The 144,179-nt window shown below is 40.2% G+C and overlaps 1 protein-coding gene across 4 annotated transcripts; it reads left to right on the forward strand.

Annotated features, from left to right (window-relative positions):
* The first annotated feature begins 1,635 nt into the window (after window positions 1–1,635).
* On the forward strand, window positions 1,636–89,280 carry OPA1 (OPA1 mitochondrial dynamin like GTPase). Of its 4 annotated transcripts, XM_034999839.1 has the most exons (31): window positions 1,636–1,861; window positions 9,047–9,365; window positions 10,014–10,110; window positions 12,255–12,362; window positions 12,858–12,911; window positions 13,811–13,878; window positions 21,033–21,143; window positions 25,903–25,956; window positions 29,472–29,576; window positions 31,055–31,141; window positions 31,851–31,964; window positions 34,914–34,994; window positions 35,122–35,196; window positions 35,506–35,577; window positions 35,661–35,760; window positions 36,083–36,213; window positions 38,820–38,892; window positions 38,979–39,051; window positions 40,580–40,695; window positions 41,759–41,823; window positions 42,584–42,660; window positions 48,719–48,884; window positions 50,926–51,078; window positions 52,661–52,769; window positions 53,292–53,371; window positions 57,092–57,232; window positions 59,019–59,135; window positions 60,841–60,934; window positions 61,624–61,734; window positions 83,768–83,835; window positions 85,988–89,280. In XM_034999839.1, exons 1-30 carry the CDS (start codon window positions 1,830–1,832, stop codon window positions 83,830–83,832), a joined length of 3,048 nt encoding a protein of 1,015 aa, XP_034855730.1. In that variant the 5' UTR covers window positions 1,636–1,829; the 3' UTR covers window positions 83,833–83,835; window positions 85,988–89,280. The 4 variants fall into 4 exon arrangements, with proteins under 4 accessions (XP_034855730.1, XP_034855733.1, XP_034855731.1 ...); XM_034999842.1 differs by lacking the exon at window positions 21,033–21,143; XM_034999840.1 differs by lacking the exon at window positions 12,858–12,911.
* Window positions 89,281–144,179: the final 54,899 nt, after the last annotated feature.

The following is a 144,179-nucleotide window of genomic DNA, read 5'->3' on the forward strand; positions in this document are numbered from 1 at the left end:
TTTTGCTTCCCTGTCTTCTCTATAAAAGGCTCCTGTTGATAGAGTTCTGGCTTGGCACTGCTTAATTCAAATCAATTTTTAATCAAATAAACACAATTTTTATTATGCCTCAGTTTATCTTTTAACGATGTTGAGTCCAATCTTTCACTATTTCATGCAATGCAAAAATAAACATCATGCATTTGTCTTTGCACATGAAGGAATGATTCAGGCTAAGTGCCTAGAAGTAGAATTGCAAAAAAAAAGGGGAGGGGTGCTTTGTGAAATGTAAAGGTAACCCATGTATGAAAGGGGTTACCATTATTTGGTTTCTCTTATTTTTTTTTCTAAAACAACTGGGAAGTAACAGTAACAAAGGAATTTTTGCCCAACTCTGCAATCCTGGAAAAAGCTACAGTTTGCACAATATAGCAAGTTCCTATCTGGACCTGCCATTAAAAGTCACCACAATAAAGAAAGAAAATCCCCCAGAGTCCTGCATTTGGAAAGTTTACTACCAAGGGTTGGGTCTAAGACTTGGCTTTGTTGTGAATGGATGGAGACTGATTTAGGATTCTGATGATTAAGGGCAGAGGAATTGCGGGGGGGGGGGGGGGGGGGGGAGAAGGAGTGCTGTTGAAATGAAGAGGGGGGCACAGGACCCTTTGATTTTGGTCACTAATTGACTTCATTACCTTTCACAAGCCACATCCCTTTTATGGGTCCCAGTTTCCTCATAAAACACAAGAGTGTTAAGGGCAAACAGTATTTAAAGTCATAGAACTGATTCAAATAAGGTAGGGAGAGAATGAAGATAGAGAAGGAAAGGGGCCCAGGAACTCTGAGATTTGGAACTCTCCTACATTGAGAGTTTGGGGAGAGGAAGAACCAGCAAAGGAGAATGGGGAGCAGCAGCTCCTGGAGAAAAAGGAGAATGTTATGTCCCCAAAACCCAGAGAAGGAAGCCAACTAAGGAGAGTGCTGAGCACCCAACATTCTAAGCTGAATGCTGAGGTCCAGGGACCACTGATAATTTGGAATTGTTGGAGGCTTTGACAGATGCCATTAAAGCCAAATGAAAGCCATTTAAAAGGTGAATTAAAAATAAGTTTTGATGCCTTTATAAAGTGCACAAACTTATCCCAAACCCACAGCTGGTCTAATTGATCCGAGCCCTTCTCAGAGGTCCTTCAGATCCTAAAGCACTTAACCAATCCGTGACTCCTCTTGCTTCCCAAGATTGTTCTGCAAGTGCTTTGTAAACAAGGACACCGAACGAAAGAGTGGGGCAACCACTGGTTTTTATTATTCTATTACACTATTACTGTATTCATTTGAAGCTACGTAGGCTCCTCTATGCTCCATCAATACCTACATTTTCTTAAATCGGTAGCTACCCGGTGAGAATTTATCAACCCGCTTTCCTCGCCCTACACCCTACCAGTCCCTGCCCCACTCTCACCTCCTCCCCTCTCCAAATCTTTGACCTGGGAAGCTCACATTTCGTAATTCCAACCCGGAAACAAAGACGGAGGGAAAGGGTGAGGGGAAGCGGAAAGTGTTTGTTTCCTCTGGAGGCTCTGAGCGCGGACACGACTCCTCCGCGGACCGTTTGTGCTGCCCTCCTAGGAAGGGTGCGGGGTGCTTGTTTCTCTGACGGACGGAATACGGGTGCCGGGCGGGCTCTCGCGGAAGTCCATGCGCCATTGGGAGGGCCGCAGTGGCTGCTCTGTGCCCTTGTTGCCGAGGCCTTCTTCCTGGGTCGTTCCTGGAGCAAGGGCCGGACGGGGGCTGACACCCGGGCTGCCGCGTGGCCCTGTCGGCGCCGGTGTGACTTCCTCGCCGGCGGGATGTGGCGACTACGCCGGGCCGCCGTGGCCTGGTAAGTGTGGGCTCCGACCTGGCCCCGTTATTTCTGGGGCCTCCGAAAAACCCGAGTTATTTCATCACTACCTTCAGAATGTGCACGTAACTCTCAGGCCAGGCGGAGGGTGGTTGGAGGATTCCGGGATATTTTTGAGGACCCGTAGTTAACAGAGCCCTGGCCCGGCTTACCTGAGGTGCCGGTTGCAGCCCTGGCCCTTGTTCCTGTTCCTTTGCCATTCGAAGATTCTGGGCTCCTTTCAGTCTTGGCCGGTCTCTGTTGTCCTTTTGTCCCTGCCCCTTTCACCTCTCTGCCCTTGCTGTTATCGCTGTCTCTGCTTGCTTCTTGTTTCTGCCCTCTACCTCCCCGGCCTCTGGCTCTGTTCATGTGTCACCCTCTCCGCCTCTCTCTTAACTCTTTTTCTTCTACCTCCATGCCAGGTGTACATTGCTCTTGCGGGTACAAGTTCTTCTCCCAGAGTGAAGAGGACTCTGCCTCTTGTCCTAATCCGCTGAGTAGACTTGCTTTGGAGTCAGTTCTGGGCAGTGATGCAAATGGTGTCAGAGATGGTGGTTAGAGGTGCCCTCTTAATAGCAGCTTTTCATTTTTAGGCAGGAAGACTTGCTTTGGATGCAAAGTGGTGAATATAGCACCAACTTTCTAATCACACTGTTATTGCTGCCCTGGCCTGGTTTAAGCCCAAGTAAAAAATCTTAGAATCTTTTCATTTCTGTGGGTTACTATATACATTTTAATAAGATTTAAATTTGACTGTGTCTTTACACGTATTTGTGTTCTAATATCCTTAAATACTTTCAGGCTTAACTCATTGTTGCAGGCTGTTGATAAGAAGTAATATGCATCAAATAAGGTTAGAAAAATTTGGTTTTCCTGAATTCGCTTCTAAACACCTGTCTTGAATTTTTTCATAACGTTGTTTAAAGGGTGTAGGTAGGGGCGCCTGGTGCCTCAGACGGTTAAGCGTCTGCCTTTGGCTCAGGTCATGATCCCAGGGTCCTGGGATGGAGCCCTGCATCGGGCTCCCTGCTCAGCGGGAAGCCTGCTTCTCCCTCTCCCACTCCCCCTACTCGTGTTCCCTCTCTCGCTGTCTCTCTCTGTCAAATAAATAAATAAAATCTTTAAAAAAATAAAATAAAACTCTGGCTAGTATTCACGAGGAGTGACTGGACTCATCCCTCTGGCTGGGGCCAGACCCTGGGGGAGCTGGTGTTCTCAGTTGTAGGGAGGGAGGCCTGGGTTAAGAAGCCTCTACTTCAGGGGCCCTGGGGTGGCTCAGTCACTAAGCGTCTGCCTTCGGCTCAGGTCATGATCCCAGGGTCCTGGGATCGAGTCCCGCATCGGGCTCCCTGCTCCTTGGGAGCCTGCTTCTCCCTCTGCTTCTCTCTCTCTCTCTCTCTCTCTCTCTCTCTCTCTCATGAATAAATAAATAAAATCTTTTAAATAAATAAATAAATAAATAAAATGGTGTAGGTAATTTCTAGTTTTTATAAGGAATGGAATCCATTTTTATGAAGGTTGAGTCTAAATTTAGAACTGGATGACATACAATAGCTATAGTCAGAATAACTGAATAGTTATTTCTAATTTTATGGAATTTGAGTTTCTGAGTAAATCCACAGCCCTTGATACTGCGGTAAATTATTTACTACCTTTTTATTTCTACTCCTCACTGTTTCCTGGAGAAACATATCTAATTTTATTTAAATAAAAAGGGAAAAAAGACTTTGCAGAAAATAGCATACTTCATTGGAACAAAAGAGATACGTAGGAAAACTTTAAAATTTGAGCTTAACAACAGACTAATAACTGATATTTGTTTATTCAGGTGGATGCTGTTGCGCTAAATTGCTTAAGTTACTATTGACTCCACAGAGTCATGGCTTAAAAGTGTTTATGTTGATAGCACAGCTTAGCTCCCCTGCAGAAGTAGAGATGTGGAAGGTCAGAAGCCTCAAGCTCTGGAATTTGTCTTTTGCTGTATTTCTTTTGCGTGTTTGTTACGAAGGAGTACATTTAAATTCCCATTCTTAAACAGATGGGAACATAAACATTTTTTGATATAACATATCTAAATACATATGGTAATATAAGAAGATCAGTGAGCAACACTTATTTAGGTGCAATAAATGTTTGTGTAAATTTGTTGAAAAAAGAATTTGTATTAGGAGATGATACATAGGTTAAAAGAGATGAGAGATGAGAGAGAATACATGATTTCGGGAGTCATGGGGGGGGTTGTTTTGCATCACAATTGATTTTTAGTTTGGCCAGATATAGAAATCTGTATTCAAAATACTATTCCTTCAGAATGGTAAAGGCATTTCTACATTTTTTTCTAGCATCCTTTGTCACTAATACAGACTCTTGGGACAATCTGATTTTTGGGTATTTGTAGGTATCCTGTTTTTCCCTTCACAGAAGCTTTCAGGATCTTGGCCTTATCTTTAATTTCTCAAGGCTTTGTCCTTGACAAAGGTGTGGGTCCCCCCCTTCAACCTCCACCCCAAATCTGGCTTGGTACTAGTGGGCCTTTCTGTTAAGAAGATTCTTCAGTTCTGGGAAATTTTTCTTCTTTCTTTATTTTCTTCCTTTCATTTTTCCTCTTTGTTTTTAGACTCCTGTTAGGTGAATTGGTCTTCTTAGATTGATCCTGTATGTCCATGATTTGCAAAATGTGATCTGTGCTTATCATATGTTAAAAAAAAAAAAAAAGTAGACATATACTACAATATGTGTATATGCCCACTTATTTTTAAATTATATATATCTCTGTATTAATTATTTACATTATAATTCTACCCTAACATAATCTTGAAGGATGAGATACAAAAAAATACTGTATCTGGAAGCTTTGGTACTTTTTCCTGAATCCCAGTGAGTCATTTTGTGTATCCTATGGAACGCATTCCACACGCATCCCCACTTTGGATACCACTTCTCTGAGTCACTTAACTTTTTTCTACTGATTTCCACCATATTTCTTTATGTTCTAAGTTCCCAAGAATTTCCTTAATACATTTTCTGGTGTTGCTATTCATCTTTTTTTATTGGCTATTACAGCTTTAATTTCCATGAATTCCTTTCAGACATTTATTAAGCTCTTAAAGACATGTTTAATTCAATAAACTTTGTAATAGCATCTTAGCAACAGGACTCCTTGGGTCTGGAGTTTATCTATTTGGATATATATTTGGATTAACTCCTTTCTTGAAAAAAGCAAACAACTTCTGAGGGATAGAGGGCTACTCATTGATACATTAGTAGAGGTTAGTGCAGTTAATGTTGAAATGACATTTATTGAGCACTTACTCCATGGTCATTGCTAGGTTCTTTCACCTTTTGTTTTGTTTTGTTTTTGCTATTCTCCCAATAACATATGTCCATTCAGCAAAATTATTAAGCATCTACTACTTGTGACGCACTGGGCCAGGCTTTAGAAATACAATGACAAGCAAAACAGGACTGCCCTGGCCTTATGAAGATTGCAGTTTACTGGTAGAGACAAATATTAATCCAATAATTACAATATTATGTAATACCAATTTTATGTGCACTGAAGAAAAAGTACAGGGAGCTAAGAACTGTAGCAAGGGACTCAAATTAGAATATAGGTTCCAGGAGAGGAGGGAATGCTGAAGTGAAACCATTTGTGACCAGAGTTAACAGGAGTAGCAGGAGTTAAGTAGGTAGAAGAGTTTGTCCAAGCACAGTGGGTATCAAGGCCCTGAGGTGGGAAGGAGTATGGCACAGTCCAGGAGCTAGATGAAAACTGGTCTGGGTGAAGCTGGGAGGTGGGAGGGAGAGAGGCAGGACCAGAGCCTGGAGGGCTTTATAGACCAGGAGTTTGGATTTTATTCTGAATGTAGGAGACATTGAGATTTATGCAGGTGAGTGACAGTGATCAGATTTACATTTCAGAAGAGTGCTCTGACTGTGCTGTGGAGAACACCTCAGTCGAGACTGTTAATAGCAGCCAAGGTAAGGAACGGTGGTAGTAGGGATGGGAGAAATGGAAGATTCGAGATCTGTGTTGGAAGTAGAACTTGAGGATGAGGAAGGTATCAAGAATGAACCCCAAGTTTGTGGCTTGTGCAACTGGACAGGTGTTTGTGCCATTTCCTGAGATAGGAAGTACTAGAGGGGGGGTGAGGGTTTGGGAGGAGGGAGGAAGGATATCATGGATTTGGACATTTGAGGTACTTTTTGATATTTAAGGGGTGATGTTCAGTAGGCATTTGGACACAAGGATCTGGAACTTAGCTATTTGTATTAGACATACAAGTTTTGAGAAACATGAGTATGTATGTGGTAATTGAGGAAATGGGTATAGATAAGATTGCCTGGGAAGAGTGAATAGAATGAGAAGAGAAGTGACTTTATATCTAAAGTCCCATGAACTCCCAACATTTAAAAGGTAGTTGGGGAGGGGCGCCTGGGTGGTTCAGTTGGTTGAGCATCTGATTCTTGATTTCTGCTGGCGTGGTGATCTCTGGGTCCTAGGATCAAGCCTGTGTTGGGCTTCGCACTCACCAGGGAGTCTGCTTGGGATTCTCTCTCCCTCTCCCTCTGCCCCACCCCCCACTCTGCTCACAAGCTCTCTGTCTGTCTCTCTCTAAAATAAAAAAGGGGGGGTAGCTGGAGGGGTGCCTGAAAAAGAGTGGCCAGTGAGTAGGAGTAAAGCTAGTGACTATCGGTGTAAAGGGAATTCCAGCAAGGAGGGGGTCAACACTGTCAGATACTGGTGAGAGAGAGAAAATGAGAATTGAAAAAATAAATACCCATTGGAAGGCATCAGAACACTCAGTAAGGGCTGTTTCACTGAAGTGATACAAATGGAAATCAGGTTGGTTTGGCTTTTAATAGAATAGCTAGAGCAGGGAACCAGTGTCTGTTTTTTCTCTCTTCTTTAAATTGAGAGAGACTTGACTAGTGATGCCTGAAAAGGCAGGAAGAATTCCAAGGAAACAGAGGGATTTGCCTTTGAAGGGAAGAGGCGTACTAACTGTAATCTCACAGGGCTCAGGGCTCAGGACCCGAGGGGACAGGGAGCTAGAGGAGGGTGGGTGTAGATGCAGTAGGAAATAACAGGATGTCTCCTGATGGCTTCCATTTTCTCCAGAAGATTGCAGGAAGTATAGGGAGAATGTGGGAGGGTAGAGGAGGGTGGAGAACATCTGAAATAGTCCTATCAGAGAGTGGAAAAATGTAGGATTGTCAGGCGTTCTTGGGGACCAAGGTGAGATGTCTGTCCAGTAGATGCAATTTTCTTCAGTAGTGCTTCATTCCCTTGGTACAGGCTTAAAGTGATAATAAAGTTCATCTAGGGTTTGTATTTTGCCAGACAAGTATAACAAAAAACCAGAGGGCAACTGAGTTTAGATTATTTGCAGAAGAGTCACTGAAACTATGAACTATTTATTATAAGGTGGGTAAGTAGGTAAGTAGATAAATAGATAAGGTGGAGACTAATAGGTTAAGAAGATAGAAGGATCCGTGACTTGGTTGTTCCAGTAGCATCAAAGATACTTGTATCGAAGGGGATTATGGTCTGAGAAGAAGATAACTTGAATTAGTGATTATTGACAATAACTCTGATATAGCTATTATCCCATTCTAACAGATTTTAAAAAACTGAGGCTTTGGTAAGTTCATAATTTGCCCTTGATTGCACACAGGTAAGCAGTGAAACTATAAATGGAACCAAAGTTTATCTGGCTCAAAACACTAAGTGGCTGTAAGGATAGAGCTGAAAGAAGTTTGAGCTAAACGTTATGGAACCATGGGCTATTCCCCCCAGTTGGTTTGGCTCTTGATTTTTTTTTTTTTTTTTTTTTTTTTTATATCTGTAAGTGGTAATGTTAGTCTCCCAGTGAAAACATCAGGATTACTATTTACTCTTTTCCCTTGTCTCCCGTGTCTAGTCTGTCATTCTGGTATCTACTGTTCCCTTCCTTTTTCAGTGCTGCCACCTTAACTCACTCTAGTCTGTTCTCTTATATCTGCACAACTGATATACAATCACCTTATCACTCCCCATATTACCAAAAACTGAGTGGTTTTAACAGTAGACATTTATTTCTCACGGTTCTTGGAGGTTGAGAGCTCCAAGATCAAGGTGCCAGCATATTTAGTATATGGTAAGGACTCGCTTCCTGGTTCACAGACGGGCATCTTCCTTCTGTGTCCTCACATGACAGAGAGGGAGAGATCGATCTGTACTCTTCATCTCCTTATAAGGGTACCAATCCCAACACAGGGGCTCCATGTCCATGACCACATACAAAGCAAGTTACCTCCCAAAGGCCTCACCTCCAAATACTTCATGTTGAGAATTAGGCCTCCATATATAAATTGGGGGAGGACACAAATATTCAGATTGTTGCACATTGCCTTTAGTATCTTCTTTTATTACTCTTTAATTAATTTTACTCTATTCAGAAACTTTCAGTCAGGTACCTTATATGTAGTTAATGATTTTTCCTTAATTTCTATCCCTGGGCTATCTGAGACCTAGAGGAGAGGCCAAACAATAGCTATTCTAAGCTGTTGGAATTTTTGTGCTTAAAAACAGGTTTGCGGGGCGCCTGGGTGGCTCAGTTGGTTAAGCGACTGCCTTCGGCTCAGGTCATGATCCTGGAGTCCCGGGATCGGGTCCCACATCGGGCTCCCTGCTCGGCGGGGAACCTGCTTCTCCCTCTGACCCTCCCCCATCTCGTGCTCTCTCTCTGTCTCATTCTCTCTCTCAAATAAATAAATAAAATCTTAAAAAAAAAAAAAAGCAGGTTTGCATTCATTTTGTTTCCAATTTTACTGAAAGCGAATAGCAGTTAATAAGTAAATGAGAGGCAGGCTCTGGAGTCCCACTGCCTGGGTTTGAATCCTGTCTGTGTGGACTTGAGCAAGTTATTTATGTGTCTGTGCCACCTTTTCCTCATTGGCAGAATGGAGGTAATACCAGTATTTTCACCATAGGATTTTTAGCAGGATTAAAGGAGGTAGCACATGCTGCAACAGTCTCTGGCATGTAGTAAATGGTTAGAAAATGCGAGTTACTGTCTGACATAATGTGGTTGGTCACATGCCCGCCTGTGTGTTTTCTCTTGGGTATATTGCTCTTTTTATATCATTTCCTTTGCATTGTTATGCAGTCTGATCTTTGTCCCATGCTCTTTTTTTTTTTAGTGAGGTCTGCCAATCCTTAGTGAAACGTAGCTCTGGAATCAAAGGAAGCTTACCACTACAAAAACTGCATCTGGTTTCAAGAAGTATTTATCATTCACATCATCCTACCTTAAAGCTTCAAAGACCCCAATTCAGGACATCATTTCATCAGTTCTCCTCTCTAACTAACCTTCCCTTACGTAAATTGAAACTTTCTCCAATTAAATATGGCTACCAGCCATGCAGGAATTTTTGGCCAGCAAGATTAGCTGCAAGACTCTTAAAACTTCGATATCTCATACTAGGATCTGCTGTTGGGGGTGGCTATACAGCCAAAAAGGTGAGTCTTATTTCTACTGCCTTTTCAATTATTCTAGCATGATTATTTGAGGGTTTTATAGCACAAACCATTTTTCTTTTGTGCAATAGAATATAATTAGATATTTAAAAACGTATTGTGTATCTCTACCATGTGCTAAATTGTTTTAATGGTGCTAACAGAAAAATGCTCTTTGAATCTTGGTTATACTTAAAGGAGATGAGAATGGCCTAGTGGAAGGGAGCACTGGGCTGGGGTGAGGTCACCTAGGTTTGATTTTCAGCTTGGCACTTAGTAGCTCAGACAGGAAAGTAGGTGGCATGCTAACACAACCACTTTTTGGCAGCTTTGGGAGTAGAGGCGACACCCCTGTTTGTCTTCTGTTCCACAGTATTGTTTAAAACCAGGTCATGAAACCTGTTTGAAATAAGACCGTGTTTTGAATTTTTATGTTTTCCATATTTTGTAAAGGAATATTTACATATTTTATATGCTTGCCAGCTAATTTGTTTTTAGAAGAGCCGAGGCTACTTTTGTTTCTAAAATGTTTGAACATAATACATCGTTTGTAGTAGATTAACATGTTTTAATTAGGTAAATTAAGGTAGTTTTTCTTTATTTTTGTATGACGTTCAGAGCATTTGATTGGCGTACTTTCTTCTCTTTTAGACTTTTGATCAGTGGAAAGATATGATACCTGACCTTAGTGACTATAAATGGATTGTACCTGACATAGTGTGGGAGATTGATGAGTACATCGATTTAGGTTTGTATCATCAACATTGAAACACGTTTCTTGGTAGTATCTTTGGGAAAGAGAAATAGTGGTATTGAGATAGTTTCTTCACTCATGAGCTTACTGTGTAGCAGTTTTATTTGAATGGTAAAAGTAATAGAATATCAAAGAAAAAATTGGTAGGAAAAAAATAATGCCCTCGCCCATCACTCTGACATAGCCACCACTGTCCTTCCTTATGGACATTTTCTTTTAATTGTAGCTAGTCTATGTGTGTGGTTAATATTTTAAAACCATAGTCTACATACACTTTGGTTTCTTATCATTTGCTAGCTAACGAATTTGTCAGCTAAGCAGCCTTCCTAGACATCACTTTCAGTGTTGTGTATTGTTACCCAGAACAGATACACCATGACCCACCTAACTAGTTAATTTTGACTAGATCCCTTGGTTACCTCTACTTTTTGTAACCAGGTCCCTAAAAGCCTGCTAGTGTCTTTAGTAATTTCTCCCCATAGTCAGCCACTGTTCCCCTTTTCTTTTTTTTTCTTTTTTTCTTTATTTATTTTTATTTATTTATTTTTTAAGATTTTATTTATTTATTTGAGACAGAGAGAATGAGAGACAGAGAGCATGAGAGGGAGGTGGGTCAGAGGGAGAAGCAGACTCCCTGCTGAGCAGGGAGCCCGATGCGGGACTCGATCCCGGGACTCCAGGATCATGACCTGAGCCGAAGGCAATCGCTTAACCAGCTGAGCCACCCAGGCGCCCTTCTTTTTTTTTTTTTTAAGATTTTATTTATTTATTTGAGAGAGAGAGCACATGAGAGGGGGAGGGCCAGAGGGAGAAGCAGGCTCCCAAGGAGCAGGGAGCCCGATGCGGGACTCGATCCTGGGACTCTAGGATCATGACCTGAGCTGAAGGCAGTCGCTTAACCAACTGAGCCACCCAGGCACCCTGTTCCCCCTTTTCTATAACAGGTAGATGAGAAAAAAGTATATTTGATATTTCTGATTGCCAAGATTAAGTTATGGTAATTAAAAACTTATTTTCGTCAGTCTCTGTTTTTTAGACTTTGTCTAATTTTTTAGCCTAGGTGTATAGGGGGGTGGAATTTATGTACTTATTCACACGGCATTTTCCTAAAGATAAAACCATGCTGCATTGACAGAGGAACCTGTAGGAATTTGAAGCACTCTTTCAGTATTTTTCTAATATTCATGGGGAGAGCTTTCGACTTTGATGTATTTGCCAGTACCACAGTGTGGGGCTGAGGGTCTGGATTCGGAAGCTGGGCCTGAAGCCTGACTCCCCACTTCTCTGCTGTGTGCGCAGGTCCAGCTACTTAACCTCCATGCCTCAGTTCCTCACCTGTAAAGTGTGGTTGATGATAATTGTTTTGTAGGGTTGCTGTGAAGATTGAACAGGTGAATGCTTTTATAGCACTAGAACAATATCTGACATACATTCTTATTTTGAGAATATTTGTTTTGGTCTTCTGCAGAGAAAATTAAGAAAAGCCCATCCTAAATCAGAAGATACTGTAAAGTTGTACCAAACCTCGACAAAATCGTTGAGTGTTTGTAAACAAAAATAAATACTCTGACCATTTTATAAATAAAGCTAGCAAAAATAAAACCAAAGCTTGCCTTGGGCTCTTAGACAGTTATTTCCAAATAGTAACAAGTGTGAATTTTCTGAAGGTCTGTGAAAGGACAGAGAAAAGAAATGGAATTCTGTTTCTGAACTCGAACTGAGATTTCATTACTTTTTTTGAGTTTGGACCAGGTGTTAGAGGAGGCGTTTTTCTCTTTTTCCTTTGATTCTTAGCCTCTTTGCTGTGATTTTCTCCTTAAAAGTATTTCTGATTCCAGTACAGTGTTAACATTGTTCATATAGTGCTTCTGTTTCAAGGCATTTAACTTATAGAGCAAAGCTGTCCATCTAAGCCAGACATTTGGTGAGTCTTTTAAAACAAATTTCATGGCTTGTGAAATATCCTCAGAATTACATATTGTTTCAGATACATGTAGCAGTTGTGGTTGTAATAGGGAGAAAAATGGAAAAATATTTTAATTTAAATTTATATATATTTATATATGATATTATTTAACTTTTATCAATGTTTTAATAGTGAAATTCTTATTTTGAGAAATTTTTTTCATCTTCTCCAGAGAAAATTAGAAAAGCACTTCCTAATTCAGAGGACCTTGCAAAATTGGCACCTGACTTTGATAAGATTGCCGAAAGCCTCAGCTTATTGAAGGACTTTTTCACCACAGGTAAGGAGGGACCTATTTGATCTCACTTGAAATGTCAGAAACCACAGAGGAAAAATACTGAGATATATTCATTTGTTGATTCCTATCTTTTAAATGAAAACATTTAGTACAAATGAAAAACAGGTTTTTGAAAAAAAGACGCACAAAGTTTTGGTGCTCAGTGGTTTTAAATTTTGGTTAATGCAACAAAATGAAAATTTGTAAGAGCTTAAACATGCTTGGCTTTAGTCAATGAGGGAAAAAAATATCTCTTGTTCCTGACAAGTAGATGAGACTTCCTATGTGCTTGCTTTTCATAATTGGTTAGAACCAATTTGGTGATTTTAAAACAAACTTAATTATGATGTACCATAATGAGTAGAATTTACTGAGGTTAATCCTGGTGTATTTGCCCAATTCATGCCCTATCATGATATAACTCCGATCTCAGACATTTGTTTGCTCATTCCTGTCAAATTTTACATTTCTATTTCCCCTTTTGCTGGTTTTTCACAGGTCACAAATTGGTTAGTGAAGTCATAGGAGCTTCTGACCTACTTCTCTTGTTAGGTGTGTAAACAGACATTTTTGCTGACCTTAACATGCCTTTTAAATGCTTCTAATAAACTAGTTGCAAATAAAATTTCAGACCAAATTTATGCTGCTTACGCTGAATTTTAAAACTCCAGAACTATATTGGGCAAACTCCTTATCTTATAGGTGAAATAATAAAATAATTATTTTACAGTAAAACTAAAATTCCTAAATATGTATCTGTAAGATTAAAACTATTAGGAAGTTTGCTTAACCAAAATATTTTCTTGAACTTGATATGATTGTTTCTGATAATTGAAATGAAAAGTAATTTTAGTTTGTCTCATCTGTCCTGTCACAGTTGACATTTTAAATTTATTTTGTTACTATCTGTGGTCTGTAATGGCAGTGGTAAATGGCTGAACTGTAAGTACTTTCATGGAAAATAATCCTTATCAAAGATTGTCTTTTTTTTTAATTGCAATTTTCAGTGAAATTTTAAACATGTCTTACAATATTTAAAAAGGTTTTTGTTTTTTTTTGACATAGGTTACCAGTATGTTCCTTAAAATAAGAATAGCTTTTAATTTTCAAAAAAGTGATATTTGCTCTAAAAATCTATTTGCCTTTAAAATAAGTTGGATGGGGCGCCTGGGTGGCTCAGTCGTTATGCTTCTGCCTTCGGCTCAGGTCATGATCCCAGGGTCCTGGGATCAGCCCCACATCGGGCTCCCTTCTCGGTGGGAAGCCTGCTTCTCTCTCTCCCACTCCCCCTGCTTATGTTCCCTCTCTCACTGTCTCTCTCTCTCTCTCTCTGTCAAATAGATAAATAAAATCTTTAAAAAAAATAAAAATAAAAAATAAAGTAAAGTAAGTTGGAATTTGGGCTATTGACAGCAATGGAGAATTTAAAGGACTGCATATTTATCTTTAAGGTTCACCTGGAGAAACTGCATTTAGAGCAACAGATCATGGATCTGAAAGTGACAAGCATTATAGAAAGGTAAGTATAAAGGAGAACTCTTCACATAGATAGTCTTGAAAGAGAGAAAATAGTTTTTACCCACCTAGAAGACTTGAAAACAGTAGCATCTGAGGAGCAAATATAAAAGCATCTAAGTAGAGGTGTTTTTAATCTTGGTACAAAGTGGACGTACTATGTGACAGTTCTGGAAATATTATTGGAGAAGCCCATTTCCTTCAAATATGCTCTGTGAAATATTAGTTATACAAGGATTGTTTTCAACAAAGTGCTTTATTGTTAAATATGTATAGGAAAAGCTGAGTAAGTAAAATAAACAGGCTTTTCTTTTTCCTAGGACTTTTCAGACATTAATATACTTGTGTGCATTGTGAATCCCAGAAGTCAAAGTGTACAGAGTTGTCCAGATTTATTTAGCAACAGAACCCTTTTTCCATGAAATATATTCTAGGGACTAATGTTTCATGGCATATACTTAGTGGAAATATTAAGAGAATAGGAAATGGGTTATTAGGGGATAGATTGATTCTGTTACATTGATAGTCAACAATTATGTATGGAGTTATTTTGGTTATGTCAATTTCAGTACTTGTGTTAAAATCCATATGAAAGTTTTGGTAGAGTTGCTGACGTAAAATAACATAGGCATTGCTCTTTATTTATATTCATATGTTAACCTGATATTCTCTTAGTCTTCCTTTTTTTCATCTTTTGGAATTGGTAAGATAACTGATTCCTTGGAAGTTTTTCTGAAATAACATTTAGATAAATAGATACCGGAAAAAATATTTAATGAACATTTTAAAATTAAATTTGGAGTATGTAACTTTTATACTGAAGGTTATTATGGTTTTTATAAATTGAAGGGAAATTTATGTTTATTTGGAAAGCAGAAAGAAAATAATTCGGATGCATAAGTTTCCATCTCTCTCCTTGTCCTTTAACTTTGAACTTTTTGCGTGATATTCCAGGTTTAAATTCCAGTATTTCAAAGACTTTTCTCTTGCCTTTTAACTAGATCTTTTAGAGAAAACATTTTAAAATGTGTGTGCATATATGTGTATGTGTACAAGTGTATTTGCCTTTTAACTTGATCTTGATTGATATCTTTTCCATTGGCATTTTAACAAAAGGAACACCCTTGACTATTCATGCTCCTGGGAAGAAAAATTTGAATAGCAATTAGCCTATTATGCAAAGCTTATTTGGAGCCAAGGCCTTGGCCCTTAATGCAGGTAGACTTAAGATGCAGAGAAGAGCTAATCTAACAAAGGAGAAGGAACCTCTCTTACAGGATTAGTAGTGTGGTTTTTGAGTGACGAGGCCTTGTTGCCTAGATCAGTTAGGGGAGGTCAGCATCTTTGCTATTCTCTGTTATGGCCAAGGTTTGCTTTGGTAAATGAAAAAACTTGTTTCAGGGTCTAGCTCAGATAATCTCCTTAAAATCCTGCTAAGATACTTAATGAATAATTGGTAAGTGATCAGGAGCTTTGCAGTACAGAAGAAGCAAGAGAATGGATCCCTGGGAATATCATTTTAGTCTCAGTTGTTTTTTACGCAGTAGACATAAAAGTAAATTTACTGCTTTATTTTATAGTTTACTTTGCTTGAAGGTAAATGTCCTCATCTACTGTTTCCTTTTAACTTTTTCATAATTTATGGTGATTATCTTTCCCACTAAAAGCTCAACAATTAATATTACTGAGTCTAGAGTTGTAATTAAGGTGCTTTCATTACAGTTTAAATTAAATTGTAGCAATGCAAGTTTAAGAATTTACTATACAGGAAAAGTATTTCCAGCCTCACCTAATGGTTTTAAATTTTGTTAATATGCACACTATGTGTTTCAAGGCTTGGCTCTTACCTATGATACTCTTGCCTATGAGAGCCCCAGATAGAAAATGGTATTTAGAGTTTGAAGCAGTCATGCCTTAGCTTAATGGTTGTCTGGGTTGTACCAAAATTTCTGGCCAGACTTAAACTAGAAATGTAAAAGTAAATGTGAATCCAATTTTTTTAAAATTTTTTTTTTAAGATTTTATTTATTTATTTGACAGAGAGAGACACAGCGAGAGCGGGAACACAAGCAGGAGGAGTGGGAGAGGGAGAAGCAGGCCCCCCGCTGAGCAGGGAGCCCAACATGGGCTCCATCCCAGGACCCTGGGATCACGACCTGAGCCGAAGGCAGACGCTTAACGACTGAGCCACCCAGGTGCCCCCCAATTTTTTTTTAAAGTAGTAATAAAAACATTTCTACAGCTAGAACTAGAAAAGAGATTTGTCCTTTCTAATAGAAGAACACAGGGGCACCTGGGTGGCTCAGTCCATTGAGTGTCTTGACTTGGTTTCAGCTGGGGTTGTGCTCTCCCCATCAGGATGGGGCCATGTGCTGGACTCCCCTGCTTCCCCTCTGCCCCTCCCCCTACTCATGTGCTCCCACTCTCTCTCTCTCCCTCCCTCCCTCTAAAATAAATAAGTAAATTTAAAAAAAGGGAACACATCTGGAGAAATGCTGGCAGGTAGAGGAACAGTTAGGACCTTTCAAAATCAACTGAAGTGAAAATGACAGAGTTGAGAGAATACAGATGTCAGATTATTTGACTTGTGTCAGACAAAATGAATAACGCAATGAACTGATTACCTATGGCTCCCAGTCTGGGGTCACTATACTTTTAGGTACTCGGCGAAGTTGTAACTGAAGTCTACCAAAAGTCTACAAAAAGGGAAAAGCATATATTTCTGCATGATGCTGCACAGGCTAACTAAACATCCAGTTCCTTTGACTTTGCCTGGATTTATATCCATTCAGTTTATGGACAGTAGTTGTTTACATCATGTTGACCAGAAGTTCTGATACATATTACCAAATTTAAAAAATGGAAAAATATCAAAACCACTTTTCAATAAATGCTGTTAATCAGAAATTTTTAAATTTATATCCACTGAAGAAAAATACTAGAGCCCTTGATGGCAACTGAATAATACCCTTGAGACCTGGAGACCTTCAGAACCACCTGAAGGCAAATTGAGAACTGAAGTAGTGAGCCTATTTTAGTGAATAATTTGCAGATCTGCAGAGTTCTGTATATCAATCATAACATAGCTAGGTGACAAGACCACTTAGTGAATCTCCTTTTTTAGATTCAGTAAGATTGTCTGTTGTAATGAGACATCTGTACTTTTGTTTTATCATGTTTCTGATTGGTCATAAACATCTCACAGAAGTAAGCAATATGGTCATTCTGAAGGTTACAAGCACATTTATAATTTATAGAAAATATTTGAAGGACGTTTTAAAGGTCTAAATCATGAAGAGTGGTATTACTGTTTTAAGTGTAATTATTAGATGGTAATTAATGTTCTTCCTTTCCATATGTTACTCTAATTCTTATTTTTGTGGCTTTACGTCTCTTGTACCTCCCAGCTGATACCTTTCTCTTCCCTTTTCTGCCAAATTTTTTCTCATCCTTAAAGCCTCGCTCTGTTGTCCTCTTCGTCAAACCTTCCATAACTATTTTAGTTCCATTAACTATACTCTTAACACTGAAAACAGTTGCCAGCTGAAACATTACTTACTTTGGCTTGCATTCTTTCTATCATAAAATCTCTGTCCTCAGAACACCTAGGGTAATACTGAGCTTTTAGCAAAATTGAGTGATTGATTTAACACAGTGAAAGAGATGCTAATTGAAGTAAATAAATTTCATTAATGCCAACAAGTAGGCCACAAAATCTTATATAATATGTCTTTGCTCTGATCACATGTGAATTTCTCTTGGGCTTTGATATTTGGCATCTACTGAGGAGCATAAGAATGTGAAAGTAGTACCTATGCTTGGTAACTAAAATGAAGCAGCATTGCTTAAGTAGGATTTATGTTTCTGGGATTCCTCAGGCAACAAGTAATGTAGTAACTGTGCAAAATGAAATTCCCACAGCCAACATCATCAAGCAACCACAGATCAGTAAACTTAAGTTTCCTGAGCAGCTAACTGGCAAACAAGGTTAGAATCTTAGCTAGGAAGCCAACCCACTTGTGCACTGGGGTGTAGTAGTTGGGAAGCAGAGGTATCAGCGGAAGAAAAGGAGGGAAGAACTGCATAAAGAAAAATGGAATGGCAAAACAGGCCATCCTATTTTATTCCTTCATAAGTACACTGTCCTTTTATGTCATTTAAGAAACATTAAGTACATACTGTGTACATAATACTGTTTTTTGGTAACAATTTAGAACAAAGGGGATTTGGTAGGAATTGTAATATTGATAACAACTATCTGTAATAGACTGATTTATTCATCTCTTAAAATTATCAGTTGTAGAAATTGTCCAAGTAGTAAAATAGGAAATTACATTTCTGAATAGAAGCAGGTTAAATAATCCAAATGGAAAGATATATTTCTTTCTGATATCCATTAATAAACATTTTTCCATTGACCATAAATACCTTGAGCAGAGCTATGTATTACTGGGAGGGGGAAATAGTTATTTCTAGCTAATCAAATAGAATTATTCAAACTTTGAAAAGTAGTTTAATTCATACCAGTATTTTTTGAATGGAAGTGAAAAGAAGTCTTCACTTTCATAAAGTTCTTTTCTGGACCTAGGTTACTTTGAAAAGTAATAAAGCAGGGGTTGGCACACTTTTTGTTAAAGGGCTAGGTAGTGAATATTAAGAAGTGTGGAGTATTTGCTCACTGCTTTGACATTATATAAGTTAGAATACTGGTAGTATGTTAATTAAAGTACAGGTACACGACTATATAAGCCAACACAGAAGAAACCTTTAAAAGGGTATTGTTTTGAGACATCTGAACATTTGGATGATGAGAAGTGATTATAGTAAATGACTAAATTAATAAAAATAAGTTGGATTTCTTCTTTCTGCTTTATGAAAAACAATCATACAAAAAATGAAAAAATGATAGATAGTTAGGAATGATGAGGACAGTGAGAGTAGTTGGTTGGCATTGTCTTTCTTTGCTAGATTTATCCATGACCCTAAAAGTATTCATTTAAAAGATCTATCTTTAAAGATCACCGTGATGAATGAATTTGGAAACAGATGTTGACAGTTCAGTTATGTCACCTGCCATTTTGATGTTCTCTCACTTGTCACACAAATTTCAACTAGTTTCGGGCGCCTGGGTGGCTCAGTTGGTTAAGCGACTGCCTTCGGCTCAGGTCATGATCCTGGAGTCCTGGGATTGAGTCCCACATCAGGCTCCCTGCTCAGCAGGGAGTCTGCTTCTCTCTCTGACCCTCCCCCCTCTCATGTACTCTCTCTCTCTCTCTCATTCTCGCTCTCTCAAATAAATAAATCTTTAAATAAAAAAAAATTTCAACTAGTTTCATCCTTTGATTTATAGTAAGTCAACCAGTTTTATTACTGTTGGCATAGCCTAATGTATTCAATGTAAGATTCAGACAAAAATCTCCCGAATTATATGCCAATACTTTCCCTTAATTTAAAATGCTTTACTAGAATATTAGCTTTCCTGTTTGTATTTATTTCTTTTCTGGAAAACTTTCATTTATAGTAGAAGTCTTTGGGTTATATAAAATTAAGTTATTAAGCCTCTGGATGATTCTACTAATTAAAATTTGAATGTAATGTTAACCAGCATTTTAGGAAGCTTTCTAGTTGTATTATATAAAATATAATATTTTGGACAATTATTTTAAAAATCTCTGAAGCTATTTGAAACTGCCAGTTTAGATTATTTTAATGAGTTTCGTTTTCCTAGCTCTTTTTATTTTTATAATGTGGTAAAAATTGAGCCCATTGTTCTCCCAGAGCCCTGTTCTTCTGCATATTAAATAGTGACTCCATTCATTGGAACTTTACGTTTTTTTAGGGTGTCTAATTGAAAAAATACTAGGCTTGTGACATTTTCAATCCTTAGTTGTCTTTTCTCCCACATCTCTTGGGGTCTCTTATCTAATAGGCCAGCAATTAAAAATACTGTACAGAAAATGACATGTATTGAGTACCAATCCCCATGTAAATACATTGTGATAAAAATTGCACCAGTTGGGTGCCTGGGTGGCTCAGTTGGTTAAGCGACTGCCTTTGGCTCAGGTCATGATCCTGGAGTCCCAGGATCAAGTCCCGCATCGGGCTCCCTGCTCGGCAGGAAGTCTGCTTCTCTCTCTGAACCTCCCTCCTCTCATGCTCTCTATCTCATTCTCTCTCTCAAAAAAAAAAAAAAAAATTGCACCAGTTAACATTTCATGATTATTAAATGGAATGAATTTTAAACATAGGAATGGTGATTGTGTTGTACATAGGTAACTGGGTTTTGTTTCGTTTTGAGTTTTCATAATAACTGTATTTCCAAATCTCAGTTATGTTCTTTTTTAGTGCTTTTGCTTTAGTAATTGATAGATTACTTACATTCTTAGAGGCTGTTTCTACTGAATGTCAAAACAGCTCATAAAAAGTGAAAATTCAGTCAAATACTTACTTTATGTTGTATGAATTTAAAACAGTGCCTCAAACATTATTTTTTAATTTAAAGAAAGAGAATCCTAAATTGAAGTCAGATAAGCTTGTGTGTGTAGGCATGTAGAATATATGAATTAATGTAAAACTGTGATTAACTTGATGCTTGGAAACTCAATAGTTTTGAGGGGCTATAATCTTTAAGTCATTAGATATCAAGGAAAAATACTTAAGAGTAATAATTTAATAATTAAATAAGCTATTATTTCAGTCTTGTGAGAATTATGGTTGAGAATTAAGATTTTTTTCTCCTTTTGTATCAAGTCAGGAGCATATACTAGTTCATATTGGCAGTTCAAAAATAAGGGTTGAAGTAATAAGTTGTTAACTACAATGCCACTTTCCTTGAGCATTCCAGTTAGTCTAGGTTTTACTGTATATTAATATTATATATCTGGCTCATGTTACTCAGCAGACAGTCACATTGCTTTTCGCTTTTTAAACTCTGCTGTTTCGTATTTTGAGACATCTAATTTTACCGAGGGGAAAAATGGAAATGTGGTATAGAGCCCTGTTATATAGTGGCTCTAAAGGTACAGAAATGCATTTCCGTTTTTGTTATAAGCTATCCATTCTTCCCTAACTTAACGCCCGTTCCTTGCTTGTGCCCTTTGGTTTAACATTGTTCTCCTCCCCAATTTTCCTCTTCTCCTCATTGTAAACTCATGGCAGGGTCTGCTTGGTGAGCTCATTCTCTTACAACAGCAAATTCAAGAGCATGAAGAGGAAGCACGCAGAGCTGCTGGCCAATATAACACAAGCTATGCCCAACAGAAGCGCAAGGTGATGGATCATTTAAGGGGGCTACTGATGTATTCACACTAATCAGCCATTTCTACCAAGATCATATCACCTTAATCCATTCATGGACTCCAGTGATGGGAAATTATTTTTAACAAAGTAAAAATATAAAAGATACATAATACAAATATGTAACTTTCCTGAAGTGGATAAATAAACCCAAAATATTAAACATAGGAATTTTCTCAAACTGAGATTCTCTGTGAGGGTCCATGGATTTGTATTTAGAGAAGAATTATGAATTGTGGTTTGCTTGGTCCAGTTATTGTATCAAGTCACCCTCAGTTTTTAGCTTGTCTGTGGTTCTCCCAAGTTTTCATTCCTAAAGTGTAAAGGACTGCTGTGGACAACCACTATTTAAATTATTTAAAGAATGAAATTTGCTTGTTTTAGTAAAGTGGGTCAGCAGAAAACATGGTTATTTCTTATAGAAAAAAACTATTTTGGTATAAATTTTGGGCAAAATTATTCGAATACCTGATAAAATCATTGATTAAGTTTTTCCACAATCATCAGTGAAGTCAGTACAAATAAATTTTCACCTTGGACTACCGAAGGATTGAATACTGGAAATTTGATACGATTTGGGTTGCTGAAGAACAGATTCTAATAAAAGCCAGCATAAATCTGTACAAATGTTTGGTTTTAGGTATAATCAAGAAGTCCTTAAAAGGATGCTTTTGGCTGTTAGATAGTCCCATGGTGTAGATCCCAAGTAATGTTCTGAAGAGACTTGAGTCAAAATGAAATGAATGTACTGACTTTAAAGTTACATTCTGAGATCTTGACATCAGCGTAATTAGGTTACATATATTAGATCAGGAAAGTTTTAAAAGTCATACACAAATTTTACTCAGGAAAAGAGATTCAGCCATTTAATTAGCTTCCTGTAGATTCTGGTTTGAAGTCAACCAATATTATAAATAATGATTTGATGCAGTAATTTTGCTTACTAACCTTACCTCATTTGGTGATGGGTAACACTTGAGAGTACTCCTCACAGTTTCATTTATCTTTTCAGTCACTTCCTGGCTTTTCTCAATTCCATGGCTGTAGAATCAACTCCTGTATATTTAGCTTTCAGTGAATGAACAACATAGGTTGAAATCGAAAATAAGTTATTTTCCTGTTTGGTTGAGTTAAAGTAGATGTGTTAAACCAAGGAAGGGCTTATTTTAAATGGTGCTTTAGCATTCTCTGCTCTGTATGTCATTGAAGTGCCATTTAAATATTCTAACAAATTGGATGCATAAGTTGAGCCATCTGTTCCTTAGGTTTGTTACAGAAAGAAGGGGAAAGAACTGGTATGTTCTCTTATGTTAGTTAGAAATATGAATAGCTCTAGTTAGAAGTTCTTGTTTTTTCATAATGGTAAAATAATTTGAAATGAGTCCCACAGATCTGCCATTCTAAGATTCTAAGATACAGTTTAAGATCATCGATATACTTTTGAATCGGATGATTTAAGGGATATTAGTAGTGAATAATGTTCATTTTCTGCATTGCCCAAGGTTAGTGTTCATTTGAGGCCTACTTTACTAGGCAGTTTTCAGGTTCAGAGATCTCCTTTCTCTTTCTGAGGTCATCAGATTGTCCATGTAATCTTTTATTCCACATTTTCCCCCTTTGTAAAATAGCAGCTGACAGGACTGCATCTCCATGTGGTGTGGTTTATTGAGGCGTACTTAGTCGAGCACCAGGTAGTCTGGCCCACTCTGGAGTTACCCAGTGCGAAAGTAAATGGAACTTCAAAAGCAATTCACGCTCTTCTATAATGACATCATTCCCCTGGCTGTCCCTAAAGATCATTTCCTTACTGCATCTTCCCCCGTTTCTCCCTGTAGTGACTCCCTGTACACAGGTGACTTTTTCAGCCCTTCACTGTCCTCATGATCCGAATCCCAATTCGTGAGATTTGTGTCATTCCTCCAGGCATTTGAGGTTTTCTTGAGGTGCAAAACCACAGCTTTTTGTCACTTTTTAATCATTCTTCCTCCCTTACCTTCTTGAAAATGTAAGTAGGCCTTCATTTTTTTATATCTTATTAGTAGCAGCTAATAAGCTGTCCCTATCGCTCATGTAGACAGTAGATTCAAACTGCCTTTGGTAGTTTTGCCTCCTATGAATACATACACATACATGGAAATGTTTACGAGTCCTTTACCTATGTATTTCGGTATTTCGGAATGGCCACAATGGCTTAGTAGGAAGAAATACTTAAAATACAACACTCAGGCTTGGTTTTGTGAGGAGCTAGTAAAGGTTTTTCTTTTTCAGCTTTAGCTTGTTTCTGCGGAGGATTCCGCTCTTTCTCCATCAGATTCACAGCCGTGGAATTGTAGAAAAGCTGTGGTTTCAAGACCATTGATACCCATTTCTGTCAGGGTGAGTTTCAAATTAATTTCATAATGCAAACTGAATATATTGAGCAATGGGACAAGAACTTAACTCTTGTCGTAAGTAGCAGAACTTTACCAGTAAAATGCATCAACATTAAATATACCCGGATTAGCTAGTTAAGATACTGAATAAGTGACAGGTGAAAAATCATATGTGCTATTCCCGTAAGAAAATACGGAAAAGTATCTTTTCATTATCTTTAATATTTACTTTGTAAACCTAAAGGTTTTCATCTTATTTCCTAGAATGTATTAGGTCTGATTCCCGATCCACCACCACACCTGTCTTTTAATATAATGTTAATTTTGATGTTCCATTAAACTGAGTAGATAGGAAGCATAGTGATAAAACTACACATGAGTTATGCCTAACACTTGTGCCAGAAGGGCAAATGATAAGTCCAAAGACTTCTAAAAATCCAAATTTATAAAAATCTTAACAGTCATCGTTACTAAATTACTAATATTATCATAAAGATTGTGATAGTCTAATAACCTTGTATCATTTTAACTTTTTATAGACCCTTTTTATTTTACCAAATTACCAAGTTAACCTTCTATAGACCTTGGTTTACAGTAAGCATTCTAACTTTTTTGTGTAATTGTATTAGTTACTTAATTATTGTCCCAGATGTAGAGTACTAGTGGATTTTCTATTATAATTTAGGATATATTGCAGAAGTCATTAAGTATTCACATTCAAAGCTAAAACAGTTTATACTAATACTGCTTATACATTTCATACTAACTTAGCTGCAGTTGGATGAGTATTTAATAGAACACAGTTACCTTTTAAAATGAATTGGGAATTTACACAGCAAAATTTTTATGACCACATTATTACAGCGTGATGGCATGCTGTATGAAAACAATATGGAATTATTTATTTCTTCATCGGTCTTCAAGATTTTGTTCTTTGGGTTATTGGTGCCTTCTCAACTTGCTTGTTTCCTCATATTTTAGGAGACTATTAATAATTCTTGTCCATTTTACACAAACACGGTCAAATGAGAAAGCTTCTCTCCATAAGTCTCTGCTTGCTGTACAAGAATGAGAAAACAGTAATACAAATTTTGTTTTATATTATATTTTCTTCAGTCATAGACTTTTAAGGAAAAAATAATGTTTGTAGCAAGTATTATTTTTATTTAAAAGAAGTTTGGGGAATACTTTGAGAAACTATTTGGAAAGAGGAATTAAAACCTCAAAATAACTTTTTGTGTGGATAAGAGTTATTAATGTCTACCTCAATAAGTAAATCATTTAAAATCTTTTCATATCTAGTTGCTACCATAATATCTTGATTGCTTAAATAGCCATTGAAGAAAAGTGAACAAGGACTTACATGAATTTTATCTTGAGTTTTGTCTCCTATGAAATAAATTCATGTTTATGAATTTTGATGATCAGAAATTAGACAATTATTTTGAAAGACTGAGTATGACAACTTCTGCACCTCACCAAGGAGTCAAAGCACAGTTATATGGGTTTGTCATAAATGATACCATTTTAATAAAATTGATCATTATGTTTTATATTTTGAATTATACTGTGACTAGAGTCTGTTAATGTAATAAAGTTCTTTGTTGTTTTGGATATTTTATCTTAGAACTATTAGCTTTAGTAACAATTGGAAGTAGTTTCCACAATAGCTGTAGATTTTATCCTACTTTTGTTTTATGTTTAAATCAATTTTAGTTGCCTTACTCAACTTTATTGCTACTGCATTCACTCTATTATGGGTTAGCAGATCTTGCACTGGAATTGAATTTAAAAACAAGCAACTGGCTCCACTTAAAGCTCTGAAAATACAAGTTGTTCTTTGCATTTATTAAATACTTCCCTACTTACAGAATAGAAATGGGTAATAGATACTTAACATATACACTATGACTAGTGAAATTTTTTCAGTAGCTGTAAATGATAACATGCATCTGAGTTCCCAAAACACATTTCTGTAGGTGTCAATGCTCTTTTTCTCCAAGCATCCAAATGCCTGGGGTTGAGTATAAAACAACCTATGAAAACTATAGTAACCATATGTGTTGATCTCTTATTTTTCTAACGAGCCATTCATCAGAAATGACGAGAATAGCATCTGGAAAAGGATTGCTTTTTAAGGCTTTTACGTATTAATACAGTTACAAAATTTTGATAAGCAATTTTAGTGTTGAATACAGATCTTTTGACTTTATTAAATCATTTGATTTAAAATTTGCTTTTATTAAATATGCATGTAAAGTCAGTAGTTTTTAAAAATACTTTTCAAAAAATTTAACTTACTGTACATTTTATGTAAATCTATTTCTACTGAAATAAAATTAATTTATTTAAATATTTAGGTGACAGACAAAGAGAAAATTGACCAGCTTCAAGAAGAACTTCTGCATACTCAGGTAATTCTGATGAGTAGAAAGAACCAGGGACTTTAGGGGCACCTGCAAGCCTCAGTCATTTAAGCATCTGCCTTAGGCTCAGGTCACGATCCCAGGGTTCTGGGATTGAGCCCCACATCGGGCTCCCTGCTCAGTAGGGAGTCTGCTTCTCCTCTCTCTGCCTGCCACTCCCCCTGCAAAGAGAGAGTGTGCAGGCTCTCTTTCTGTCAAATAAATAAATAAAATCTTAAAAAAAAAAAAAAAAAAGAACCAGGGACTTTATCTTAAGTTTGATAATGTGGGAATTTTTTTAAGAGAGTGAAATTTGGGGAGTGGTTTGATGATATGACCTTATAAAAAGATGTAAAAAAAAAATGCAAAAAATTGAGAAATAAGGAATAAAAAAGAAACTTGGTAAATGTGGTTTAACTCCTTTATTTATAAAAACCTATTTTTGAGTGAATCTTGTACTTCTAATTTTAAAGGAAAACTGCTATGGAAAAAAAAGTGGGGAAGAGTAACTTGTTCTTACGTAGACCTCTGCTTGCATTTTTACATTGATAGACTAAGTCATATAAGAAATTGATTTGAGTCTACTGTAGTTCTAATCAGCCCTCAGTATCTTTTCCCTTTACTTCTCTAAATCCGTATACTAATCAGATAATGACTTTTCTAAATGTATTTCTGGCACTAATTTGAAAAGCTCTTCTCCTGTAGTTTGTTATAAAACTTTCATTATTTTAAAGTTCTGTGCAATCTGATGAGTAGGTAAATTCTAGTACAAAATTGCCATATCACACACTCCATCATTAGTTAATATATTGTTATGATTACTACTATATTATGATGTAATATAAATATAATAATATATAATCTAGTTATGTTAACTTACATGGATAACAATGATGTGCAATAATTAAGAAGTTTTTGTCTTGGGGTGCCTGGGTGGCTCAGTTGGTTAAGTGACTGCCTTCGGCTCAGGTCATGATCCTGGAGTCCCGGGATCGAGTTCCGCTTCGAGCTCCCTGCTCATCAGGGAGTCTCCTTCTCCTTGTGCCCCCCCACTCCCATGTGCTCTCTCTCTCTCTCAAATAAATAAATAATAAAATCTTTAAAAAAAAATAAGTTTTTGTCTTTGAAGAAAACTTTTTTTAAGGGGGTCTCTTTTTAGGGAAAAAATACAAGAGACAACCTAGATGAAATTAAACATTATATTTTGAGTCACAGGTTTTTCTTAATATCTGTGCATTGATTTCGTTGATACCTATGCATTGATCCTCATGCCTGACTATACCATAGAATCACTTGTGCTCTGGCCATCTCCATACATATATTTTTAAAGGCTTCCCAGCCAAGCAATTGTAATCTTCAGTTCAGCCAGAGGTTAGGAATCATTGGTCTCAAAGTGTGGTCTCTGGAGCGGTTGCATCAGTATCTTTCTAGGACCTTGTTAGAAATGCAAATTATTGACCCCTTCCAAAACCTCTTGAATCAGAAACTGTAGAAGTAAAACCCAGCAATCTTTCTTTTTAAAAGCCCTCAAATTATTCTGATGCATCCTTAAGTTTGAGAACTATTAGTCTAGATCTTTGGAGGACAGCTCAGTAACACATCTCTGCAGAATGGCTGAAGATTGGCACCTATACCAAATGTTCGATCCCCAGAAAATGTAGACCCCATAATTGATTCCGTATTTACAAAGAAATGAGCCAGTGGAAATTCTACCATCCTTACATATTCATTGATATCAACTCTTTGACTTGTGCAATTTGTAGTGTCAGCCAGTGGGCATTGACACAAACACTGTATGAAAAATTCCTAATACTATAATAAGCCCTGAGGTTCTCTATATCAGTGATGTGCAAGAGAAATATAATGCAAGCCACATGTGTAATTTAAAATTTTTACATTCCAAAAAAGGTAAAAAGGAATAGGTAGGACTGATTTTAATAATATATTTTATTTAACCCAGTAAATTCCAAATTAGTATCATTTAAATGTGTAATTAGTATAAAAATAGTAATGAGGTATTTTATTCATTTATTTACTGAATCAAAAAGTCTGGTATGTATTTTACACTTAACAGTACATCTCAGTTCAGACTAACTACATTTCAGAGTGCTCAACAGCTCCAGTGCCTAGTGGCTACCATATTACACAGCAAAGATCTATTTATGTCAGAATTTTGTTGTATATGTTATATATACAATGTATAAATGAACAAGGATTGTTAAAAAATGTTTATAGTAGAATCTAGCTTCTAGTTCTACCTGTCTCATATTACAGAGTTCTGTAGAATATGCTTTTTTAAAATTTGACTATAGTTGGACATTCTCTGAGGATAGACCCCCTGATTTCCTGTTAATTTACTTTGTTCTTGAAAGATTACAACAACCTAAAAATTTTCCTAAGAATGATTTTCCATTTTGAAAGGCATGATATTAGAAGTTGGACATAAATGTTCTGCTGGTTGTAGGAACAAGTAATTCTTAATAGTGTCTGAACATTATTCATGTTTAGAGAAGAAATGATGGTATACAAACTGAAATGACCAAGTAGAAGAGGATCACATTTATTTGAGAAGAAAAGTGTATAGCTAAGCATCTACTTTGGCAAAACAAGCTGTCTACATGTATTAGTCTTAATTTAAATCTGTTTTTATATCAGTATTTTAAAAATTAATGTGTAATCTCTGGCCTTGGTAACCAAAATTTGGAGTTTGAGCTCTTGACTCTGCCTATATTCAAAACCCTGTGACCTTGGATAGGCTATCAAGGGTCCCTAACCTCAGGTCCCTAATCTAGGTTACCTTTGCCTCATGTAAAGACTTAAGGAAGCTAATGCTTGTAAAACACTCAGTATTGGGCCTGTCACATAATATATGCTCAGGTACTATTAGCTGTTGTTATTTTATATCATTTTAATATATAACATAAAATAATATGGGGAATGGGAAGAATTTGAATTTTTGTCAAATATCCCTATAGTAAAGACGTAAATTTTTGATGTAATAGGAAATACTGTTTCAATAGAGTGTACTTGGGCGCGTGGGTGGCTCAGATGGTTAAGCGTCTGCCTTCGGCTCAGGTCATGATCCCAGGGTCCTGGGATCGAGTTCCGCATTGGGCTCTCTGCTCCTTGGGAGCCTGCTTCTCCCTCTGCTTCTCTCTCTCTGTCTCTCATGAATAAATAAATAAAATCTTTAAAAAAAAAAAAATTGAGTGTACTTAAGAACTTGCTTCTTTAAATTCTTACATTTTAGTATTTTTAAATAATTCAGTTTCTTCATTGTAAATAGCAAAGAATTTTCCAAATAAAATGCCAGATTATAATAGAAAAATGAATTCCACTGTTTGAGATAATTTTCATAATTGATTTTGTTCTCTCAACATTTTTGAAGAAGCTTTTTAGATGAAATAATTCATTTTAAATATTCAGGAAATATGACTTCAGGATTTTGGAAGATTTTAATTTAGACTTAATTAAATTATTAACTCATCTTTTTCTTACATAGTTACGGTGTTATTTTGTTACAGTTAAAGTACCAGAGGATCTTGGAACGGTTAGAAAAAGAGAACAAAGAATTAAGAAAATTAGTATTGCAGAAAGATGACAAAGGCATCCATCACAGAAAACTTAAGGTATTTTCAGCTTACCTTAATTTTGCTAGTTCCAGAACTTTGCTACTTCACATTGTGCGTTCATCAATACCAGTTTTTAAAGCTGTAATGTGTTCTATCCTTTTCTTTCTAACCTTATATCCTTGGGAGATAGGGAAGTCTTTTCCTATATTAAGACACCTCATAAATTATAGTCACCAGACATTTGTTTCATATGAGGCCCATACAATTTTCATTCTTTTGACAGTCATTTCTTGTGAATCAATTTAGTTTTCTAAAATACCCCATTTGTCTTTAGGCTTATTTAATTTCTGTAGTTATAAGTCAGAATTGTGAGTTGAGGGACATGTAGGTATGACTTAGCATCATAACTTACTTGTATTTCCAGGGAATGATTAGTCTACTTTCTTCAGTTTTATAAGAATTTTACATTTTCTTCTGGAAGGTTTCTTAGGCATTTTAAAGCATTTTTGTAAAAAGCATATGCTAGTATTTTTATCAGCACGTTGGTAATCACCATTATCAGTAAGTTAAATCTCATTATTGCCCACTAAACCAAGCTGTATTTGCTGAATTAATCTGAAGTAATATTTTTAACTTATATCTCATATAAGTAAACAGATTTTGTGTGTAGCAAACCTACAATAAATCATGGCACATGTATTCTGAGGCCAAGGTCCAAAGATAAGTAGTTCTAGTTTAATCAACATGTATTAGTAGTTCTGACTCTAAATTATGTCTGCATAAAACAGATAAATAGCATGGCTTTATTCACAAGTTATACATGGCAATTGAGAAAAGTCATGTCCAGTGTTAATATATTTTGAGAGTTCACCTCAAAAACGGTATTTTCTCTCATAAAATGAAATAGTAATGAAAATTTCAAGTTTTTTGTTTATTTTTAGGTGGAAGGGATAGCAGTTGCTTTCCATTTAATTACTTCTTGGTGTTAGGAAGATGAAAGGAAATGTAGGCCCTCGTTTTCTTCCTACCTTGCATTGAAACTTGTCTTTAATTATTAAATGCTTGGCATAGTAGTCCTTTTTTTCCTCACTTGTTTATTTATTTATTCATTTGTTCTTCAGATACTCTCTTGAAGCTTATTATTTGCCAGGTACCATGTTCTGTCCGGGTCCTAGAGAGAGAAACAATGCAGGATGCCTGCCCTTGATGCTCTTTTGGCCTTTAATTGTTGGGCATTTAATATTAGCTCTTCAATATTAAACAGTAACTTCCCTCTTTTAACATTTAATTGGAAGGTTAGGAAATCCTCAGTTAAGGTACTATATTAAATCAACATATCTCTAAATAAATTGAATATGAAAAAATGGAATTTTATTCTGTACCATTTTACTATGAAAGTGTTATTTATGTAATTAGAAAAAAACAATACAATCATTATGGAAGAACATTTTGGATTTATCAGCTTTTTTTCTCTTGACACATCTGATTTTCTTTAATTTGTTCATTGTTTAATACTAATTTTTAAAATTTTATAGAAATCTTTGATTGACATGTATTCTGAAGTTCTTGATGTTCTATCTGATTATGATGCCAGTTACAATACACAAGATCATCTGCCAAGGGTAAGTGAAAAATTAATACATAGTGAACTTACTCTTTAGCAAAAGAACACTTTAGGGTTTAAAAAAGTTATGTTTGTCTATATATGTGTATATATATGTATATATATATACACACTCAGACACACAGTATAGCCATATACATATGGACACACCACACAGACATAAATAGAGACATATATTTTTTACCTATATAATGTTATTTATGTGCTCTAGATGATGTCTTAAGCATTGAATGTTGTTTGACTATTTTGGTCCATTGGCTTACTTATATTTATGTGTAATGAAGTAAGGTTATCAGGTACTTGGCATTATACATTTGTAACATCCATGAAACTAAAATTCCGGAACAGTGGATGAAATTAGTCAGTGAGTGAAATTTAACATCATAAAGTTGAAAATGTTTTTATGAAGAGTAAACTGGCTGTGGAAAAGATTTGTAGAACATGAATGATCTGGTTTTAGAAGTGGTGGCTTAATTAGCACAACTTTTTATTAAAAATTTGGTTATAAATAATGGATCCAATTAAGATTTTGCTGTTTGTATTTTCAGTATGCATAGAGGTAAACCGTCTTTGTTTTTATGGATGGGATTTTTAAAATCATTTAACTGTAGGTATTTTAAAAGACTGAAAAATCTCAGCGGTATTTCCTATTTAAATATAAGCCTGTATTTAAAAATCTGAATTAATGTTATGTGTTCTATGGTAAGGTGGTTGTGGTTGGAGACCAGAGTGCTGGAAAAACTAGTGTGTTGGAAATGATTGCCCAAGCACGGATATTCCCTCGAGGATCTGGGGAAATGATGACACGCTCTCCGGTTAAGGTAGGACAGTAGGCCATCTGGAGGGAGCTCCTCAGGAAGGTAGCTGCTTCATTGAAGTTTGTTCATTATGTTGAAGTGAAGAATTGTAACTAAAAGGAATTGATACATAGCACTGGGAATTAGTCCTATTGTGGAAATTGGTGGAGGCACAGCCTGGAGACGAGTGTGACAGGAGCGGAGCGGGTGATGGAAGAGAGAGAGGAGGGCAGAGGCGTGGTAGGGCCGGGCTGCCCTGAGCTGTTGTTAGGATCCTGGATTTTATTCAGAGTGAGGTCACTGAGAGGCTGAGTTAGAAGATAAGAATATTGGAAGTGGAGTCAATAAATGTAGATAATTTTCCTGGTTTACTGTAAGAAGATAGAGCAATGGGGCAGTAGCAGTTGAAATGTATTGCGTCAAGGGAAAGATATTTACATACTGATTATAATGATCTACTTTGAGAGATAAAAATGATGATGTAAGAGACAGGGAACAATTGATTGCAGTAGTAGGGTCTTTGAGGTAGAAGGCTGGGACTCAGCATGCAATATATAGACGTTCTAACAGTTCATCTGCAGTCACAGGAAAAAAGTCTATGGCTACAGTCTTTCGTTCAACAAATAGTTATGGAGTGCTTAATACATTCAGCACTGTTCTAAGCAGTGTGTTGGTTAAACAAAACAAAGATCCTTGCCATAATGGAGAATACATTCTAGTAGGGGAAGCAGGCAATGAAACGAGAGGCTAGATTATCAGCTGTGAAGTAAAGAGGGGGGAAGGTATTAAAAATTGAGCTAAGAAGTCTTTCTTGGCGAGTGTGACTCCAGAAGTGAGTTGATGACAGAAGGCAAGATAATAGGATTCCTGAGCCATACTAAGGGCTCCATTAAGATCTGTGGATACAGGGGTGCCTGGGTGGCTCAGTCGGTTGAGTATCTGACTCTTAGTTTTGGCTCAGGTCATAATCTCAGGGTCATGAGAATGAGACCCACTTTGGGCTCTGTGCTGGGTGTGGGGCCTACTTAAGAGTCTCTCTCTCCCTCTGTCCATCCTTCTGCGCACCACCCCCAACATGGGCACTTTCTCTCCAAAAAAAAAAAAAGATCTGTGGACATAAATTTGAGGGAAAGCTGTATGGGTGTGGGTGTGTGTGGGTGTGTGTTTTCTTTTACTTTAGCTGGTGGTTGTAGAGTAATTGGAGAATTAGAAAATTGACATCACCAAGAACGAAGGCCAGAATAGACAATAAGGCTGATGCTAAAATCTTCCAGAAATGAAGTCTGTTCATAACTGCAATAGGCAGTCTAGTGTGATTTATACGGAATGCACTGTTTTGGGTCTGGGTGTCAATTCAACTATGTTGTGTAAAACTAGTTTCTTTTCCATTGTTCTGTAGTTTTGTGTGAACACACCAAAATTTATAGATCCATTTTACTATTGATGGGCACTTGGGATATTTCCAGTGGGGGGAAATCTGACTGCACCTCATATCTTGCTCTATAATCATCTCTAAAAACATTGTAAAAACCTACCTTCTACATTGCCACTAGCATTCTAATTGTAGCGGCTGTTATATGAATAACATGATGAATGATGTTTTGGTAAAATAACATTATGAATGATGTTATATTTTAGGAAGGAATTAATTTTCTTCTAGCAGACAAGTAAATCATGGACAGATTTCCTTCTCTCCAGTTCACCATTACACCTCTAGAATTTACCAGGACTTCTCCTCCCTGATGGACTCTGAACTCCAGATTTTTGTCTCTCCTAAACAGATTGCCAGAATCTTGACTTAGCATTTTAGCCTTTTTAGCAGATTCTTTCTGCTTTGTTAACTCATGTGCAAACACCTTATGGGGAAATTGTGCACAAAAGGTAGGGCTTGGTCTTTGGAGATTTCATTTCTGCTGTCTTTTTTTCTGGGGCTTTACCACCTTAACCCAGGGATGCTTGATACCCTGATCTCTTATCTTGTCTCCTCAACCCAGTAAGACTGCTTCAAGTTTTAACCTTTTCTCTTATGCTACCCTGTGCCATAAATCAGCAAGCACCCTGAAGGAAAACAGCCGTAGGAGTGTGCCCTAAAATCCTCTGGGGTCTTGGACCAAGTCCAGGCTGCCATGGTTGCTCTCCAGTGCCTTCAAACAGCTGAGTTTTATTGGTTATCTAGCCTGCTTAGCTTGTCTCAGTAGAAGGAATTGTATTTTAAAAAGTGAAATCGGATCATTATAAAGAAACTTGAAAAGTTACAACTGAAAAGTAAAGGAATGTGAACTTAAAAGTTCTCATGAAAGCCCTGACTGTTGATATATAAGCTGTTAGAAAATTCCTTATGCAGATGTCACTCACTCCTTGGGTGAAGGCTGCCTTAGCTCCCCTGTGGTCAGTCTTGTGTGCACCTAGGTTTTGCTACACTGTCCTGTTAGCTTTGTGTATATTCTTCCCAGGAGATCTCAGTGAGATCTAAACCAGGGACAGTCTGTTCTTTGTTTCTCCTCCCCCCCCCCCCCCCCCCCCCCCGGAACACTTGACACAGTTAGCCCTCAATAGATAGAAATTGAATAAATGAATTGTCCTTTACCTAAATTGACCTGTGAAGTTAAATCCAAGATTTCTTTTTGTTTTTCAAGTTTTAGGTTGATGGTTTTGTGCTCAGTAGCCTTACAGCCTTGACTGGGAAAGGAGACGGGCAGCAGCATTTAATTTTAGGTCATGAAAGATAAAGAGTAGCCATCAGTCTTGTTGGGAAATTACAGCACATGCAAGAGATGTATGGACAATACAGATAAAAAATTCTATAGTCTCTGTATTGCCATGTTGACAGCCCCCAGGGGTGTTCCTGATGTGTACTATGAGGGCATGCCCAGATTTATGCAGTGCAGTGGGCGCCTCTAGACCATGTAAGTCCTATGGGATCAGTATGAATTGTAAATGCATTACTACCTCTCGATTTTCCATTAATTTCAGGTTACTCTTAGTGAAGGTCCTCACCACGTGGCCTTGTTTAAAGATAGTTCTCGGGAGTTCGATCTTACCAAAGAGGAGGATGTAAGTAGAATTTACATGGAGGTTCATGTGTGTAACTTTATAACTCCTATAAGCTTATGAAAGACAACTAACTGGAATACTTGTTAGCTGAAGATTTTCATAGGATTTTGTTGTTTTCCATTAATAGCTTGCAGCATTAAGACATGAAATAGAACTCCGAATGAGGAAAAATGTGAAAGAAGGCTGTACTGTTAGTCCTGAGGTAAGTGTTGTAATTCATTTTAACAATGTTCTATGGAAATTCAAAGTTAATGATTTCAGATAAATCATGATATTGGTATTTGTGTTTAGATTGCAGCTATTCTAAGATACATAGATTTTTTTTTTAATATTCCAAATAATGTATCATTTTGTGGGTGATGTTCTAGAATAATTAACTAAAAGGATTAGAAAAAGAGTAACTTCTTTCTGAATGGATGAGATGCAGAATTTTCAGAATATATATCACTAATAAATTCCTAACAAACCAACCCCCCCACAATGAGTTTTGTTTTGTTTTTTCCCTGAGTAGACCATATCTTTAAATGTAAAAGGCCCTGGACTGCAGAGGATGGTGCTTGTTGACTTGCCAGGTGTGATTAGTGTAAGTATATACAAAATGTGTATTTTGTCTTGTTCCTATTGTGGAAAATATGTATAATGACATTTAAAACCTTTTTCTTCAAGACTGTGACATCAGGCATGGCTCCTGACACGAAGGAAACTATTTTCAGTATCAGCAAAGCTTATATGCAAAATCCTAATGCCATCATACTATGTATTCAAGGTAAATCTTATCAAAAGGTTTTAATTGCACTGATATGCTTCCTTCTTTAGCAATCTAAGCTTTGCTCTAAATATGCATGTTACATAAAAATACAAGATAAATGTCTTGCATTTCATTAGTAAATGGAATTGAAATTGGGAATATTTTGAAAAATTTCATTGTAGGCATCACAGATTTTTATTGACTAGAATTTCTTTTCATAACTAAGATAAATGTATTAAGAAAATTTTTCTTACTATAATCTAGATATAAGGGTGTAGCGTATAGAAGTTTTAAAATCTACTTTGCAGTTGTTAAGTATCATTTTTCAAATTTTTTTCAGATGGATCTGTGGATGCTGAACGCAGCATTGTTACAGACTTGGTCAGTCAAATGGATCCTCATGGAAGGAGGACAATATTTGTTTTGACCAAAGTAGACCTGGCAGAAAAAAATGTGGCTAGCCCAAGCAGGGTAAGGGCAAGTTCTTCATTATGAGAAAACAGATTCTTCGTACAAGCTTCAGCCATGATAGGGACTGGTGATAAAAACAAAAACAAACAAGCAAACAAAAACTCCTTGTGGAATACTTTAGTGGGATTTTTCTTCTCATTAAAAACAAAGTATTAGAAAGTTATAATAAATTATTTAAGTGCAATTTTGAAGTATAAATAAAATTCCATAATTTTCAGTTTGTTTACTTGAGAAATCCTTAGAAAACTGTTAATATTGCTTACTCTAATTTAAATAATCTTGTATGCTGACAGTCATTAACCACTTATTAATTAACCACAAATTAATAATGATTGTGGGGTTTCTTTTCTAAATTTTTTTTTCTTTTTAGTTAATGTTCATAAATTAGTGTAGGCCTGGTGACGCTACATTGTGTATACTTTTTTTTTTTTTAAACAAACATTACCTTTCCTAACTGATCAAAGACTAAGAAGCAGATTAATAGGGAAGGCACTGGGTTGGTGTCAGGGCTCAGCATTCTTATCCATGCTCCACCACCAACTGGCTATGTGTCCTTGGGCAAATCTTGTTAATTCTCTGCATCTAGTTAGTGCATAATCCATCCTATTAATCTAGTTGATCTTTAGGGTCATTTTCATTTCTGAAATTCTGCAACTTCATACATGTCCCTCCTGTCCCTCTCCTATAACAATGAAAGAGTTTTATTTCAGGATGACCTTGTAAATATTATTAGGGTGCAAGTTGTGACTTAGGGCATGCTCTTTACTTAGTTGTAAAGGCAGAAGGTAGTGGTTGAGAGTACAGAATCTGTAGCCAGATTGCTTGCTTTCAAATGCTGGCTCTGCTCTTTGCTAGCTGTATAATGTTGGGTAAATTTTTAAACTTTTTTAATGCTTTCGGCTTCCTCATCTGTTGGGAATGAAGATAATGGGTACTATCTCATAGGTTGCAAAGATTTAATGAGTTAAATATTTGTTGTGAAGTGGTTAAAATAGTGCTTGGCACTGTCTTACAATACATGGTGGCTCTCCTCTGTTATTATTTTATCTTGATCCCCCATAGCACAACTTCAGGTATAAGTACCCATCCCTTGTGCTACTGCTTAGAATTTCTCTCCTTCCCACCTGAAACTTGCTGCAAGTGTGCCTATTGTGCTGGGTTCCCAAGATAGACCACCCCAAAGTTCACCGATTCCGTAGAGGGACTCACAGGACTCAGCACATAGTCATCCTTACACCTAACATCTGTTAACAGTGATTGGATACAAAGCAGAATCACAAAAGGCAAAAGTACAAGAGATGATATCTGGAGGAAACCAGGCTCAGGTTTCCCAGAGCCCTCTCCCAGTAGAGTCCTGCAGGAAGCACTTAATCCCTCCAGCAACAAGTTTCTCATGAGAGACTCAACACCTAAGGTTTTTACTGGGGGCTGTTCATGTAGGCACCCTCAAGTACCAAAATTCCAGACACCCAAAGGAAAGCAGATGTTCAGCAGAAACCACATTACTCACACAATGAGCCACTGTTATGCGGGGAAAGTTTTGTATCAATGTGGGGATTGTTTACCAATGAGGTCCTCAGATGCCAGTGAAAGGCGAGCAGGCCTTTCTAAGGACAGCAGTCTCAGGCTGCTATGTTAACTCTTCTCTGCACAGCCTCCCTGACCTTTACTTTGCTGTACTGGGGGGCGGGGTAGGGGGGTGTGTGCCTGCTATGGTGGTATTGGACCTGGTTTGGAGACAGGGAGAAACAAGGTCGAAGGGAATTCTGTACCTCCTTCCCACATCCCTTCATTTCTCTCATTCCTTTCCCCTCTTCTCTAGGATAGTGAGTTTATATTTCTTCTGAAATGCAATTGAAATTTGTATCAATCCTTTTTTATACCAAAGAGTCAGCATTAGCTCAGGGGTGTAACTTGTCTTAGAGAAGGGATTTTTACTGCAGTATTAATGTGAACGGGCTTCTGGGAGCAGGAACTCTTAAACTGTGAATGATAGATCTCTATGCAAATATGCATTTTTCTGGGGACGAGTCTCTGGTTTTTATTCCATTTAGAAAAGGGTTTTTGACCCTAAAAGAGATGAGAGCCAGTGGATCCCAATATTTTTAAAAGTAGAGTAAGATAAGACAGTCCAACTTGGTTAGAATTTATCTATTTGAAGAAGAGTATGGGGAAATAATCATCACAGCTGCCATTACCGAGTGCCTCTGTGTGCCTGGCACTGTGGTTCGTATCGTAGTGCCTCAGAGAATCTTCTCAACAGTCATTTTGAAAAAAAGTAAGTAGCTTCTTAAGGCCTTATAGCTAGTAAGTGGTGGAGCTGAAATTAAACTGAGGCCTGACCCCAAAGCACTGCACATCATTCCAAGTTTTAATAATGCATCTTAGGTCTTAATAATGCATCTTTTAGTGTAGTAAAATTAAATATAATCATTTTTCCCCTCAAGTAGTGATTAAAAAACATTTTAATACTTTTGTACAGATTTATATATTTGACTGAATATATATATGCAGCATTATTAAATTTTCTTTCTGCATAGTATGTTGTGCTTTAAAAAAATTATATAAACCTACATCTCACATTTATTTCCCACTTTTAAAAATAGATTCAGCAGATTATTGAAGGAAAACTCTTCCCAATGAAAGCTCTGGGTTATTTTGCTGTTGTAACAGGAAAAGGTATGCAAAGATGGATTATCATAATTTAAGTTTTTGTTGTTTTCAAATAAGATTAATTTTCTTAGACCTCCAACATCTTTCCCTAGGAAACAGCTCTGAAAGCATTGAAGCTATAAGAGAATATGAAGAAGAATTTTTTGAAAATTCAAAACTCCTGAAGTAGGTATATGGTTTAACTATTTGAAGATTTTTGTAGTGAGGGAGTAGCTTAAACTGTTTTCACTTAAAAGTTTGTTTTATAGCTGCTAGTTTAACATTGAATTTCCAGCATTTTTCCGAAATAGTGATCTGTATCTAATAGGCAAGTCCTCAAGCTACTCAGAATTAGGAGCATCTTATCACTGGTATAATACATGCTGGTGTAAAAAACTGCCCCTCGGGCTGTGGGCACTGAAAGACAACACGGACACCTCCTTTGTTGTTTTACTTATGAAATAATATTTAAAAATCAACGCTTACATTTTTATTTGTTTATCTTTTAAAGAAACCCATCCTTCTGGTATTTTACTTTATTTATTTATTTATATTTTAAGTAAACTCTACCCCTGACGTGGGTATCAAACTCACAACAAGATTCGCGCTCTACCAGAGCGCCTGGGTGGTTCAGTCAGTACAGCATCCACCTCTAGATTTTGGCTCAGGTCATGATCTCAGGGTTGTGGGATTGAGCCCTACATTGGGCTCTGCACTTAGTGGGGAATCTGCTTGAGATTCTCTCTGTCTCTCCCTCTGCCTATCCCCCCAGCTTGCTCCCATGAGCTCTCTCTCTCAAATAAATAAATAAATAAAATCTTTTTTTATTGTTTTAAGATTTTATTTATTTACTTAATTGAGAAAAGTGGGCAGGCGGGGGGAGGAGCAAAGGGAAAGGGACAAGCAGACTCTGTGCTATGCGCGGAGCCCAACGTGGGGCTTGATCTCATGACCCCAAGATCATGACCTGAGCTGAAACCAAGAGTCAGATGGTTAAACAACTGAGCCACCCAAGCACTCCTAAATAAATAAAATCTTAAAAAAAGAAAAAAGTTGCATGCTCTACCAACTGAGCCAGCCAATTTCCCTCAACAGTTATGTTGTGAATACCTGTATTTGGTTCTCTTCAGTATTGGGGAAAGTTGGAGTGGAGGGTGGGGTTGTCAAAGGGGTATCCCTAAATAGATATTGACAGAAATTAACAGAAAATAAGATCCTGACAGAAAAGCAAAAAGGAAGAGCTAAAGGACAACTGAATTATATTAAAACCTTATATATAGAAGCTCTTAAAATGGCAAGGTATGTTTGCATCTGTATTAGTATAGTAAATCAAGATAGCTCGTGCAAACATGGTCTTGAGTATATTCTGTGGGGAGGAGCTGACAGTCATATGGAACTTACCTGTCCAACATGATAGGCACTAGCCTCCGGTGGTTACTTGAATTTGAATTAGTTAACTTGAAAGAAATTTAAACTTCTGTTCCTCAGTCACACCAGCCATACATTCCAAGGGCTCAAATACCTCAAGGGGCTAGTAGCTACCATGTTGGATAGCTCAGATAGAGGTCGTTTTCCGCATCACAGGTTTTATTGAACAGCGCTGGTACAAAATATGAGTGACTCTTCTCTTATAACAAGCACATTTTCAAACGTGGTGAGAGTGTTGTCCTTTTTGCCATTTTTATGTACCGTAGCTCTTGTTATTTTTTAATAGGACAAGCATGCTAAAGGCACACCAGGTGACTACAAGAAATTTAAGCCTTGCTGTTTCAGACTGCTTTTGGAAAATGGTACGAGAGTCAGTTGAGCAACAGGCTGATAGTTTCAAAGGTAAGTTGTCTTTTTAAAATAAGCTAACAACTTCAGGGCGCCTGGATGGCTCAGTTGGTTAAGCGACTGCCTTCGGCTCAGGTCATGATCCTGGAGACCCGGGATCGAGTCCCGCATCAGGCTCCCTGCTCGGCAGGGAGTCTGCTTCTCCCTCTGACCCTCCCCCTTCTCATGCTCTCTCTCTCTTAAATAAATAAAATCTTAAAAAAATAAAATAAGCTAACAACTTCAGACATTTTATTAGTTGGCAGTCTTAGGTATCCAGCAGATTCTTTATTCCCTGAACAGTTGCTTTTTAGTTCATTTTCTATTAGTATGTGGAAAACGGAAAAAATACAAATTTCCAGTTGTTGTTCAAGAACACTTTCTCCTTCAGAGGAAACATCGCAAGGAGCACTTTGCAGATTAAACAGAGTAGCAAGTTTGCAGTAGTGTTTGGGAGAAAACTTAGTAAACTAGACGGGACTCAGATTCCCCCATTTCAGGGGGAAGAGAGGAGTGGTGTTGGAAGGCAGAGCAGCCTGGGCTTCAGCTATTTTGTCCTAGTTCCTGAATCCCACACTTTCCTGCTCTGTGGCTTTGCTTCCATAGTTGCATTTGACTGAGAGTATACTTTCCTTCCCTTTTCCCACTTGGGAATTCTACGTGCTTAGTCCCTCAGCAACCCTGTGAGTATTGTTATTGTTCCCATTCTACAGAAGGGGAAAGTGGGGCACCAGAGTTAACTCACCTAAGTGATGCACCCAGCATCACACACAATAGATAATAGACCCAGGATTTGAATCCTGGTGATGTGATTCCAAAGTCCATGCCTTTAGCAGCTGTACTAAGCTATTTCAGCTCTGTGTTATGTGGATTGAAGATGGAGAAACAAGTCAAGAAGATTGGTTTGGAAAGCTGTTGCAATAGTGAGATTCTGAGATGTTGAGAGCCAGGATACTCAGGAGCCATCGATGCACACTCAGAAATTCAGTTAGTACAGAGAGATGTGTGATCACCTGTAACCACCACAGCTGGGTAGAAAGAGAATCCTGAAACTGGAACATCTGTCCTTCTTCCTCAGCAACACGTTTTAACCTTGAAACTGAGTGGAAGAATAACTATCCTCGCCTGCGAGAACTTGACCGGGTAATGTTTGTGTGCCTCATGTGTTTCGCATATGTCTTGTTTAATATGGTGCTCTAACAGAATTTATGTTGACGAGCAAAATCTGGTAAGCCAAACTGCTTTGATTTTGACCATAGGATTACTAATTTAGAGCTGCAAGAATATAGTTCTCTGTATAACTGCAAGAGTGCAGTTATCTCTTCTACAATAATTTAAATTATTTGGGACATAATATTAAAAAATAATTATAGATCATAAGATGCTAAAGGAATTGTTTAAAAATGTTTTCTGAAAAAGTGAGAAACATTTAATAGAATTAATATATTTATGTAATGTAAACTTTTTTAAAATTATACATCAACTTTTTTACCTTTTCAACATTTACTGTGGAGAAATATACTCTAATTTAGTGGGACTTAAATATTGGTTTTCTTTGATTTTTAAAATGCCATCTGTTGTAAAACACAGCATCGGTTTATTAATGCTAATAGACTAAATTAATATGTATTAATATTTTCATGTAACATTTGTTACATGAAAAACTACACTCAGAATTGAGTGAATAAGGTAGACATCTGTGTCAGTGTCTTTGTCCTTATCTGGCTACTGGTATTCCTAAAAAAGAGGGTAGAAGAGAAGAACGTTATTTGCTGGTTTATGCATGCTTCAGACATAAGTTCAACCTACTAGCATGTCAGAGGCCTTCTTTTTAGTGATATCTAAAACTCATGGCAGGGCAGATTGATGTTATGAAAATCTTACTTGTATCTATATTACCTAGAACGAACTATTTGAAAAAGCTAAAAATGAAATCCTCGATGAAGTTATCAGTCTGAGCCAGGTTACACCAAAACATTGGTGAGTATTTGACCTTTTCTCAAAGATTTTACTATATGGATTATAATGAGATACTAAAATTTAGATTGATAAAGCCGTGATTTATTGTAGCCTTGGCTCATCCCCCAAAACAGTAAATAGGCAATAGCATAAAAGTATTTCTTTTTGCAAAATCTAACCAGTATTGTAGTCTAATTAAGTATTTAAGTACAATAAATTATGTATTTAATATCTTTCAGAAGAGATATTCTGAAAAATTGCTTTCTCCATGGTCTTTTTAAATCTTAATTTGTCTTAGGCTTTCTTTACCTTGTATATAATTTTGATTTCTGTCAAGTCATTTAGGCAAAAGTTTCATCAAGTTGTGTTTTAGATAAAGATCAGTCTATCAAAACTGGTTGCTCTTATGGGGGAAGGGAGGGAAAAATAAAGACGAAATCAGGGAGGGAGACAAACCATAAGAGACTCTTAATCATAGGAAACAAACTGAGGGTTGCTGGAGGGAGGGTGGTGGATGGCGGGATGGGGTAACAGGGTAATGGGCATGAAGGAGGGCACGTGATGTTAATGAGCATTGGGTATTATAGAAGACTGATGATCACTGACCTCTATCTCTGAAACTCATAATACACTATATGTTAATTAATTTAAATTAAAAAAATAAATTTTAAAAAGCTAGTTGCTCTTGTTAGATTAATCACAGAGAACAAAACCATAGAGAAAATTAATTTGTAAAGGGAAAGGAGTATATATTTTCAAGTTCTCATTTCTGAGTAAGAACAATTGGTACTTTTTGTAATATGTGCCTCATGTTTTGTACAAATCTTATTTCAAGTTGAATTTTATTGGAGATTTTTTTAAAATAGGAGGTAAAGTCATCCTTTTGAAAAATAGTCATGCAAATCTCTTTCAGGGCAAACTATCACCTTCTATTTATGTTTAAATGAATTTTGGCACCCTTAAATTTGTTGGCACTGAAACCAAAATAGGTTCTGTGTAACTCAAGCAAGATATGTATAAATAGCCTTGATTTTTTTTGCAATCATATTTTAATGAACAAATTCCTTGTGCATAAATTATCTTTCTAATGAAATCTATAGTGTTTTTAAAAATTTATCATTCTTGGACTAGAACTAAATATTTTCTGTTCTTCTGTTTGCTCAGTTTAAGATGATCCAAATTGAGCCTAGAGAATAGTGTCCAGTCCTTAAATTTGAACTCAGTATTCAGTATTGTTAGTTTATTTAGTATTGTTAGTTTCCCCCCTGAGTGTCCTTTCTTCCTCTTCAGGGAGCCAAAATTTGCCTATTTTCAGTCTCCTCTCCTTATCCCCAAAAGGATTCTGATCTTATCTATTTTGTTGATTGATTAATCAGGTATATATACAACCCAGCTTATCTTTGTTATTATTTGTATTTTAAGCCAGTTCTATGGCTTTCTGTAAGCCAATTAGCTTTTGAAATTGCAAAAGATAGTGTGTGAACACACACACACACACCCCTGTGCACACATGTGCACACAAAGAATGAATACTACTTGTCATACTAGGTTGTATGAGGATAATGTACATGAAAAGTGATTTATAACTATTATAACTAATGCTGTCTATGGGAGAAAAATATGGTGCGTCTGTAAATTCCTGGCATCATCAAATGAAATGGGTAGTTTTGTTTGGGCAGAGCAGTCAGAAATCAAAATATACCTGCACTAAAGTGAGCAATGAAGATAGATGTCATTTATGTAACATGCAGGTGGCTGAAGGGAATTGTGAAGGGATGAGAAGCCTGTATTTCGAGGCTGCCTATTGAGAAGTCAAGGGAAAGAAGTAGGACATCTAGCTGCTAGAGGTTTATTCTGTGAGCTGATGGATCAGATGTCTGTATCTTTTCGTCGGCTTTTTTTTTTTCCAGGCTCTATAGCTTAACACAAATGTAGATCAAAATAGCAGGTCCTAATTATAACTGTTCATACCACACTGAATTCAACTGCATTGTACCCAAAACATTTTATTTTTGTGATGTAGTTGTTATTGTCTTAAGTATTTTTTGTGTGTGTGTGTTGCATATGCTTTATGTGATATTTTAGGGTGACTAAGATATTAATTATTTAATTGCCAGGACTACTTGATCTATACTTGGTGATCTGGAAGGAGGGTTACAAGTATTTTATGTCCTAAATGTGATAGTTTATAATTTGCTTACAGGTGTTCTACTCTACTGTAACTATATTTTAAGAAAGTTGTTGGGGGTTTATATTTGACATATGATGCATTTAGGCAGAAATAGGCTCTCAGCGATTTCACATAATATACCTGATTATCAGGAATTGATTACTAACATTAAGCAGGAGATATTGGTATACCATTAACATTATGTGACCGTTATTACAGATTTGTCTCCTTTTTATATGTCATTTAGAAGGATAGCTGACTGTATTGATGGAAATTCACTTTTTAAAAAATGGTATGATGGTGCGCATGTAACTTTTGGTTAAAAGTATTAAGTTTATTTTGTTAAAAGAGTGAAAGGAAAATGGGAATGCACAGTTGAGTACCCTAACTCAGAGTTGAGGAATTAAAAAAGATTTCTGATATCATAATCCTAGATTTAAAGGGTAAAAGGTGTTAGGTGAAGGCAGTGATAGGAAAATTGCAGAGCCCAGGAGGTGAGAGCAAGCAAAGTGGTAAAGGTAGCTGAAGACTGTTACCTATGGCTTTAGCATAGAAGGAGGCAAGTGGCAGGAGATAAAACAGTAGATACAAACAAGATATAGATTATCAAGGGCCATGCAAGCCATGTTCAGAAGCTTGGAATTTATCCCATGAGCACTGAGGGCCACTGAATAACTTTAGGGCAGATTTGCATTTTATTTTAGAATGATCTTTGTAGTAGGGAAAGTGGAATGCTATGAAGAACGGGGCAGTGAGTAAAGAGGCAGTTGGCTGTTGAAATTATGTAGATGAGAGGTGATGGTGGCTGGAACTTGAATAGTGGTTGTGCAGATGGAGAAGAGGAAACAGTTTTGAAATGTCTGAGAAGTTACCTAGAAGATAGAATTGACAGGATTTAGTGATTGGATGTATAGGTAATGGAGAAGTCAGTTAAACAGTGAGTACATTTTTATCCAGTAATTACATTGCTGTGAATTTGTAGGAATGAAGATATATTTGACAGAGATGAACACATAAGAATCTTCACCATTGTTTTGTGTATAAGTGTAAAAAAATTGAAACCTTATGTTTTCTATTTGGAATTAATATATTTGATTTATTCATAGAGTGGGTTACTGTGGTGCCCATGGAATGGAAATGTATAACATGGAAAACTGTATAACATGCTTTTAACTTTTAAAAAGTATTTATAGGGGCGCCTGGGTGGCTCAGTTTTTAAGCATCTGCCTTCGGCTCAGGTCATGATCTCAGAGTCCTGGGATCGAGCCTGGCATCGGGCTCCCTGCTCAGTGGGAAGCCTGCTTCTCCCTCTCCCACTCCCACTGCTTGTGTTCCCTCTCTAGCTGTGTCTCTCTCTGTCAAATAAATCTTTAAAAAATAAATAAATAAAAAATAAAAAGTATTTATAAAACAGTCTGTGTAATATGTAAACACACAAATATTTATTCAAGGATTCAATGTTTTTATTGATAAATTAAGCTGAATAGTGATTGTACTACTGAAAGAGGAATTATGGAGGACTTCTTACATTTTCTGTATTGGTTGAAATTACTATATAGAGTGAGTCCTCTGCTTTAAAACAAGAAATTTCCATTTTGAAAAATGTTTTCATTAGAGTGGAGTAAAAATGGAGGTAAAGTTCCTGGAGATAACGAGAGGAATACGTAGAACTATAGTGTTAATTGTATTTTGTGTATTTGTGGAATTATCCCTAGATGATGGCAAAATTTAGGATAGAGAAGTCTATAGTCACATAACATATGCTAGGAAATGTAAGTAAGGGTGCACGTCAGGGTGGCAGATGGTGTAAGCATATACGCTGGCCTCAGCCCACAGGGATTTTTGCATGAGAGTTGAGGACTAATGGTCTGGAAGAGAGATTGTGGGGTGAGGAGAACACAGCTTCCACTTCCTAACTCTGAGCACCTTCCGGTCAGCAGAATATAAGGTCAACCACTGTCTGGAAGGGAGAGCCACGAAGGGTTTGAGGATGTAAGGAAAGGGGAAAGAGTGAGAATGTAAAGTGGTTTGTTTGTTCCAGAGTATTGGGGGCACACTGAACATGATTATGATGAAGGGGAGCAGGGGGAGTGTGGACAGGACAGCAGCTTGGTGGTGAAAAGGCGCAAGGAAGGTGGGGTGAGGATCGGTGACAGCAGCTACCTGTGGTGGACTGGAAAACAGCCTCCTGTGAGGAAGTTACCTTAGGCTTGTCAGGATTTGATGGTCCGGGATTTTGTTATTATCTCCTTGAAAGGGTGTCTGGGATGTCCAGACTCTGAGGAAGAGATAACAGGCCAAGTCTGTTCTGAGGCAGGAGCAGCAGAAAGCTTGATGGTCAGAGGCTGGATCCTGGCCTTTTGTTCATCTTTCAAAATCTTGAATTTGTGTTTAAAATTATATCTGAATAGGAGACCCTGAGAAGCTTCTTTTCTTCCAGCTTGCTCCTAAATCTCCCCCTGTCATTATCTGTCATTAACAGCATGACTAAATTGACTGTGTCCTTCTGGTCTTGTATCCTTACCTCACGCTCTTTGGTGTTCTGGTTGTCACTGAAAAAAGACCCGAAAGTTAGCAAGGGGAAACCAGCAGCTAAGCTCATTGACTCAGTATACTTGATTTCACACAAGATGTTGAGTAAGTATGAGGAGTTTTGGATAGAAGGGAATGTTGACACTGCTCAACCAAGAAAATTGCAGCTTGGCCTTTCGACAGCTGTTTCTGCTACCCTGAGCTTTATGGCTGTGTAGTAGAGGGGTGAAGTTACTCTTAAAACTGACCACTTTTGGCAAGCAGAATGTTTTTGTATGTTATAGTATTATCTTACAGTAGAAATTAGTTTGGGAGAAGCCAAATAAAAATTTTCTTGAGAGTTCAGTTTTTTTTCTTGATTGAAATAGTTGTCTTTTTCTTGTTTAGAGATCTGTGTTCTTCTGAGATGTCTTTAAAGCAGGAAGGATTCTCAACTTGATTATCCATCTTTTATCTTGTTACCTTTATTTATCATGATGTGTTGGACAGTTTTACCTAGCAATATCCCATAACATCTTTGTGCTTTGTGCTGTGGTCTGATAAATTGTTAAAATTATACCAACAAGTTCTCAGACTTGGACTCCACTTCACAGTCAGTACATAAAAAGTATGTATTAATATGAGGCAAATAAGCACATGAAAAGACGCTCAGAAGTATTAGTCATTAGGGAAATGCAAATGAAAACCACAATGAGATACCACTGTAAACCTGGCAGAATGACTAACCATATCAAATGTTGGCAAGATGTAGAGCATCTAGAACTCTCATCCTGTGCCGGTGAGAATGTAAAATAGTTCAGCCATTTTGAAAAACTGTTTGGCAGTACCATAGAAAGTTATTTATATAATTGCCATATGATACAGCTATTCCAGCCCTAGATATTTTACCCAAGAGGAGCAACAGTGTATGTCCATACAGTGAATGCTCATAGCAGCTTTATTTAGAATAACTAATAATGGGAAGCAGCCCAGATGTCCATTAGCAGGTAAATAGATAAATAGATTCATATAGTGGAATACTACTCAGCAATAAAAAGAAGTGAAACATGGATATACACAACAATATGGTTGAATCTCAAAATATGCTGAGTGAAAGAAGACAGACAAAAGATGATACTGTATGATTGCATTTATATGCAATTCTAGAAAATATAAGCTAATCTCTTGTAACAAAGCAGATCCGATGGTTAGAACTTTTGGAGATGATGGGTAAGTTCATTATCTTGATTGTGGTGATGCACACAGGTGTATTCATATGTCAAAGCTTTAAATATGTGCAATTTATTGTAAGTGGATATTACTTCAATAAAGCTGTTTTTAAAAACTATTATATTTAAATTCGGTGTTTTTGAAACTTTTTTTTTTTTTTAATTTCAGGGAAGAAATCCTTCAGCAGTCTTTGTGGGAAAGAGTGTCAACTCATGTGATTGAAAACATCTATCTTCCAGCTGCACAGACCATGAATTCAGGGACTTTTAATACGACAGTGGATATCAAGCTTAAACAGTGGACTGATAAACAGCTTCCTAATAAAGCAGTAGAGGTTAGGATATAATTTAATTAAATGGGTAAGAAGCATTATCTGAAGGGAGTAGGAGCTGTGAATTTTAGGTTTTATTCCCATCACAGCCGCTGTCTCTCCTAATGGGTCCTTATGCTCCATTTATTCTTTACTCCTCATCTCTGTGTTGGGATTAACCTTAATGCTACTACCTTGACTACCATTATAAAAATTTACTAATTGGTATGCTGCTGGTCTGAGGATATTGGTTCTATTGCAAAGATAGCATGTAACAAAACCAGCAGAATTTGCTTGAATGTGAGATGTTTTTAGCTTTTTCTGTGGATAAGGATTCCATAAGGAAAATGTTTAATGAATAAAACATTTCATTTATTGATTTTCTACAGAGCTCAGTTACACTTAAATAATCATTTCCTTAGTTAGGATCCTGCCAGAAGGTTAGACTAGGAATTATAAGAAAGTACCTTGAAGAATGCTTTTCTGTTACACGTGGTCTCAACCACTTAGTAGCTATGTGACTCTTGGACTAGCTGCTTCAGCTTTCTGTTTATTTGTCTGTACGTTAGGGATGATAATATTGCCTGCCTCACAGATTGTTCTAAGGACTAAATGAATATGTAAATGGATGTAATATGTAAAATATTTAAACATAAGTGGCTCACAGTAACTGCACAGTAAGTGCCATCTGCTGTTAGGATGATGACCATCATCTAAGTTGATCTGCCATACGCATTACTCTGAAGAATGATTATTCTAGCAAAGACTCAGCGTGTCCTGTCCTTCTGTGTGAGGTTGCTCACAAAGTTAGACTTGGTGTTAAAGATAATTTTATTTCTCATTACCTGAAAAAGAAAATGTCAGCTAATTTTTAATTATTTGGGTGTGTTTCCCCCTTTCCTGTCCTTCACTCCTGGCTTCACCTCTTTTCTCAGCTTCTTCAAACTTCTAAGAACTGACAGCTGTTCTGCCAAAGCTGCATACAGCTGACCCCTGTCAGTTCTCGACACATTGACCCCTAAAATGACTAGAGGGCTGCCGCCGCCACTCCACTAGCTCTTTTCACAGCTGGCCCGGTCCCATGGTAGGATATTGTCACATCCTAAGGCTCAGCAGGGAAGTGGTCATTCTGTTTCCTGCTGCTTTCTCCCTTCATGCCTGGGTGTGGCAGAAAGCTGTGGATCTGCTGAAGGGTCGGGAAACAGATTCTAATACCTCGCTGGGTATTCTTGGACAGTCACATTGTTTATGCCATGGTTTAAAATGAGGAGGGCTAAATAAAAAATACAACATTAACTAGCCCACTTAATCATAAGTAGATTTATTTCTTACTTTTAACACTATGCTCTTCTTTCACTGGCCAGGTAATTACGAGTTAGCTGTAATATAGGTTGAATATTACTTATATTGAATACTCAGTATAAGTAATACTCAATATGATTGAAGGTATTGATGCATTGCTTCATATATTTGCATAAAGGCAAAGATGTGAAGAAGATTAGATCTTCACAAAGATGTGAAGAAGACTAAATCATTATGACATTTTAAACTTTCTACAGTATGGAAGAAGCAGGCAAACTCTTCCTGTGCACTAAGTGTGGTGGCTGATTGGAGTGCAAACCTATCTCAATAAATAAGTGCACTAAGTGTGGTGGCTGATTGGAGTGCAAACCTATCTCAAGGGGGCGGCCCCTGTTCAGTTCCAGTTGGTGGTATATAGGAATGCGGGTACTGTGCTGCCAGATAGTTCAAGAGAGGCTGGAAACACAGGTTTTATATGAAGTCTGTTTTTAGTGTTGGCTACTAATTTTGTAAAATTTAAAACACTGTGTATGTCTAGCAAAACATGTCAGGACGCCAGATCTATCCCACCAACTACCAGTGTGAGATCTCTAGGCCAGAGTTTGTATTTGCTGCCTTCTTTAAAAAAAAAAAAAAATGTGGTTTCAATATGTATTTTGTGATAAGCTAACTTACTACATCTATTTGGCTTAACTTCACGTGTTTGTCATGTTACATATTAAAATAAGTAGTATGAATACAGCTTTTTTTCTTTTAAATCTAGGTTGCTTGGGAGACCCTACAAGAAGAATTTTCCCGCTTCATGACAGAACCAAAAGGGAAAGAGCATGATGACATATTTGATAAACTTAAAGAGGCTGTTAAGGAAGAAAGTATTAAACGCCACAAGTGGAATGATTTTGCAGAGGACAGCTTGGTACATCATTTGTATATTACAGTGTCAGCCTCACAGTTTTATACAATTTCTCAAATTGATACCCTTTTTATAGGAAGTTGTTTTTATATGACCATTTCAGTTGGGTTCTGAATTTAAAATAATGAAGGAAAGAAATAGTTTAACTATCTGTAATCAGCCCTTTAACGGTTCTCTACTATTTCTTCCAGGGCTGTCATTTCAGAGAAAAAAAAGTTTTCTAGGAAAACTTTTCTCTGAAACTTCGCAGTAAACAGGCTTCTATAAACTTCCACAAATTGTTGTCCACTAGCCATTACATGGGCCTGAACCACAGATGGCTCAGATAGCTGCTTCTCATTTTTACCCTTGGTGGTAATGAAAGGAATTAGATGCATTGCTTTTCAGTGGATTTGAGTCATAAAATATTAGATTCCTGAAATAATGCTAAATACCACATGTTGAATGCTTAAAAGGTGCCAGAAACTCTACAATATATTTTGTAAGTACTATTTTATTTAGTTCTTAAGCAGTCCTATTATTGTCCTTGGCAAAGCTCAGACTCAAGCCCTGCTCTAATTACAAAGCCTGGCTCTTGACCTTCACCAAATGCTCCACCTCCAACAGATCTTTTGTTATGTAGAACGTTTGCATCACCATAAACCTTGTTAAGCACCTGCTCTGCTCAGACAGTTCCAAGGAGGCACCCTTGAAAGATAAGATAGGACAGTTTTCTAGGAAAATGCATATCTCACTGGGGGCTGGTTGTAATTATAATTAATTTTTAAACAAGTGTTTTGTCTTCATGTTTGAAAACTATATTCATCCTTTTTTTTTTTTTTAAAGATTTTATTTATTTGGCACAGAGAGAGAGAGCACAAGCAGGGGGAGCAGGCAGGCAGAAGGAGAGAGAGAAGCAGGCTCTCTACTGAGCAAGGAGCCTGATGCGGGGCTCGATCCCAGGACCCTGGGATCATAACCTGAGCCGAAGGCAGCCGCTTAACCAACTGAACCACCCAGGCGCCCCGAAAACTATATTCATTCTTGTTAAATACCTTATTAAGACTAGCTGCCTTCGATAAGCGTCTTTTTTCGTTCATTCATTCAAAAATTATAAAATTTAGAAATCAGTTCTTATAATAAATAACTCACATTTGCTTATAACTGTCCAGACCTTTTAAGCTTCTCTCTTTTATACTTTTCATTGATGTTAACAGTGAGACAGTGGTTGTTGTTGTCCTCTTTTCTAGGAATGCAGACACACAGATCATATGGCAAAAAGGAGAGGTAGTGAAGATCTGAATCATTAACTCCTGAGTACTAGGGTTCTAGGTGCAGATTTTATGTAGTTACATGTATAATATGCCTCTCTCTATCTTAGACATAGCTCATTTAATTTGGTATAGGAAAAAATCTTCACTGTTCATTCTTTTGGGAGAAAGCTGACAATAGGCAGATAATAGGGCCTCCTGCATTTGCATGGGAGCGACATACTTTTATGTTTAGGTGCATCTATTTTGTGTATTTGATAAGCTGTCTATTTGAATAAAATTATCAAGATGATAAGGCATAAATCAAATTAGCTATTTTTCTTTCCTTATTTCAGAGGGTTATTCAGCACAATGCTTTAGAAGACCGTTCCATATCTGATAAACAGCAGTGGGATGCAGCTATTTATTTTATGGAAGAAGCTCTTCAAGCTCGTCTCAAGGATAGTAAGTAGGGACACAGGTTATTGAGTTTTGAGTATTCCCAGTGGTGAAGGAGTTATCCAACTTGATGAACATTTGTTAAAAAAAAAAAAAGCTTTTAAAAAATAAATGAAACAAACATTTTATAGTCTTTGTCATTAATACTATAGTAATATTTTTTGTGAGATTTTTCAGTCAACTGCTTAGTAGCTACTGAAAATACTAAATAAACTGGACACATGTTTATATGTACTTACATTCTAAAAAACTATAATTGAAGACTATTTTAGTGCTTGCCTCTATACTTACAGGAACTTTACAAGCAGTTGTACCTTTCATAGATTGTAAACATATATAATTAAAATAAATTTCCTATATATGTACCGTAACCATCATCTAGTCTTTTTATTTATTTCAACTGACTTTATATTGATATAGCAGTTTGAAATAGTTAAGAAAACAAAACTATTATTATTAGTTACAATTTATGAACTTGGTAACTGATAAAATTTCTTGATGAATTAAATTTTTTTTTAATTTTTCTAGCTGAAAACACAATTGAAAACATGATAGGTCCAGATTGGAAAAAGAGGTGGTTATACTGGAAGAACCGGACCCAAGAACAGGTAAGGACAAATCTCTGTGTTATGATATAATTTTGTTTATTTTAATTCAAGCATTAAATACAAGTTTTGCATGCCTCCAGTCCAAGCTTAATAATTTCAGATGTTTTTTATCAGCCTTTCTAAAATATAATGAATCTTTAGAATAAATAGAAAACTACAAAAGAAAGTTGGTTTTTTGGGTTTTTTTGTTTTTGTTTTTTAAGTGAAGTAGCTGTGTTATTAAAAGGAAGAGGAAATGAGCCATGCCCCTTTTGTGGTAGATTACTTTGTTCATTTCAATTCCCTATTTGAGGTAAAGTGAAAATTAAAGTTATGAACAGAAATAAAAAATGACAAGAATTTAAAGGATGTAGAGTGAAAGTGATTAGAATAAAAGCTTATAGTGACTTTTTTTTTTTAAGATTTTATTTATTTATTTATTAGAGAGCGAGCGAGAGAGAAACAGCATGAGAGAGGAGAGGGTCAGAGGGAGAAGCAGGCTCCCCGCTGAGCCGGGAGCCCGATGTGGGACTCGATCCCAGGACCCTGGGATCATGACCTGAGCCGAAGGCAGTCACTTAACCAACTGAGCCACCCAGGCGCCCCAATAGTGACTTTTTTTTTACCTCATCTGTTGTTACCTCTGGATTTTTCTGTTAGTTTGCTGTTGTGTTCCCACAATAGGTATAAAAATTCAGATAGGAAGTAGAACTATAGAATTTATTCATTCAATAAATATTTAATGAGCACTTCAGTAGAACAAAATGGTAAAGGCAAGTATAAATAACTTGACAAATGAATACAGGAAAGATGTACAGATCATTCAAGTCCCCATGTCCTATCATCTTTTTATTCCTTATTGTTACGGCTTCTCTTTTTACACCACATCTCATTCTTATGTTCATTTCTTAAACAGAAGCGAGAAAACAGGATATAGAACCAAAATACATAAGTGAAGGAAGTAATGAATAAGAAAAAGAGGTGGAATCCAATCTCCCTTCTTTCCTTTTGTCTTTGAATCCGTGTAGTTAGAGAAAGGAGACCAAGATACAGAAATATCAAGAGAAAAAATTTAAAAAATGGAAAATTATCAAAGGTCATGTCATTCCTGTTTTCTTTTTTTTCTTTTCATCTTAAATACAGAATTAAGTTATATAATCAACACCCTATATATACATGTAGAGATATAGGTAGATCTTTTTTTAATTTCATGCATTTTTTGTTTCATAAGCTATCAGATGTGAATTCCAGTTTGTCTTTAAAAAAGTGAAGGGACAGTCTTCCTCTTCTCTTTTTTTTGATAGGATTCTTGTGGAAAAATGAGTCGTTAAGAGACTGGAGAGAAGCTGAGGGAGTGGACAGAGTTAGTGGTTGGATCATGTGTGTTTTCAGGGAGCATCAGTTATCTCTCACGACACATGGGATGAGAGGACGAAGTCTGTCAGAAAAGAATTTCTAGGAGATCCATCAGAGGTTTCCGATTTTAAGACTAGAAGAAGAATTGATTGAAAAGAACTGGCATGAGGCAGATAAACTTGGAAGAAAAATGGTTTCAGACCATCATGGCTTAAGGGAAATTAGACCTAAAGTTTCCAGAATAATCAAAGATGGCAACTTGCCTCAGCAACTAGTGGCAAATATGCTTTGGTCAAACACTCTCAGAGAGAAATAATTCTTAGTTGTAAGTTATTTTCTCAGGAATTTGAACCCATACGGGATGCCTGCAAGAGAAGTAGAGGAATTAGTTTTAGGATAAATGCAAGGATCTGTGGCCTAGGAGAGGACTGTTGAAACCCTTCAGAGAAGAGCCTTCTCAGGATTTCAGGGCAGCATGTGTAAGACCCAGACTGACTATAGAACAGAGGCCATAATTGGGAATATAGGGGGAGGGACATCAGGACCGCCTAGGGAAGTGTTTGAATGTGTTATGTTTCATTTTCTGTTTCAAAAGAAAGCCCCTCCTGTCAGACTCACTGAATCAAGTTCTCATTCTCTAACCTTTTTATCCCTCCTGCTCCCTGTTGAAAACCACTATTCTAGACCTCATTCCTAGAGGTTACTGTGAGAAACAGATTCTGGAAGAGGTTGAGATTATCCCCATATCTCACACTGCAAGTTTAGATGACTGTGTAACAATTCTTTGTCTTTTTGAATGACTGATTTAGTAGGAAAAGAAATTTAAGACTGTCCTGTGTTAAAGATAAGAAGTCTATGCTCTGAAAACTATTTTGTGCTTTTATATTGTTATATTTTCCTTAGTTTTCTAGAGAAAAATCCATCCCTTTGAAACATTCTCACCTTGTCTGAGCTGAACTGTGGAGATCTTGTTCAGGATGGATGGGAGAGTAGTGTTCTCCTGAAGACCCAGTGTGGTCAGGGGACGGGTAGACAGACAAGTGAAAACAGGAGAAGAGTTGGGGAATATCCTCTAACTTAGAGATTTCCTTCTTACTTCAGACCAAGACCAGATGTTTAAGGAACCTGTAAAATTTCTCTTCATTAAGTAATAGCTCTTCTAAAGTGTCATGTTTTCAGAGAATATTAACTAGTAGTTTCACTTATAAGCCAGTTATTTACATTTACATTTTATTCTTCTATAAGTACTCAGATACTGTAGCTTGCTATAGTTTGGGGCAAAGTGTTGTGGTAGTAGCTTGTTTAGAGTAATCAGTGAATTTGAAGCTAGTTTCTTTTACCATGCAATTTTGAAAGGATTGAAAAAAAAAGATAAACGTAATTTGATACTGTATAGGAGTCTTATTTTCAAATTTATCACTAGTGTGTATATGTTTTCCTCCTTTGGTCATAAGACTGTGAACAATTATAGAGAAGAGTTTGGAAGTATATTTAAGAATGATAGGTACCTTGGCGCACCCAGCAGGCTCAGTCGGTAGAGGGTGCTACCCTTGATCTCAGGGTTTTAAGCTCGAGCCCCAGTTGGGTATAGAGATTACTTGAAAATAAAATATTAGGGGTACCTGGGTGACTCGGTTAAGTGTCTGCCTTCGGCTCAGGTCATGATCCCAAGGTCCTGGGATGGAGCCCCACATGGGGCTCCCTGCTCATCAGGGAGTCTGCTTCTCCCTCTCTCTCTGCCCATCCCCTGCTTGTGCTCTCTCTCTCTCCTGCTTTTCTCTCTCATGCTTGCTTGCTCTCTCTCAAATAAATAAAAATCTTTAAAATAAATAAATAAAATAAAAATAAAATCTTAAAAGGGGAGGATGATAGGTACCTTGCAAAAGCAATCTAAAGCACAATTTTTAATGAAAATACTTTTTTTAAAAAAATCCCAACTATGAATTTTATATTTAATTTATCAGAAAAGAAACATGTCAGCAGATGCAAGTCCTTACAGTCATCTAGTTCTTAGATACGAGGCATTTATAGATCATTATCTCTTCCCATGTATTCAGGGTCCTTTTCCTAGAGCGATATCCCACCCTAAGGTCAAGAAGCTATATAGTAAGGTACCTGGTACTATAACTTCGACAATGAAACATTTCAGCAAAAGTAAAATATGTAACAAATAGGCCTTTTTTTTTTTTTTGCCTCACTGAGTCCAGCTTACCCTGCCTTTGTGAGCCGGTTGTGCTGTATTTATAAGCCAGCGTATTATGTTCTTTTGTTGCTTGTGTGGAGCTCGTGTCCCCTATTGTTCAATAGCAGTATATTTAGTAAAATTTTGTGTAAGTGTGCCAAGTCATGAACCATAAAACAAGTCCTCTTTGAAACAATTTAAAGTTTGTCCACAATGAAACCAAGAACGAATTGGAGAAGATGTTGAAGTGCACCGAGGATCACCCAGCCTATCTCGCGAGCGACGAGATAACTACGGTCCGAAAGAACCTTGAATCCCGAGGAGTAGAAGTGGACCCAAGCTTGGTAATACGTACTGCTGATAAGCATGCACATGCTTCCTGAATCTCTGGTTCTTGTGGTGACACGTGACTACTTCTCATGTGTTATTTGGGTATTTACGTGCTTTAATTTGACTTCGGTCGTGTGGACTTTTGCTGACAGTAAAAACAGTCATTTTGACTGTGTACAGAGTAGAGATTTATTCTCAGTATTGCTTTCTTAAGTGTAATGCTTTAATTTGTAAGCAAGGATATTGAGACTTGAAAAGGTGACATACCTGGGCAAGTTCAGCAGGGAGCTCTGGCAGGAGGGGGGTGAAGCCCAGCCACATCTCTTCACCCTGCTACACTGCTTCAGATTGCAAAATATAAGTTCTGCTTCAATACGGTTCTTTTGTATGTGTGTTTTCTCAGTCAAATGTACCTTAATCAGGTATGAGTGGGTTTAGAAAAAATATGAATGTTAAGTTTTTATTAAATTGGATAGTGCCTTAGGGTTCTATCTCATTTTCCTCATTCGTAATAAATACAAGAATAAAAATAATTACAGTTTAGACTGTGTTTTACTTTACCTTCATGATGCTTATTTGGGAAAATTTTTAAAAAATAACTTTCTGGGCCTATGTGCCCCCAATTAAGGTGTAAGGGATCGAAATTTCATTTTAATATTAGCTTAAGTTAAGTAAAACCCAATTAGAAAAATAATTCTAAGGGGAAAAATAATCCTATAAGAAATTTCAGAGCCACACATAAATTCTTTTAGAGATTATCTACTATTTATGTTTCTACATCTGGGAAATGAGTATACTTAATATAAATTCTACCAGAGGTCAGAACAAGAAAAGAAAGCAGGTAAAACTCAAAGCAGTTCAAGCTGTTATATCTAGCATTATTTATAAATTGAAAATGAAATTAAAACTAATGATAATTACATGAAACTGTTAGTTGAATATAAATTTAATTTATCCACATTTGGACTTTGCCCACATACTAGGATATGGATTGGCTATATATCTTAATTACTTTTTCTGAGCAAGAAAATCTCTAGTTTTTTCCAAGAGACTTTTTGTTCAGGGTACTTTATGAAGCTATGAAATAGCGAAGTATTATGACAAGAATAGCAGATGGGCTAGATGTCAGAGATGTGAATACTAGCACAGTTTCATCCCATTCATTAGTAATAGTACCTTTAGTAACTAATATAATCTCTTTGAACTTCCACTTTCCTCATCTGTCATATAGTGTTGGTGATACTTGTTATACCTACTTAACATTATTATTGTCATGCTCAGAAAAGATAATGGTGTGAAAGAACCTTGAACACTCTACATAGTAATGACATCGGAGGGGTCATTTTGTTGTGGTAACAACGAAATGTAGTAATCAAAAAGGAAATATTGTTGCATTGATAGACATGGTCTGAGACCAGCTTCCTAGTCCTAAAACTCTGTCCTTAGATTTGGCTCACTACCCCTTTTTCCTTGGGGCTCCTTACCTCTTACTAGGCAAGATAATAATCTCAACCCTATATACCCTACAGGATGATTATATGAATATAACAATGCTTGTTAAAAACATTGCATATTTAGAAGTACATAAACTGGTAAGGAGTCAGAGGAGTGGTAAATCTAATCTTTGTCTTAAAAAAAATTTTTTTAATGGATAAAAAAGGTTGGTAGAATAATAACATTGCTCTTAGTTTTAATTATTTTTTTTTATAAGTAAACTCTTCGGATGACTTTTCAGAATGTGTTTGGTCAACCTGCAGAGTGTACAGTAACTCAGTTTTTTGTTTTCTTTTTTCATTTTAGATTAAGGATACTTGGCACCAAGTTTATAGAAGACACTTCTTAAAAACAGCTCTAAACCATTGTAACCTTTGTCGAAGAGGCTTTTACTACTACCAAAGGCATTTTGTAGATTCTGAGGTAAGGTGTCCAAAAACAAGGGGAAATGCTTTTAGTGATCGTTTACATGCTTAAAAGTAAACTATAACTTTAGCATTAGTTTTAAATCCTTTGATCTACTGGGGAAAGAATGTGTGATTGATGAAGAATAACCTAACTGCTGTCTTTTCTAAGGTATTCCAGTTTATATTTTACACACTCTAAGATTTTGTATGCGAATAAACCACTTTTTAAATGTTTTTTTAAGAATTAACTTCTTGGGGCACCTGGGTGGCTCAGTCATTTAAGCGTCTGCCTTCAGCTCAGGTCATTATCTCAGGGTTCTGTGATCGAGTCCCATGTTGGGCTCTCTGCTCAGCGGGGAGTCTGCTTCTACCTCTCCTTCTGCCACTTGCTTGTGCTTGCTCTCTCTCTGATACGAAATCAATAAACAAAATCTTGGGGCGCCTGGGTGGCTCAGTTGGTTAAGCGACTGCCTTCAGCTCAGGTCATGATCCCAGGGTCCTGGGATCAAGTCCCACATCGGGTTCCTGGCTCAGCGGGGAGCCTGCTTCTCCCTCTGACCCTCTCCCCTCTCATGCTGTTTCTCTCCTGCTCACTCTCTAATAAATAAATAAATAAATAATCTTTAAGAAATCAATAAACAAAATCTTAAAAAAAAAGAATTAACTTTTTTATGTTAGAAAATAATACATTCTTGTAAAAATGCAATGAACAAATGTAAAAAAAAATTGCAAAAGGAAATAGTCACTTAATTTAAATATTCCCTATTGAGGAATAAGTCACTTATAATCCCCTGACCTAGAAGTAATTTTAGTTAACATTTATATATATATCTGTTCAATTCTTTCTATACTTAGTTGTGTATGCATGTGTATGATATAACAATCCATTTGGATAGTGGAAATCATACTGCAAAAACAGTTTTTATTGTGTTTTTTCCTGTATTGTAATTCTTTATATCATTAAAATCTCTAAACAATTATTTAAAAGAAGTATATAAGGTTGTACGTTAATGTCACGTTTCACAGAGTAACCCCTAGGTGGCAGCAGACTCATGTATTTTGAGCATTTTCTTACAAGCAGAAATGCTTTTTAAAGTATCCTTCTGAAAGAGCTCTCTGTTAATCAGTGATCTTATTTGAGACCCCTAAAATAAGCTTTTGAGTTTTCTACAGCTTAAAATAAATTTGTATTTAAATATATCTATGTAAAAAGTGGCAAGTTTTTTGCGTAATTATTGAGGAGACCTTTCTATAGAATAAGCTTCTTTTAAAACAACATATTATTAATTTACTTTTATATACAATTGCATTTCAAAACTGGCTTGAGTGCACAAAGAAAAGAGGTTAACCTCAGGGTGTATTTAAGCTAACATGGTTGTTAGCTGAAACTAAATAAAAATTAAGGGTATGTGCTATGAATTTCTACTTGTATATAATGTCATGCAATTCTCTACTTCCCAAGTTTATTTGCTTTGTCATTGGAATCAAACGTCTGTGCTTGGGGGGGGGCAGATTGACGCGAAATCATGCAGATGTTCATGGACCTGTGCAGAAAAGATTCAGTGGCTTATATCTACAATAGGAATATATGTATTAGGTAAATATGAGGGTTTTTATTAAAGTTTAGGGTATAGGTACTAACTTCAGTAGTCGTATGTGTTTATGATCGTGGTTTTCATTTTTAAATTTGCATCTGGTAATTTTAATTACCTAAATTTCAGTTGGAATGCAATGATGTCGTCCTGTTTTGGCGAATACAGCGCATGCTTGCTATCACTGCAAATACTTTAAGGCAGCAACTTACAAACACTGAAGGTAAGCCACAGAGGGACCACTTTCTAACATCAAAAAAATAGTAATAACTCATTTTTAATGGAAGGATATCAAAATACTTCTTTAAAAATAGATTCGTTAGGGGCACCTGGGTGGCTCAGTTGGTTAAGCCTCTGATTCTTGATTTCTGCTCAAGTCATGATCTCAGGGTCATGAAATTGAGTCTGCTTGAGATTCTCTCTCTCTCTCTCTCTCCCTCTCCCCCTGCCCACCCCACACGCGCACTTTCTATCAAATAAATTAAAAATAAATGAAAAAAAATAGATTTGTTAGAAAAATTGAGAACTATAATCTGCCCTTAAAATATTAACGAAAATAAATCATAATTGGAAAAGATGGGAGATAAAACATAGCAGGAGTCTCCCTTCATTACACAAAAACTGTTAGAAAAGGACTCCTAAGCAACACTTAAGTTTTTTGAGGGAAATCCTCACTTCTTTAAAGTGTTAGGACTTGAGAATATGACTTTCTCTGAGAATATGTATTAGATTCATGTTGGATAAAAGTACTATTAACAGGTACAGATTCTCCCTATATCTGTGAGAAGTCGGAACTGAATAGATCTAACATGATGAGAACAATTGGGACTTACTCTCCAAATATTGCTGATTTATCCTCCCTGTGCATTCATAAAAATGATGCTCCTCAAGTTTTTTGTTTACTTTGAACAGTCAGGCGATTAGAGAAAAATGTGAAAGAGGTATTGGAAGATTTTGCTGAAGACAGCGAGAAGAAGGTAAAACTGCTCACTGGCAAACGAGTTCAGCTGGCTGAAGACCTCAGTAAGTAGTTCTTCCTGCCCTTCACCTGACTGCCTTTTCTTCTTCCCCGTTTCCATTCATCCGTTTAATCACAAACTGTAGAAAAGTATATACAAGAACTTTTTTCCATGAACTATTTGAGAGAAAGTTGCTGACCCGTAGCCCCATCATTTTCAAGTACTTTAATGTGTGTTTCTTAGAAACAAGGATTTTCTCCTAGCAACCATAATGCAACCATCAAAATGACGATGTTGACACTGATACATTACTGCATCTAATTTTCAGACCCCATTCAAGTGTCATGTGTCATCCTTGTGTTGTCCTTCCATGTAACAAGATGTTCCACGCTCATCTTGTACTTTCTCTAATCCAGCTTCCTTTTTTTGGAGAATGGTATTTAGAAATCAAGAGTGGGGAACTAGATACTACGCTGATTGTTATTGGAGTATCACTGTTCCCAGACCGTCTCAATGGAAAGAGCTGGGGAACAGATTTTGCATGCGCGCACGTGTGTGTGTGTGTGTGTGTGTGTGTAGACACATTTACACACATTTACATCTATATTCCTAATCATAGGTATATGTCTGTATTGAAAATCATAAGTTGACACTGATACTTTCCATTTTAATTCAGTAGTACAGAGTTCATCCTGGTTTTCTCCTTTTTCTAACCATGAGAAATCTGTCTCCAAGTCTCCTTAATACTTACTTCCTTTGATCAGTCTTCCTGTATGTAACTAAACTTGTCACTGTTCCCTTCATTGCACAAGCATCCTTTTCACCCAGTTCAGACTCTAACCACCTAACTCCAGGCCACCACCACAGTGACTCGCCCTGTATTGACACCCTTTTCACTGAGCTCATGCTCTGGCATTGTATACCAGGCTTATCCCCCTTTATCCTTCCCACCTCTTCCCCTGCAGCAGGACATCCTCCTCACCTGAAGCCAGGCCATGCTTTTGTAGAGGACAACCCCTTCATCCTACATATGCTCCCATACTGTGCACCAGACTGGACTGCCCTCCTGCAGGGCTACTCTCCTCACTACTGGGCCAAGCCCCCAGCACCCCCATGTGAACACCCTCTTCAGCCAGGTCAGGCTTTAACAGCTACACTAGACCCACAAGGCTTTCCCTTCTGCCACCCCTCCCCCACCTCCAATCTAGCTTGGCCTTCCTGATCACCTTTTCACTTTGTTTGGGGGGGATATTTGGTTCTTTCCTGAATGCTAGTTGGTTCCTAGCTTTAAGGTATTTGGATTGCATATTAAGATTTACTTAGATCCTTGGCGCCTGGGTGGCTCAGATGGTTGAGCGTCTGCCTTCGGCTCAGGTCATGATCCCAGAGTCCTGGGATCGAGTCCCGCATCGGGCTCTCTGCTCCTTGGGAGCCTGCTTCTCCCTCTGCCTCTCTCTCTCTCTCTGTCTCTCATGAATAAATAAATAAAAATCTTTAAAAAAAAAAAAAAGATTTACTCAGATCCTTGAGAACCCAAGGAAATCCATGAAAGAGTAATATTAAATAAAAATAAAAATACTGAGGTTGGTCCTTCTGTTTGAGCTTACCTTGGTACAAGTTTTCCCTCATTTAATTTCATGAAACAAAGTATTTTTCCTTTCAGTGTATACTTAAATTTAGTGTCTTAGGATTTTTCTGATATGTGAGAAAGTTCCTCACATTTGAAAACCATTTCTAATCTGAACTTAGGTCACTACAATATGCTCCCTAAAATGTCCAAGAGAAAGCAGCGGTTGTCCTGCTTAACACCCCGCGCCTCAGCAGCGCACTCCCATCACCGCCGTCGCCGCCTCCTCTTGTCATTTGTTCTCTTTCTGTCCTCTCTTCCCTTGAATAGTCTTTTTTTAAAAACGTATCTCATTTTAGCTTTTATTTCCATTTTCTTTTGCTTTTCTTTTAATTTCTTTCATGTCACTTTATCAGAATAATTAAGTTTGTGCTAACTTGCAGAAGATCTGTGTTTGAATATGAACTGCCGTTCACTAGCTGTGTTGTCCTAGGCAGGGTATCTCTCAGAGTCTTAGCCTCTTGTTTGTAAAAATGACTCCAATAGTTATTATATTGCTAGGAGGGGCTTTGGGAGAATTACTTCAAAAACCACTTGCAAGTCCCTGCTTCACAATTTTATGTTATATTAGTGCTGTTACAGGAAGAGGTGTTCAGTGTTGCAAGGTGTACAGATATATTTCTTTTGTATCCCTCAGGACATGGTTATCAGACAGCAAAATACTTGACTGAATTTTACCAGCATATATAATTTTAAGTAATGAAAAATAATGTCTTTTCTCATGTTTTGTAAGAGAGCCTTATATAACCCCCACCATTACTTTCCAGTCCCAATTTGATTATTTCAAGAAAGTGAATTGCTAACACAGATTTGTGCACTGTCAAGCCAAGTCTTACGTTATCCTGCTCGTTTTCCTGAGAAAGTACTCTATGACTCCCTTGAAATGATTTACTGTTTTTGTACATATAAAATTATGGTCATGTTAATGTACCAAATAACATCCTTGGAAGCAAGTGTTTCACCAGTGACTCAGCTTCATCATTCACACTAAAGGAGGAGATGAGCCATGACATTGTCTATTAGTTGGAAAAGACTCTTGGGAGTACCTTTTCTATACTGTTTATCTTTAGTGTAACACTTGGGAATATGGTCATGGATTCTTTTAGCCAGAAAACTTTCAAAGTTTTAACAGTAACTACTGTATTACTTGGATCAAAGTTTTTAGTATATAGCATATTCAACTAGAATATCGTGTGTAGATGGAATTTAGAGAAAGGGAAACAGTCAAAAGAGCTTTTACTACAATTTCAAAATAGTACAGGGGTAGAGTGTTGTGGAGTTTGGGAAAGTTTGGTGCATCATATTTTTTGCCAATCTTATTAAACTTGCTCGATTTTAAATCCTTTCACCACTTTATTTTGGAGATTCATCAACTGATTGTCCTGAGTTAGGAAGGTCAAAGAAATGAAACAAGAGCCTACCCCCTTCTAGTCTCAAGAAGAGAAGTCATACATAGGAAACAGGACTCTTTGGAGAGGTGGTGGATTCCATAGCTGGAGCAAGAAAGATGAACCTGGAGCATCCTAAGATGACAAAATAAGGAAGTATTTGAAGGGTGAAGGGGACATGTCAGCAAGGTGCAAAAGCCAGCTTTAAAAGGCTCCAGCTGGCCAAATTAGGACAATTGAGGTATCAAAATAAATAATGACAAGGACGAATTGTAACCCACTGAATAAAATAGTTATATAAATGAACAAAATCAGTGATGAGGAATGGGATATTTGTATAATCACACAAAGTATCTCCACACAAAATAATTAAAAAAGAAAAAAGAGTAACTTTACAATGGAGAAGCCTGGCAATAACCACCTTAATCAAGCTGTCAAAGTTAATATTATCAGTAATGGTGAAATTAGAACGGTGCGCCACCTTGGAGAATGGCAGTGAAAAAATGCCCAGCATCACTTCTTGGATATTTTTACCAAAGGATGTGTACCTTAAATCCAATCATGAAGATAAATCAGACAAACCCAGATTGAGGCACAGTCTACAGAATAACTGGCCTGTAATCTTCAAATGTATCAAGATCATGAGAAACAAGAAAATAGTGAGGAAGTATTTCAGGTCGAAGGAGTCTAAAGAACATGAAAACAAAAGGCAGTGTGTGACCCTGAACCTAATTTTGTTGCTGTACAGGACGTTAATGGGACAATTGGTAAAAGTTGAATGGGGTGTTACATGGTAGTGATACATCAGTGTTAATTTTTAAATTTTGATTGTAAAATTGGGATTATTTAGGAAGATATCTGTATTTGTAGCTAGTACACAATACAATATTTGGGGTTTATGAGATGTAATTACAGTAAATTATTCAGGAAAAATATATTCTTTGTAGTGTTCTTACAACTTTTCTCCATATCTGAAATTATTTTTACATTAAAAAAGGTAAAAAATGGTTTAATTTTGTTTTTATAACTGGATTTGTTTATGTAAATGGATCATAGTCATATGAAAATAATTTAGAGAAAATGGGAATTTTAAAAAATATGATTTCTGAATATGTTGAGGCTGAGTTACCTACCTCCTGGATTTTTTTTTTTTTTTTTTTTTTTTAAGTAGGCTCCACGTCCAGTGTGGGGCTCGAACTCATGACCCTGAGATCAAGAGTCGCATGCCCTACCGGCTGAGCCAGCCAGGTACCCCACATCCTGCATAGCTCATCTTTCCAGCTAAATTCCTTATTTGCAGCATCTAATTACGCTTAGAACTATTTAGTGTTGAAATATGCCATGACCTTGATGAAATTCTTTTGACTTTATAGCAAATTTTATTTTAAAGGATTTTTTTATAGATAAATACAGTGTCCACTTAGATAAAATCTATTTGGATTCCCAGTATAATTTGTAATAATGTTTTTAGTATATTTATTGAAACAGACTATATTTTTAATTTTTTTTTTTTTAAGATTTTATTTATTTATTTGAGAGAGAGAATGAGAGACAGAGAGCATGAGAGGGAGGAGGGTCAGAGGGAGAAGCAGACTCCCTGCCAAGCAGGGAGCCCGATGCGGGACTTGATCCCGGGACTCCAGGATCATGACCTGAGTCGAAGGCAGTTGCTTAACCAACTGAGCCACCCAGGCGCCCCAAAACAGACTATATTTTTAAATGCTTTCTTTGAAGAGGGGAAGATTGGTATGGTATATAGCTCAATTCAAAGTTTTTCCATAATGCGCTATTTTATGATTTATAAAATCTATTTTATGATTATCATCATATGAAACAAATGACAATGCTAACATCTCACAGACATTTTGGAATTTATTCTCTGTCCCACCCTGGAAATGGAGTATTTGGGCGCTGGTAACAATTGCTGTAATGTTGCTAAACTGAAGTCCAGCAAAACAGCATGGAATTCTTTTACTATTTGTTATATGAATGTTGTGTCAGTTGTTAACTAGGTTATTGTGAGTTTTGGACCTTTATTATCAATTGCTTGGGATATAGAGCTTAGATTTCTTTCTAAATTGTTGTTCACTAAAGCCCAAACTACTTTTCATTGTCTGTGTACATAATCAGAGAATCACACTGATATCCAGGAATTAAAGGGGCATTACAAATCATTTAGATCTCTAAGATCTACAGTCTTCCCTTCTTATTTTATATTTCTTTTCATTTTTGTATTAGAACTTGAAACTGTTTACGAATATGAATTAATATTTGGATACATTCCCTGTGCCTGATGTTAGTGTGTGTGCCTTATATGCATTCTCATAGGTAGTCATTTTTCTTATTTTATAGATAAAGAAATGGAAGCCTAGAAACACATAGGTAGTAAGTGATAAAGCCAGGATTTGCATTCAGGTCTTTTAACTACTCTGCCAAACTAATTTGAGAACAAAACTCAAGCCTTTGAAAAATAAAATTACACAAAATATGGTCCTTTACATTTGGAAGGTTATAGTTAACAGTGTCCTTTACAGAGTGGGTCAGAAAAACATACACATTAGTGATTTAATATTTAAACTCCCAAATGATATGAAAACTTTGATAGACTATCTGGATAAGGGAACACTAAAGTGTAAAGCAAGCCACTGACCTGATTGAAGAAGTTAATTTATGACTTAAACTTGTCTCAAATTATACTCTATCAAATTCCACCATAGTTAATTAAGTAGTATGTACAGTTGCCCAAAATTGAGACACAGCTTTTCAGTGTGATGTGTTCATGCTTAAAGTCTTAAGATCCAGTTGGAACAGATAGAGAATCTTTACTTGAGCATAAAGACTATTACTCTAGGTTGAGGGGCGGTGGGGAGTTTTGCACTGGGAGTATTGAAATCTGTGATAATAGGCTTCAGTGTATTGCTTCCTACCTCTTGTACTTTATATGAATTGAAGATGTGCTTCAGTAAAAATTAGTTAACTTCGTATTTCCGTTCTTGTTTACTAGTGAAATGTGAAACAGTGATAAACTCCTTTACTTGGGCTGTCATTGCATAGGCTTATTTTATTTTAATGATACAGTTTGATGTCCCTAATGTTTAAAATAGTATAGTCTATAGAGCCTAGCCAGTTGGAGTTTTCCAGTATCCGCGGCCTTTTTCTCCTGCAGTTAATTTGCTCTGCTGACTCCCTGCGCCAGGTGGCAACAGCTGGCCTTTCACTGGAGCCCGGGGATTGGGGAGTAGGAGTCACAGCAGCGTGCTCGGCCTCTCGCCTCTGTTGACTGTGCTTTATTGGTTGATGCCTGGGCATCTCCTGGACAGCCAGCAGGTGTTTCTTAAAACTTAAAGTTTGTTTCTCTTGAGGGTATACAATGCTGGTGGGGCTTGTCTTTGGGTCTCTTCACTTTCCCAGTCTCCTCTTATAATCCATCCTGTGCTTTCTCTTGATAATTAGAAAGGAGCAGTTACCAGCTTTGTTATCTTAGTGTGTGTGAGATTCAGTTTTGACTTTAAAAGCCTAAATGGAAATTTTATTTTTCTCTGAGCTACCAGATATTCACTAACAGAAATCATTCTTAGAATGGAAACTTTGTTCATTATTAGTATACTAGTGTATTTTTGAAATTATGGTGATATAAAGGGCATGACGTTAGAATGAACCAGTACTGCCATTTTAAAAGCTAAAATTGGAAGAGAAATGCACCATAGCTGCTTAAATTTAAAAAGATCCTTTATTGGTACAGCATAGGGAATAGAGTCAATGGTATTATAATAGCGTTGTATGGTGACAGATGGTAGCTACGCTTGTGGTGAGCATAGAAGAACAGACTTGTTGAATCACTGTGTTATACACCTGAAACTAATGTAACATTGTGTGTCAACTATACTGCAATTAAAATTTTTTTTAAGATTTTTCATTAGATCTAAAACAATTCTAAGGGTGCCTGAGTGTCTCAGTCAGTTAAGCAGCTGACTTGATTTCAGCTCAGGTCATGATCTCAGGGTCCTGGGATCAAGCCCTTACATTGGGCTCTGCACTCAGCGGGGAGTCTGCTCTAGGAGATTCTCTCTCCCTTTTCCTCTGCCCCTCCCCTCCCATGTGTGTGCACACTCGCTCTCTCTCTAAAATAAATAAATCTTTAAAAAAAAGACCAGTGACTTTAAATAAATAAAGCATAATTCTGATTTATAGGATAGTTAAAAATGTATCTTCATGCCATGTTAAAACTTGAGTAAAAAGTAGTTAGAACATATCTAGATGGAACCCTCAGCCAGAATGATTTTGTTGTTCCTTATTTAGAAAGGAAGACTAACGGGATACTCTCAAATTTAATTTCCGTTGGTTACTCCACATTCCTAAACTTCTTCCATACCTGCCATATCTTGGAAGGGCCATTATGGATGAAAATAGTGGCCATGAAGTAGTGTGAGGCTGAAAATTATCGTAAAAAATGATTATTATACTCAGAATCTGGAACTTAAAATTATAGAAAAGGGAACTCATATTTAAAACTATTTTTCTGGGCGCCTGGGTGGCTCAGTTGGTTGAGCGACTGCCTTCGGCTCAGGTCATGGTCCCGGAGTCCTGGGATCGAGTCCCACATTGGGCTCCCGGCTTCTCCTGGAGCCTGCTTCTCCCTCTGACCCTCTCCCCTCTCATGCTGTTTCTCTCTCTCTCTCTCAAATAAATAAATAAATAAAAATCTTTTAAAAAAAAAAAAAACTATTTTTCTAGGGGTAGGGCTCTGGCATGCAAATTTTAACAAGTCTCCATAGGGGATTTTTGCTGGGCACCACCACTACCCACTCTCCTGCCCCCAAGTCCATACTCTAGAGAATTCTTCCTATTCACAGCAATTAAAAATTGTCGTTTTATTAATTGGGATAAAATTGACATATATCTTCTTTTAGTAGAGTCTTAGAAACCGTGTGACTGTGGAAAATTTGGTAAGTTATTTGAACTCTCTCTGTAGTAGCATATTCATTTTGTGTCTGTTGATGTAACCAAAGAAAATGAATTTTTAAGAGATTTGAAAAAGGAATGAGTGGCATTGAATTGTAGAATTCTAGATACAAAGGCCCAGAGAGGATTTTTTTTTAAAGGCACAATCACGGAGGATAGAGTAAGGTGCCCTGGAGAGAAAACACAAAGTATAAGGACTGTAACCCCTGTAATTTCACTTGTATCTGACTACTGTTACTGCATTTCTTTTTGGCCAATACTTGTAAGACCTCAGTACTGTTTTCTCATCTCTCCTTGCTTCTAGCACATTTCTAAGCAGTCTTTTCCCTTTGTCTGTTTTTTATGTCTCTCACTGTGCCTACTTCCATCCAGACTATTATCACTTGCTCAACCAGGATTTTTCTCTCTCCCTACTTATTTACCTTCCTCCAGTGATTGAATACCTTACTGAGGTACTGCCAGTGTGGTTTAATTGAGCCAAAGGCAGACTTCCCACTGTAGGCAACTGTAGATCAACTAAAATAACCAGTTTAAGAAAGAAGAATTGGGGGGCTGCCTGCGTGGCTCTGTCAGGTAAGCGCCTGCCTTCAGCTCAGGTCATGATCCCAGGGTCCTGGGATTGAGTTCCACATCTGGCTCCCTGCTCAGCGGGGAGTCTGCTTCTCCCTGTGCCCCTCCCCCGCTTGTGCGCGCACTCTCTCAAATCTTTAAAAAAAATTTCATGTCTATTTTGATTCATCTGTTCTGCTAAAGTGATTTGGTTCTTTCATAAATTCACCATATCTTGTAAGGTATATATTGTATGTGTTCAATGACTATTTAATCATGACCTTTTAATACAGACTCTTTATTAGCGTCCTCCACCTCCTGGCTTAAAAAAGAGGAAGAAGGATGCTAACTCTTATCCTAAGGAACCTTTCTAACACTCTGTCATGCCAGAAAGCTACCATATCATTTCTTTTGTAGAACAGCTTGCATTTGCTACGTTGGCCCCTGTCTCCACCAACCCACTCCCTTGCTGACATCTTGTGATACGGCTTTCCTTTCTAATGAAACCACTTTCTTCTAGGTCCCCAGTGATTTCCTAATTGCCAATCCATCCAATTTACCAAAACAGTTTAATAACTTTTTATGTTTGTTAGGCACTTTTAAGTTGATTGGAATTATTTTCATTCTCTTTAATATTCATGTACCCTCTGTGTACTTTTTGGAATGGTTATTAGTAGAAATTAGTATATTTTAAAAAATGGAAAGATTGGAATGTTTCTGTTGTTGATACAGAATAAGATAAACTTCTTTCTGTTTTGTGTTACCAGTGTTTGAGGTCTTTAAGGCATCTGTTCAGGGTAAAAGCAGTTGAATTTTACATTTTGCCTTTGTGAAATAGTATTTTTTATAGTCAGGTGAAATTGACAAAGAAACTAAGGAAGATAGTGAAGGATTATTTTTACCTTGAGTCTGCATAGGTGAAGTAGACTCTGCTTTGTGTTGTAGTGAGAGAGGAAAAAAGAGAGAAAGGCGGCACAGAGAATAAAGTAATCCTCAGGGAGAGTCCTCTGTGTTAGAGAAGTAGTTATTTACACACAGAATTCCATGTGACGAGCCTGAGGTGTGCTTTCCAGGTTATTGATGAAAAAATCCAGACTCAAAATGGGGCATTTAGAATCAAGCACATTTTTCATGGCCTAAGTCTATCTTTTAAAGGCAACATTGAGGATATTGGTAAATTGGTAAAGATTAAAATGGTATTTACTTCTTTGTAATCTTATACAGGCTACTGGTATTCAGTGTTTTAAAGATTTTATAGATTTTATAGTATTCAGTGTTTTATTAGCAAGTATATTCTTTTTGCCTTAAACTCACATTTTAACTTATTTAAAGTAAGAATAAAGAAAGGTCTTTATCATTTTGAAGTAGGTTTTATTTACATGTGATACGTGTTTATGTGTATATTGTTATGTATAAAAGGGCCAGTGTGCATATTTTCAGCTAGAAGTTCAAATTTTTTGCCCGAGCTACTAATGCTTACCGCTTCCTTACTAAGAAGGTACTAGAATGAAGTAACATCTTTAAAGTTCAGATTAAATTTTGATGTGTTTTGTTTTTTAATTGTTTTATGTATTCTCTCCCTTGCTAAGATGGAAAAAAATGAAATCTAGTCATTGAAAACCAAATCTAATCATAAAACAGTCTACCGGCCTGTGGAACATGATGTTAAATAAAATTAAGCAAGATATGAATAAATATTTTTAAAAGGAATGGTCGTGGAGGATGAATTGGTACACACTGAACTGGTAACCTCTGTGAAGTAGGGTTCTCAGGGTAGTTGGAAAGGGGAGTTAAAGGCAAAAGAAATTTTAACTGTTTACTATTTTATACATTTCTAAACTCTCTTTTCCCAAATAAGCATAATGCAGAATTACCTTAGAAATTTCATATTCTTAATTATTGTATTCATAGAAATGACAAAGGTAATTCATGATATAATCAATCTTAAAAGTGACCGAATATTTTCCCAAATAATTTCTTGGTGATTGTGATGACAAGAGACATTTCATGGGACTAGACGGTAATTGCTCATCATGGGGTCTTCGTTAGTGGTTGGGATTCACTTTGAATTCTTCTGATTTCCAGTAAATGCCCACTGTGGATCTGTCATCTGTAAATGAATTGAAATCTTTCTTAAACTGGTGAAGTTTTCAAGCTCATGCAACCCATGCAAGAGAATAGATTTTCCCTGCTTCATTGTTACCTACTACATATGAAAATAGTCCATTTTCATTTCTCTTAGAACACCTGTTTCATCTCTTCTTAGTATTGTGCATTGTAGAAACGAGTTTGCTGTTTTTTTTATTCCCTTCAGTTAGGTCTGTTTCTTGGGTGAAGGAATTCAAGTCTTTCTAACCTCGCCTGTTTAGTCTCCTTGAGGCACCACTTCATTCTCTGAGTCATAGGTACATACTACCTGTCTCCACCAAGTACACTACCAGTATTTCAGGTGTTTGTTTTAATCCCTCTTATTATCACAGAACTAGTACATATATATGCATTGTGGAAAATTAGAAAATAGTGGGTGCCTGGGTGGCTCAGTCTGTTAAGCATCTGCCTTTCGACCCCACATCGGGCTCCTGCTCAGTGGGGATCCTACTTCTCCCTCTCCCTCTGCTGCTCCCCCTGCTTGTGCTTGCCCTCTCTCTCTCTCTGTCAAATAAATAGTCTTTGAAAAGAAAATTAGAAAATAGAGATAGCAGAATTTTTTAAAACAACTGCCACTACCCAGAGATAACCACTGTAACATTGTATTCTAGCAAAAATTTTAATGTGGTCTTAGGGACATAATTTCTGTGCATTTCTGGAACACATTTTTCATGAGGAGATCTTAGCTTGGCTTTCTCTTATACTACCAGTCTTCACTTCGTTGCCATTGCTCCTATTTCTGGTCTCTCATTTATCAGAGTAAGCTAAATTTCTCTTTTTCTTCATATGGTACTAGTTACTTTAAATAGGTCAGGTATTCCAAAGGCTATATTGTAGCAAAACATACACAGAAAATCACTCTGCTTTGAAAGTTAATCCCCACCTGTATCCAGGACGCTGGCACCTCCTGTGTGTGCTTATGCCTGCATTATGTCTGTCCTTTCTCCAAAGATGTTCACGTCATCCCCATCTTAAAACCATTGGATTGATTCTTCTGTGCACTCTGCCTTGATCTTGACTTTCTTATCCAGAAGAACCTTCGAATGTTTGCCTGCTACCTCCACTTTAACCATCCACTCTCTTAACTTTGTAATCTTTTATTCTCACTTCTGCCAAATTTGTTTTTTCCAAGATTGCTGACAATCAAGGGAAAGCAGTGAGCTAGGTGAGCATTAAGGAATAGAAAGTATCTATTCCCATGTAACAGCAGCATTTGGTACTTTGGGATCCAAATCCTGCTTGGAGCTCTACAACTGTCTCTGACATTTGTATAGAGCTTTGCGCTTTACAGAGAGTGTTATATTTGTCCATGTTTGCCTTGTAAAGGCGTAAGAGGCTTGTAAGGTATTGTCCCCCGTTGTTTGGATGGGGAAATTAATGATCATTGAGGGAAACAATTTAGCTAGTTGCATAAATATTTATGGCAAAGCTGGGGCTAACAACATGTGTTAGAGATAGTATCTTTTTAGACTTGTTTTGGGATCTGCTCATCTTCAGTCTTTGGGTTTGTGCTTGTGGGTGATCAGATTCATATAATTTGGCTTCCTTTTTTATATTATTTTCAATGTGCTAGTTTCTGAGCCTACTCTCCTAAACTAATTATTAAGAATCTAGAACAATGAATTTGTCTCCTAAAGACATATGTACTGGTTTCATTCTTCAAAAAAGATAAATATACAGGTTTATAAATCTGTGTATTCTGTATTGCTATTTCAATTTTGTGATTTTCCTTTTCTGTAGGCAATAAGAAATTGTGACAAAATGTAAAGGTGATTTTCTGAATTAATGAATATGTAAAACTAATTCTGAAGTTATTTTCATTTCTTTGAGTCTTATTCTGACTTCTGGAATCAACATCAATGATGATACCTCCTTACAGGGTCGTAGTGAGAAATAACTGTAAACTTACAGAATCAGCCTAATAAAACATGAATTCCTCTTAGCTCTTCTTGTGATAAGTTTCATAATAATCCTTTGTCCTAGGTGCAGCATCTTAGTTAAGAAGTGTCATTGTATTTCATTTTTGTTTTTCATCTCACTTAATTCATAACTTTATTAAAACCTGCAATTTTTAGTTCCATATTTTTTTCATAAACTTCCAGTTAGGTTCATAAATCAGAATTACAGTCTCTATTCTCATATTTTCTTTTACTTTTAAAAATTACATTAAAGAGGTGACTGTTTAAGAATCATTTCTTGTGATTCATTCATCTGTTACGCCTCCTTTTTAAAGCTTCAGCACTGAAGGTCTTTTGACAAACCAATATTTATAACAGTTTGACAGCAGGATGAGGAACAGCATTTGTCTTTGTAACAGCTTGAAGAAAGACCCTTTCCAGGACCCAGTCATGCAGTTACAATCTTGACCTCTTTCTTATGCTGGGAACATACATACAGCAGCACCTCCCATGTGTTTTCTTGTCCTATTGACTGTCCATTCACTTCCCATCTGTTTTTCAGTCTTAAAGGAACAGAAGGGGCCCTCTTCTTATAAATCTGTCTTTGCAGGTGATAAATGATGTCCTGTCTCTTTAAGGGCTGCCTGGGTGGTTTTCCTTTTCTTAAAATGTTTCAACTTTCCTTCTAACAAAATTCAGAATAAAATATACTTTAAAGAAGAAGAGGAAAATAGAAAAAAAAATGGATTATTTTCAAACTTTCTTAATTGATTGGGACCAAATATTTTACTGGTCGTTATGCTAAAGATTTTTTAGCCTTCTCAATTAATTACCTAAACCATAGTTTAGAAATTATTTTGATGTTTAGATTTTTCTGTGGAGATGAAAGGAATGTATTCATTTTGAAATAGTGTATTTATTTAAACTTTTTGGGGGGGCAAATAAAGCAATGTATCATTAATGACTTAGTATATAAAATAACTTTTAAAGATTTTCTTCATCATAATTTGATTTGATAGATGTAATTAATATGGACTGTTTTATGTACTGGATACAGAATAATACAGAATAAAATAATTCACAGTAGATGATTATTAATCTTATGCTAGAGTTTAACTTTTACATTTAAAAGACAGTCATGAGTCCCATAAAAATTTATTATTTTTCTTTGATTGCTAAAAAGAAATGCTTTAAGTATCTGTATTTATATCATTGGATTTTCCAAGCATTGGGCAGAAATAAAATATTTTTTTCTCCCATGCAGAAATTACTTAGAGAAGGTTAATAGGACAAATATTGTCCCCCCCAGCAAAAAAAGACCACTTTTCAAGTTTTATAGTGTGTTGTATGAATCAGCCACCTCATGGTACATCTTCTATGAACTAGTATTTCAGCTTGTTTATTTATTCCCTGCCCTATTTCAAAAAGGGTTTGAGGCAGCTTGCAAAGATCTATCCTGTACAAAATGTAAAAGTGCTTAAGTGGAAAGTTGGGTGAAAGGAAAAAGAAAGGTAAAGGCAGGTGAAATAATGTGAAACTTGGGATAAGATTGGTACCCCTCAAAATACTTGCTCAGGGGTTCTTCTGTTTTGCAGGTAACCTACAAATTTAGCTCTGAGTTTCCTAGACAGCTGATGCAAAATGGAAAGCAAAGTTGATTACGTGGCATTGCTGGTGACGGTCAGACAGAGCAGTTGCTTAGTGGAAGCATAGGTGTTCCTGGTATACAACGCCTGAGGGAAATTTCATCCATCCTCACAGACAGAACACTGATTTATAATATAAGATAGAGTAAATCAAATGACTACAGATAATCATGAATTTCATGGGGCTCTTAACTTGGTTTCAGCTCAATGTAGGCTAATAACATAAATGGTGCAGTCCAGATACATAGCTATTTGACTTATCTAAAGATGAACTTCCATAGTATCTAATATCTAGTATCCCCCATACAGTCTTCCATGCATATGATTTCTTTTTTCAGCTGAGCCTTGTAATAATCAGGTGGCAGAAAGTTCAAGGTTTTATACTCATTGACAATGACAAACACCTGGAATGGAGCTACTCTATTAATTAAGGGCAGATCAATAAGCATTAATAGTTAGCTGAGATGAAATTACAATTGCCATCTGCTTAGAAAAGTGAAAGACCTGAGGGTAAGGCTACTCTGTGTTCATTCATACTGAGGTCTTTTGGAGAATTAGCTTTAATGTATCATGAAAGTGTTTTAAGATGTTTTGGTTATGTTGGCCAAAAGGGCCTGGTAGAAATGCTTACAGTTAAAAGAGTTTTTAAAAAGAAAGAAAAAGAGAAAGAGAAAGCAAGCTGAATTTATTTATATATTCACCAGACCTAAGTTGCAGTTTATCTCATAGACTTTCTTAAGGCAGCTTTCTTTCTAAATCAGATTGTTTTGTGGGTCTGATTGCAGCAAATTTTTAAAATAGTCATCTTTAGTGTTTGATTCATGTTTTGGTTAAGTAGATTACTCAACAGTGAATGAATATTCATAGGCATCTATTGCGTAGCAAGTTCTGTGCTAGGCCAAGTGATATTAAATGACACTTTTTTGTATGTAGATAATTCATGCAAGCAGTCCCACGTTGATTCCTGGGGGGATAAAAACAACAGTATAAAACTGATGTTTCTAAAATTATGTAGCCCTGTGAGAGTAATACTGTCATTTGCAGTTGAATTTTTACTCAGAGCTTAATATCAAATAAATTAAAATATTAAGGCACAAACAAGACAATTAAGTTTAAAAAGGATGCAGTTAAAACAGATGATCAGTTAGAATAGTAAATTTCAGTCCTAAGTTTTCAAGCAATACAGGCTTTGAATTCTTGTGGATAGATTCCTTCATATTATAGATAAAGAAACTGGGGTTGTGACATGACTGTGATCATGAAGTTAAAGGCAAAGCCAGGGCTAGAAGCCTTGTTTCTCCTGACCACACTGTTATATAGCTTTTAATCCATTATGTTCTCATCTTTATAAAAACCATATAAAATTACTACTTCATTGATTATTAGGGGTGTTAATCCAGGGGTTTCTAACATTTGTTGTCATCAAACACTCCTTTCATTGTATACTCCTGTGAAGTCTGTGTTTTGGAAGATCTGTCTACAGTAATATATTTTTCATTAGAAACCTCGGGGTCGGGCGCCTGGGTGGCTCAGTTGTTAAGCAACTGCCTTCGGCTCAGGTCATGGTCCCAGGGTCCTGGGATCGAGTCCCATATCGGGCTCTCTCCTCTGCGGGAAGCCTGCTTCTCCCTCTCCCATTCCCCCTTGCTTGTGTTTCCTCTCTCACTGTGTCTCTCCCTGTCAAATAAATAAATAAAATCTTTAAAAAAAAAAAATAATAATAATAAAAGAAACCTCGGGGTCCTGGGATCGAGCCCCGCGTCGGGCTCCCTGCTCAGTGGGGAGCCTGCTTCTCTTTCCCTCTGCCTGTGCTCTCTCTCTCTCTCTGACAAATAAATAAAATCTTAAAAAAAAAAAAAAAGAGTTACAATTATATCTTCTTTCTGCCTAAATAATAATTGTTCTGAGAGTAGATGTAATTCTGGCCAAAGATTTCCATTTGAACTTTTGAGATGATGGAAATAACCCAGACAACTCTATTACCACCTTTAGCGGACCCCTAGAAGTCAGGGACCCCACCCAGCTTTGAAATTACCATATCAGTCTCAAACAGCTTTCTAGAACATAGGAAATAATGCCTCCTTTTTCTGTAACAAGCAGAAGTATTCTGTTCGTCTTCATTAATGACTCTGTTTAAAAATAGTCATGCCTGTTTGTAGGGGAAAAAAAAACTACAGTGCCAAGATTCAGAAGATAAGTATTAGATTTAGCTATACACCTTTGACTATCTCTTTGGTTTTTCCTCTCGACTGTAAAAGGTGCACATTTTTTCTTGTGCTAAATCTGTTTTGACTATACCTTTAAGAACTTTAAATCTGGTCTCTTGTTACCTTTTTCATTTGTTTTTTTCCTTGTTTCCCTGTTCTCTAGATAATTCCTCTAAATACTGAACTTCTAAAGAGCACTTATAGTATAATTGTCTGATAAAAAGCAAACCTTTTTAGGAGCAACATATATTACATGTTAAGAACTGTTCCTTTAGTGAACAGCTTTTTTATAGCAGAATCTCACCTACAAGATGTCCTCAAGCTTGGTACAAAGTATGTATGCAGCATGTTATAAAACAGTTCTGTTAAGGTACATTTTAATCTTTGGATGTGTGGTTTGCTTAAAGTACACTGTATTAGTAAGTTTGCAGTTTGTTTCTTTGTGCTTTCTTTAAAAACCTCAAGTTGTAAAAGATTTATTTCAGCGCATGTGGTAGTGTTTTGTGTGTGATTCTTTGTTCCTATTCTAAACTGTTATTAACCACTGAAGTGAACCTTCTCCCAGGTCTGGCCTTTTGGTATTCACAGTGTATTCAAAACCTAATTACAGATTAGTCTATATTTGAGACTTTTTGAGCAAGTATCAGAAGATTCAAAAAGAAATTGAGAGTAGCAGTATCATTTCATGTGGAGATAAAGAGACCCAAAACATGAATGGGTGTCAAGTCATCTGAAGAAAAGAAAAAAAGAGAAGGAACTTCATTCACTGAGACGGACGGTTTATGAGGTGGGGATTATGGGAATATTCATGACTCAATCAAGAAGCACAATGAATTGATGTTTGAAATAGTTCATCTTTTAAGTAAACATTGGATAAATGGAAAGTAGACTCCGTATTCACTACATGTAGAATTGCCTATTTCAGAACCGAAATAGCAGTTCAAACAGAAATAGCGGTTTGTTAATCCCTTCCTGAGTTGGTTTAATTTATCAAGTTAATCTGAAATTTTATAAGAATTCTCTAGCTATAAATATTCAGTGCAGATATTTAATAGAAGAAGGAGTTTGTTTTGTAATTAGCCAGGCTAATCTGTACACACATTTCCGTGGGAAAGTAATTTCTAAATAGTTAAATACAATAAGGTCTTAGAACTTGAAAACACTAATACTGGGACATTAATTTGAAAGGATCAGAAAGTAGAAAGTTTTAGTTGCTAACACTTAACCTTATTATTATGGATAACCATTTCCTGGGTGCAGTTAAATGGCATAGTTTGTATATAAGAAGTGCTGAAAACTTAGACTTTAAAATGAATGAATTCAAATATAAGAAATAATGCTGTTTATTATTTGTACTATAGCTTCTTTGCAAAGAATGAAATCAGTCTACTTTCTAAAGCTCTGTGTTTGTGTGTATGTATGTGTGTGTGCGCGTGCACAGTCAGCATAGTTTAGTCTTCTTAATAAAGTGAAATAATTAAATGGCAGTTTCTCTTTCCACCGGTATTGTATTGTTGGATGTGAGTATCCTCTGTTCTGTGTTGCTTATGTGGTTCAGGTGACCCACCAGCTTTCCTTGACCTTCATTGTCAGTGTGTATGTACCCTGCCTCCTGTTCCCAGGCTGGCTGTAGTTCTTGTGCTCCTGGCGTCTGCCCTCTGGGTCATTGGCTTAACACCCAGGAAGCCTGTCAAGTGATACTTTCCTTCTTAATAACCTACAGCCTTTGTTTTCTGTGCTCTATTTTTGGGAACTTCGCTTACTACCTGTCAAGTATTTATTGAGCATGTATATTGAGTCTGATATTGTAGACACTGAAGATGCTGAACTTTTTTTGTCCAGTTTCATACTTTTGTACTGTTTTCCAAGGATTTCTTCAAATGTGTGTAGATCTAGTCTCCTCAAGAGGTAATAATATTTATTATATGTTTTTTAGTCATTCCTAGGCACAGAACTACTTGGGAGCATGCTTGGTAACTAGTCCGTTCCCTAACTTTTACCACAATGTGTCTTACTTCACGTAAAAGGTAAAACTTAAAACAAATACACTTGAAATAATAGCATTGGTTTTCTTACCATTCAGAGTCTGTAGCAGATCTAGTATGTTTCTGATCAGAGGGATGTCACAAAGCAAACTCTCCAGGCTTAATATCCTCATCTTTGGCAGTGACACTTTTGGTCGTATGAGGACCAAGTGAAATGTGGGATTTAAAATCATCCCAAATATAGTAGACCCTTCATAGACTTTATAATGAGGTGGGTAGGAGGTGATCAAGGAGTTCTTCTCAAAGGCAGTTTAGCATCTCTGTCCCCATGTCACTCCATTAAGTGCACTGTATAAAATGAAGGAACAAACACAGAAGTGAATTTTTAAAGTTAGTGTAAAAAGGATATGTTTATCACAACTATTCTTTCTTCTTTTAATGTTTACCTCCACCCTCTCCTCTCTTCTCATCTACCCCCACTACTTCCTAGTTACTTACTCAGATACCCTTTGTGTCATTCTTGAGGTTTCAGAGTGTAGTGTCACGGTGTCCTGATACTCCAATTATAAAATTTGTAAAAAAACAACTTTTTGAAAGGGAAATTTGGCAGTTTTATTCTGTAGTTTTCTTATCAATTAGATAAGCCTTTTTACTTTGATTTGGAAAAAAAACATTGCGTATCTCTAATTTTAGAAGAATTTGAGTTTGATTCAGACTTCACAGACACCTGTATCAGAGTGGTCCTTGGGAACCCTCCTACGCTGTTGGTGGGAATGCAGGGTGGTGCAGCCACTCTGGAAAGCAGTATGGAGGATCCTCGAAAAGTTATGAAAATAGAGCTACCCTACGACCCAGCAATTGCACTACCGGGTATATACCCCAAAGATACAAATGTAGGGGTCTCAAGGGGCACGTGCACCCCAATGTTTAAGCAGCAGTGTCCACAATAGCCAAACTAGAGCCTGGATATCCCTCAACAGATGAATGGATAAAGAAGATGTGGTGTAAATATACAATGGAATATTTTGCAGCCCTCAAAAAAATGAAATCTTGCCGTTTGCCACGACATGGATGGAACTAGAGGATACTATGCTAAGCGAAATAAGTCAATCAGAGAAAGACAATTATCATGATCTCACTCATATGAAGAATTTGAGAAACAAGACAGAGGATCATAGGGGATGGGAGGGAAAAATGAAACAAGATGAAACCGGAGAGGGAGACAAACCATAAGAGACTCTTAATCTCAGGAAACAAACTGAGGGTTGCTGGAGTGGAGGAGGGTGGGAGGGATGAGGTGGCTGGGTGGTGGACATTGGGGAGGGTATGTGCTCTGGTGAGCGCTGTGAATTGTGTTAGAGTGATGAATCACAGACCCGTGCCCCTGAAACAAATAATTACATGTTAATAAAAATAAATAAATAAATATTAAAAAAAGAGTGGCCCTTGGTCTCTTTCAATACAAGTAGACCTTGCTCTGAACAGTCTCCTGTGAGTGATACTACTGTACCACCCGCTCACAGATCGTCTGTCCAGCTGAGGATGAAGGTCAGGGACAGGGCAAAAGGATGGATAGAGCTGGCCCTGCAGCTGCCCGATTGTACGCAGATCATGGAGCAAATAGAATCAAATTTCCTCTTACACAGTACAGCTTTCCCAAGTCGAAATAGTTCACAGTGAAATGTTTAGAGGAGCTGCCAAGGCGTTAAACACCTGTTTTAGATTTCCATGTGTTGTGCTGTTTAAACCAGATGATTTTTTAAAAACCCTGTTCATTTCCAAAATTCTGTGAGACAACTTAGAAAACTCCTTTTCTCCTAATCTCCCTTTTTTTTAAAAAATTCTTCAGCTGGTGAACTGCACTATGTGGAACTCTGTAAATACTCACTGAAGAAAATAGGTGAAGCTATTTCTAAGCAACAAATGAATTAATTTTAAAAATAAGAATATGACCTTACTTTGAGAAAGGATGTATATTTTTGGTTTGACTTTTCTTTTACAAATAGTACTGACTATCAAAAAGTACAGACTAAACTTCTAAGAGATGGGTTGGGATTATTTTTTCTGGTTTCTGTAGCTCACTTTCACATATAAGGAATTATTGCCATCTCTGCAATAACTGTTCTCATGTTTGCTCAATAAATAGTTTGATTAAAACAATACACTTTTTTTTTTCTCTATAGATTTTTGTGTTAGTCTCAGACTCATACGAAGAGGTAGAAGTGTTAAATTGCTGGCAAAAAAAGATGAAGACATGTTCTTGATATGCAACCATATAGGCTTTGTTGAGTTCCTGCAATGTTAGTAAGAATTCGTGAAGAGGACAGGTCTTCCTTTCATTGGCTATTCATCAAAACTGCTGTCTCACTGATAGAAATACTATGTCTTCAATTGCAGATTATTTATTTTTAAATATAAAAGATAAAAATGTTGGGGTGCCTGGGTGGCTCAGTCACTTGGGTGTCTGAAACCTGAAGTTTCAGCTCAGGTCATGATCATGAGATGATCCCCGCATCAGGCTCCATGCTCAGCACACAGTCTGCTTGAGATTCTCTCCCTTTGCCCCTCCTCCCCACTCGAAAGCACTCTTTCTCCAAAATAAGTAAATAAATAAATATTTTTTTAAAAGATAACAAATGTTGAATATTATAATGGTTTTTCTATAGATATAATGCAGAATGCTTTCCAGTTTTGCCTCTAGATCGATAGTTTTGAACCAGTCACTTCACTGTAATTGAGAATTCCCACTAATATGTAGAATTGTGTTGAAAGGACAAAAATATTTGTTACTGTGCTTACCACGAGCTATATTTTAAAGGGGGAGTTGCATAATTAAGTTAGCAGTGAAGAAGAATAAATCACAACGCCCATTCTTTTAACATTTGGAGATTGACATGTACTGTGACTAGTTATATTTGTGAAGGAAATCTTTATATCTCTGAGAGAAGTTACAGATTTTATTTGGAAGTCTATAAACATGATAATCTAAAATATAATAATGTAAGTCTGCAGTGCCTATAGTGTTTTTAAACTTTATTCATTTATAGCTAGAAAAGTACATTTTTTCTATGTATTTTTGAAGTGTTTTGCCCTTTTCATGTTTGTTGCAAGTATTTCCTACAATTTCTTTTATCTATTTTGACATACAAAGTGTGTACATTTTAATGTGGTCATACTGGTAATCTTACCCTTTGTATTTCCTGTTTATCCTAAAAAATCATTTTCCAGTCTAAGGCCTGTTAAATGCTCACCTGTATTCTCTTTTAATGTTTAAAAATGGTTTCATTATTTTATTTTATATTTTCCTCCGTTCCAGATATTGCTAACTGAGTCCTTGGTTGGACTCCAGAGAACCTGAGAACTCCTTAAAATTCTGTATGCAATTACATATGTATCCATACATACATTTTTCTGTGTAAGATTCCGTAACTCTTACTACATTCTGAAAGGGGTCTGTCACAAACCCCACACTCCTTCCCTTTCCAAAAAATTGTTAAGAACTACTACTACAGTCCAATTTAACCTTTTCTAGACATAAGGGGGTATGGGGTGCTAAAGTAGTTTTTTTCCCTTTTCCCAAATAGAGTATCCCAGACCATATATTGGATAATTATCTTATAAGATTTGTGTTGCCTTTGAAAAATAAATTCACTTTTAACTAATACTATTGTCTTTTTATCTCTGCAGAGAAAGTTAGAGAAATTCAAGAAAAACTTGATGCTTTTATTGAAGCTCTTCATCAGGAGAAATAAATGGTAATAAGTTAAGTAAAAGTCCTCTTACTGTGTTGGTACTGACTAGATGCAAAATTTATATTTTTTAACTTATTGTTATAGTTCATCATTGTACTTGACTATATCTTGCTTGTTCCTTAATAACAATTTTAGTGTAATTAAATAATTTTAATGGCAGGGATCTCTGAAACTAATTCTACATTTCATATGTGTAATGTTCCTTTTGAATACTTGTCTTCTGGCTGAACTAAAAATATCCTCTAGAACTCATTTTGAGCAGAACAAAGGTAAACAAAGCTAAGCTGTTTCATAATATGCATATGGCTTGCAAGTTTTCTGCATGTAAAGAATTGAACTGTAGCTCTCATTTTATTCCTCATTGTTCACATTCAATTGATAATTATATGTATGTTAAGTTGCAAAGCATTTATTTGGCTTGATTGGTAATCCTAACAGTTGTTCTTAATCTTATTCTCTTATGTTTAAAAATATTTCTCCTGTTTAAAATTACTCAGATAGCCTTAGTATGTAGTACTCTTCTGAATGTGTGGACTCTTGTCTAATTTTATAGTCTGGCCTTGGAAGCATGTTCCAGATAAAGTATTACATGTATAAAGACTTGCCTTAGTAGCTTAGTAACTTGCTAATCATTGCTAAAGAATTATAATTAGTAAGTCTTTTGCTTTTATTGAAAAAGTTGAGAAAGGGAAAATGCTATAATTAAGACATTATCGTGTATTTAAAATATTTAATTAATCACTTTATCTGTGAGCCTTGCCCGGTAGGCAGCCTGCAACACAGTCAGAACTGGAAGGAATAGAAAAGTAAGAGATTCCCTCCCTAGCTGCTGCATTCATTTCAGAAAAGGCCCTTTAACCAAACTACCTATTTTCTTCTACTGGAGGGACAGTATGTTTGAGAAAGCAAGCTAGAAAAGGAAGCACAGCTCAGACCATTATCACTCAGAACAGCATCCCAGCAATGAATGAGGGAGGGAGGAGTTAGAAGGCTTGCCAGTAATGCTTTGTTACTTTGTTCTGTGTCTCTCCCTGAAGTTAAGACAGCTGTATATATGGATGTATACAAAATGTATCTAGAAACTAAATATCAATCATCTTGAACACGTGTAATCCAAAAATAAGTCGTTGTTTTTAAGTGTCTGTGTTCATAAATGTTTTATACAACTTCAGTGTATGAAAATTTTCTTTTAAAGTCATAAGGTTGCTATATCTTCCTCATCATAATTACTCAATAGTTAATGTTAGAAATAAACATTTTGAGAGCCTTTTTGATATGAAGATTCTCCTCTTCAGCACCAAAGTTCTCTTGAAATTTTTGTTTATAAATGTGGTTTGGGGCAATGGCGGGGGGAGGAAATTCATGAAAATCACAGAAACCCATTAAAAATATAAGCTGTATTTCTGTCTTTAATGAAATGAGGAAGCCTAAAGCCAGCCAGTGTTTTACATAATGGTGAGTGTCACTTCCCTAAGCAGGTCAGCGTGACATCTTAGTATTACCATTGCTACTGGAAACATGCCTTTTCCTGCCAGAGTGTCTGTCTCAAGTGGAGTCCAGGGCAGTCCCAAGAGCTAAGTTGTGATGATATTTGTCTGTGAGGAAACCATCCCAACTTTCTTTGTTCCTTACTTGTCTTTAATCTCTACGGCCCTTCCCAACCCTTGGGATTTATAACCCTGTGAACTGTTAGTAATTCTGTTTTGTACCCTGCAAATCCAATGAAAAGAGTAAATGTGGCAAAATGGTAGTAGCCTTGCTTCATTCTGACCATTTTATAAAAGTTACCAGGAACTTTAAGGAATAGTTTCTTAATGATAGTTTTAACATGTATGGATTCCTCAGCCTGGTAGTTTTAAGTAATTCATTCTGATAATTGCTGAAGATGTTTATACCCAACACAGTCATACACAGATTCCTTCTGCTGATCGACTTTAATATGTTTTTAAATTATTTCCATAAAAATTACAGTATTTTTTGATTCACACATCATGTTAATAAAATTATTCTATTGTTACAGTAGGTGATATTTTGAATTTAATACAACTAGCAGACAGGCAGTTAAACTTCAATATTTTTATGATCATGCAGTAATAAAGTTTAGAAATTTTGCATTTGTCTCCTCATAATTTATCAAATATGTTTATTTTTGCAGAATCCTACTCATAATATAATCACCTCTGCATACATGTGAAGAAAAAAACTCCAGTCTCTTGTCCTGCCTTTTTTCCTTCTGCTGTTCCACCTTTCTAAACACAAAATAAAGTCATGGGATAAAAATAATTTATGCGTGTTCGAGGCACTTTAACCATCAGTTGCCTTTCGAATGCAAGAACAGTGGAAATGGCATTAAAATCCTCTTTTACTGTATTGAAGTGACAAAGTGAAATAATACAAGTGGTGTGGCCGTTAGATTCAATCCTTGAAGATAAGAAACTTGCTCTCCTGCTTGTCTCATTTGTGGTGGCACGCGTTCAACTAATTCATTAGATGATGTAGGGTCAGTTTTTTTCTGGGCAAAAAATGCTAGATGTTGTGAAAAGCTATCAGTTGTATATAAGATCATGGTAACCCGCGAAGTTGTTGTCTGTATCTGTAATGTTCTGTATGCAGTAGCTATATCTGATGATGAAAATCGAGTGTACACTGATCATGTGAAAGAGGACTAGCTAACAGAAGAGCGCCTCAAACAGGTGGATTCGGATTACAGCAGTCCGGGTACATCCAGTGAAAGAGGTCTTACCCTTCCCTGCCAGCTGAGAGGGCTGTCTTGGAAGCGAAGTCAGCAGCAGCTGCCTGTGTGCTTCCGCCGACGAGTTTGTCCTTTCTGTACCCATTTGAAATCCATTTATTTTGTCTAGGTAAGCCGGGTTTTCTGTTAACCGTGGGTTTTTTGAACCTGTTGACAGAGCTACTGGGTTGTGACACAGGGTAAGGAAGACCAAGAATAATCGGTTGACTAATTTCATTGAGACTGTTGTCAAGCACTTCAGGAAAAGGCCTTCTGTCATAAGACTATTTTAAGTAGAAATTACTTCAACAGAATAATGTTGACCATCTCCCTCTTAGCTGAACGTGTAAAGAAAAACATAAAATTTGATTCGTTGCAGTTCAGTTATTGTACCTTCACAGCATTTTCATGTGTTTCATACAAATACTTCTTTACTGGCTGACGGACTTTAAAGCAAAGAAATATGCCATTTTTGACTTAAAATGTCTTTCTCATTTATCTCTGCTTTGTTGCCATTTCATTGAACCTTTATTATTCTAATAAAAATGCCCACTGTGTGACAGTTTTTATTTTATAGTTTACTTAATTTTCAGCTTTTTTAGAATTATGTTTTGGTAACAGTTCCCTTGCCACCCCACTTTTTTTTTTTTTAATTTAGCATCAATATATCCTTCATTGTGATTTCTCTCAAGATCTGAGGACACTTAATATACAGAGTTGGAAGGATATCACAGAGTATTTCAGAAATTGAGAATTCAGTAAATAGTTGTTTTATACTGTTTGATAAGAAAGGTAGATCCCGTTTTACACAGCCGGTAGCAGTCTATATTGTTATTTGGTAGATGAGAGTCAAGAACATTTCATGTGTCTTTCAGCTCTAGGGCTGGTGGGTGAACAGAAAGGGAGTAGAGAGCCCCGCTCCATGTTCTGTGCTGAGTTTGGAGATGACCTCAGTGGTTAACTCCCTCTAACCAGTGCTGCTTGGTGATAACTCCTCACTGAAGCAGGCACCATGCAATTATTAATATTTTTGTAGTTGTAAAACACAGCCACTTTACAACTATAAATCTATTTCTAAAGAAATAGGACCACGTTTATTTATATGTGCTATGGATAGGAAAAAATACCTTCAGTTGTATTTCTGTAGATTTTTCCCAAGCAAAAGGCTAATGTTAAGTCAGTACTTTTTTCACATCTCTTTGTATAAATGTAAGAAACGGGGATGGGGGGTCTTCATTTTGAGATCAGTATTTGTAATTTAAACATACAAATAGATGATACAAATTAATGTGATGAAAAATCCATCTAAGAGTCCGGACACCCCCTCGTCCCCCACAGTAATATGACTTCTTTCTTTTATGGGCTACCTATATTTTTTTTTTTTTCCTTTTTAGCTGAGCTCATTCTAAGCATGCCTTTTTTTTTTTTCTTGGAAGTTAGGTTGATGCACATGTTATTAAAAGAAAAAATAAAATTCGGATTCTCGACAGTAAACCCTGTGTGTTGTGTCTGTAGTTCAAAACTTACAAATGATTCAAAGTTAAACCAGTCACTTCAGAAATTCAATGTATAGGAGTTAAGTTCTAACTTGACCAGGAATCATTTGTTCTGCATGGCAGAAATTGCAAAGAAGAGAGTGAACAAAACTCTGTATGGAAGACTGAACAACTGTAAATAGATTATATCCAAAATTGACTTGGTCAAGGTATCAATTTTAAAAACTCCGTATTCATAGGCAGTGCACAATAGGAAACAAGCCGTTCTTGCTGCTTCACAGTTCAATCAGCAGAGCTTAGCTATAGGTGGAGCAATCCTCCTTTCTTAGTAGCTTAATTATATTCTCTCCTCTTTGTATTACCCCCCTTTTTCAGGCTTTACTCCAATGGACTCCTTCCCACAAATAATTTGGCCTCCAAATGCAAATGAATAGTGTAAAAATGAGCAGGGAACATTGCAGAGAGTGGTACTTCCTAACCGTATAATTTGGGAAGTTTACATATGATGATAAGATTCAGAGTGGAGGCTAAAAAGGTAATTTCCTTAACTAGTTAATAATTTTATATTTATTTATTTCAGATGTATTTATCTGCAGAAAGAAATATGGTATTTTAGGTTTCCAGTAAAAGGGATCAAAACAATGCTTTTTATCTCAGTTCTCTTAGCTGGTGTTTGCTAGAGTTTCAGGTACTTTAGCAGTATAGAGATGTGCTTACAAATATACTTACTTTTGAATGATCATGACTATGTGTTTAAGTACTTAAAACTTAACTTTGTTTTTACTTGTGCACTGTGAATGAACTTTGTATTATTTTTTAAAACCTTCACACTCCATGTAGGTGTTACTGCGATTATATTTTGCCTGTGATTAATTAAGGTCATTTGTGTAGATTAGTAATTAAAGATATTTAAATCATGTTATAATTCGATATTGGAGAGCATCTTTTAACTTTTCTCTGTATTAATGAGAGGGTGAGAGAGAGAGAGAAAGAGAGAGAGAGAAACCTGAGCACCTAGGGTCATAATTTGACCTCACAATGTAACCAAATTCATGGTCTCACAAGCCTCTTAATGTGGCTCTTCTCTGAATACTTTTACTTCGCACACATTTCGCAGTTGTAATCCATGGTCAAACAACGCCTTTTTTTATGTCTTGATACTTGTCAAAACGTTTTGGTATTTACTATGATAAAATATATTAAAAATGTCTTTTAATTGGATTTTGCTGCCATGGCCATCATTTTCACTAATGGTGCTAGCATGTTCATTCGTACAGGAGGCTTACTGAAAAGTCAGACCTAAGTCTTAGAAGGGGAAGGAACCTTGAGGATCCCTTACTTCCATCTACTACCTTATTATGAACTCCCATTTCTCTTTTTTTTTTCTTCCCAGAACTTTGCTGCTAAATGATGCTTATTAAATAAATGTCTGTTAATCATTTGATATGTAAAATAAGGCAGAGTATAGGTGTGCCTTCTCCAGGATTCATATGGTTGGCTGAAGTCAAAACTAGGGAAAGACTCAAAGTCATGATTGCTTCAATAAGTAGTACATACTAGCTGGAATATGGTTTATTTCTGATGAGTTAATGTCAAGAGACAGTCTTTGAATTCCTTTGGAAGGTTTGTAGAAAAGAACATGTTTCAGTCACATTAGCCTGTACGTCACTTGTCACTGTTAACGGACCACTCTCAGTGTGAGGCTCAAAAAGTAGTTGTACTGTAATTTTTTATCCTTTGTACACTTCAAGTTCAAAATCTGCATGTATCAAAAAAGTTGCAGACTTTACTTCCTGTAGATTTAACAGAGTGATTCGTTTCCTTCTCACGCTTCCAGTTGAAGAATTCATACCTTTTAAAAATTACTCATTTTTTAATTGTAATATAGTTGACGTAATATTAAGTTTCAGATGTATGAATTCTCTACCAGAGTGAAGTAGTTTATCATGTGCTTGTAAATAATACAGATGTATTGTTTAATTGTATTACAAAATGTGTTTTAAAATAATCACAGCCAATTTGTGTTAACTAAAATGGTCATATTTTGCACATATTAAAACTAAGTTAATGGACGTAGAAAACTTAAGAGTTAAGATGAGTGCTTCAAAAATTGTCAACGATTAAGAAGCAAAACAGTATCAACAAAGTTTATTTAAATTCAGTTAGCCAACATAAAGTGCATCATTCGTTTCTGACGTAGTGTTCAGTGATTCATCAGCTGCATATAACACCCAGTGCTCATCACATCACCTGCCCTCCTTAATGCCCATCCCCCAGTTACCCCATCCTCCCACCCCGCTCTGCTCCAGCAACCCTCAGTTTGTTTCCCAGAGTCAAGAATCTCTCATGGTTTGTCTCTCTCTCTGATTTCTTCCCATTCAGTTTTCCCTCCCTTCCCTTACGGTCCTCTGCACTGTTCCTTATATTCCACGTATGAGTAAAACCGTATGATAATTGTCTTTCTCTGATTGACTTACTTCACTTAGCCTAATTCCCTCCAGGTCCATCCACGTCGATGTAGATGGTAGGTATTCATCCTTTCTGATGGCTGAATAATATTCCATTATATATATATGAACCACATCTTTATCCATTCATCTGTTGAAGGGCATCTCGGCTCTTTCCACAGTTTGGCTCTTGTGGACATTGCTGTTATGAACATTGGGATGCAGGTGCCCCTTCTCTTCACTACATCGTATCTTTGTGGTAAATACCCAGTAGTGCAGTTGCTGGGTCATAGGGTAGCTCTATTTTGAACTTTCTGAGGAATCTCCGTTCTGTTTAAATGTGAATACCGTTTACCCTGAAGAAGACTGTTTTATAAAGTAAGGGTAAGAAAAATGTGCATCATAAGGTTAAGTAGGTATCTTGAAGTGATAGAGTTGAGTTACTAGCTTGAAAATGGAGAACGTGTATATGATCACTCTCAGAAAGACCTGAGCTCACATTCTCTAGGGCTAGTGTTGAGGCTCATTTAGGGTCAAGTCACTGAGTAGGAAGTAACTTTTAAATGTTTTTAAATCCCTGGTCCTTCATTCTTTTAGCTAAAGAATTCTTACTTGTTTTGTTTTTCACTAATTAATCCAGGTGTTAGCCTGGTTCCTATCCAGGTATTTGAGAAAATTTAAAAACCCATAGGCCCAAGGCCCCACTGAAGACCCAGTCACCGTGCCATGACACACCAGCTGCCTCTCACAGAGGAGTATCTTACAGCTGTGTTACCAGGACAGGTTACACGCCTTAATGTTTGAAGCAGAACGTCTGTTCTGCTGCTCACTCTTAGAGTCACTAAGTCACATAGCAGCAACATGGAAATTAGCATTTTATCCACTTGTCAGAAAATACAGTCATGGTTGACATGATCTAGCACTTGTCAGAAGCTTGTGAGACCTCTGACATTTGTGAGAAAGTGTGTAGAGAATAGACCGACTCCATCTTGCTTTGCTGAAGTTAGTTTCTGAGAATTAGGCCAAGTCTTCAGGAAGCAATACTGCCTGGACTGACACTGACCTATCTCTGGATTTATCTAATATGCCCTTGGCTTTCCCAAATACTATATGATGTACCTAGTTGAAGAAAATACTCTTTTCTGCAAGGTGTCTTTTGCAGAAGTAAAGCCTAAGAACATGTCTTATCATTTAAGTTCATTAAAGTAAGGATTACTAGATAATTCGGGGCCAGCAAAGCTTCTCACTCCAGACAAATGTATATGCCCCTCTTCTTCTGTCAAAGAGACTTCAAGACCTTAACCTGTTTCTTCACTTCAGCTGCAGGAAATGCTAAAATTAATTTAGGAATTCAGGAATTAACCTGTCCATTTCCTGCGTTCCATTTTTGTTTTTAATCTCTCTTTTCCATACGTCTTAACATAGAAGTAGTCACACATCATTAACAAGTTGCAATGCTTACTCTTTCTCCATCAAGAAATGTATTTGTCTAGAGAGCTTAAGTCGGAAGTCACCTGCAGCACCTTAGCTGTTCCTTAAGAACACAGCACACACCCAGTTGCCAGTAGCGAACCTGCCTCCCTGAGCAATCCTAGCAGGAGGAAGGGGTGCGGGTGTGTGTCAGGAGAAGGGTACAGATGGTAGCACACCCTTACTAAGGGCCCACTCCACGCTGCAGGACTGGGCGCACGGCAAAGATGTGTACTGTCACAGGCCATTAGCGTTTTGGGGTCCGTCTAGAAACCCCAAAGCCTTTTTAGTATCCTATCTTGCCAAAGATGGGTCCCACGAAATTTTTTTGTGTTTTTCTTTTAAGTTTTGAAGTTAAGAGAACTTGAACCAGTATGTCTTGCGTTTTGCATTCATTACCATAGGCAGTATTATTTCCATTTTGTAGATGAGGAAATTGGCTCAGAAAAGTTGTTAAGTAACTTGCCCCAGGTCATTCTAGTGAGCAACAAACTCTGGATTTGAAAACAGGTCTGGTTACAAACCCCTGTACGTTTTGCTATCTCTCAAAAATACTTTTAGGACAGTGAACTTATTTACAAAGTAAACTTACTGAGGAGTACCCTGGGCACTGACACCCCTAGAAAGTGCGTCAGGGGCTAACCCTAACTATATGAGGCTGTTGCTGCACCACAACAGTGGGGATCTTGGCAGAGATAGGGCCCCGTGGGGTCCTGGGGGGACAAGGTGATACTAAGATTTCAGGGGGCTCTAATCTGTCTGCCCCAGACCTCAAATCTCAGGAGTAGAAATTAGTACTTGGTGATTTTTCCTCAACATGTTAATCATGTTAATTTTCCCGTCTTACCTATGTTGATTCTCTAAATTTGGGGGGATTAGCCCAACTAATCAGATCCAGAATTATTTCTACCCCAGTTTTTAAAACCTTCATTGAATGTTTTCCCAAATTTTGACTATCTTTTTGTTTCTAATAAAAACACTTGAGAGGCTATTAGCAGAAGCCTCTACAATTTTGACTAAACTTATTTTTAAGAACATCATATACATTCTTTATTTAATTTTCTTGCCCTGAGTTTCTAGTTTCCCAGGGCTTGGAAATAGATACTTTTCTTGCCAACGTTCTCATGAGTTTATCTTTTCGTGTATCGGATCACCCTTAATTGAACATCACCACCCTTTGCTGCCTCTACCATATTGGAGGCTCTCAGCAGGAGCAAAACCACTCCCATTTTCATACATTCAGATTTCTCTCTTTAAACATCTGAGACAATTACGTTCTTGCTAATTATTTACTTGGCAACTGTCATGGTCATAGCTGAACCAGGATTGTGAGATTGTAGTTTCATTCATGTCAAAAGTACTGTGTGTGTCTCTCTGGGTGGATGAGGCATTTGGATCTTGTTCTCCATTGGGCACCCCCATCGGTGCAGTCCACCAGCTGTGTACCCCGTGATTGGCTGGGCTTTTGATGTGCAGATACTACAAGTTGGTCACAAACTTGTGTACAATGGGCCTGTTCTGGTTCATGTGAAAATCAACATCCTTTTTTGTGTTCCCGGGTGACAGGATACTACAATACTATTAGCATTTGCAAAGAGTGTGCTCTGTCCAAGGGTGTAACCACAGATCGTGTGCTGCTCAGTTTGTGTTTCTCTATTATGTGAGAGACACAAAGAAGCCGAAGGCTGGCAAAGGCCTGTCAAATCTTGTAATGTAGCGCTCGACCCCCAAACTCCACTTGGCCTCCGAGAATCTCTTGTTCCCCGTTCCACCCCTTTCCCTGAATGGGCTCTGAGGTAGGTAAATGAATTCAGAGGCCTGGTAGGCAGGGGATTCCTTTCTGACCTCATTCCTGTACCATTTGTTTGCAGGCTTGTAGGGGGAGAGGAGGACATTTTGGAATCCTTTGTGTTAAATAATTTTCTTGCAGGTTGGGGAGTTAATGGTAACTTTGTCTGAAGCCAACTGAGCAGAAACCCTCACGGACCAGGCGTGGCATGCTCAACCGACCTCCTCAAAACTACAAGATGAGAATGTGGAAATAGGGAAATTTCTTCCAGAGCAGATGCATACGGGGCACATCTGCATGTTTCCCATCGGGGAGTGGGAAGCCGAGATCTTCCTGTGTATATAAAATACAGTAGTGTATATAAAAGATAGTAGTTCCTCCTTTAAAAAATAGTTTCCTCTTTCTGAACTACCATAGCTTTTATTATTAATGCCTATCATTTGGATAATCTTTTGTGCAACCAGACATGTATATTCGGAAACATTTTTAAAGCCTTCCACTACCTGGCTGACTGTATAGATTGTAGAGGATTTCTATCACTTTTTTTACCCTCAGCTTTACTTTGTTTACCTAGCAAGTGAATTATAGTTCTAGGGCAATGATAGCGCACGTTTTGCAAAAGAAGAAAAGAGGTCCAGAGAGAAGAAACAATTTGTTCAATTAGCGGCAGAACTAGAACCCTTCTCTCCTGACTCCTAAGCAAGTACGGGAGTCCTCCCTTATCCGCGACTCCAGTGACCCAAGGGCAACCTCCATCCGGAAGCGGGTGATCCTCCTCTTGCGGCGTCATCGGTGTCCTAACGCTACGTCACGGTGCCCCTGCCCTTCCCCTCACTTCGTCTCATCACAAGAAGGGGGGTGAGTACAGTCCAATAAGGTATTTTAAGAAAGAGAAAGACCATAGTCACATAACTTTTATTACAGTATATTATTATAATTGTTCTATTATTGGTTACTGTGAATCTCTTACTATGTGTAATTTATAGACTAAACCTCCTCATAGGGTTGTGTGTATAGGGAAAAACGTGGCATGTATAGGACTCGGAACTATCTGCAGTTTCAGGCATCCACCGGGGGTCTTGAAATGTCCCTCCCTGCTGATCCTGGGGGACTGCTATACTGTTTCCGTTCCAAGAAGATTTAAGTAAGTCAGGCCACAAACTCAGTGCCCCCAAAGTCGGGCATTTTGTAAGAGAGGTTGGGGATCTGGATAGTTCTTTGCAACCTCCCTACTTTTGAATGTTAGCAGCTAATTAAAAAATCTTGGGGCACCTGGGTGGCTCAGTCGGTTGAGTGTCTGACTCTTGATTTCAGCTCAAGTCATGATCTCAGAGCTGTGGGATCCAGCCCCACATCAGGCTCCACTCTCAGCAGGGAGTCTGCTTGGGATTCTGTCTCTCTCTCTCTCTCTCTCCCTCTGCCCCTCCCCCTGCGCTCTCTCTCTCTCTCTCTCAATAAATAAATCTTCAAAAAAAAAGAAAAAATCCTAACCGGTGTGTGAGTCAGACAGAAACATCCACAACCAGCATGCTGCCCAGCCACGGATCCACCACGTGAGAACTCGTGATTTGAACTGCAGCGTTGTGTCCACTGCTGGCCTCGGTGCATCTGAATGACAGTTCTACTGAGGGCTTCTGAAGAGAACATGATTTCCGGTCGTGCTTAGAGATGCATAGATGTTTAGCTTCATTTAGATGCATGGAGCTTTAACTTTAAATGAAGTTGAATGATGACACTGGACTGAAGGGAAAATCTCATTTACTAAATGCCAACCGTATTAAATGTATGTTAAATACATTACTTATTCTTACTTCCTAACTTTGGTGCCATTGCCGTTTTTCAGCACGTCAGTGCCCGCTCGGAGAGGTTCCCTGAGTTCCCAGGCTGGCAAGTTCACTGAGTCTGTCTGGGATCCCATGTAGGTTTGCCTCCAAAGCCTGGAAAGCAGAGCAGGTATTGAATAGACTGGCAACGTGCCAGGAGCCCCCTCCCCTGACCCACTCCCCTGTCCCGACCCGGCAGTTGCTTTTCATGTTGTGAGCTGCAAAAACGTGTGTACATTCATCAAGAGACACTTAACACACTACTTCCAGTGCAATGGATAAGTCGGTGCCAAGAGGAAACCCTGATCGAATAAGATGCACATATTTATGTAAAAATCTTTTGTTCTACACGTCTACCTTTTTCAAGTTCTGGAAGTCACGCTGGTGAACTTCAGCAGGGGAAAGTGGCCCCGAGGCCAATTTTACACATTTTAAGTGAATCCTGAATATTCAGAGCACATTCTATTTTTAAGGTTTACTGAGGAAGAGGTAGCCCAGAATTCTGATAAATATTTTGTATTTGTCGCTCAGCTTGAATAAAATCATCTCACTAACTAAAGGGTACTGTATCATAAGGGAGAGCCAGTTGTCTGTGTGTGTGTGTGTGTGTGTATTTACCCTGGTTTTGTAACAAAGGGTTCATCTCTGGTTCCAGAAAAAGTCCTATTTGGAGAAATTCTGACAGGAAAGAAGACAATGACATGTGCACACACACATAGTTCAAACCTGTGCATTCGGATCTTCAGAAGGGCAAAGCAGAGCACACGACCATGAAGCACAAGAGTCCTACTTCTGATTAATCATGCTCTGCTCCCCACATGACCTTATTAGAGCCACTTCCTTCTGCAGACCAGATGTGTGAAAGGACAGTGAGCCGGATAGTCCCACAGGTTTCCTCCAGCCCAGACAACCTCTGAATTTCTGCCACTGATTAAACTTGGCATCCAGAGAAACCAAGGGAACATGCATCCTCGTCCAACTAAGTCAGGCAAGATATTTTCCAGATTACATTCATTTTTCAGTGAAAGGCATTCTAATACTTGCCTCCAAACCAGGTACAAGGTGTTTCTCTCTTGCATCCTTCTAAATAATGAGAGTTACCATGTACTGTTTGTCAGGCACTGTTGTAAGCACTTAAACTATGTGAATGTTGTTAATTTCCACAACCCTGAGAGAAAGGTACTATTATTTTCCCCATTTTATAGGCAAAACAAAACAAAACAGAGCCTCTAAGTTGTTCACGTTGTCAGAGTTTGCTTCGCTTATAAGGGACAAAACTGGGATTTCCACCCTGGAAGTCTGGTTCCTGGTCTGTGCACCTCACCACTGCCCTGTACTATAAATTGTTTCTCAACCTAAATGGCCTGCATTGCGGTAGGGTACATGAGGAAGAAGTTACTGTTGGCAAAGATGTCAGAGCAGTTTGAGAGGTAGTGAGTTCAGTAGGGAAGCCTTCGGGAGCTGTAGGTAAGAGAGGTCCTGCTTGCTCAGGAATGTTTGCACAGAGAAATAGCATTGCTGGCCCACAGGCACCTTGGCTCCACGCCCAAGTCCTGGGATACCCCTGACTGCCAACAAGACGACTCACATACAGCAGCTCCTCCCTGCCAAGGGCAAAGGGCATGAGCCTGGGTTAATCTGCATTGGAACAGTGATGAGCAAAGAGACCTAAATCCAAAGTAGGTTTCTAAAGAGACTATTGATTGGCTGCCTGAGAGAGGGCACAGGGTGAGTTGTGTGAACTTCGGTTCATGGCCAGGCTTTGGAAAAGGGATTGCCTTGTCTACTAGTAGCCCTGCTCCCAGGCCGTGCTTTCGCCACCATGTGGGTATAAGGAAACTGGATTTGGAGCATTTTAGATTACCAGTATGGTGGTTTGCATTTGCTATTTTTGCATTTTTCTAATCTGAATGGGTTTTCCTTTATTCTCATTTTATACCACCACCTTAACATACTGTGTTCTGGGTGCTGTGGATATAGTTATCTGGAAATAAGGCAAATGAACTTTTAAAAAAAAAAAAAAAATTTTTTAAGATTTATTTATTTATTTTAGAGAGGGCATGTGCACATGCAAGCAGGGCGAGGGGCAGAGGGAGAGAATCTCAAGCAGGATTCGTGCTGAGCACCGAGCCCAATGCGGGGCTCAATCCCAGGACCCTGAGATCATGACCTGAGCCAAAATCAAGAGTCAGGGGCTCAACCTACTGAGCCACTCAGACGCTCCAAATGAACTTTTCAAATATCTGTGAATCCCAGGATCTAGAAACAAATTGGTATCTTCTGTGAAGTCTATGTATCTGTAAAGTGTATACGACCTTTCCTTTCATTCACAGCCAAGCTCCTAGAAAGAGAAATCATCCACCATTCCTTGTTCAGCTCACTCCAAGCCCACATTTTCTTTCACCAGCTGGGCTCCTATGCCGACTGCCCCTCACTGAGGCCACCAAGGTCCCCCCAAGCACTCTTCTACTTACTTGTGACATCCGTTCCCTCTCCCTCTCCTTCCCTCTCTCTCTGTAAACCCTTATTTCTTTGGCTTCTGTCCTTTGATGACACCACTTTCTCCTGGGTTTCCTTCTAGTAACAAAGCAGCTGCTGGTTGTCACTGCTATTTGCAGACCTTCCTAAATGGTGGCCTTTCCCGGAGCTCTCCCTCCGTGTCCTTTCCTCAATCTCACGTTCTCCCTGGCTGGTCAACTCCCTGCCCTCCCAGAAGGTGACTGTCACTCTCTGGCTCCATCCCAGTCCTCTCCTCATGCCCCAAAGCCCCAACTCCGGCTGTCAACTCATATGTCTCACACACACCTGTCCACAGTGAGACCACCACTTTCTCCATTAAACCTGTCCCTTCTCCAGACCTCACTATATGGTGACCGTCACTGATAGGTGCACAAGACAGACATCTAGGAATCTCCCTCTCTCCCTGATACAGGAACAAACCCAATCGCCAATCTCTCTAGTTTTCATCTTACCATCTTGTGTCCCCATCCTACAGCCTCTGCGCACATCAGACGACCCTCATGTCTCACTCCATTGCCACCGCAGACCTTCGTTGTCCCCTCTCCCCCATCCATCCTCCACACTCTTGCCAGAATGATGTGTCCAAAGTGCAAATGTGACCACTTAATTAATAACTGTCTCCAGATAGCTTTCAAGGTAAAGTCCAAAATCTTTACCTCATCGCTCTTCCCAGTGAGGGGTCCGCCCACCTCTCTCAGAGCAATTCCAGCCCTGCTTCTCATCCCACATCCCTTTTAGAGCCCCAGAGCCCCCCTGCTCCGTCACACTGCTTTCCTGCACACACCCTGCTCAGGCTGGACCAGCCTCCTTGCTCTGGTGACCTTCCTGCCTCTCTGGGGACCCCGATCCAGCAGCCACTCCTCTGGGGAACTTACGTGACCCCTTCCTCACTCCCTTGTCTCCCACTGAGTTAACTGCTTTTCATTAGTGCCTTCATTACTAAGCATACCCCTAACCTAACACGGCAGCACGTCCTGGAGTTACTGATCACTCACACATTTCCTCACAAGACTGAAAGATCTCTGAGGGCCGGGATGGTGTGTTCTCTTTTCATATACCTGTCACTTAGCACATCACAAATATGGAAAAACTGTTTAAATGAGTCAGTTGTTCATGTCTATAAAGCATACAGTATGTAGATACTGAGCTACATACAAATTAACGTTTACTGCTATCTGTACGTTTACTCGTTTGTGTGTGTGTGTGTGTGTGATCTCTTTTTCCACTTGCTAACTGGTATAAACAATTAACTTTTCAACTGGCAAAAAATTGCACCCATAATCAGGATTTGCTATAACTTGGGAAGTCCTTTTCATCTTTGGTCTTAATTTCTTCACTGATAAAGCAGATGATTTGATTGGATATTCACTAAAGGTCCTTCTAATGCCAATATTTGTGAAAAGTTTGATTCTATTTTTATATAAAACTGCCTCTCATAAATAAAACTACCCTTAAAAATAAAAAATAAAACTACCTTTAACTGGCATACAGCTTTCAGTGCTATTATCTCATTTGATCTTCACAATATATCAATATGGTAGAGAAGATAGTCATTGTGGTGGGGTTATTAGCCTATTTTAAGCATTTATCTGACCTTAATCAAACGGTTTGACTCTAGCACTAAATTTCTGAAATATTTATTTCTGCAGCACAGATGCGTTTCTAATTCTTTTAGCTGTCAGAGCTATACTCAAAATAGAAAACATTTTCAGAAGGAAATGCTTGCCTTTTCTTACTTGACATCAGGAGTGCCTCTCCTCGAGTAACTGCCTTCTTACAAGCCTGGTCTTCCTCTGCACGCACAGTTGGTAAAAGGTGGCCTGTGGACCCCAGGTGTCCTCAAGACCCTTCCAGGGCTCACAAGGTCAACATGACTTTATAAGAATACTAATATGTTATTAGCATTTTGCACCGCACTGATATCCACTGGATGTGCCAGGATCGTGGTGGGTAACCCTGCTAAGCAGGAATCAGGGAGTGGCGCCACCCTGCACTCACGGGCATTGTGCCATCTGCACCACCACGCACTCAGTTTAGAAAAAAGAAAAAGCCCGTTTTACTTAACAAATGGCTTGGTGAAGTAGCAAAAAATATTTATTTTATTAATTTATATTAATATTATTTTATTGATTTTTACTTTTATTAAATCTCCACCCTTAAGTATTTTTCATGTCTTTTTCATGGTCTGTGTGACAAATTAGGAGGTTCACATAAAGCACTTTCCAACCCAAAATATGATGGTCATCTTGAGGAAAAATACTTGTGCAGTTATTTGATTGGTGACCTAAAGTCTCACTTTTTTTTGAGGAGCGCCATTTTGCTGAGGATGACTGAGGAACTATGGTAATCCATACTTAGTCATGTGGCAGACATTTTGTCGAAAATAAGCAGAGTGGGCCTGCCACTTCATGGAAAACAACTCTGTTGTATTTGTTGCCAGTGACAAAACTTACACAGGTAGGCAAAAAACAGAATCTGGAAAAACAATGAGCTTGACAACTTCTCAGTATTTTTCTGGTGAGGTGGATGATGACTTTGATGAATGTATCTTTTTTTTTTTATTTTTAAAAGCATGTTTTAATTTTTTTAATTTGAAAATAATTGACACACAGCATTACATAGTTTCCGATGTACAACATAGTGATCCAACTTCTCTATACTATGCTCACCACAAGTGTAGCTACCATCTGTCCGCATGCAACGCTATTACAGTGTCATTGACTATATGCCCTATGCTGTGCCTTTTATTCCCATGACTTAGATGAATGTATCTTTTTGATATTGTAAAAAGAAATGTGTCAGTTAGAAGATCTGCATAACCAAGGAAACCAGTATTTTCCAAATGGCTAATGCATGATCGGGCCAAGTCAAGCGTGGAGAAAGCTCCTTTCTGAGGAGAAGGTAGACCGATGGATTTTACATCACAGAGTATGAGAAGTTCATTGATACAGTTTGAGTCTACACTGCAACTAACCTTTGTCAAGTGTTGATGTAGTACCAAAGAAGATTCACAATTACCTGGAAAGCTATTAAATCCTCTTTCTCTTTTCTAATTACATTACTGTGTGAGACCAAGTTTTCTTCATATACTTCAACCAAAACAATACATTGCAATAGGTTGGATGTAGAAGTGGATGGAAGAATCCAGTTATCTTCTATCAAGCCAGACATCAAAGAGAATTGCAAAAATAAGCTACTCTTATTGTTACAGTTTTTTTTCATAATGTAATTTATGTTAACATGAAGTTGTTTTCTTTTTTAAATTAATTAATGAGTATATATTTTAAATAATTCTTCATTTCAATTTTGAATATACCAGTATCAAGTATTATATTAAATATTAAATATCAATACACATAACCCACCTAAAGAAAAATTTCTCTGGGGTACTCAGTAATCTTTAAGAGATTAAAACTTTGAAAATCACTGCTTTGTACTATGAGGCTTAGCTATAGGACCAGACCCTTTCTTTGTTTGAAATATCTGAAGCAATGCACTCCCCGTGAGAATTACCTCTTAGTTTCTTAGCCTGAATTCAAGATGGATTTTAAATCCATGGCAAGTGTTAAAAGCAGTCTAGCAAACGTCAGGGATTGTTGGTATGTGAGTTGCACGTTAAGCCACTTGAAAGACAGTTTAAGGAAAGGGTTCTAAGATTAGGGATGACATGTTTAATGCAGCACACGAGAATTTTTGTTTGTTTGAGGACCCACTGTTGATAGAGGGTCTCAGCCCTCAGTGTCAGGGAGAACTGTGCTTCCCCTGAGCGACGGGTATGCTCTGACCATCCATGGACCATTTTTCTGCCTTTTCTGGGGCTGCTAGGAAGCCCAAAGTTACATTCTTAGCTCAGCCTTGCTCCCATATGGAAACTGACATTTACTTGTAACTTACTTGTTAACATTGACTGTGGTATTAAGCTTTCGCCTGCCTTGGTTCCATTTTGCTCTAATTATCTTTGAGTTCTTCATCTGAATTTTTGTGGGTATTTCCAAAAGCTACTTCCAATCCTTTTGCCAAATAAAGGTGAAGTCTATAAACTAAGTGCACTCAACTACCATGACACCGTCACTTTGCCGTCCTTGGTGTACGGACCCCAGCTCCTTCCTAAGCAGCAGGATGCATGTCTGGGGTTTCTTTGTTATATCCTTTGATTCGTCTGCAGAATAGGGACAGGGAGTGCTGAGGGAAGCAGCCTAGCAATGCCTTATGAAAATCTGACTCTCCATCCAACCTGCACCAAGAGCGGAGAAGCTAGCCAGACCCCGAGGCCTTGGAGCAGGAAAGCAGCCAGCAGGCAAGCCCGTGGGTAGGAGGGGGAGGCAAGCCCCCAGGCCGCCAGGAGGAATCTGCTCCTCTAATGAAAGGGCCCTTCTTTCCAGGGGATTATAAGAATATTCATGACCCTTGAGATCAGCAGGTGAGGCTCAGCCCTCCCTACTCATCCTTTGGGCAAATAGTCCAGAAAGCCGAGGTTGCCAGGATGAGAAAGGAACAGTGGGAGTTGGGAGCTTTTCCTGCTTCCCTAGGCCCCCAACCCCCTTTATTTTCAGAGGAGGGCAGGGTGGGGGGCACTTGTCCTGAGGTGAAGCAAGGACTGTGTCTTTCATTTCTAAAGAGCAGGCAGCGAGGCCGAGGCAGAAGTCCCGTGACATGACTTGAGACACAAAATGGTATCTTAGCATCGAAGACCCCCTTTGACAAGAAGAAGAAAAGCCCTTTTCTTCCCAGCCCGGATTAGGCGAGGAGGGAATTCTCCTGAACATGTGTGCATTGTTTCGTGGAGGGCGGCCAGGCTGGCCTGGGGCTTGCCTCCCAAAGTCAGTCCAAGGAAGCTTGTCCCCGTGTAATTAAAAGGGAAGGCCAACAGCAGGGAGCCTTGTTCCGCTGCTGCCCACCAAAGTGGGGTCCCTGGGGGACGGTGTGGCCCAGGAAATTGGCTAAATTAATGGTTATTGGAGGCCTCACTGAATGTGGGGGCCCTGGAGGCCCAGAGAGGGCAGGGCAGGCCATCTCATCAGAGCTCCTCTGATCAAATGGGAAAAAGAGTCATTCTCAGAGAGCAGAGCTGTCTTAGCGACTTGCCACCTGACCGCGCAGCAAGGCTGTCCCGGGGACAGGGCGCCTGCAGCGAGGGGTCAGCCCCTCGTGGAAAGCAGAGCCCCTGGGCAGCGTTTCCAGGCCCTCGTTTGTCCAGCTGACGCAGGCGGGGCCCCTCTCTTTCTCCAGCTGACAACAAGGCTGGGAGCCAGGAGGTCACAGGTCATGGCCGCCGCGGCTGGGGCCCGGAGCTCACAAAGGGGGCAGAGTTTCTGGAAAGTAGTCTCTTGTGTTTGTCAATGGGAAAGTGTCTCACTCAGAAGTTACCGGGGGGACGTAAAACCCTGAACCAGAGGCTAACATGTTTGGCATTGGTAGGGTTTAATTCCGTTATGAAAAAGAAAACTTTTTCAGGGGAAAAAAAAAAAATCTTTCTAATTGCCATTTCCTGAAAACTTTAGTTCAAGACTGTGAGCTTCATGCTTCGTTTTCGCAGCTATCTCCTCTGCAGGTCTAGCGGATTGCATTTGCACAGGGCTGCAGGGCGATCTGGAAACTCCTGACTCCCCTCCACAGCCCGGGGTACAGGGCGAAGGTAACAGAGACAACAGGGAAACCCAGCAGGTGGATTTTCCAAACCCGCGGCTCCCCCAGCATCCTACACTCCCTGTAGGCCCTGGCAGGTGCGCAGGCAGGTCTGGGGCCTCCACTTTTTCCGGTAAGTGGTGGATCTAAGTCAATGTTGCCGAGGAGACACGGCTCCTCTAAGTGCAAATATTGGACCAGAGACTTGAGCACCGCAACGCTGTTGACAGTTACGAGATGGGGCGGCATTGTTGTCTTTTGTCACCATGAAGTGCAGCCCGGTGGAGCCTGGCCTAACACCCTGTGTACACAGAGGGGCCGGTGTGCTCGGAGGCCCATGTGTTTGCTCTGCCAATATGTGCGGGCGACTGGCCTTCCAAGCTCCCACTGCCGGGGGGTGGGGGATAGCCGGGGGCGTTAGCCGTGCCCCACCCCGCCCGCCTGCCCCCCCACCCCGCCCCGGGAGGGGTGCTGAGCACAGTGTCCAGGACACGTGCTTCCCTTCCTCTCTTTTCAGTTCGTTTTTTTTTTTAACAGTTTGATTGAGGTGGAATGTACGCGGGTCATCTGCACAGCCTCGTGAATTGTCACACATCGCCACCCCCTTGTATCCAGCAGGTCAAGAAGCTGAACATTCCCAGCATCCCACAAGCCCACCTGTGACCCTCCCAGGCATCGCCTCGTGCAAGGCTGACCACTCAACCTGGCTTCTAACATACAGTAGTCGCACCTGTGTTAAGCCGCGTGATTTTGAAAACTTCCCTTGGCATTTGCAGCCAGCCTGTCGTGTGTGTGTCCAGCAGGGCCCGGTTACAGCCCAGCCCGGCACCGACGGGTCCCAGCTCTGCCCTGCCCCAGCCCTGCCCCTTCCCTGCTCTGGCATCGGGGTGGACTCTGTTAAAGGACAGAGTTGGGCTCACGTCTCTTGGGGCCCATCCAGTACCAAAGTGTGGTCCCTGGCTCCACTCTACTGTTTTGAGCCCGAGGGGGCTGACGGGCTGACGGGAAGAGGACTGTCTGAACCAGTGGCGACGCGCAGGCTCAGGTCTTATGTCCCAAGAAGGTGGCAGGTGCCCTGCCCACCATGCCTCACTGTACCTCCTCCCTCCATACCACCATCCAGAAACATCAGAAGACAGGTCGTTTACGGATTCTCTCCACACCACCGAATACACCTGAGTTATTCCAGTCCTGAATCTGGTCCATTCTTCTGCCTGAGAAGCCCCCCAGGCTGACTGAGAGAGGGAAGGGGGAGCCTCCCTGAACTGCGCTCTGCTATGTGATACCCCACTCCTTTTGCCTTCTTAAAGCAAATTGGGAGTTGAGGATGAGAGGGAGCTTAAAATGGATGATAAAAAAGCATGCCAGAGCTAGGGGTTCAACTTTCTCACTCAACAGGTGGGGAAACTGAGACTCAGAAAGGGAGGGGACTTGTTTGAGACCATGTGGAGGGCGTCTGGACAGGCTCTCTCCAGTTTGCATATCCAGTCCTAGAATGCTTTTAAAGAACTTCATTGCTAATGTCAAGGGACACACACACACACACAGTCACCAGTGCCAGCTCCCCTCCACACACACAAACACACAAAAACAACTGTTCCCCTCATGAGAATTCTCCATGTCACCTACTTCTCCGGGCATTCACATCGACCTCTACCCCCAACCCCACCCAGGGCTCTTACCGAATCTGCACTTCCCATGGTCACAGCAACCCTCTGTCCTACTACTGGGAGTTCTGTGTTTTAGATTGTGTTACCCCATGTTACATTCTTGGCTAAGAAGCTGGCTTGGAAATGCCTGGTTCTGGAGAGACTTCTGTCCCGAGTCAGGGCCAGAGCCTCTGGATCTCCTTCTTGCCCGAATCCAGAGTCTGGCTCCCTCTCTCCTGAGCACGCACAGCGGATCCGCTATTGCCAGACTGTCAAGACATGCCACCCACCGGAGGCAGAAGGGCATGGCAGAGGCCACCAGCTCAGGGGCCTCCATGGGGGGACCCAGAGACCCTACAGCCCCTGCAATCTTGGGAACATTTCCCTTGTCTTGAGGCCTTTGCTTCACTTCCCTTCAAGACACACACCAGCAACACCCCAGACCTCATCGCTGGACTCCCTACAAGCTGGAAGCTGGGGGTGAGGGTGAGGTGCTGTGTCTGCACAGATGCACAAGAATCCTTGGGAAGCTCTGGGTGCTCTGCAGCCTTGGGAGGAACCTTCTGCAGACATGTGGGTTCTGTTCCATTCAGTTCTTCCTCCTGGCCTGGAGAGACAGAAGTGAACAAGACGTGCACGCTCAGCTCAAGAGGCTCACACTGGTAGGGGCTGAACTTGGAGAAGAGAGTAATAATCCTGGATCACAGGCATAAAATAACTTTAGACAACCAGCACTCTGAAAAGGAGCACAAAGAGAACAGATTCAGCCAAGGTGGGCTTTGTGGAGGAGGTGGTATGTGAGCTGAGCTAAAGAACATCCTTCAAAACGTGAACCATCCTGTTTTCCTTTGGCATAGTAAGCTCTTACTTAGTCGTTGTGAAGTCTGGGAAAGTTTACAGTGAAAATGCACCTAGAGCGTTTCTGGCACCTGACAGGTGCTCACCAAACATCACACACAGAGCTAGGAGTCAGCAGCTGGCCTCTGGTGTGATTAGAGCCGAGTCTGTGTCTTTGTCAAGGGAAGAAGGCTGGGTGATGAGATGGAAGAGTCAGGTTTGGGTTACATTGTGACAAGCTGAGTTTAGGTTTTTATCCTGAAGGTGATAGGGAGCCATTGAAGAATTTTGAGAAAGAAGAGACATAATCAGAATTGCTTTATCAAAAGATCATGTTGACCACAGTATGGAGTGGAGAGTGGCTTCCTAAGTGAGGAGCTGGAGATCAGAGGAAAGGTGGAGGCTGGGTGACCTTTATGAGTCTTTTCCATGGTCCAGGTGTGAAGTGACAAGGGTCACAGCCTGACCATGGTAGTAAGGATGAAGCTGATGGGATCAACATCGGGGGTTACTCTTTGTCTGTGGCTGGGCATACCTTCCCTCGGTATTGGTGTGGGGGAGGGGAGGAGCATGGGAGTGGTCCGCAATTGAAAGGTTCCCAGAGAAAGCCCTGGAGGTGGGCAAGGGCAGCAGATGGGCCAGGAGGTGAGCAACGGCTGCTCTTGGCCGTGTCCTAGTTCTGGCCTGGACTTGGCCTTGGTTCCAGAGACAAGGTTTTTCTTAGCTGCATCTTGCAGAGCTGAGATGGACTCAAACTCCTGAAGCCTAGTTTTAGGCTCTTTGTTGGGCAGCATGCCTTTCACTGAGCACCCATGTCTCAGCAGCATACTTCTTACAATCATCCTGTGAGGTATGCTTTATTGTGCCCATTTCAGATGAGAAAGCTGAGGCTTAGAAAGGTCAAGTCAAATACATGGTAGAAATGGAACTACGGTTCAGCTTCTGTGATTCCCAGCCCAGGACTCTTTCCAGAGCACACCTCTGCCAGGGTTCAGCAAGATGGAAACACAAGATCCTACCAGACTATATAAAAAGAGATATTAAGAGTTATTTTTTAAAACAACATTTATTGTTTTTTAAAAAAATAATTACAGGGCTCCTGGGTGGCTCAGTTGGTTGAGCGACTGCCTTCAGCTCAGGTCATGATCCTGGAGTCCCAGGATCGAGTCCCGCATCAGGCTCCCTGCTCAGCGGGGAGTCTGCTTCTCCCTTGACCCTCCCCCCTCTCATGTGCTCTCTCTCTCTCTCATTCTCTCTCTCAAATAAATAAATAAATAAATAATCTTTGAAAAAAAAGAAAAAATAATTACAAAGATTATATTCTCTTTTTTTTAGATTTTATTTATTTGAGAGAGAGAGAGAAAGAGTGTGCATATGTGTGCAAGATGGAGAGAGAGACAGAGAGAGTGTGCATACAAGCAGTGGGGAGTGGCAGGGAGAGGGAGAAGCAGACTCCCCGCTGAGGAGGGAGCCCAACATGGGGCTCAATCCCAGGACCCTGAGATCATGACCTGAACAAAAGGGATGCTTAACCGACTGAGCCACCCAGGTGCCCCAACTTTTCTGTTTTACTTCAACATCTGTTACGAATTCTCCAGTACATTGCTGTTATTTTGCATTCAAAGACCTTTTTTAAAAATGATCTTTCAAAGGGATTTAAATAATTTGTAAAAATCATATGTCCTTACCAATGTTTGGCCATTCCTGGTGTTCACCATTCCTTTCCATAGATCCAGATGTCCACCTGGTATCATTTTTAATGGATTTCCCTTAATATTTCGTATAGTGTAGGCCTGCTGAGGATGAGCCCTTTCAGCGTTTATAAGTCTCAGGAAGTCTTTACTTCACCTTCCTTTTTGAAAGATATTTTCTCTGGGTATAGAATTCTAAGTTGGTTTTCTTTTTTCAGAACTTTAATGATGTTTCTCCACCATCTTCTGACTTGCATTGTTTTCTATGTGAAGTATGCTGTCCTTCTTGTTCTTTTTTACATATTGTGCCCTTTTTTCTAATTGCTTTTATTATTTTTTTTCTTTTTACCACTGGTTTTAAGCTATTTGATTAGGATATACCTTGTACTTTTCTTCATATTTCTTGTGCTTGGGGGTTTATTGACTTTCTTGGATCTGGGGGTATTTTTTTTTATTAAATGTACAAAAACTTTAGCTATTACTTCTTCAGTATTTTTTTGAGCACCCTCTCTTCTTCTGTGAGGCCAATTACATATATTAGGCCACTTGGAGTGGTCTTGCAACTCATTGATTGTCTGTTTATTTTTTTCTGTTCTCTTTTTATCTCTGGGTTTTATTCTGGCTCTCATTTGGTGTTCTGTTGCTATGTCATCGAATTCACTAATCTTCTCCTCTGTAGTGACCAATCTGCTCTTAATTCCATCCAGGGCATTTTTCATATCAGACCCAGGATGATGGAAATTTGGGGTGGTGAACAGAGTACCTAATGCCTGCATCTGGAAGAATCACAGAAGGTTTCATGGAAGAGGTGGCATTTGAGATCAGCCTCAAGTGATAGGGAATAAGGGTATTTTAGGAAGAAATGGATGCAAAGAGAAAAAGAAGCACTCATCACTGTCAGACAGACCAGCAGAAAGCAAGGCACAGAGGTCAGGAAGGGTCCTGCTGGTATGGACATCAGCTGCCTGGAGTATGGTGGAAGGACAGGAAATGGTCTGGCATGTGAGTGAAGAGAGCCTTGAATGGCAGAGTGACTCTTTTACATTTTTAGAAGAAAAAGCATTAGGCTGGGATTGCAATAAAAATCCTGCCATAAAGCTCAAAACCAAATAAAACAAAACCAGAATTCCTAAGACAGGTGAAGTTACAGATTACTTGCATCAGAGTCATTTCCTCTCCTTGGTAATTAGCTCTCACATCAGAAACAGGAGGGTTGAACATTACTTCTTTATAGTTTTGTACACTTGATCTCGAAGGTCTCTTTCTGCTCTAAATGTGCACAACTCTGTGAGTCAACATAATTTCAGTAGCACTGGGAGTCATTTATTATGTTTGGGCAGGAGAGTGACATACTTTTAAAAAGATGATTACTTGGGCAGTTATGAACAGGCCTGGTGAGTAAGTTCTCATTATATTCATGTGTAGTGAGACTTAGAGGGAAGGTACTATTTGCATAGATGAGAGTATGTTTTTCCCACTCACTGAAGAAGTGAGAATGAAGACAGGGTCAGTCAGAGAGAAGTAGCATGAAGGATGTGTTTTTGAAGGTCTATTTTGCAATCAAGTAAACATCAAATGATGGTTTCATGGGTTGAATACAACCCAAAAATATTTCAGTGGGAAATCCCAACTGAAGGCTGGGACACCATATATGCTAATTCCAAGCTCTATTGCTGTAGCAAGAATTAGAGCAGTCATGGGTCCTAGTTTTTATTCTGTCACAAATGAGATTCTGTTACCTATATGAGTCTTGGTTTCCTCATCTATAAAATAGTAAGAATAATGCCAAACTCAAAGATTTTTGGTAAAATTTAAGTATGATTCACATATAATTAAAGATAGGAACTTCATCAATATCCCAGCAGATATTTTTTAAGAAAATTAAGTAACCTCTGTGCCCATTTGGGGCTTGAAGTTACCACCCCAAGATTAAGAGTTGCATGCTCTACCAATGGAGCCAGTCAGGTGCCCCCCAGCAGAAATTTTAAGTAGAAATTGACAAAGTGATTCTAAAATTCATATGGCCATGAAAATGACTTAAAAACCAAAACAAATTTGTAAAGAAGAATAAACCAGAACAAGATGAACAATAGTTGATTTCAAGACTTATTGTAAAGTGGGTGGGGACAACGTGATATTGGCTTAAAGACAAATAGGTCAATGGAACAGAATAGAATACAGAAATAAACCCATGCCTATATGGACACTTGATTTTTGACAGATGTGTAAAGATAATTCAATGAAGAAAGGATAGCTTTTTCAAATGTTGCTAAAACAATTGAATATGCAAAAAAATAAGCTTTAATTCACCATATACATAAATTAACATGAAATGGATCGTAAGCATAAATGTAAAAACTATAACTATTAAACTTCTAGAAGAAAACATAGGAAAAAATCTTTGCAACCTTGAATTAGATACTACAACTAAAGTACCATCCATAAAAGAACAAAGTGATAAACTGGACATCATCAAAATGTAAAACTTCTTCTCTTCAAAAGACAAACCACAGACTGGGAGAAAATATTAACAAATCCTACATCTGATAAAGGTCTTGTATTTAGAATATATAAAGAACTCTCAAAACTCAGTCATAGGAACTCAAACAGCCCAGTAAAAATATGGGCAATAGATTTGAACAGACATTTCAGCAAAGAAGGTGTATGATGGCAAATAAGCACATGGAAAGATGAGGTTCTACTACACAGCACACCTATTAGAAAGGCTAAAATTAAAGACTGACCACACCAAGTGTTGATAAAGGTGTGGAGCAATTGGAATCTTCATACATTGTTGGTGGGAAATGCAAGAAACTACAACCACTTTGGAAAACAGTTGGCCAATTCTTAAATGTTTAAATATATAACCTACCATATGATCTAGTCATTCTATTCCTAGGTTTCTACCCAAGTGGAAAAAAAAGTATGTGTCTATACAAAATTTGTGGGGTTTTTTAAATTTTTTAAAGATTTTATTTACTTATTTGAGAGAGAGAAGGAGGAGGGGGAGGGGCAGAGGGAGAAGGAGAAGCAGACTCCCCACCAAGCAGGGAGCCTGATGTGGGACTCCAACCCAGGACCCTGGGATCATGACCTGAGCCCAAGGAAGACGCTTAATCCCCTGAGCCACCCAGGTGCCCCATCTGTACAAGATTTGTACACAGATTTCATAATAGCTTCATTTCTAACAGCCAGAAACTGGATATAATCCCAATGTCCACCAACAGAGAAATGTATAAACAAACATTGGTACATCTATGCGATGGAATACTACTTGGCAATCAAAAGGAACAGATTGGTGATATATACAACAACATAGGGGAATCTTAAAATGATTATGCCAAGTGAAAGAAGTCACATTAAAAAAAAGTAGATATTATATGGTTCTAGGAGTTATACATTCTAGGAATTTTAAACCAATACATAGTAAGAATAGATCTGTGGTTGCTTTGGGATAGGATAAAGGTACTACAAAGAAGCACGAAGGAACTTTGGGGAAATGAATATGTTCACCACGTTGAGTGGTGTTGGTCTCACATATACTGAAAACAATCAACTGTACACTTTAACTCTGTGAAGTACATTGTATGTCAGTTATACACGAATAAAGAAAAAGAATATAGACTTCCCTATCGCACAGACATGGATTTAAATCCCACATTTAAATCCTAGCTCACCACTTACAGACTGTGAGACAGTAGGCAAGTCACTTAACCTCTTCGAAGCTCAGCATTGTCCTCTGTAAAATAAGGATGATAATATTCCTACCTTTTTTGTAAGACTGTTGGGGACCTAGAATGAAATGATAAATATTAATTGTTTAACAGAATGCCAGGGACGCAGTAGGTAGGTGCTTAATACATATTAACTTGTTAAAGTGCTTCCCACACCACCTGGCATTCGGTAAGAGCTCCGTAACTTATCCCCATGGAACCCTCTGTGTTTCGTCGTGACATAACCTTGGCACTCGAGACAAAGAGGGGTCATCAGCTGCACCAGGCAGAAAAAGGCAGCCTCTGAATGAGACATTTCAGCTGAGCTTAGATCTCCCAGCTTGCCCCCCAGTGGATCTGGTTGATGTTGGCACCACCAGGCAGGTGAGGGCTGGCAGCAGCTGTCCCTTGGGTTGTGCCTTGGCCCAAGAGGGCCCTGGCACAGCAGAGGCCTGAGCTCTCTGTATCTCCTGGGCTTCATGGAACTTTCCACATCCACAGACTGCTGGGCAGCCAGCAGTTCGCGAGCCTCGGCCCTCCCTCCTGGGTGGAACAAGCACTCTGGAGGAGGGTGGCCCTATTGTCCAGGAGGTTTCTTTGGCCACAAAGGCCCCGCTGAAGCCTCCACATCCCTGGAACAAAACCGGGGCTAGAACTTTCAGGAGCGAACAAGGCGTGCTCTGTGTGGCCCATAGCCGCCGAAACTTGAGCAGGGATGGCGGAGACACAGCCCCCCTGCTAACTTATTCTGGCCACAAAGATGTCCCCCTTCAGTTAACCTCTCCCTTCTGAGTCCTTTGACAAAGGGCTGCCGAATGGGGTGGGGTTAGAGCTGGGAGGCGTGGGCCGGCGGGCAGTGGCCGGGCGTCACGAGCGGGTTTCAGACACTCCTGAGATAAAGGGAGTTTGTTGAGCTTCTCATGGAAGGTTTGCTGTCGGCCTGCTGGCAAGTGATGTCGCCAGTTCTAAGGACCAGATCAGACCCACGAGTGACGACCAGTAGGAAGTGAGCTGAGCTCTGAAGGCCAAATACCTTCAAGAGGATATCTGCAAGCATTATCTGCAGCGTGGGATTTGGGGAATTCTGGAAAGAAGGTGGCTTACATACCCCTCTGTTTACCAAACATATTGCTAAGACCCATTTTCAGCCTCACACCAAGCCCATGGGGTTCATATTATTTCCAGATGAGGCAATGGAGGCACAGGATGTATTTGAGCTTTGGAGTCAAAAGAATCATGTTTCATTCATTCATTCAACAAACACTCAAAATTGCATGGTGTGGGCAGGGTATGGAGGATACAGCAGTGAACACAATGCAGTCTTACCCTCTGGGTCTTCACAGCATAGTGATTTGGCTCCACTGTGTCTCCTTGTGTAGCCTTGAGCAAGCTACTGACCTCTCTGGACCCCAGTTCCTACCTCTGATACCTGGGATTGTAACTCTTTTAAGGGATCCCCATAAAGCTGAAGTGGAATTAGACGAAATGATGGATGTCACAGCCGCAGGGTCTAGCGGAAACCAGACGCTTCACAAATCCGGCCATGATGGTTATCAGTGATGAGCAGGGCTAGGCCCAGGCTGGTCTCGTCCTGTCATGGGACCTGCACCAGATTGGAAGAGCAAAGCAAAGCATGAAGAGAGGCGGCTGGAAACTTCCTGGGATGGGGGAAGCCCCAAGGGGCCACACGATCCAGAATGTAGGTCCCTCACAAACCCGCTGCCCAAGCTTTCCCAAATGGGCTCTCCTGAAGGCGCTGTGTACATTTGAGGCACTCTCATTCATCCCACACATGTATTTACTAGCACCTTCCATGGGCCACATGCTGGGCATACGATGTTGCTATGATACCTTTTCGAGGAACGTACCGTCCAGTGTGGGAGACCGACAAGCCACAGGCAGCTATAACACCATGTATGGATGGCAGAGCCCTGGGTAACAGATGACCCCCTCATGGCGCCATGGAAGCTGCTGCTTGTCCTTCCTTCCTCCCCCCACCAGAAGGTCATCTGCAGAGGCCCCTTCCTTTGGGGTGGGGGGTGAGCTCTGAGTCCACTCTCCCCTCGCTGTTGCCACAACCCAGTCCGCAACTGCCTGGCTACTATGGCCACCTGCTCATGGTGGCCCTCGCCATTATCTCCTTCCTCAAACACAACCTGTCATAGTCACCGCACTCGGACAGAGCTCACAGCATGTCACCTCTTGGCTCAAGAACCCTCAAGGGCTTTCCTAATAACCACGTGAAGCCTCTACAAATATAGCTCAGCCTTCTTGTCCAGACTCACTTTGTGTGTCCTCTTGGCGCCAGTAAAACTGGTCGCCATTTTACATTCACATCTGCATGGGTCCATTCCCTGATGCCCTGCCCTGCTTCCAGCACCAGGGAGACTATAAATTTATATATAGATCCTTCCACGCTCTTAATTTTATTATCATATAAATAGAAAGTTTAGGATCTTTTTTTAAAGACTTTATTTTTTTGACAGAGAGAGACACAGCGAGAGAGGGAACACAAGCAGGGGGAGTGGGAGAGGGAGAAGCAGGCTTCCTGCTGAGCAGGGAGCCCGATGCGGGGCTCGATCCCAGGACCCTGGGATCATGACCTGAGCTGAAGGCAGATGCTTAACGACTGAGCCACCCAGGGGCCCCAAAGTTTAGGATTTTTTAAAATAGAATATACTAAATGATTTTGAATGCACATGATCCCTGATAGATCCTTAGATAGATCCTTAATAGGAAAAAAAAACGAACACAAAACAAAACCAAAAAGCCCTGAGCAAACCACTTCCTTGTTCTTGCTAGAAACCAGCGTAACCCTTGGGACGAACTCTTGGCAGCCACCCAGATGGCACGTGACACCAGCGGCCAGCTTCTGCGTTCTTCACGGGCGGCAGCTTTGGGCAGGTTTTCCCCGCCGGAGGCTGGGCCCCCTCGGGCAGGCCCGGGCTCCCCTGTCACTGGGAACATGACCCACCCCTCAGGTGCAGGCCAGAAGGAGAGACCCGCGGGCCTGTGGAAAGGCGGGTTCCTCCGAGCGCCAGAGTGACTGTCCTCCTGGGGTGGGGAGGGCCCCACAAAGCCCTGGAAGGAGCTCCTGAGATTTAATTGTGCAGACCCACGTGGCCGAAGGGAAGGACAGGAGAGCGGCTCTAGGGGGCTTCTTTTTTCCTTTAGTCCCTTTCTTTGCTCTCTCACTTTTTTTTTCCCCTGACTGATGGAATAAAAAGAAACGATGCGTCTGTCGCAGCCTGGGGACTTTCTTAGGGTCCTCTGTGTGGTGTTATTTGAAAAAAGACAAAACTCCCAAACAAAACACAGTTGTATTAACACAAAAGTCCAACTCCACGGTTGAAATCTCCCATTCCATTCCCAGGGACGAGTTTCCCGAATGAACCCCGGCTCATCCGTGCAGACAATGGGGTCCCCAGGGAGCTGCACGTGATGGGAGCTGGGAGTGAGGGGCCAGTCGGGTCAGTGGGAGGGGAGGCTCTTCCGGGCGGCCCACTGGGTCCCTGTGACACCCCCCGCCCCCACAGTTCTGTGAGTTTCCTATTTTTAGCCTGCATCTCCTATGTTCAAACCTGATCCCAAAGGCCCGAAGGATCAAGGCACAGGGCATGTCCATGTTGACTTCCGACATCATTTTCTGCTTGCTTATCTTGTCTGCGTCCCCGGTGAGACTTTCAGCCTGGCATCCAGCACAGGAGCTGAGCCAAGGGCACATTTTGCTGGACGAATGTGTATGGGTGTGTGCACCTATGTATCTTCTCATATATTCTTAAATGTTTATAAAGATTCCTAAAGCAGGTGGAAACCTGGCCCCAGGACCTAAAATGGGCACCTTCAGACCTGGGGGAACCCAGGGGAGACTCTAGGCAAAGCTTTGGCTGAATTAAAAGAAAGTTGTGGCAACTTCTACCTAGATTATTATATTAACCCAGTAACTGGGTGCAGCTTAATGGGGGAGCCACATTGTGTGTCTGGAGCCACAGGCCTTTTGAAAGTCAAGGTGTGGGGTTTCGAGTCACAGGAGAGCGGAGCAAAGACTGGACATTTCCTTCAGGCCCTTGTCCCACGGATGTGGAAATGAAAGCCCCACAAGAACCCCTACTTAGGAGAAAGAATTGAAAACCTCTTCTCCAGCGAAGATTAAATAAAACAAAGGAGATGGTGGAGTTTCGCACAGTCACGTGGCCCAGGTCTGCAGACTTCCACCAGCAAGGGAGGGGATGCCTGGACCATCTTTGCCTTGAACTCCAAGATGCAGAGGGCTGGGGCCAGTGGGCAAAGCATAGGCACAGGGATGGTCTAGTGACTTGTTTCCTCTCTCTCTCTTTCCCTCTTTCTCTCCCTCTTTCCCCCTCCCTCCCTCTTAGTCTCTCTCTCTTTCTCCCTGTCTCTCTTTCTTATAAATGCCACTGCCGGGTAAGGCTGCCATGGCGGCCGTGGTCCATGACCTTCCTCCTTGGTTTGGCCGCATCCCTGCCCTTCTTCAAAGTATGGCTTAAAGGCTCTAGGGTGCGTTTGTGGCCTCAGTGTACGCACCCCGGGCCCAAGGCAGGCCTGCCCATCCCTTCGTCCTCCTCTTCAATCCTGTTGAGGAGCTTCATCAGCTGGCCTCCTGAAGCTCTGAGCAGACGGACCGGCTCACAGACAGGAGGACCTTCATCTTACTTTCAGCCGGACCCTCACACTCAGCTTTGATGATCTGGGGCTTGGGCAGGATGCACAAGCCTCGGGCTTGTGTTTACTGCTGTGGCTCCGCTGGAGTTCCAATAGTTCTCTGTTCTGTCATGCTTTTCTTTCACCTTCCTCCTCCTCAAACAGATTTCTCTGCCCCCTGGTATTGAAGGATGGCAGGTATTGGAAAGGGGCAGCAGAACTGGTCCAAGGACAGAGACGGGAGGAAATGAGGAAGCTCGTAGGGGCCAGGGGGGCCAGAAAGAACTTCAGTGAGGAGTTGGGAGACGGAGTATAAACCAACCTCTGCCCCTAGTGAGCTGTGCGACCTCGAGGTTGCTTCCCTCTCCTTGTCTCGACTTCTCATCTGTAAAACAGGAATCAGACCTACCACATGGCTTATTTTAAGATTAAATAAAATAAAGGAGACGGTGGAGTTTTGCACAGTCACGTGGCCCAGGTCTGCAGACTTCCACGGACCCCCAGCAACTTCTCTGGCAGAAACCACGCTAACAGACAAGGTGAGCATTCTCGCGATGCTAATGAAGTGGTTACCTGATACTATTCCAAGCGTCCCCTCACTTAGTGCCTGCAGGGGGGAAATGTGATTCCCCCTGTGGCTGGGTGGAGCAGGTGCAGAGGGGCGGTCTGGCCATCATGAGGATAACAGGAGGCTCCCAGTGGGACTCTTGGGGTGTCCTGAAAGAGAGGGTGATTTGGGATTGCCCTGATTGGCACGGGTCATGTTTTCTACAAAAGATGCTTGACCAACTCTTGAGAATTCAGGGAATTTTTTTAAAGGACAGATTTGAGAACTCTCATCAATTCTGGATGCTGAGCTTCCTTCAAAAAATGGTCTAAACCGCTTCTTGAAGCCAGTGAGTCTTCTTGGGTCAAGGTCTGGGACTGACCTTACCTAAGACTGGATTAGTGGGCAGCTGGGCAAGTTAGTCAGCAGGAACCTCCCCACCTACACCCTCCTCCGTTACCTATCAGCCTGCCCTTCTGCCGAAAATTGCCCATGGGAGGGCAATTCCTCAGATTCCTTTTGGAATCCAGTCACCCAGACAGGGGGGCCAATACCTGCTATCAGCCCCTGAGCTGCCTCAAAGGTGAGCAGGCCAAGCCCTATTTTTTTTAATTTTATTATTTATTTATTTATTTTTTTTTTTTTTTTTTAAGATTTTATTTATTTATTTGAGAGAGAGAGAATGAGAGAAAGCACATGAGAGGGGGGAGGGTCAGAGGGAGAAGCAGACTCCCTGCCGAGCAGGGAGCCCGATGCGGGACTCGATCCCCGGACTCCGGGATCATGACCTGAGCCGAAGGCAGTCGCTTAACCAACTGAGCCACCCAGGCGCCCCCCTATTTTTTTTTAATACATGAATTGTAGTTTGATCTTTTTTACCGAATATATGTCAGATATCTTTCATTCTAGGACATGTAGACTTACCACGGGTACTTTTTAATGGCTGCATAGAGTTGGGAGGAACACCCAATAATCAGAGGTGTCTGGTAACCATAAGAGTAGCCCTGAAAGGTGATGAGCTTCCTGTTGCTAGAAGAGGTCAAGCAGACACTAACTGCACGTGAGTCACATTGAGGACTCCTGCAGTGGGTGCGCAGGTTATGGTAACGTGAATTAGTAATTGACACAGAGTGAGTATTATGTCTCCAGGATCGTTCTATGGGCCCTCACCTGTGATGCTCACAGAACTCAGAGAAGTAAGTACTGTTATTGTTCCCATTATTACAGATGAGAAAATGGAGTTACAGGGCAACGCCCTAGGTCACAGAGCTGGTAAGTCACAGAGCTTGGACTCAACCCTGCTTCCGTAGTCCAGGCTCTCAGCCTGAATACAGTAACACCGACCTTCATAGGAAATCTCCGAGCAAGTACCCTTCCATCTCCGGAGTTTGGTGAGGCCCCACCTGGCTGAGGCCAGGTGCCATTGATGTTCTTGTCAAATTAGCCCTGATTGGCTGGTAACTTCCCTTGCTCAGCCAGACAGTAAGGGCAACAAAAAATATGTGTCTTTGAGGGAAGAGAGGCTCTTCCTAGGAGAAGAAGAGGACAGTGGGAATGTCCCCTCTGCTGCCTGGCTGGTTTGGGAAGGGCGGAGGGCAGTTGGGGTGTGTCCTCCCTCTGACACCCGGGGCCCAGTTCCAGGGGCAACAGGGACCCTGGAGCTCTCACTGTCCTCTCGGGGGCTCCTCCACTGCCCCTTGCATATTTGACCTGGCCCTCCGTCTGGTTTGCATGCACGGGGCTGAGCCTCAAGCCTGGAAGGAGATGAAACCATTTGGAGCCTGGCACATCCTGACTTGGCAGCAAACGGACTGGAAGCCAGCCAGGATCAGAACTCCTGGCCCACTGAGAACCAGAAGGCCTGCCGTAGCTTCACAGGAACTCATTCGTACTGATCGGATTTCCTTGCAAAGTCTCCTTTTTTTTTTTAAACAAATTCTGGAATTTGTTTTTTAGAAGTTTTAGGAATTTTTTTTTAAGAAAACACATTCTGGAACACAGACTCTTCAGGCTAGTAATATTCCTACAAGCTACCATATATGAAGCAGCTACTATGAAGAAGGCCCTGGATAAAATGTGGTTTCTGCTGGTGCTTCTGGTGCTGCCCCCCCTCATACCAGGTAGTGCAGAGGGAGCGCGTGTCGGGCACTGGGCTGCGCAGGGAATAGAGCGCAGTGGTTCTAAGTGAGTCAGTCTGGCTCCTCCACTGAATGACTGTGTGACCTTGGGCAACTGACAGACTCTTTCTGTGTTGCACTGTTTTCCTATCCAAGAAACAGGGACAAGAATAGTATGTTGTTCAGAGATTGAGATAAGACATACTTAGCATGGTATCTGGCACTTAATAAACATTATCTTCCATTCTTATTAGTGATAATTTATCAGGTCAGTGTTATTATTATCCCCATTTTATAGACGAAAAAAGTAAGGCACAGAGAAGTCCAGCGAGTTGCCCAAAATTACATAGTTAATACATGGCAGAGCCAGGATTGAAACCTGACCCCAAAACACTCACTCTTACCTGTCAACTGAGCTGCCTCCAGAGATTCCTAGAATGTTAACATAAACTTTCAGGAATGTTCCTTAAATTGTTTCTAGTCATTGATGTTATGTGGAAATGTCAGATATTCCCATTTATACCAACAGGCTGCTTATCTGGAGAAATTGCTTAAACTGATCAAAAGGCCAAGGGCCTTTCACGAGGAATTTAAATAATTAACCTCCCAAAGAGAAAGCCGTGGCAGATGTGAACTAAAATGTAGCGTAGTTTGCTGGTCGGGACCCTGGGCTGGGTCAGGAGACTCGCGTTCCCTTCGGAGTCCGCCGCTAATTTGCCATATGGCCCCGTGTGTTATCGGCTTTCTCTGGGGTCAGTTTCCTTATCTGTACAGTGAAGGTTGAGAGTCAATGCCCTTTATGAGGCCTCCTGTTCAGTGAACTCTTTTACTCACAATTTCATTCAACAAATTTCATCGAGAACCAACTATGTGCCAGGAACCTTTGAGGAGCTAGAAATGCAATAGCAAACAGCACTGGCTGTGGACCATGCCTTCAGACAGTTTGGAGAGACACAGAGAGAAGCAAACAGATAATGGCCACAAAGTGGTGGCCGCTCTGAAGGCCCAGGCTGGAGGGACCCTACAGGAAGGCGCCTAAGCCAGCTTGAGGGGCCAGGTAGGTTTTCCTAGAGGAGGGGACGTTTCAGGTGAGACCCAAGGTGAGCAGGTGCTGGCAAGGTGGCAGTGGGGAGGGTCTACAGACTTGTAGATTCCTGAATGTGGATTGTAGAAGTAAAATGTAGCTTGGTTGGGTCTCAGAGGGTGAGGGGCAAGGAGGTGGCCGGAGAGGAGGCTGGACAGGCAGGCAAAGCCCTGATATCATGCCAGACCTCAGCAACCCGGGTGAGGATTCTGATTTTATCTTTAAGTCATTAGGAGCATCCCAAGAATTTTAGATCATTAGAACGATCACCCTGGCTCCACTGGAGGAGACTCAAGCAGAGTAAAGAATGGACGTGGGCAGCCCTGTAAAGTGGCTATTGTAACAGACTGCTACAGAGGCGATGGTGCCCCGATGGGGACAGCAGGCCGAGGAGCAGGAAAGCAGGAGGTGAGGGCAAGTGAGAAGGTGGAACGGGCAGGGCTTGGCCTCTGGTGACTTGATGTGGGGCAAGAGTGGAGAGAAGCCAGTAAACAGCAGAGTCGTGCTGGGGGTAGGAGGTGGGGGGACTGGGCAGGAGACAGGCACAGATGTCCAGCTGGGCCACCCCCGGGGCCCTGAGCCCCCACCATGCCCTCCTGGGCAACCACAGCTCCAACCCACACCTGAGCTCCAGATCCATCTGTCCACTCGCCAAGGTCCCCCTCCCTCTTGGCCATCCCTGAGCACCAAGAGGCCAACATGTTCAGCCCAAACCATTCGTCTCTTGCACCCTCCCCCTCCCTTGGACTCCCCCCCCCCAGCCGGTTCAGCAGGAGGCACCACCTCCATCCAGCCCCCTTTCCGAAGCAGGCTGCGAGGAGCCGTGCGCGCGCGCGCGCGTGTGCTTGCACAACCCGTGTGCATCTCGGAAACCTGGGGTTCGGGGGAGCGGGCTCCGGCGAGGGGACGGAGGGAGCGAGCAATTATCGGCCTTCCACACTCCGCCCGTGCTGTTGGCAGGAATGTTTCTTTCCTGGGTGTCAATAGGAGCCCAGGGTCATTTTTCAGCGTTTGCCAATAGCTGCAGTCGCATGAGGCTGAGCGGCTCTCCAGAGAATCCCGCCGCTCTCCATTCTCTCCGCCCGGACCCTGCTCCATAGACACGCCCCAGGCCATGGATCATGTTTTTCACATAACCCGTTAATTACTAAATAAAACAACCGAGCTTTCAACCTGATTAGCCCAGATTAATGGCCAGCAGCGGGTTTCACGCGCCTGCACAATTTATCACTGAAAAGAACTGTGTCTTTAATGATTTAGCTACCTGGCCTAGCGGGGCCTGCTCAGGGCCGCGGGCCTCCGGGACGAGTTAATTGCTGTTCTTCGTTTCTGACCTGGAAGGGCCCAGGTGACAGTTCCCATTAGCCAGGCTTGGCCTGTGTGATGACAAAGGATGGCAGGAAGCCCTTCCCTCCCACTTTGTTCAGAAGATATATGGAGGTCAAGTGTCCCCAGCCTCACCACACCAGTCGCAGCTGGAACAGGTTGAGTCAACCTGTAAATTTATGTTTTCCCCCCCACCTCCTGCCCTTTCTTTCTTCCTTCCTGAATACGTTGAAAGAGTGAATCATTTTTTGTTTGCAGTTGTTAAATTTCACCAAAAATTCTAAGACCTTTCATAAAAATGAGAAAAAAGTGATTTCCCCCTGTTCTTTTTCTTGACATTTTAGCTTGGTTTGGTCCTTCTTTGGGGGAGAGAGAGTGGGAACATTTCTTTAATCATTTATCATTGAAAGACCCTTTGATCAAGAGGCCCTTCAAAGGTCAGACCTGGTCACAAGCATCTGGTACAACTCTTGCACTTTCCAGACAAAGACGCTGAGGCCCAAGGTAGGGGGAATAAATGATCCAACGTGACACAGTGGGTGAGCGGTGGCCCCAAGGGTTGCCAGGCCAGGCTCTTTCCAACAACCAACGCTGCCCACTTCTTGTCTATTCACCATAATGATACCAGCACTTACCGAACGCTCATTATGTTCTAGACGTCATTTGCTCAGTAGTCACAGCAACCTGTGAGGTAGACACTGTGCCCTTTTTCAGGCGAGGCCACTGAGCCCTTGTTCTGTGTTAGGGAGGTGCTCTCCAACAGAACTTTCTGTGATGGCGAGAATATTCTGTATCTGAGCTGTCCCATAGAGTGGCCATTGAGGGACTGAATTACAGCTACAGGGACTGAACTTTCAGATTGTTTATTGCTAGGATCTAGGGATACAACTGATTTTTGTATGTTGATCTAGTATCCTGGAAGCTTGCTGAATTCATTTATTCTAATAGGTTTTGAAACAGAATTTATTTTTTAGAGCAGTTTGAAGGCTACAGAGCAATTAGGCAGAATGTACGGAGAGTCCCCATATACGCTCTTGTGAACTGCCCCACCTTGCACACGGTGGTACATTAGGGTGGTACGTTGGTTACAATTGTGAACCAGTACTGATTCCATTATTATTAGCTGAAGTCCTTAGCTTAGTGTTCCCTCCTTGTGTTGTCAGTACTATGCAGGTTGAAACATGCATAGTGTCATGTATCCATCCTTACAGTATCTTACGGAACAGTTCCACTGTTCCACCTGTGCATCCCTCCCTTCCTCCCCGAAGCCCTGGCAACCCCTTGTCTTTTTACTGTCTTCACAGTTTTGCCTTTCCCAGAATGTCTCATAGTTGGAATCATACAATATATAGCCTTTTCAGACTGGCTTCCTTCACTTAGCAATTTGCATCGAAGTTTCCATCATGTCTTCTTATAACTTGAGAGTTCACTTCTCAGTGAATAACAATTGTATACAACAAATTGGGTACATGACAGTTTTTTTTTTTTTTAAAGATTTTATTTATTTATTTATTTGAGAGAGAGAGAGAGAGACAGAGAAACAGCATGAGAGGGGATAGGGTCAGAGGGAGAAGCAGGCTCCCCGCTGAGCCGGGAGCCCGATGTGGGACTCAATCCCAGGACTCCGGGATCATGACCTGAGCCGAAGGCAGTCGCTTAACCAACTGAGCCACCCAGGCGCCCGGTACATGACAGTTTATCTATTCACCTACTGAAAGACATCTTTGTTGCTTCCAAGTTTGGGCAAGGATGAATAGGGCTGCTATAAATATTAGTGTGCAGGTATTTGTGTGAACATCAGTTTTTAACTTACTTGGCTGAATAAGGAGTGTGATTGCTGGATTGTAAGGTAAGATTACGTTCAGTTTTATAAGAAACTACCAAACTGTTTTCCAAAGCAGCTGTGCCACTTTGCATTCCCACCAGCAATGAATGAGAGTTCCTGTTGCACCACGTCCTCGCCAGCATTTGGTGTTGTTAGTACTTTTTTGATTTTCACCATTCTAATAGATGTGATGTGGTATCTCAGTGTTGTTTTAATTCGCAATTCCCTGATGACTTGAGGTGTTGAGTATATTTTCATTTGTTTATTTGCCATCTGTATTTTTTCTTTGGTGAGATGCCTGCTCAGATCTTTTGCCCATTTTTTAATCGAGTTGTTCATTTTCTTATTGTTGAGTTTTCGGAATTCTTCGTCTATTTTGGATAACAACCCTTTATCAGATGTGTCTTTTGCAAATATTTTCTGCGAGTCTGTGGCTTTTATTCTCGGTCTTTCACAGAACAGAAGCTTTTAATCTTAATGAAGTCTAGCTCCTCAATTATTTGCTTCATGGATCACACCTTTGTTGTTGCATCTAGGACGTTATCACCAAACCCAAGTTCATTTAGATTTTCTCCTCTGTTATCTTCTAGGAGTTTCACCTTTTACATTTAGATCTGTGATCCACTTTTAGTTAATTTTTGTGAACGATGTAAAGTCTGGGTCTAGGTTCATTTTTGTGCATGTGGATGTCCAGTGGCTCCAGGACCATTTGTTGAAAAGATGATCTTTTCTTCATTGTGTTGTCTTTGCTCCTTTGTCAAAGATCACTTGACTATATTTATGGGGGTCTATTTCTGGGCTCTCTATTTGTTCCATTGATCTATTTGTCTATTTTTTCATCAATACCACTCTATCTTGATTACTGCAGCTTTATAGTAAGTCTAAAAGTCAGGCAATATCAATCCTCTGAATTTGTTCTCCTTCAATCCTGTGCAGCTATACGTTTGCCCCTTCATGTAAGCTTTAGAAATCAATTCGTTGGTCGCCACAAAATAATTTTCTGGGACTTCAATTGAGATTGCATTGAATCAAATTGGGAAGAAACTGACATATTGACAATCCTGAGTCTTCTTATCCACAAACATGAAATACCTCTCATTATTTAGTTTTTCTTTGATTTCTTTCATCAGGGTTTTGTACTTTTCATTTATATCTTGTACATTTTGTGTTAGATTCATACCTAAGTATTTCATTTTTATGGTATATAGAAAAGCTATTGACTGTGTATCACCTTTTTTTCCCTATAATTGTTATAATGACTTATTAGTTTTGGGGATTGTTTTAGTTTGTTTTTGTCAATTGTTTTGGATTTTCTACATAGATAATCATATCATTTGAAAACAAAGACAGTTTTAGTTCTTCCTTCCCAATCTGTGTGTTTGTACTTTCAAGCAAACATTTGTTTTTAAATGACATCCACCTGCTATTTTTTCCTTTTTTCTTTTTTTTCTCCTTTTTTTAAAAGGTCTAAAATATAAAAAAAATAAAAGGTCTAAAATTTTAATGTGGATAAGTGGTAAATAAAAGTCTTTAACTTCTTTTTTTTTAAAGGTTTTATTTATTTATTTGTCAGAGAGAGACAGAGAGTAAGCACAAGCAGGGGGAGTGGCAGGCAGAGGGAGAAGCAGGCTCCCCGCTGAGCAAGGAGCCCGACGTGGGATTCGATCCCAGGACCCTGGGATCATGACCTGAGCCAAAGGCAGCCACTTAACCAGCTGAGACACCCAGGCATCCCAAAAGTCTTTAACTTCTAATACTGATTTTTCAAATCTTAGCACTGCATTTAAATTACAAAGTAACATAAATTTGTATGCAAATTGTTAATAATTAGGAACTATTAAAGGGATCTTTGTTCTACATGGGAAACATTCTTTCTTGAAGCTCAGAAACTTCCTAGCAGAAATGTTTTCTTCCTTTAGAAAATCCTTTAGTAACTATTCTGTTTATGGCAAAATTTTTCAAGTTTTATTTATCTGAAAATGTATTTTGTCCTTTTTCTTGAATGATATTTTAGTTGAGTTTACAATCCTGGGTTGACAATTGTTTTCTTTAAGCACTTGGTCTTTCAGTTGACTCCAAAAATACGTATTCTGCATATTTCTTTTGATCAACTTCCCAGTTCACAGATTCTTTCTTTAGCTGTGCCTAATTTAATGCTTAATGTCCATCTAGGGTTTTTTTCTCACCCACTTAATTTTTAACTACAATAATTCTATTTTCTCATGTTTAGAAATCTATTGGGTTGTATGCCACAAATGCCTGGGCCTTTTTGAGAGTATTTTGTTCTTTGCTCATGTTTTTTGATCCCCTCATTTATTCCCTAAAGCATCTCCTTTAATTTCCTTAAAACATACCAATTTTTTATTCTGTGCACGTAATTCATATATATGAAGTCCTTGGGAATTCCTGAGGCTGTTTGTTGTTTCTTCTGGTTTTTGTTTATAGTGGCTGTTTTTTTTAAGATTTGGGATTGTGAGCTCCCACAATTCCATGTTCAGCTGGGTTTTTCTGTGGGAACGCATGAGGTCTGCCTTCTAAGCGCATCCTTACAGAAGGATATGCCTTGGCTTCTGCCGGGTGACTCTGCGATGCTGTAACCTCAGACCACTTTAAAGTAAATTCTTCTCCTTGGGGCATCCAGTCAACAGAGAGAGTGTGAATTTAACTCCTCATGCAGATAAGTTTCATTTTCATCTTTTTTGACCAGTGGGACGATGATTTCCAGTCCAGCTTTCTATGAGACTATACCCTCAAGGCTTCCCACTTTACATGGGAGCCTGGTTCCAGTTCCCCAGTGTTCTGGGGCTGAGTGTCTGGTCTCCTCCAGGGCAGGACCAGCAGAATCAGATTTGTTTCACACACTGAGGACCACTCTCAAGGAGACCTGCAGCGTCAGCACAGACTCCCTCTTCTGTTTTGGCTCCTGGTGATTTTCCTTATTTCCAGGGCAGCTTATTTCTGAATCTAAAAGTGTGCCTGGTGTATTTTACCCAGAATATCTAGATGCTTTTTTGCAGGAGGAATGTTCAAGTTTTCTAGCTATTTGCCAGAAATGACACAGCATGAATTTCTTTCTAAAAGTAGCCCTGTTTGGGGGCGCCTGGGTGGCTCATTTTGTTAAGCGTCTGCCTTCCGCTCAGGTCATGATCCCAGGGTCCTGGGATCCAGCCCCGCAGGGAGCCTGCTTCTCCCTCTCCCTCTGCCTGCTTCTCCTTCTGCTTGTGCACTCTCTGTCTGTCAAATAAATAAATAAATAAATAAATAAATAAATAAATAAATCTTTTAAAAAATAAATAAAAATAGTCATGTTTTCACTTCATTGTTAAATATCACCTTTTTTTTTTTTGAAGGGATGGGTTGCGTGTATATTGAAAATATCTAGTGGGGAGGTATATTGCTGCCATTCTACCTACCACAAAAAAGGGAAAATTTAGAATAATTTATCTTTTTGTAAGAGAAAAAATGGGTGCCTCATTTTTAAGTCCCTTACCATGAGAAAACCAGTGGGGTCTTTATGGTTACTTACCATCTGTGATTTAAAATCATTACTAAATCCACCTAACTGGGCACATATGAACTGCAGCACCTCCTAATAAGCTGAGAGAGATAGAACAAATGAGGAGTTTTCTGTCTACCTGCCAAGTTATGGATATCTCACTGATAGATCTTGGATGATGGCTTCATTAATGTTAATCAAACTTAAGTTCTATGTTTTATCATCAAGTAAAGATATGTAGAAGTTCTAATATTTTCTTTCTCTCTTCCCAGTGGCAAATCACACCTGCCCTTGGGGACACAGGTACCAGTCCCCACACTGCAAACGATTTTGGTTGTCACAGTTGGAAGAAGGTACTTTGCGCATCCAGTGGGTGAAGGCCAGAGATTCTGCTAAACATCCTACAGTGCACAGGATAGCCCCCCACAACAGAGAATTATTTGTCAAAAATGTTAAAAGCGCTCAGGTTGAGAAGCTCTGAGTTACAGACAAATTCCTCAGAGTGACAGTAACCAGTGTTTCAGTCCTACTCCACACCTCCCCCTTCCCAGTCCTCCCAATTCTGGTCCAGTGGGCTGAGCAGGCTTTATTCCCCCAAACATCTATATCCTGTTCATTTCTCCCCTTCCAGTTCTTAGCACACTTCACGGGTGTGGGCTGTGATCCGTTCTCCAGGGGTGATATTTCTGATTTAGTCTCTCTGCTTCAGAACTAGATGGTTTACCAGGTTCAAGAGAAAAACACTTTTCCTAATCTTTTGCTTCAGGTGATTATTCCGGTAATGTCATTATTCTACATCAAAGGGACTGTAGGTATTTACTTTTCCTGTGAAAGCAAACTTGGGGTGACTGCAATGCTGTCTCCTATCATCCGCAGGGTTCTGGTTCTAAGAGTGAAGATGAGGGGATGGAGGGAGATGGGGTGGCAAGTTCAAGAATGGAATAAGCACTGTGGGGGGAGGGGGGAGGGGACAGGGACCCAACTGACGCACCTGAAGCTTGGGTTACTTGAATGCACTGCTAAGCAGGGTCCAGGGCAGACAGGCAAAGGAAGAGGCCAAAGAGGGCAAGAAGTGGAATACAGCCTCCAAACCACGGTTTTGAGAAATATTTGCTAGGAATTAGCAGCGAGCTTTTCACCTATTTCTCTTCAATCATGACGCCAGCCAGGCTCTGTCAAAGAGTGAGAGGCCTGTTGCTGGAGACATGCCTGGACTCTGCTGGCCTGGGAGTCAAGCAGTGCGTCCCTCCCCACTTCTCCCCTGCTGACCTCCCCCTGGCCTGAGCCCACCCTGCATCAGGAGGCTGCCTGGACCCTCAGTGGCTTTCCACCCCACACAATGCCCAGATTGGAAGGTCCTGAGACCTCATTCATTTCATCTTTGCCCTGTGCTTTCAGGGTGAAGAAATGAACGGAGCAGAAGCCCCTGGCTCCCATTCGGAGGTAACCCCTTGTTTTTGAGGGCAGTCCTCTGTGGTTGAGGGGACCTGGGAGCACGCACTGTCCTTGACCTCACAGGCCCAGAAAGGGAAGCGAGGCAAGTCAGGACATGCCCGGGGCTCGCCTTGGCACGGGGAGCAGGCCAGCTGGGCCTGGCGGAAGAGTCCTCCCAAAATGGGACCCCACTCTCAGCCTCAAGGAACACAGGCAGAGAGGCTTTTGAAGCCAGGATCAATGTCTTTTCCCACAAGGAGGGAGAAAATAAGATCCCTGTTGAGCCCTCTCACGCAGCTAATGGAAAGGAGAGAGGGCTGCAGGGTGGGAGCCACCAGGGAGCACAGGGGGAGGCATTTAACCATTGACCGTTTTCTGCTTATGCAATAGATCTTCATTATCTACGCTGTCCTGTGGTTCCCCGGTTCCCCAGGGAGACGCTTAAGGACATAAACTGCTTACTAAGCGGTGCTTACGTCCTCCAAGAGCTGATGGAAGAGGGACGCAGCACCTTCCTTCTCACAGCTGATCGTGGAGCGACTGGCCGGAGTCGGAGAGCAAGGGCAGCAGGCTCCCCACACGGGCCTCCAGGTTCGCTCTGAGGGAAGCTGACTCCGGGGCAAGGCTGCCAGTCTCCTTCCCTGGCAAAGGGAATCAGAGCCTCCATTTTGTGTGCTGTTCAGCATGGATTTCCCACTTGGGCACTGCTCAGGGGCCCCCCAGAAGCCACGTTTACTTACGTAGTACACACTCTGTGCCAGGTAATATTCCAGGCACTTGACCAACCTTAACCCACTTCATCTACAAACGAGTATTACAGAGTCAGGTGCTGTTTCTAGGCTCTTTCTAAAGAAGAGGAGATGGAAGCACACACAAGTCAAGTTGGCCAGCCATAGGAACATGGCCGCTTCTACGTACTTCTAATCTCTGCTCTGCGTGCAGGCTTGGCCTCATTTTTCTTCTGCCCACCATTCTGACAGAGCCCTGCACGCACTCCTCTTTCCCCCCGGGGCCCTCCCAGGCGTCTCCCCCCTTGCTGCTCTGCCCTCCTGGCCTCAGTCCCATGGGGGACAGCCACCTGGGCCTTTCATGCACGCTCTCATTTATACATTTTCTGCTGTCTCATGGGCCAAAAATCTCCTCAAACATAAACAAGCAAGAGGAGGCGTTTCTCGCCTGAGGAAATCACCTGATAAAACATCAAGGATTTATGCACAGAGTCATCATCCCAATGTTGTTTATAAGACTGACAAATTGGGAACAATCTTAGTGTTCGAGGATGGGGGATCAGTTAACAAAATCTGAAGGAGTATCACGCAACCATTAAAAATTCCTGTTTCAGGTGCAGCATAGGGAAGAGAGTCCATGGCCCTATGACAGCATCGTATGGTGACAAACAGAGGCTACCCTTGTGGTGAGCATAGCATAATGTATAGAGAAGTCAAATCACTATGTTACACCTGCAACTAATGTAACATTGTGTGTCGACTATACTCAAAAAAAGTTCCTATTCCAGGAAGCTTTTAATGAGGAAATATGTTTATGGTTAATGTTAAAGGGAAACATGAGATCCAAATTATATATATAGCACAAGGGCTTAACTCTTGTCATCAATAGTAAGTGGGCAGGGGTAAGAATATTTGGGGAAGTAAGCAATATTTATATTGCTGATATTGTTTAGAATTGCAGTCACATAATATAAAGCAGGCAGCTTTTAGTCAATTTCATTATTTTTTTATCCAGTCTGACAAACTGCCTTTTGATTGGTTTAAGCATTCTCTTTTATTTTTTTTAAATTTTTTAAGAAGACTTTAGTTAGTTATTTATTTGCAAGACAGAGAGCAGAAGCGGGTGGGGGGGGCAGAGGGGGAGGGAGAAGTAGGTTGCCCATGAGCAGGGAGCCTGACATGGGGCTCCCGCCACGGTTGTTGCTGTGTCTTGGTTATTGTAAGTAACATTGCAAGGAACATGGGTGTGCAGATACCTTTTCAGGTTAGTAGTAGTAGTAAAAGTGGAATTGCTGGATCATAGGTTAGTTCTATTTTTGATTTTCCAAGGAACCTTCAGTCAGGCAATAAGCTGGGGCAGTTACAGGCTCATCTCATTTGTTTTCATCCTCTCAGGGATCACTGTCCTTCACTGCCTGATGTCCAGTTTCTTGAGAACTTTTGTTTCCTGTACCTCATCTGGTTTTCTCCTTGTCGTTGGTCATTTTAGCTATAAGAGTAAATCTGATCCTGGGCGCCTGGGTGGCTCAGTCGTTAAGCATCTGCCTTCAGCTCAGGTCGTGATCCCAGGGTCCTGGGATCAAGTCCCACATCAGGCTCCCTCCTCGGCGGGAAGCCTGCTTTCCCTCTCCTACTCCCCCTGCTTGTATTCCCTCTATAGCTATCTCTGTCTCTGTCAAATAAATAAATAAAATCTTTAAAAAAAAAAAAAAAGAGTAAATCTGATCCTTGTTAATCATCCTGACCAGAAGTGCAGGTTCTGACTGGAATCCGAAGTCTCACAAATTTTGATATGATGTGTTTTTAATCATGACTTGGACCAAAATATTTTCTCATTTCTCTCAGTAGCTTCTTTAAATTTAAAGTCTTGTCTGTTGGGGTGCCTGGGTGGCTCAGATGGTTAAGCGTCTGCCTTCAGCTCAGGTCATGGTCCCAGGGTCCTGGGATCGAGCCCCACCGGGCTCCCTGCTTGGCGGGGAGCCTGCTTCTCCCTCTCCCTCTCCTGTTCCCCCTGCTTGTGCTCTCTTGCTCTCTCCGTCAAATAAATAAATAAAATCTTTTAAAAAAATAAAGTCTTGTCTGTTAATTCTAACATCTCTTTCACCTTAGGGTTCATTTCCATAGGTTGATTTTTTTCTCTTGATTTTGCTGGGTCACCCTTTTCTACCTCACATGTTTGGTAATTTTTAATTGCATGCTCCTCAATACAAATAATAGGATGTAAGGAGTCCAGACTATGACATCTTCCTTTGAAGGGCACTGGATTTTGTTCTTGAAGGCAGTTAAATGATTGAAAGATCTTTTGGGTCCTGTCAGGCTTGTTTCTTTTTCTTTGCGAGAGTGAGTCTGTTTTTGTTTTGAGCTGAATTTTAGATTTGGCCCTAATCCTAGGTCATGGTACTTACTCTTAAGGAATAGCTTTCCTGGGGTCGCAGATGAATCCTCAGAATGTTTGCACTCAACCCTGCAGGACTCGTGGCCTCTCTGTAGATTCTCCGCCCCACAGCACACGACGTTTGCGAGGCCCGGTGGATTCTTGGCTTCTGTCTGTGCAGCCCACTTCTCGGCTACAGCCCCTCAGTCAGTCCCTGTGCAGATGTCAGGGGCCCACCCTTCTGGGAAGCCCCTGATAGTCCACCCCACAAATTCCTGCCTTTTTTGTAGCCTGGTGTTCCAGCCTCTGCTCATCAGCTCAGAGAGAGCACGGTTCAGCGTGGGATCAAAGTCAGCTGGAGGGGGGGACGTTCTCCTGGGCACAAAGCTGGGGTGACCATGGGTCTGTCCACATAGAGTTCACTTCTCTCCAAACTCAATCTCTTACTGCCTGTTGTTCAGTGTCTGAAGACGGTTCCTCAGATGTTTCATCTCTGTTGGTGGTTGTTTAAAGTGGGAGGGCAAGTCACGTACCAGTTACTCTGTGGTGGCCAGAAACCGAAATCCCCATGTGAGTTTAATTCTTCGCAACATTAGTCTTCCCAACGTTGCAGAGTGGGAGGGTCCGATTTCTCTTAAACTGTTGTAATATTCTTTAACAAGTTCCCCTTAGCTTAAAGCAAGAAGTCGTGTGTCATTCAGGCTTGGCTGGCTGAGTGACTTCACTGAGAAGGCTTATGGGGATTAACAACAAACTGGCCAAAATGTACTATGAAGAGAGAAACGGCTGCTTTATTTCTAAACAAAATCTCTGACCACAAACTCCCAAAAAGGAAGGGGCTCAGCATCGGGCAGCCTTCTTATTTTGATTTTCTGTCCTCCATCTAGGAAATAAACAAGGTGTCAGAGCACAGGAAACCATCACCCCGTTACCCTCATCTCTTTCTGCCAGAGTCCCCTATTTCCAGGGTAACAGAAAATCAACATCTACCTGAAACTGTATGTCCTCACAAAACTCTGTCTGAGCATAAGCTGGCCCGTCCTCACTGGCCCACCCATTATTTCCACTTTCCCCCCCCCCCCTTGAACTTTAGTGCACCTAAAGCCATTTGGGATCACACAGACACCTGTGTTCTTTCCGTCCCCCCACCCCCACTCGTTGTCTACTTGTCATAGACGGTAAGCTCCTTGAGGGCAGAAACCTTGCCTCTAGCTCCATTATCTAGCAAAGTGCCTGGCATATAGGAGCCAAGAATCATTCATTGAATGGTCACCGAATCGGTGAGTGAATCCACAAATGAACAGATTCCTCTGGAAATCAACCAAAAGGGATAAAAATAGAAGGGCTTAAAGGATCAGAAGAGGAAGGATGAGTTCCTGAATACATGCAGTTTTTAATCTATAAGACACAAAGGCCTCTTGGCCAGAGATGACTGTGAAGGGCTACATTTTACCGGAAACAGAAGTTGTTCCTGGGCAATCAACTGAAGGAAACTGCTAATGGGAACTGGGCGTGTGTGTGTCCAAGCTTTCTGTTGGGGCTTTTGCGACACATTGAATCTTGTCCCAAGGATGCACACCCATACTGGCCCTCCCTCACAGTGGCATGTACCAGGGAAGGGCTTCTTCTTCTCTATGGAGGGCTCGGCATGCGTGGGTTTTAATAATTCGCAGGCCACTGAGCATTCCACATGTGGCTTAGTGAACATCTTGCTTTCTCTTGGTTATGGTGGCAGAAGAAACCAAGAACAAAAGCAGGACGTTCTCTGATTGAAGGATCCCTAGACACAGAACACTAGTGACTACTTGTCATAACATCTCAACTTATGGGGGTGGGAGGAACTTGAGCTAGGGACCAAGATGGGACAGAATTAATCCAAGGGCACCTAGTGAGTCAGGAGCATCACAAGGACTACTTTCTGGGACATCGACCTCTAGTTCAGGCTGTTTCTGTTTGTTTGTCCCCCCTACCCTCCACCTTCCCCACCTGCTCCTGCCAACATAGCAGGCTGTGTTTCAGCTTGAGTCATTTATCCTCCCAAGTAAGGGCAGGAGACTTTCTAATCTCATGTCATTGGAGAGGGTCAGAAAAGAAGCCTTTTTTTTTTTTTTTTTTTTGGCAACATACCCCTAGGAAAGTTTGAAATCTCCAGGGCAATGAGACCTTGGTCAAAAGTCCAGTGACTGTTTAGAATCAGTAAAGGCTGCAGTGGGGATCAGAGTAGGATGGAGAGAGAACCAGCCCAGAAGCCGAAAGGTCTGAGCACATGCTGTCTGTGACCTGTTGTGTGAACTGAGGAAGCTTATTTTACCACCTGTAAATAAGGGGCTGGAATAGATCATCTTACTTGTATCTTATTCTAAACCAGCAGCACATTTAGAAAATGTATACAACATGGGGCGCCTGGCTGGCTCAGTTGGTAGAGCATGCGACTCTTGATCTTGGGGTTGTAGGTTTGAGCTCCATGTAGGGTACAGAGATTACTTAAAAAATAAAGTCTTTTAAAAAATGTATACTACCATGTATGATTTATAGAACCTCTGTTTCTCTGTATGCTTTCAGAAACAGAACAGATGGGGCGCCTGGGTGACTCAGTGGGTTAAGCGTCTGCCTTTCACTCAGGTCTTGATCTCAGGGTCCTGTGATCGAGTCCTGCGTTGGGCTTTCTGCTCAGCAAGGAGTCTGCTTCTCCCTCTCTCTCTGTGCTTACTCTCTCTCTCTCGCTCTCAAATTAATAAATAAAATCTTTGGAAAAACAAAAAAGAAACAGAGGAGACTCCCAGAAATATGCATCCAGAAGCCTACACTTGCACCCCAAACAAGCAATCTGAGCAGGCTTGTGACAGAACCTGAGGCAGTCGGAAAGCCGCTTCCCCCCACAAAGTGGGTAAAAGTGACCTTCTCTGCCCAACCCCTAGGAGTCCAGATTCTACCCCAGGATACTATTCCAGTCGCTTTCCTCTCCTACATCCTCAATTTCCCTTCTGTTAGATCACCATCAACAGCCTAAACAGAAATCATAAACAGGACCCCAAATGCCCTTTGACTATCACCCTCCTTCTCTCCTTCCGTCCTGCCAAACACCTTAAGAGATTTGCCTTCTTACTCCAACATCAAATTCCCCTCCTCTAATTCTTGCTTGGTGCCACTGCTGTGCTCACAACCCCTACCCCTGACCTCTCCACCCGAATTGCTCTTCTTCTTCCTACGTGGTACATCCAATTTCAGCAGCAAATTCTATTGTATCTCTCTGAAAAATGCACCAGGATCCTCCCACTTCATACCATCTCCAATGCTATCAGCCTGTCTCAACTCACCATTATAGTCTGCCCAGATTATCACAACACCCTCCTACCTGGTCTCAGCTTTCTGCCCTGCCCTGCAGTAGTCTATGCTCCACACAGTAGCCTGAGTAATCCTGGTTACACCTAAGCCAGGTCATACTATTCTTCTTAAGACTCTCTAAGGGCAGGTGCCTGGGTGGCTCAGTCGATTGAGCGACTGCCTTCGGTTCAGGTCATGATCCTGGAGTCCCTGGATCGAGTCCCTGGATCGAGTCCCGCATCGGGCTCCCTGCTCGGCAGGGAGTCTGCTTCTCCCTCTGACCCTCCCCCCTCTCATGTACTTTCTCACGCTCTCAAATAAATAAATAAATCTTTAAAACAAAACAAAACAAAAAGACTCTCTAAGGGCTTCCTATTTTACTAATAGCACCAACCAGGCCCTATACAAGCTGTGCCTTCATTATCTCTCAGGCCTCACCTCCCATTGCTATCTCCTTCACTTACCTTACTCCAGCCACATTGAACTCCTGGATGTTCCTTCAGATGTCAGGCATATTCCTGCCTCAGGGCCTTTGCACATGTGGTTCCCTCTGTCTCAGAGGCTCTTCTCCCAGATATCCATGTATCTCACTATCTCATATCTTTCAGGTATTTTCTCAAATGCTACTTTCTCAGTAAAGACTTCACTGACCTCCATAGATTATAGTCCAGCCCATATGCTCCCTGCCCCAGCTCTCTTTATCCCCCTTTTCTGCCTGATTTTCCTCCATTGCTTATTTCTATTCTAGTTGTTGCTCTCAGTCTATATATTTTATATACTTGTTTTCTTTTGTTTGTTGTTTTCCCCCATCCATATTGTTTGTTCTCCTCTAAACTATAAATTTCATGAGGATATGCATTTCTGCCTGCTTTGTTTCCTTCTATAATCAAGACAGTGCCTGGCATGGAGTAGGACTCCATGTATATTTGTTGAGTGAATGAAAAGAGGTTTTTCCCCACCTGTGTGGGGAGGTCAGAGAAATGTGGCATTTACTGCATCTGTTCTTTCATTAGTTTAGTCACTCAGTGTTTGCTGAGGGTTTCCTCTGAGCCTAGCCCACAAGGAGCTCACAGTCTTTGGAGGAGACACATGTGCTGTGATATCGTGATTTATAATAAGAAATACATATTTGGTCTTCATCCCAGTTCCTGGCACAGAGCTCCTAAAATCCTTGGAATTTCCTGTGATAAGAACAATAAAGGTGTCTTTTGTTATGTTACTGAAGTGACCTTTGGACCTCACTTAAAGATGGGGGCTGGGTGCCAGTGGAACCAGTCATGCGATTAAGGGGTTGAAACTTTCAATCCCATCCTTTGATTTCTGGGGAGAGGTGAGTGTCTGGAGATAGAATTCAATCACCAATGGCCAATGATGTAATCAATTGTGCTTACGTAATGAGGCCTCCATAAAAACCCAAAAGAATGGGGTTCAGAGAACTTCCAGGTTGGGGAAACAGAACACTTCTATGTTGCACCATGCTGGACCCCAACCTCCATGGAACAGAAGCTCCTTTGTTTAGGACCTTGCCTTATGTTTCTCTTTATCTGGCTATGGATTAGTATCTTTTAACATCCTTTGTAGTAAGTTTGGAATCTAGTAGGTAACTGGTTTCCTGAGTTCTGTGAGCCACTCTAGGAAATTAATTGAACCCAAAGAGGGTGTCATGGAAATCTCTGATTTATAGCAGTTATTGTTTACAGTCTATCAGAAGCACAGGCAACAACTTAGACTTGCAATTGGCATCTGAAGTGGGCAGTCCTGTGGAACCAAGCCCTTAACCTATGAAATCTGATGCTATTTCCAAGTAGATAGTATCAGAATTGACATGAATTGTAGGACACCCAGCTGGTGTCTGAGGATTGTTTAGTGGTGTGGGGGAAAAAAAAAAAAACAGCCATGCATTAGAATTGGTGTCAGAATTTGACATGCGAACACCTAACTTTTTTTAAAAAACATTTTATTTATTTATTTGACAGAGAGAGAGAGAGAGCACCAGTGGGGGGCGTGGTCAGGATGCAGAGGGAGAAGCAGGCTTCACGCTGAGCAGGGTGCCCGATGCGGGGCTCGATCCCAGGACCCTGGGATCATGACCTGAGCTGAAGGCAGTCGCCCAACTGACTGAGCCACCCAGGTGCCCCTCAGACACCTAACTTTAATACAAAGCAGACTTAGAAGTGCTACAATATGAGTTCAAAATGCCATAGGGGGGCCTAGAGAAGGGAGAGAGACAGTCTACCTTTCTGGTGGCTTTGGGTGATTGGAAGTGACTTCATGGAGGAGGTGGCATTGGTGCTGCGTCTTGATGGTCTTGAAGCTCTACTATAAGCCTCAGGATCCAGGGCTCAAGGCAGTATCAGTGTTTCCCCAAAGCACAGCATGGAACTTGGCACAAGGACTCTGACCTTAACACGCACCAGCCTAATAGCGCAAAGGCTAAGCTCCTTTTAAGCTCAGCCTGGCCCATCCCAGAGGTCTCTGGGGGAAAGGATTTAAAAAAGCACATCTGCCAAGCAGCAGGCAATGCCTTCAGTGAGGTCAAAGTAGAAGTGGTATCTTCCTGATGTTATCCCCAGGAGTCTGTGCGGAGAATCTGGGCAGATCAGAGGCTCGCTGGGAGGAGTGCGGGCCAGCAGGAGCCAGGCCAGCTGGGGCCCCAGCCCCTATGGCGAGGGCTGAAGAGAAGGTCATCCAAGAGCAAGGATAGAGTAGCAGCCAAGCAGCCCTGCTAGCTCTGCCTCCCCATGGCCTTGAAGTCCCATTTGTCCACAAGAGGACGTAAGTTTTGTGAGCAAACAATGACTGGCTGCCCGGCTATCTCGAATCTGACCTTCTGTTCTCATTTCACACTTCAGAGTGGAGTCATCTTGGTTCCCTGCTTCTCATTTTCTTCTTCATTCACTCAAATGTCTTTCAGGGCAAAGGCAGAAGCAAGTGAGGTGGAGACCAGGTTCTATAGCCACCATGGGCTGTAACTGCCCCTGCCCCTCTTTTTTTTTTTTTTAAGATTTTATTATTTATTTGAGAAAGAGAGAGGGATAGAGCACAAGCAGGGGGAGCAGCAGAGAGAGAGGGAGAAGCAGGCTCCCCGCCGAGAAGGGAGCCCGATGCGGGACTCGATCCCGGGACTCCAGGATCATGACCTGAGCCGAAGGCAGACGCTTAAGTGACTGAGCCACCCAGGCACCCCGCCCCTGCCCCTCTTGCTGGTTTCTTGGGGGCCAGTGGGCTTTGTCACGGGTTTGAGCATGTCATGGAACTGGATGGTGATGAGGAGACGCCCCTGTAGGGATGTGCCCCTTGACTGGGGCAAGGGTACGGGCCAGTGAGCATTTGTTGGTGTCTGGCGCCGCTCTGAATTCTACGGAATTGCTACAGAAGCAAAGCTGGTAGCCATACAGGCTGGAGATGGCGGGTCCCAGCCATAGGGGTGGCCTGTAGTGAGTGGCACCCGTGGCAGGAGACTCAGCTGGCGTGGGTAAGGCCCTTGCCTGCTTCATGGGGCTCCCCAGGGTGGGAGCAAGCATGCCAAAGCATGCTTTCCATGGAGAGCACGAGAGACCCAAGGATCTCTGCATCGGGTCTATCCCTTTCTCTGGGGACATGGTAATCATGCTCTATGTTATAGCTCTTGCGTGACTCTGCTTCCAACCGGCTATGAAGATGAATAAAGAGAACCGGGATCACTACATGGGCACCGGGGACACACACTGTGCAGGGGGAGTGGCAGAGTACGTGGGACCGTCAGCTCATCTCTACTTGTATCAAGTGATGGCCAGTGTCCTGATCTCGATCCCTTTGCTTGTGGCGGGAGAGGGATTAAGCAAATAACTTACCTTAGGAGAAAAAAAAAGTGGTAAGATCCATGCATCTGTGCCAAAGGGTTGCCCTCTGTAGGTTAAATCCTAGACCCAGATGTTCTGGGCTGATGCACAATTTGGTGTTTGAAGGTGAAGCTCAGGGAGGCCGGACAGAGGGAAGGCATGTCACAGAGAACCCAGCGGGGAAGGCGGGAGGAAAGCGAAGAGGCAGGTGGACACCCTGGCCCTTCACGAGCCCACTGCAGCAGGTGCAGGGACAGAAGTAGAAGCTTTAAGACTGAACACTGAGTTTCTCTGCAACCTCAGCCCTGGTAACTTATTTTTAAACTCTAGTCAATTTTTCAATAGAAACTAATTTAAAAAACACCAAAATGACAAAATTCAAGTAACAAAATCTCTTTATCGTATGTGATATCCTCTCTAGCCTCTATGATTCTTCTGACTTATATACACATGGCTTTTTTACATAGCTGATCTGGAGCCAGACTGCCTGGGTAGGAACCCCCGCTCTGTCACTTAGCAGCTCACCGTGGGATGGGCAAGAATCTTAACTTCTCCATGCCTCAGTTTCCTCATCTGTAGGATGGAGCTAATAACACAACCTCCTTTTTGAGGATCAGATAAGTTAGAATAGTATGTTATACAGATTGAAATAAAATCGATACTCCAAGTGGATTAGCCAGCCGGTCACCCTCCCCCAACCCCTAACCCCGAGGCCTCCCCCAAGTGTTCTTCTGTGGGCTTAGAGAAATAAAACTCATGCCTCTGCCCCAAGTGTTTCTCTTCCACAGGTGGACTGGACCCAGGAACATGCTGCCACTGCACTTACCCCTTCTTTGCCTTAAGGCTCTCTGAGGCAGGGAGTGTCTTATTTATCTCTGTGTCCCTTACACCCTCACAGTACGAGGCACACAGAAAGGACTCAGAAACGCCTGTTGGAAATAGGTGAACATGTTCTCCCACCTAATGATTCCTGGTATCGCCTTTGCCAATGATCTCCCAGCAGCTGCGGGAGCTTGGCAGGACCGGGATTATGGTTTCCTATTTGTGAGGTCCGGAGAGGGGATGTGAGCCTCCTCCATCCAGGGTGCTTCCAGCCAGTTGGTCTCTCCTTTAATGCTTTTCTTTCTTTAGATTTTATTTATTCATTTGGGGGAGGCACAAGTGGGGAGAAGGGGGAGAGGGAGAAGCAGACTCCCCATTGGGCATGGAGTCCAACTCAGTACTTGATCCCAGGACCCCGGGATCGTGACCTGAGCTGAAGGCAGACGCTTAACCATCTGAGCTTAACCCAGGCATCCGTCCTTTAACGCTTTCCTATCAGTTCTTTTCCAGTGGCCATATTCACCTCCTGACTTCCTCTAGCCATCCCAGCTGGCCCGCTTAGATGCAGAAGAGAGGCCAGGGAGGCAGGCGCTTGCGGAGGGGGACCGGCTTGTCCCCAGCCGGCCACGGCCTGCGCTCACAACAAAGCTGTAAGCTGGGGATGCCGCCGTTGGGACGCAGCTGCGCCGGTGAGGTGCATCAATACCTCCTCATGCCCCAGACATCTGGGCCTACCGCACCCCATTCCCGAGCCCCCAGGGGCGGGGGAAGGGATTACTGTGGTAGATGTTACTTGGTCATTAAGAAGAAAACAAGCAGAAAGATGGGTGCTTTTTTTTTTTCTTTCGGCTGCCTCGAAATGCTTCTGGCTTCCAAATAGCCCCATGGGTTTGCTCCCATCCTCCCCGCAGTTGCAGCCTCTCTGTTTCTGGCTCCTGGGGCTGTGGAGCTGAGTCAGCAATATCAGCTGTGGGGGGAGAGAGAGGTGCTGCTGCATCTTGGGGCCAGGGGCCCTAGGAAGGGCCGGCATAATAGTAATTGTACATCAACTCCACTTTGCAAGGCACTTCCTCATCCATTATTCACTGGACCCTCACAGCTGTCCGCCTAGGCCAGCGGGATATTAGCAAGGGCAGAAACGGACTGTGTAAATCTCAGTAAGCTTAGATTGGCTGTGACCCTAATCACAATCCCTGGTGTGAAAACTACAGCGTAGGAATCTAACACCACCCATGAAGGAGATGATGGAGTTGCTCCAAAAACAAAATGTAAACTTGGGACACAGCCAGCACACCTGGCTTCTTGTCTCACTTGCCAAATGAACTTGGGCAAGGTACAGCCCCCTCTGGATCTCAGTTTTCCTGTCTGTGAAGTGAGATTTATGAACGGCAAGATCTTGCCCAGCGATCTGGAGGAAGATATATCAAGAGGTAGCATTATAGGGTTAGTACATCCCTAATGTTGGACGTGCCCCCCTCCCACCTACAACCCACACACTCTGAAGTGGAGTAAATGTCTTTTGAAATCAACACATACATGAACTTGTCCCCAGGTGTTAGCAGATCCACAGACAACGCCTTTCTTAAGCATTTGAAACGAACTACATTGTGTAATTTTCTTTTTAAGTTGACGGCTCATGTGCTCCTGAGGATCTCCTAGAACTTCCAAAGGGTCGTGAGAACATGGGTCGGGGCCAGAGGACTCTGTGGGGCTTATACACCAACACATTTTGATGTGACCTCGGATGGTGATCTTCCTGCTATTTCCTGACAGCAGCAGAGGGCGAGGGGCAGGGGAGTGGGACACAGAGACCTCCACAAATCCCACAAACACCCTTAGAAACAAAAAATAAACAAAAGCTCAATCCATCATTTTGCCAAGCTCCAAAGCGCACGGCTGATGATGTGAAGTGCTAAAGCCTGCGGAGATGACAATTGTCATCAGTTCAATGAGCACAAGGCAAGGTCGAAAACCAGGACTTTCAACATGTGTTTATCATCAATGGATCTGAACCACACAGTCTCCCTTCGGGGTTGACACCGACTCCCGACAGAGTACAAACGAAGAAAAGTTTGACTTAACTTTAAAAAGTAACATGAAAAGAGCAAAAACGTATAATGATTTTATAAAATTTAGTATCAGTCATTTAAACAAATGCAGTTTATTGAAGCATTTGTAGTGTCATCATGTCAGAGAGGGAATTTACTAAAATAAGAAGAAAATTCACTGAGTGAGCAAAATGGTACAATTGCTTTTGAACTCAAAAGGGCCGTTCTTTTAAATTTAATCAAACGCTTTAAGTCCTTATCAGAGTTTTGTAGCCCTTGCAGAAATCCCAACAAATATATATTAGTTATACAAAATATTAGTGAGATAGAAACATCAATATATATTAGTGAAATTAATATTTGTTACGTCTCAAATGGATATAAAATATATATTTTAATGGTGTAAATAAATTTTTAAAATTCTGTAAGAGATAATTGCTTTGAAGTATAGATCCCAGAAAAGGGAATGATTTTCACGGTCTAATTTGTATGTGTTTAACTTTAAGAGCCTCTCAATAAGAAAGAAAATGGAAGTTTTTATTACGGCTCCTGAAAGTTAGAAAACAAATTATCATAGAAATTCTTGCCCCTGCATAAAAGGAGTATCTCTTTTGAAAGAAGGAAGAGAAAGGAAAGAAGAGGAACAAGCAGAGTCGGGCTGGGGCCATTCGGAGCCTGGCGCTTCAGGTGAGGGCTGTGGAGGGCACAGGCAGCCATCCACAGGCAAACCCAGGGTCTGGCAAAGCCGTGCCCCAGAACTCAGCCTCCAAGGACAGCAACATTTGACAGTGCCATCAGCCACAGGCCATTTTCCACTGTCAAGATTTCTTAAAACAAGGCTGTTCAAAGCTCCGGAGTCCAACCACTGGGGTCCCGGTGAGCGCCCCGCTCACACACCCTCCACCCGACGCCCAGCCTCTTACAGCTAATTTCCTACACGTGTGGGGAGTAAAGGGTGCTGTATATAAACTCGGCACTCGCTTTGGCATCTTTCATCCAGCCATCCGCAAGTACTTCACGTTTTATGGAAGGAGCTCGAGAGGCAAGCAAGGTTAATGACTTGCCTAAGGTCACGGGGAAAGTAAGTAGGGCCAATAGAAATGGAGCCTGTCGGCCCAGCAAGCTCCCCCACCCTGGTCTTCGCTTCTCCTCCCAGCTCAGTTCTGGGACACACGAAGCAACCCATGAGGAAACAAGATGAGAGAGCAGTTTTCCTTGTCTTCGCCTTGCCGGCAGTTGGAAACACTGCTTTCCCCGAGAGGGTGCCCAATGTCTTTCCAAAGCACTCAGTACAGGATGTCAACAGCACCCATGCCCCCCCTTCCTGTATTGTCATTACGATTGTGGTGGTCATGGGGGTAGTTCTCGATACTAATGTCTCAGGCTCACCGCCCCCCGCCCCCCGCCCACAGCCCTTTAGAACCACAGAGCCCCTCTAAGGCTTCTGATTGTGAGGTGGGGATGCCGCCCCTCCCCCAAACGCCCATCTGGGATGGCCCACGCAAGGTGGTAACTGGGCGCCCTTCAGAGGGCTCCAACCCTCTGCTAGATTTAGGATCCTGTTCGGGGCCTGCTGGTGGTAACTGTTTGTTTTTACCATCTCTCACTCCCTGTCCCCCGTCAGACACTGAAAATCAGGTCCTCGTGAACTCCTTCAGCTTGAGAGTTTCCAGGAAAGAGAATGTTAGTTTTGTTGACAAATTCCAGTGTCCCCAAGGCCCCGGGTCTTAATTCTTTGTGCAAACTCTCGGCCCTGAGTTTGCATGTCCCCCTCGTGCCCCTAATTAGTCTTGTCATGAGCTCCTCGGCTATTGTTTTAAACACAACCCTGCATCCTGGGAGCCAAGGGGTCCTTCGGGGTGAGTAGCGTTGTATTTGCGTATATTTTAAAAAATTGCTCATCGCTCCTCTCGCTGTGGCTGCCACCATTTTTCAGGGGGGGTGTTGCCATAGAGATGTTGTCTGATCCATCTCTATTGCCAGCCCCCTTTAAAGGGGCCGTGAATAGGCACTGAGGTAGGTAAATGTATGCAGTGACATTGAGCGGATGATTCTATTCGGAAAAATTCCTGCACCATTTGTTTCTGTGCTTGTCTGAGGGCTGGGACACGGTGTTGGGTTTTGTTGCACGTGCTCTCCTCACAGGCCCGGAGTTAATGCAAGCCTTGTTTGGAACCAGTGAAGCAGAAATTTCTCTGCTGCCAAGGACAAAAGCTTCACAGGCCACCTCGGAGGCTGCTTTGGGAAGGCCGTGTCTCCTGGGCTCCCAAAGGAAACGGGAGATAACGTGGAACACGGAGGAGAGCCCACAGCATTCTCCCAGCCCTCCTGGACCGGCAGACACATCTGGCCCCGCCGAGTTTCCTCCGGCCAAGGACGGGCTTCTCCAATCAAGGGGTTTCATTTGATTTGCCCTTTTCCAGCCCGTGGAGAGACATCTTGAGGTTACGTGAGCTTCTCTGTCTGTGGTATTCAGGGTGTATTTGCACAGCCCTCGGCTCTGCCTCTCCCCTCTCGGGTGCTGGGGAAGTGGCTCTCTTAGGGAAAACAATGATCATTTCAATTGTTCCTGCCTTTATGTTTAAACCAAATGACACCCAAGTCCTCTTCCCATTCCGAGAAAAAGAAAAGGAGGGAGGGAAGGAGAGAGAGAGGAAGGACTGATTGGAGTGCCTTGTGTCCCAGAACAGTGTCTGGGACTTGGAAAGTCACCATAAACGAGTTTTGTTGAAGAACGAATGAATGAATGTTTAAAGCCGGGCATCATGCTAGGAGTTTCCAGAAAGATTTTCTTTTTTCCATTATTGGCACAGCTCGGTGACACAGGAGTTAGTGATTTGTCCGAGGCCACATGGAAGATGGTGGTCCCTGGACTCGAAATGGGTCTTTTGATTCCAAGTCCAGCGCTCTTTTCCCTGGGTGGCGGGGTGCTGCCCGGTGCCCCTGTT

This window comes from Mirounga leonina, unplaced genomic scaffold, assembly GCF_011800145.1.
Source record: "Mirounga leonina isolate KUSES-001 unplaced genomic scaffold, KU_Mleo_1.0 Mir_115, whole genome shotgun sequence".
In the NCBI taxonomy this organism is placed as follows: domain Eukaryota; kingdom Metazoa; phylum Chordata; class Mammalia; order Carnivora; family Phocidae; genus Mirounga; species Mirounga leonina.

Excerpts from the sequence above, each read along its gene's own strand:
- OPA1 (XM_034999839.1), top strand. The coding sequence starts at position 1,830 with ATGTGGCGACTACGCCGGGCCGCCGTGGCCTG. Across the intron at positions 31,142-31,850 it reads CACAAGATCATCTGCCAAGG|GTGGTTGTGGTTGGAGACCA; the intron begins GTAAGTGAAAAA and ends TTCTATGGTAAG. Across the intron at positions 35,197-35,505 it reads GCTGTACTGTTAGTCCTGAG|ACCATATCTTTAAATGTAAA; the intron begins GTAAGTGTTGTA and ends TTCCCTGAGTAG.